Consider the following 144,179-nt stretch of genomic DNA (forward strand, 5'->3'; position numbering starts at 1 on the left):
AGAGGATAATTTTGTTTTAGAAAACGGAAAATTGACAGGAAGACGAAATTGTTACATTATATCTGCCTTCACGGAAGAAGAGCGAGAACATATCCCAGAAATACTATAGAACTTTTGTAACTGAACACTAAAATCCTTCATACTAGTGACGTGGTAGCATATGAAAACATACTTGGATTGAGGATTGGTAAATCTGACTGACCAGATGTAATTCTACTGCAATTTCAGAGAAAGAAGCAATACACAGATGGATTGTATTGTGGATGACTGTATTTATCCGTATTCAATTTGAAAGGATATAAATGCATTCCAACGATTTAGGAATGGAAGAAGAGGGAGAGTGGAAAACTACAGACCAGTTTACTTGTCATCCGCAGGAAGTAATCTTTTGCAATCTATCACAACGAATGCGATATTGGACACTGAGAAAGTAATAGCAAACTTCAAGAGAATTATTCTGCATTTATGAAAGGGAAGCTATAATTTACAAACGTTTTGTTTGAAGATATATCTTGTAGCCCGAATCATAGAGAAGCAATGGATGTGATACAGTCAGATATTCGGGGGATTTTTAATCAGCACATACAGTATGTTTGCAGAAACATTCAAGCAAAGGATGAAACATATACAAACAGGGAAGGTAAAAGTTAAGTTCGCCTTCATTTAAATACAGACGATGAAGGGTCAACTAGACTCAAAGCGTTAACTTGCTCTCTCTTTACGGATGCAGTCTGACTCACTGTGATGTCTAGCATGTGTTAGTTTCAGTACAGATTCCAGCTTCTGCAGTAATTTGTTCAGACGAGCAAGAAAAACATTCTGCACGAGTCACACAGAGTGCTGATGAGACTGTATACAATTTTGATGTCTTGAGCTAAATAAAATATACTGATCCCATATACTGAATGGACATTCTCAGAATAATCCCTCAGATAACAAGGGACTCTGCTGGCAAAACTTGGACTGAGATCAAGGCGAGATTTTGTTTGTGATTTTTTGGACATTGTTAGATTGAAATATGAGAGCTTCATGTCTGTTTTACATGGGAGAAGGAGGATGCAGGGACAGAATTCGAGAAGATGGACTGAGAAGCTCTTGAGCAGATTTGTTTCAGATGTGTAGAGGGATTGATAGTTTTGGCTGGTATAAAATATTCACGTCGCTAGGTCCAGCTCACTTACATCACAGGCTGCTGCTGGAGACAAGGGATGAAAGGCGCTGATGAAAATGTTTAAATACAATCTGGTCACAGGTAATGTACCGAGGACTGGAGAACACCCTTTCTGGGAAGGGCTTGTAGAGATTGACCAATGAACTACAGACCAGTGAGTAGCAGATCAGTATATGAGAAAATACTGCAGAAAATAGGTGGTTTTCGAAGACTGTTTGTGTGTCAGTGCTGTGTCCCTTATTATTTGTGGCATTCATAAATGATACAGATGTGAATGCGAAGGGGCATGGGGTGAGTGTAATAATTAGGTTTGTGTCTGACACAAAGATAACTCGGGTCGTTAGCAGTGAGGAGGAAGGTCTTATGTTACAGGAAGATACAGATGGAATGGTCAGATGGGCAGATCAATGGCAGATAGAATGTAACACTGATAAATATGAGGTGATGCACTTTGGAAGAAGGAACCAGACATGGGAGGCCTCAATAAATGGCAGCAGACTCGCAAGTTCAGAAGGTGCTTCTGCACACATTCCTGAATGTGACGGTCTGGGCAATAGATTAGTTAAGAAGTAATTGGAGACAGCATGCATAGCCTTTCCTAATCGAGGCATAGATTACAAGAGTTATATAGCACTTTGGCTAGGTCAAAATGGAATACTGTGTGCAGTTCAGGGATCCACATTACAGGAAAGATCTGATATCACTGAGGGTAGCGCAGAGGAGATTCACCAGGATGTTCCCTGGAATGGAGCATATCAGCTATGGAGAGAGGCTGGATACGCTCTGGTTGGTTACTTTGGAGCAGAGAAGATTGAGGGGAACGTGATTCAGAAGGGTAAGATTACGAACGGCATGGAGAGGGTGGATAGACAGCAGCGGTTCCTTCAAGTCAGAGGGTCAAGAGCAAAGGAGCACGCTTTTAAAGACGTTTGAGGTTCAGAGAGGATTTCAGGACGGTTTTTTTCACCCAGAAGGTGTTGGAGTCTGAAATGCACTTTTTGAGAGGGAAGTTGTTGTGTGTCATCGCACAGCCGTTAAACGGCACGTGAACAAGCACTTGAAGTGTCATAACACTCACGTCTATGGGCCTGATGTATGAAAGTGGGACCAATGTAGATTGTACTGTACTTCTGACTGTACAGAGATTGCTTCTGTGATTGTATGGCTGTGGAAGGTCAATCACTGAGCAGCTTTATACAGGAAATGATGGGTTTATGAAGCGCACATTAACAAGATTGAAATGCAAAAGCTTCTCAGCATAGAGTATACCAAGGTGAAATGTTAGAGAAGATCATTGTATCTTCCTTACAGGCTGAAACCAGAGAACAGGAAAATTGCAGGGCTATGAAGCAACCACTTTTGTTTTGCCTTCACAAAAGAAAACATTTCAAAAAGTAAACTCCAAACACTTCTCAGTCGACTGAGAAAATGTAAATAGAATCAAATCTGTACATAAGCAAATTTGGAGAAATTATTTTGACTGAAATCTGATAAATCCCCATGACCTGTTAATCTTCTCGTTGATTACTAAGGGAGATGGCCAAGGTAATAAGGAATACTCTGTTTATCCTCTTCCAAATGCATGATAATTCTGGAACTGAATTCACAGATTTGACAGCAGCAAATGTAACCCCAGTATTTCAAAGGAGGCAGGGAATCACAGTCTGCTTAGAACTGAAAAAAAAATCTAACAATACAAGAGTCTAGTAGAAAGGACGCATTTTCAGGAAACTTTGAAAATTACATTAATGATGAAGCAATGAACATAGATAAAGTCATTGCCGATTTATTAAAGGCCAATCATATTTTAGAAACTGATTGGGAAATAAATTATGGCGCAACAATGGATGCAGTGAATTTGGATAATCAGAAACATTTTTAAGGAAGTCCCAAGTATCGTGTTGTGACATTGCTACTCATTTAACAAGTTTATTCTGGCCTTGTTTTATTTTTCATGGATGTCTTAAAAGCTGCGAATCCAAAATATCTGGGTTTGCCTACTTGGGAATGCTTTCAAGTCTAAAATAAAAGCACGCATAATGAGGAGCAAGGTATCGTAGGTCTGGTCATGTACAATGAGACAAGAATAAGCATTCACATCATAGTGAAGGATTGATCATAGTATGGTTGAATTTAGAATACAGTTGGAGAGAAGATAAAATCCAGTAACAAGTATCTGTGCTTCAGCAAGGGAGACTACAATAGAATGAGGGAGGAGTTGGCTAAAGTCGCCTCGAAAGAAATACTTCATGATGGGAGAGTTGACAAGCAGTGGACAGCTTTCAAAGGAGACTTTTAATTTCCGTTGCACAATTATATTCCAGTGAAAAGGAAAGACTCGAAGAAAATGGCTAATCTGTCAATTGTGTCGAAAGAAATAAGGGACACTATCAATTTGAAAGAGAAGGAATGCGAAGTGGCCAAGAACAGCAGAAACCTAAAAGATTGGGGAAAAGGTGAACAGAAAGCCACAAAATGAACTATAAAGAAAAGTATGATTGAACACGAGAGAGAAAAAACAAATACAGAATATAAAGATAGATAGATGATGGTATATACTATAAATGCATAAAATGTAAAAGCATGACTCGAGTAAATGTTGGTCCTTCAGAGGATGGGAAGGGTCATTTAGCTATAAGATATGACGAAATGGCCGAGGCATTGAACAGGTGTTTTGAATCTGTCATCATCGTGGAGGACACTAATAGCATGCTAGTGATTGTCAAAGAGACGAAGGTAGGCGAGGACCTTGGAAACATTCATTATTATGGAAGAGATAGTGTTGTGCAAGCTAACGGCGCTGAGGGTAGGAAAGTCTCCTGGCCCTGATGGAATGCATCCCAGGATTCTAGAAGAGGTAGCGGGAGAAATAGTCAATGCAATTGTGGCAATTTGATAGAATTTGCTGAAATCCAGGGCAGTCCCAGCAGATTCGAAAACAGCAAATGTGATGCCACTGTTTATAAAGGGAGGTAAACACAATATGGGGAATTATAGACCAGTTAGCTTTTCCTGTGTAGTGAGGAAACTGCTTGAGTGTATGATCAAGGAAGAAATAGCAAAGCATTTCGATAGAAATCCTTCCATTGCGCAGACACAGCATGAGTTCATGAAGAACAGGTCATGTTTAACAAGTCTTTTGGAAATCTATGGAGACAATACGAGCAAGGTGAACAACGAGGTCTCAGTGGCTATGGTGTACCTAAATGTCCAAAAAGTCTTCAACAAGTTGCCGCACAAGAAGCTGCTGCATAAGAAAAAGGTGCAAGAATTTACAGGTCAATTATCGGCCTAGACAGAGAATTGCTTGACTAACAGGAAGCAAATTGTGAGTGGAAGTGAGTGATATTCTGGCTGGCAATCAATGCCTAGTGGTGTGCATCAGGGATCGGTGTTGGGGACATAATTATTCACAATTTATATAGATGATTTGGAGTTGAGGAAAACGTGTAGTTTCTCAAGGTTTGCAGATGACACGAAGATGCGTTTCATGACAAAGCATGCAGAGGACTGTGAGACTTTGTGGATTAACATAGCTACTTTGAATAAGTGGGTAAATGTCTGGCAGATGGAATGCAAAGTTGATAGATGTGATATCATCCTTTTTGTTGGGAGTACCAGCAAAAAGGATTACTACTTGAATGGTAAAAAGTTGCAGCATGCTGTTATACAGAGGTAACTGCCTGTCCATGTGCATGAACCACAGAAGGTTGGTCTGCAGGTACAGCAATTACTGAGGAAAGCAATGGAATGTTGCCCTTCATTGCTAAAGGGATTGAGGTTAAAGGCAGGGAGGTTGTGTAGCAGCTGTCCAGGGTGCTGGTGAGGCCACCATGCAGTTTTGGTCTCCTGACTTCAGGAACGGTATACTGGCACTGGAGGGGGTGCAGAGGTGGTTTATTCGGGTGATTCCAGAGGTGAGAGGGTTGACTGATGAGGTGTGACTTAGCGTACTGCAATTATACTCATTGGAATTTAGAAGAATGAGGGGATGATCTCATAGAAACATATAAAATTATGCAGAGAGTATATAAGATAGAAGTAGAGAAGATGTGTCCACTGGCAGGTGAAGCTAGTACAAGAGGGAATGGCTTCAACATTAGAGGGAGTAGATTTAGGATTGAATTGAGACAGAACCTCTTCACCCAGAGGTTTGTAATATCTGGAATTCCCTGCCCAGTTAAGTAGTTGATACTACTTCAGTAAATGTATTTAAAACTAAGGTAGATACTGTTTGAACAATAAAGTAAGTAAGGGATACGGTAAGAGCGCGGGAAAGTAGATCGGAGGCCACGAGTAGATCAGTCATGATCTTATTGAATGGCAGAGACGCCTACTCCTGCTCCTACATCTTCTGTTCTTCTGTCCTTCTGAAAGGGGAGTGGCCAGTTCTCCCAGTTCAGTTCCTATGCTTTGGGTTGTTTGGTCTGATTTTCCGCAGTCTGGCTGTTTACTTAAAGCAGGCAGGCAGTTGTGAAGCTACCGGACCCAAAGAAGCAGGTCCATGTTGTTCCTCCCTCTCTCTGACATCTCTCCTGTTAGAAACTGGGTTTGTTTTTTTTTTCCTTTCGGTTTTGCCATGGAGTGATTATCGGGGTTATATCAAGTATTTGGAACACGATCATTAAATTGGGATAATCTGTTGGGTTTTCGGATCGGTTAAGTTGTTCTGTATTGTTTGCGTCTCACTCAGTAATCTTGCAAAGACCTTCTGTTTTGATTAAAACTAAGTGATTTGACCAGCTGCATCACCCCTGGAATATCCGCCTTACATTTGCTTAAGACAATGAGCAAAAGTTCGGTCTATGCTACTTCCTTGAAATGATTTTAGGGTTTCTGTCCTGGCACATAACAGTGTATAACAGCTAGAAATAATATACTGGCATGGGTTGAGAATAGGTGACCTGACAGGAAAAATTGAATTCGCATAAACCGTTCCATATATTTTTCAGTAGAAAGCAATGACTAACAGGATAATCCAGGAATTGATGTTTGGGCCCCATCTATTCAGAAAACAGATCATATATTTGTTCATGGTTATTAAATGTAATCTTTTCAAATTTGCTGATTGTACCAAACTGAGATTGTGAGTGAATGAGGATGATATAAAAACGTTTCAATGTTATTGAGACAAGTGGACGAAATGATAAAATATGTGGCAGATGAGGAACAATGTGGATAAACGTAACATTGAGCAATTTGGTAGGAAATAGATGAACAGGCTCGCATTTCAAAAGGAATTCATGGAAAAAGTTGCTGCATGAAGATACTTATGGGCATACTTTTGTTGACTTCTTCGTCACCAAACTCCAAGGCTCATGCAGGCCAGTAGGTTCTGAAGCCAGAAATCAATACTGGGATTGATATTGGCACACTGACCAATATACAGAGACCCACCAAGTGGGGAGATCTATCATTGAAAAGAATCTCGATCTCTTTGTACACCAGTCACAGAAAGCAATATTGCTGCAACAGAAAGTAGGTAGAAAGATAAATGATGTATTGACCTTCATTTCCGGGGGATTTGAGTCCAGGTGTGTCTTACTGCAGCTACATAGGTCCTTGGTGAACCCTCATATCGAACATTGTGCAGTATTTTGTGCAGTATTGATTTCCTTACCGAATAAAGCACAAAGCTGACATTGAGGGAGTGCAGTGAAGGATGACCAGACTGATCTCTGGGATGACAGACGTGTTGTGGGAGCAGAGTTTGGGGCAACTGGGACTGTGTTCCATGGACTTCAGGAAAATGGGTGGCGATCTCAGTGAAATATATAAAACTCTGACAGGGTGAAACAGATTTTCAGCGGGGATGATCATTCCACTGGCTGGGACGTCGAAAACAAGGGTCACAGTACTAGGTACAGGCAAGCCACTCTGCATTGAGATGAGAATAAATGTCTGCATTCGCAGACTGGTGAATATGGGGAATCTGTCCCACAAAAGACTATGGAAACTAAGTCTCTGAATGTAAATAAGGATTTCTAGACACTAAACGGGTGAGGTTGCAGCAGGAGTTTGGTGAGGAGATATAGGATCAGCCAATGTTATATTAAATGGGAGAGCAAAATTGACGGACCAAAGTTCCTACTTCATATTTGTCTGATATATGAACATTTCAAAGGTTATACAGTCTACAGTGTTCGGGAAAAGTTAATTGAAGAGTTGTTTAGTCAAAACCTAGAGTGGGGAATGCTCAATGTGTTGAAAGGCCTACTCATTTTGCGATGTTTCTGTGCAGTCTGTGGGAAAGCTCTGTTAATGTTGCCATAAGCTCTCATTAGCCTGCTTGGCACATCCTCCTCATTCCTGAAGAAGGGCTTATGCCCAAAACGTCGATTCTCCTTCTCTTTTGATGCTGCCTGACCTGCTGCCCTTTTCTAGCAACATATTTTTAAGCTCTGATCCCCAGCATCTGCAGTCCTCACTTTCTCCTCATAAGCTCTCAGATGTAAGGAAGGAGGTCTCTGCAGTGTCGACAGGACTGTGCTTCCTATTCCCTTTTCCGATACAGAGACTGGTGCCAGGTGTTATCTCATTTTTATACTTAAATACATCGGAGAAGTTTGATGTAACGGCCTTGCATGGCCGGTTCAGAGACCATCGAGAGGTTTACCACATGTCTGTGCGTCTGGAGTCACTTTTTGGTTCGACCAGGAATACACTGGAAATTCACTTCCTGAATGTGCATTGGGGAAAGGAAATTTACGTTGACAATGGACATGTGCTTCAAGGTCAATATTCAAGGTCAAGATTTTCGGTCTCGATATTCTATTAATTATATATAACTTCCTCCAGCTGCCAGAACATTATTCTGGTCTGGATTAGCAATCCAGTGACATTTCCACGGCAACACCTCCACATGGGAGCCTATGGAAACAGCACTATGCACGTTATTTCTGTGGTGGTCGACAGCTCCGTCAAAGGAATTCCCAACAATTTGATTATCATGATGGGACTGAGGGGGTGGTAATTGGTCAGATTGTAATTATTCTCCTCTTACGGGACGGGACACTTTTGAGTAATTTTCCACATTGCCAAGGAGATATCAGAATTGGAGATGGAATGAAACAGCTTCCACAGAAACAAGGCTTGTTGTGCAGCACAAGTCTTTAGTTCTATTGCACGAATGGTGTTAGGACTCATTCCCTTTGTCGTATCTACTGTGTTCAGCTATTTCTTCATGTAACGTGCAGCGAATCGAATTGCTTGAAGTCTGGCATCTGTGATTCTGTGGGTTTCATCCAAGCAACACTTCTGGCTGAGGATGGTGTATACACCGCATCCTTGTCTTTTACACTGATGTGCAGGAATGTTCCATTTATTTCGGGGAATGGTAAAGCAATAGCCGAGTGGTGTTGCTGCTGATGTATTAGTCTAACAACCCCAGTCATGTTCTGGTGATCTGAGTTCGAACCCTGTTACAGTACATGATGGAATTCAAATCCAAAAAATGTTTGGGATTAAGAGTGTAATGATGATCATGAATCAATTGCTGATTGTGGGAGAAATCGATTTGGTTCACTGATGTCCTTTAGGGAAGGAAACTACCATCCATACCTGCTCTGGCCCTCATGTAACTCCAGACATACTGCAATGTCATTGAATCTTAGCAGTCCTCTGGGCAATCGATGCTCACCTAGTAAGCGACGCCCTAATCCCAATGAATATTGTTTTCAAATAATGCTTGTGCAGTCCTTTTCTCTCGTCAGTTGTTCCATGGTTCAACTCCATTTCTGATGGATGTGGCAGGACTTCAGAGCTTCGATCTGATATGTTTGGTTTGTAATCATGTTGCCCTCTCTATCGGATATTAGTCCTGCTGTTTGGAATGTTAATATAGTAGTCAGTATGATAGCTTTAAATGGATTGTCATCAGTTTTAGGTACATATGGATCTGACTCTGGTATATTCACCCACAATCGGCAATGAAACATTGATATGAAAATGGGAATAATAGACTGAAAGATTAGACTGGACAAAACGTTACAGGTTGTAACTGAATACAATTCTCCTTCGGTTCAGCTGTGATCTACAGTACCACATGAATTTCCAGGTTTGAGCTGCAATTTCTGCAAAACAATTCAGCTGTCTGTCCCGCAGTTCACACCGAGACCCAGTCACCCATCACTCCGTGACCTACCCTGTTACTGATGTGGTAACACTTCCATTTAATATTCTCATTCCTCTGAGTGTCTGTCCACGTTGTCACAACTCTTACTTGTCATGTTTCTGAAGACCCCTAAATAGTTTCCGTGGGGCAGCACCGTGGCTGAGTGGTTAACGATGCTGCCTCACAGCGCTGGGGACCCAGGTCCGATTCCATCCTCTGGCAACTGTTTTGCATATTTTCCCTGTGTCTGTGTGAGTTTTTTCTGCATTCTCCGGTTCCCACCTACAATCCAAAAATGACCAAATTTATTGACCTTGGTGAACTGCCTATAGTGTTCAGGAATGTGCAGGTTAGGTCCATTAGTCAGGGGTAAACATAAGATAGGGCACTGGGACTGGTTGGTTTAGTCTTCAGAGAATCGGTGTGGACTTGTTGGGCCGAAGGGCCTGTTTACACACTGTAACGATTCCAATTCTAATATTCATCCGAATCTTTTTTTTCCGTACAGTCGTGTCACTTTCGGTTTTAACATTGTAACTGTTTCTCTCTGTTTCTCTCCATGGCCTTGTTTAAGATCTTTATAGTGTGAATGAAGCCAATCTTATGTAATTTCAGAACCAATGAATTTGTTCACTTCCCAGTTTATGGTGCTCCATATTAGACAGGGCGTTTGAGCAGCATCGATACCCGTCTTTCAAGCTGTTCAAAACCAGAAATTGCTGGAGAAACTCAGCAGGTCTGACAGCATCTGTGGAGACAAAGAAACAGAGGTAGTATTTCAAGTCCAGCTTGACCCTTGTTCAGAACTGAAAAGGATGTTTAATCCCTTGACAGAAGTGGACGAGGGATGATGGGAAACAGAGCATGAGGAGGTGCAATATCACAGAGGAGGGGCGTTTGATTGTGGTGAAAGAGAAACAGATGTAAATTGGGTGTATATTAAAGTGTGAATGGTAGAAATGCTTTCTCTCTCCTGAGTGCAAGGTAAACAAGACATAGACAAGGTCATAGGGAAACCAGGAAGCAGAATGTATGTAAAATGGAGAACAGCCATAATGGTTTCAGACTGTGAAGTTATGGAAATGAATGTTAGCTCGTACAATCCGTAAAGTGAGGTGTTACTCGAGCTTGGGTTGTACTTCATTGGAACATTGCAGTAGCTCAGGACCGAAAAGACAGCATGAGAGCAGGGAAGGTTATTGAAATGGGAAGCAGTGAGAAGGTCAAGGTTATTCCCATGGAGTGGGAATTTTCCTCAGTGCAGTCTCTGTTTGGTCTCCCCAGTGTAAAGGAGACTGCATTATGAGGAGCAATGACAGGAAGACTGGATTGAAAGAGTACAAGTGAAATGTTGCTTCACCGGGGAGTTTGGATTGAGTCAGTCTCCGCTGATCATACGTTCAGCCACATGCCGAAGTTCCCCCGAATGATTGAATAGAACCAGATATCTAACCTGAGGATTTCTGGCTCACCTCTGGTCTGATTCGTGATGTGGAATTACACCGAGAGCAAGGTCAGTGGGTATACATGGGCAGACATTCAAGCAAATATCCCATTCTGCCCAGAAATTATTCTTTCTGTTCGAAAAGAAGGACTCGAAAGAAGATGAACCACCTGTGGTTCACATAGTCTGTCAAGGATACTATTTAATGACAAACTAACGAGCATTAGAGAGTGCCCAGATTTAAGCCATTTATTTCAGAGACCAGACTCAGATGCGAGGCATGAATTTCAATTGGGCTTCCGAAATTACACATTGAAATCCCTGCCATTGCTGCTCCATCCTCTTCCCTGCTTGTCTACCCTTTCTGATTCCAGGTTCTCACTCTCCAATTACAGAGCATATTCTCTCACATTATGGTCCCTCCCCACTACAACTGAAGTTCTTTGATCAAGTATACATTTCCTGCAGCGCTTCAAGTTCCGTTTGTGCTGCCACTTTGCCTCTGGCCTCAGTGTGGTTCGGCCTCTCCATTCATGCTGTTTTACACCTCCCACTCTCATCTCACTCTGGAAAGTTTCCTTCTTGGAGCAAACTTTATTGAAAACCCCTCTTCTCCTTTGCACTGAATAATCCAAATTTCAAAAAGTATTCTCAGCCTTCATCTTATTGTGCTAAAGGCAACTGTAGGCTGACCATGTGGTATAGCAATTCCTTTTCTTACATAGCTCTGGCCAGATCTCCCCGTATCTTTGTGTGTTTCCTCCCTATGGTCCAGTTTCCTCCCACAGTCCAAAGATGTGCATGTTAGAGGTAATTGACCATGCTCAATTGCCAATTGTGCTCAGGGATGTGTAGGTAAGGTGGTTTAGTCATGGCAAATTCAGGATTACATGGTTCGGGTAGGGGGATAGGTCTGGGTGGGATGCCGTTCGGTGGGTCAGTGTGGACACAATGGACAGAATGTCCTGCTTCCACACTGTAGCAGTTCTATGACAATGACAAGTTTGGACTAGACAAACACCCAGTGGATATCTACCTGATCCGTGCTCCTCAAGGTCTTTCATATTTCAATAAGATCACCTCTAATTCCAATAATAATATATTAAAGCCTCCACAATACAAGCCCTTCATTTATGGAATACGTGAAGTGAAGCACCTCTGAACGGCTTCCAATGTAATTCTGTCTTTTCTCGGGTAGGGAGACAAAATAACAACGTCACACCCCAGATGACGTTATTCATTATTTTCTCAGTGTTGTGAGACTTTGGAAAACTCTTCCCGCAGAGCATTGGAGGCAGAGATATTGAATATTTTTGAGGCAAAGTCAGAAGTTTCGTAGATAACAATGCAGTCAAGGATTATTGGACAGGAATGTGCAGTGTGGGGGAAATGCTGGCATTAGTTCAAAATGACACTGATCCAAAACATTCAGGAACATAATGAAAAACAAATGGTAATGTATTTTTTAAAAAATGCCTAAGTGATAGAGTAGAGGTCCAAAGGAACATGGGGCTGCTCTGTCATGACAGAGAGACCATTCGTGGTGGTTTAACCTGAGAGTCAGCACACCGAAGGTGTTGGGGTGAGGTTGAGAGAGCGTCCCCTTCATGGTAACCTCTGTCAGTGTGGGGAATTGAACCTGCGCTGGTGTCTTCCCTCTGCATCACAAACCATCCAACCAAATGAGTGGGAGACTGTGTAACTGTTACAGACAGAAACAACCACAGACAAAGGACAATAGAATCTTTCATAACAAGGGGAAAAGGTACAATTCAGATAACGGTCAAGATAACGGCTGAGGATAAAAATGTCCTCGGCTAGAAATTGTGTTTTACAACGACACAAGTGTTTAGAAGCTGTTTTGGCTGAATACAATAAGGTGAGACAAGTGAAGTAACCAGACACTAATTGTTATTGCTTACTGACAACCATAAAATAAGTGTAGATTTTGGTCAGTCTGTGTAAAATGAGCTGTTCATTTCAGAAAAATACACAAATGATGGAATATATTGTTTGGAGTGTCCGTCCTCATGGGAAATGCCCTCGAACAGGCGCTTGAAGAAAACCGGGGTAAAAGTGCCGAGGTGTCCTCTGGTCGGTGACAGGAACCCAGGGGGTTGAATTACTGAACGTTCTTGAAACATGAAGCTGACAAAACCATCAAATAAGCCGCAATCCTATTGTATACAGGAGCACATTTGAAGAGTTGACTAGCCTCATGATGGATGTTAATTCTATGTGATTTAAATAACATACATCACTATTCCTTCCCTTTATATGTTACAGACTGATGCATTAACATTTTCCTGAAAACTGAAATTACTTCGAACATTTTCTGGAGCATCCCATAATCGGCATTCTCCAGAATATTCTATCACCATGTGAGGGTATTGAAAAGGCAAGAGAGAAAGAGAGAAAGAGGAAAGGTGCTGCGTTCAGGAGTGAGAGTGATGGAGCATGAGCCTTGTTCGGTTAGGTGCTATAACAGACATACGGTGTTTATAGTGTGGGGGCAAAGTGGCGAGAGAGAGAGAGAAGGTGCTGCATGCAGCAGTGAGAGTGGTGGAGCATGAGTCTTGTTCGGGGGTAGATGTAGAACAGATTTCAATGAGTGTGCGGGAGCAGAGAGAAGACGGTTACCCTTATCCTGGCAGAATGGGGAAGGTGATTGATGCCTGTCCTGTATTGATAGACATTTCGTCAGACCGCAGTTCCTGCACTGAGCTGGGCGGTGAGCTCACAACACTGTGCAGGGCAGCTCCAAACTGAGAAAGCTCAACCGTTTGCCTATTGGCCTTTTAAGGGTGGTACCAGTGCCAGGGATCACAGAATATCCATGGGGTATCCAAGCGATGGTGTTTACCTCCAGCCATGAAGGGTGGGAGAATTAGGCTGATATTGATTGATAGGGACACCGTGGGGTGGAGTGGGTAGTTAATGAGGTGAGTTCGATAAGATAGCAAAGGGAAACTAACTCAGTATCGTACAGATAATCCCTCAGTCACACTCAATGAAAATGGCACTGAGATAAATTATTGTTAGTTTCTGCCCAATGAGTTGAAGAATCTGCTGACTCCACTCCCAGTTACAAAGCTGAATAACAAATGTTCACCCAAAACTCTCCATTATCCGAACTCACACCAATATCCCATTCACCCATCATTCCTGGGAATTCAGGCTTGCGTTGCTGGCTTTTGTCAAAATATCTTCATTTCAGCATTCTGAAACCTGTGATCTTCCATGAAATTGTCTCTCAATCTCCCTTTCCCTCTTTTCCCCAAAATTATTTTGTTTGTTGATATTTAAACTGATTCCCGCGCCATCTCTCTCTGGCAGTGACGTTCACACCCACAGCTCCCCCTTGTCATGGCACAATGGACATATGGGGCTTTAGATGGATGGGAGCTGCACATCCTGTCACTCCCACCATAGTTTGCAAGTTTCCCTTCACTATGGGCAGAAATCCTACACAGTGTTGCTCAGCAATGTACTAGAGTGATGAAAACAGCTGCTTTGACGGTAACTGCTCCAGGTTTACAGGTCCATTCACTGCACAGATTCCCATACTGTACAGATGCCTTGTCCCCGTCTGTAGAGCAAGACACTGGTTTGGACTGCATATCACCCCATGCGGGATAGGCCGTTTCATCAGTGTTTCGGATGAATGCATCGGTGTGTACTGTACTGCTCCATGTGTTGGACAGATAGCAAGTGGATTGGAGAGACCTGTGCTTTATTCCATCCTGGACTGATTGCTGGGTTGTACTGAACCTGGTCTGTACAGTGCTCTATGTTGAGCAGATATCTCATCTGGGCTTATACGGTCTGAGCTTATATGGTCTGGGCTGGATCTGTGAGGTGGATTAACTCTGCGATATAATTCCTGATAGAGCTATCACTCCTCCAGCATAGGGCATTCCGCTGTTAAATCCTGTGTTTCTGAAACATGTTGTTCATTATGTAATTAGCCAATTAAAACGTGAATATCTGTCCTTTTCGTTATGGAACTGAGCAGACACATCTCAAAATACATGATGAAGGTCGTCCTGACCAGAACATTTTCTTATTTTAAACATAATTGTGAGGTGCTGTGTTTCAGATGCAATTCGCTTGGTCAAAAATATTCGGCATTAAGCAAAACACAATGCATTCAACTACAGTTGACATAACACAAAAAAAATCAGAGTAATAGATTTGTTAAATACTAAACAATAACTGTTCCACTATGGCAACATCCTATAAACACACACTTGTCAAACAACAAATTCAGGAAACAGATTGTCTCACATGCATTTCTCCAATCCAGGAGGAAAGAACATCAAAAGACAATTCTGAGAGAAATCTCAGAGATAGTGTGTAGCAGCCAGGAAACATTTCCACCCTTCTAACCCTGCTGAGATACAAGCAATAACTGGTGAAACGTAAAACTAAGAATCCTGGTTCCGTGAGAGTTTGACCGTCACTCCAGAGGACCAGGCCGCAGCTGCAAGGACCACAAGGAATGGACCGTATATACACCGTCAATGCCACTGTAGGAGCCTCTCAAAAATGCCTAACCTCACCTAAGCCGTTACATGATGGTAAGATAAATGTCAAAATTAAACATAAAGAAATAAAACGAAAGGATGAAGCAGGCCTGGTTATCAGACACAACCGGACTTGGGAGCCCAGCAATTCCGACCCTGCCACAACATAGTAGGATCATCGAGCTAGTGAATAGAAAGCATCATCTCTCTGTCTCACGTCTAACTTTACAATTGGAGATGATGCCATTAGCCCAATAGTCAGCGATGTCAACATTCCAACGAGGCCAAGTATTATTGTGACTTATAAGGATTGTCAGTGAAAGGAATTGTTTGTACATTGACTGTGATTGATGTCAGTCTCCATGGATACTAACTGTCATTAGAGGATTTCCCTCTTCTATTATTAAGGGGCTTCCTTCAACCTGCCGTTCCATAGTATCAGCGGCAGCGTCATCCTCAACATGATTGTGTTCAGCAGCTGCAGGGAGAGGGAGAGGAAGAGAATCTTAGAACAATTGACTGGAATGTTCCAACAATGGACAGTAGTTTGTCCTGGGGTCTATACTTGCTTTCTCAGGATTTGGCTTGGTTAGAGTTGAGGATACGAGCCGTAATGATGATTATTCAGGCAGGTTACTATCCCATCCTCGCTATTATTGGTGTTCGTGGTAAGCCTATTTCTGTTAATTATCTTAACGATGGTGAAGGTTATTGCTATTTCTGTTAATTATATATAACAAATACATAACCTGTTATCTTCAGTTTCATTCACAAATTCCACTTCATTTCTATCAATTTCCGAATCCTCACTCATAAACATGTAAGAAGGAACAAGACTGTTCAGACCTTGATTTTTCCTTTTGCCCTGAACTGTTTTATGTCTCTATATTCTCTCTGTTATCAGCCCTGCCTACACCCACCACTATAATATCCCCAGTCTCCAGCTCTGCCTCAGTGCTGTTGCTGAATAAGCAATCATCTGCCGCCTTGTTAACTTCAGATTTTGTGGCTCCAGTTCTTTACTGACCACTCTTCCTCTTACAAATATTTTGACTACGAACTTGTACTTGTCTCTCCAGTTATTTCACAATAGGGACGTCATATCACAGTAATAATGTCACTGGCCGTGTTATGACTCGAAAGGCATTGTTTCAAATTCTACCAAAATCAATGATTGAACTTAAACTCAAATGGCAACAATCAGAAAGAAACCTCATTTTACAAACGGCAACCATATACCATCAGGATTTCTTTTATTATTTCACTGATAGCCTTTGGTAAAGAAACCAAGTGTGACAATAAAAGGTTGCCTCCATATTGCCTTGACAAATGGTCTTGCAGTCAACGGCAATTAGTGATGGATGACAAATGCTGTCCTTACCAGTGATACTGATATCTCGTGAAACAACAGAATTAAAGGTGAAGTAAACCAAGGAACTGTGGATGATGGAAATCTGAAATAAAATTCCCCAGCGTCTGCAAATATTGGAGAATCTCAGCAAGTACGGCAGCCTCTGTCAGAAGAAAAACAGATAAAGTTTCGAATCTAGTGACCCTATATCACAACTGAAAGTAACTGGGAAGTAATGTTATTTATATCAGGGATGGTCGGATTTGTGAGGGGCAGGGTAGTTGAATGGATGTAGAAGTGCCCAGCGAGAAAGAGACAGAGAGAGAGAGAAATGAAAAGCAAACATCGGAACTGCTGATAATCTCCCAGAAGGGAAATAACATGGGAACTTATTTTAAAATTTCCCCTTTTCCCATATTCCTGAATATTATGTCAATTTAGATGTGTCCCTGTTTAAACTGAGTTAAATTCCCTCTGTCTTTCTAATCTGAGTATGATGATCAACTCCATCGGCAATACTGGTGCCGCCCTTATAGTTGCTGAAATGAAAATAAACGGAGTGTCACATTGTCAACTGATTTTTTTTGGAGAAGGGAACTGTAACTGTCGGACTATGCAGAGATGTAACTGCTTTTTTTCTGCTAAGAACAGAAACATTTTCAACACTGAATTGGTGCACCGTGTGTGCGAAATTTTGACTTGCTACTCTCATTACAGATAAAGGGATTTCTGTGGACGCTTTTCATGGGTATGTGTTATCAGCTGCTGCGTCCATTCAGAGAGACCCAAGGAAATGGTGACCCCACTCGGGAGAGTTATGAGCACTGCATGTACAGAGTGTTCTGGGTCCATGGTAAACAAAGGGAGTCGAGGTTACACAGAACAGAAGCTCGGTACACAGGGAGGGGCAGGGCACTGCATGATCCTACCAGAAATTTCCAAGAATATGTGTCTAAGCTGGACCCATTCCAAGTGTAAAATGTTAACCCAGCGTCTTTTAAAAATGATGTAGCGATTGAGCTGTGTCCCCTCCTTCAAACTCACACCAGGGTCAGGACTGTGCTGACACTCACCATGAAGTGAACTGGAGTGTTTCTGGAAATTTCCAGGCAAGAGTGGATGACACATCCATCACAATTAAGTGGATTGGTTTGAGTCTGGAACTTTCCAGGCAGGAATGCGTAACATAACCGGATTTCAGTCCTCTGATATATCACTAGCTGATAGAAGCTACCTGCCTGCTGAGAGGAATACATTGATTCTGACTCAACAGAAAAAGGTGCAGAAACTAACTTCCAGAAATACTAGGGAACAGGGTCCCTGGTGAAAATGAGGGGCTGCACGAAATTAGAATTAATGAAATGTATGTCTTAGAAAACCTAATTGAATTGAATATTGGTATTTTGCTTGAACTGATTAGCTACATCCCCGAGTATTGAGGAGGTGGGAACAGAGCTAGTGAAAGAACTACTGACGATTCGTCAAAACTGGTTAGATTCTGGAAAGGATCCTGCAGACTGTTAAACAGCTATTGTAAACCTAATCATTTAAAACAGTACGGAGAGGGCAAACAGAAAACTAAATAGTTTGATGCCAGCTGTAAGAAAAGCATTGTAACCTTTTTATAAGGAATGTGACAACTAGACATTTGGAAAATAATGATATGATTTGGTATAGTCAGCCGAGATTCAGGAAAGGGAAATGATCTTTGATAAACTTGCTGCAGTTTGTGGAGATTGTCCGTTGTGACATCGAAAATGGACAACCAGTGGGGGTAGAGTATTTGAATTTTCAGAAAACATATGACACGGTTGAATACTGGTGAGTTGGGAATGTTAGACTCCATGGGTAGGTAGGGGTGAAACACACAGAATGGATCAAAAATTGGTTAATGGGCAAAATGAAGAGAGTAGTGTTTTTCTGTGGGTGGAAGGCTTGTGGAGTATCAGAAGGATCAGTGCTTGGGCAATAGCTGTTCGCAAGGTATAACATGATTCAGGTGGGAACAACAAATAAAATGATTCTCATTTACGTTTATTAAATGGTGAGAGGCTGGGAAGTTCTGTTGTTGAAATAAACCTGGATGTCCTTGGTTATAAGTCACTAACAGAATTCAGATGTGACAGTAATTAATTATAACTGGAAATGATATCTGGTCTTTCATGCAAAATACTTGAAGTACCACAGTAAATATACCTTACTCAATGGTGGTGTTTTGTTGAAAGAGCATTTGGGGTATTATGTACATCTGAGTCTACTTCATAAATAATGATCCTGGTATGATGGTATCATCAGGAGAGAGAGCGGTAACTATGTAGTTAACCTGTAGCACTGTGAGAGAATATGAAGGTGAAACTTGACGGTTATGGACAGACACTCATTTTGTCCCAAGCGGCCAATGATAAGGTGAGAAATTTCATGCTTTCCATAGGTTGCTTGATTCCCAATAGTTTACATGCCAGTCCATAGACTTCATTTCGATTAACAGAGAGGTACAGGCTCCGAATGAACTCTGAACACTGTATTGCGCAGTTACTGTGTGACCCTGCACTCAATGTTACATAGTCCATAATCCTGTCAGCAGCCTCAACACCTTCATTCTGAAACAGTTAGCCATTCCCCACCAGCTTCTGAATTCCAGAGAGAGCATAGGTCTGCTCTCTCAGCGACGGAAGATGCCTTTGAGACTGGTTAAAAAAATAGTTTCATTCCCACTGCCAGAAAAGCATGCTAACATAACCCTGATGCACTACGAATAATGAAGCCACGAGGAATACCATGGAACAGTCCATCTGTGCAGTTCCTGCTCTATTTGTATATTATGCTGAAGCATCTCTGACACATTCCTGTTCTTGTGTTAGTGTCTTGAGAAGCTGAATGGCCTCTTCCTGTTCCTTTGTAAGCGACTTCAAGTGTGAAATGGTTACTTGCTGATCCCGTGTAAAAGATGTGTGGGAGTGAGCAGACTCCTTGTCTTCCTGTGTAAAGGCAGAAAGGATTGAATGGGCTATCCCTCTTCTTGTCCAGTAGTTTTGATGGGCCAAATGACTTTACTATATTCCTGTGAAGCCAGATTGAGGTACTGAGTGAACTCCTCCGTTTACTGTGGAAATGAGAAGCGCTGTTTCATGAACGTTACCGACAGTTTAACAGCACAGTCTTGAACGTTGTCTAAGTCTTGTTGCACATGGACACAGACTGCATCAGGAGGTCAAGGATGACGAAGTTTTCTGAGTATTGTGAAATGTACAGTAAGCATCCCCACTTCTGATCGATGTGGGCTCAATGGGATGAATGGCCTGCTTCCTCACAGCAGGGATTCCCTGCTGACAAACTGGGGATGCCTGGGCTGAGGTAGCTACCCTGAGGAACTCCTACAGAGATGTCCCACGGCTGAGATGATTGATGCCCACCGATGATAAACACGTTCCATTGTGCTGTGGATGTCTCCAAACACTGGAGAGTTTCAATGGATCCTGATGAAGTGCAATTTTGCTCAGGCTCCTTGATGTTAAAATCTGCCTTGATATCAGGGCCAGTCGCTCTTTGCTAAGTCCTTGTATTCACCTCTATCGCTCAAATCAATAGGGCATCGTGTAAGAGCAGGCAGTGATTTCTTCAAACGGGGGTAGTGAATGTGAGGAATTCTCTATTCCAGAGAGTCAGGGGAGCTATAGCAGTAAGTGGCCACCAAGCAAGTTGGTGGGTCTGAATGGAACATCAGAACAGGAGCAGGGTTCGATCGTTAGACACTATAAACCTTCTCCATTAGGCACTACGATTGTGGCTGATCAGGTTGTGGTCTCAGCCCCACTTTCCTGTCTGTATCCCATCATCTGTAACTCACCTGTCTGTTAAATATTTAACTAACTCAGCTTTGGATAAATGTGAACAAAGAGGTACCACATACCTCTGGAGAAGAGAATTCCCACTCAAATGGTCCTTTTAGAATTTCTCCTCATCTCCCTTACAGTGTCATGCAGCACAGAGAACTGTCCACATAACTCAGACATCCCAATCTGATCTAGTCCTACTTGCCAGCATTAGTCCCATATTCCTCTAAATCCTTCCTAGTAATATGCATATCCAGATGCCTTTTAAATGTTGTAACTGTACCAGCCTCCATCACTTTCTCTGAGAGCTCATTCCATACACACTACGCAACCTGCATGAAAACATTGACCCTTTACTTTATTTCTCCTCTCACCCAAAGCCTTTGTCCTATAGCTTTGGAGTCCCCTAACGTGGGAAAACAATACCTTGGCTATTCAGATTATCCATGTTCCTTATGATTTTATAAACCTCTATAATGTCATGCCTCAGCCTCCGATGCTCCAGAGTAAACAAGGCCCAGTCTTCCAGCCTCTCCCTGTAGCCTAATCCCTCCATGCCCGGCAATATCCTTGTACATCATTTGTGCGCCCTATCAAGTTTAACAACATCCTTCCTGTAGGAGAGCGAACTGAATTAAACACAGTACTCTATATCTGGCCTCAGCAACATCCTGCCCAGTCGCAACATGATCTCCCAACTCGCATACTCAATGCACTGATCAATAAAAGCAAGCATACGAAACCCCACCTTCACCACCCTGTCGACATGCGACTTTACTTTCAAGAATCTATGATCATGGGCCCTTTTGTTCAATAATGCTCCCCATGACCTCACCATTAATTGCATATGTCTTTCCCTATTTTACCTTACCAAATGCAATACATCACATTTATCTAAATTTAACTCCATCTGTCACTCCTTGGCCCATTGACCCATCTGACCAAGGTCTCATTGTACTCTGAGGTAAAACTTGCTGGCCATTGCACCTCCAATTTTAATGTCATTTGTAAACATAATAAACAGGCAAATATTCGCATTCAAATCATTTATATAAATAATGAAAAACAGTGGATTGATTACGGCTCTTTGTGTTACATCACTGGTCATAGACCTCCAGTCTGAAAAAACAGTCCTTTGCCACCACTGTCTCCAACCTTCACTCTAATTTTGTCGTCAATTGCCTCGCTTATCTTGGATCTATTTATGATCTAACCGTACTAACTTGTCTGCCATGTGGGATCCTGTCGACTGCCTTGCTGCAATCTATATAGACAGCGTATACCACACTGCCATCATCAATATTCTTTGTCAAATCTTCACAAAATGCAATCAACTTTGTTAAAAATGATTCCCCATGCACAAAGCCATGTTGACAATCCTTCAGTAGTTGTTGCATTTGTTAATACATGTAAATCCTACCCCTCTCAATGCTAACGAACAATATGGCCACCAATGACGTCAGGCTCACTGATCTATCGTTCAGGTCACTATTCCATTTCCTCGTCCCACGCTTCCGCTGCTCAGTGCAAATGTTGATGTAAAAGGTTAGTGATATGATCAATAATATAGGTCTCAGACTGTGTGAGGATTAGGAACGAGTCAGGCAGGATTCTTTAATCTGCTAAAATTAACAAGTTTATGATTGAAACAAAGTTCTTCAAACTAGGATGGAAAGATGAATGACAAATCTGTGCGTCGATGTTTCCCTCTCTAAAAATACTGATACATGCACACGTTTGATGACAAACTGAAAAACATAATCTCTGCAGAACGTTAACTTGAAAGAACTGTGCCCAAATATTAATTTCACTCATGACGAGAGGAAACATGAGTGATAGTTCCAAACATCATTCAGCTTATGAAGCTACTCTGCTCTTACAAGCTTCTGGTAATGGGATAACTTCCTGGAGCCGGTGGATTTAATTGGATTGCCTTTACTTCAGGCAGTGGGGCGATTCCAATCAATCCTCGACAGGACTCCGCCATGTGTGGTAAAGACGACTGAGGAGTTTTCAGCTCACACACATTGCTGGGAAGTGGATCAGAGAGAGAGAGGGAGTAACAAGCTGTTACTTCTCAGGAAGGATGCATTTCCTACCTCTCTGAGTTGAATCACAATAACGTTATCCGGCCCCAAATTGGACCAAATGAAGTCTGTTTGAACAGTGTCTCAACTGCACGATTCCATCACATTCCCTGCTCCATGTAGGTGCATCACTGCTGCTGTTGGACACGCAGCCATTTCGTTTGGAACAAATAACGCCACTACGCCTGCCTCTTCATCAGATATGTGTAAGAGTCCAGCTACATTTGCACCATCCCCCACCTTTTCCTCTGCTACATCGATGACTGTATCGGCGCTACCTCGTGCTCCCACGAGGAGGTTGAACAGTTCGTCCACTTTACGAGCACCTTTCACCCCAAACTCAAATTTACCTGGACCGTCGCAGACTCCCCCCTCCCATTCCTAGACCTCTCCATTTCTATCTCGGACGACCGACTCAACACGGACGTTTAATATAAACTGACCGACTCCCACAGCTACCTAGATTCCACCTCCTCCCACACTACCCCCCGTAAAAACGCCATCCCATATTCCCAATTCCTTCGCTTCCACCGCATCTGCTCCTAGGAGGACCAATTCCAATACCAAACAACCCAGATGGCCTCCTTCTTCAAAGACCGCAATTTCCCCTCAGACATGGTTGACGATGCTCTCCACCGCATCTCCTCCACTTCCTGCTCGTCCGCCCTCGAACCCCGCCCCTCCAATCGCCATCAGGACAGAGCCCCAGTCGTCCTCACCTACCACCCCAACAACCTAAAGATACATTGTATCATCCTTCGTCATTTCTGCAACCTCCAAATAGACCCCACCACCAAGAATATATTTCCTTTCCCTCCCCTGTCAGTGTTGCGAAAATAATCACTCCCTCTGCGACTCCCTCGTCAGGTCCACACCGCCCACCAACCCAACCTCTTCTCCCGGCACCTTCCCCTGCAACCGCAAGAAATGCAATACTTGCGCTCGCACATCTCCCCGCACTTCCCTCAAAGGCCCCAATGGTTCCTCTCATATCCGTCACAAATTTACCTGCACCTGCACACACATTATTTACTGCATCCGCTGCACCCGATGTGGCCTCCTCTACATTGGGGAGACAGGCCGCCTCCTTGTGGAACATTTCAGAGAACATCTCTGGGATACCCGCACCAAGCAACCCAACCGCCCCGTGGCTGAACATTTTAACTCCCCCTCCCACTCTGCCAAGGACATGCAGGTTCTTGGCCTCCTCCATCGCCAGACCATGGCAACACGGCGCCTGGAGGAAGATCGCCTCATCTTCCGCTTAGAGACCCTCCAAACACAAGGGATGAATGCTGATTTCACCAGTTTTCTCATTTCACCTCCCCCACCTTTTCTCCGTCCCAACCCTCGGACTCAGCACCGCCTTCTTGACCTGCAATATTTTTCCCGACTTGTCCGACCCCACCCCCTCTCAGGCCTATCACCACCACCTTAACCTCCTTCCACCTATCGCATTCCCAACGCCCCTCCCCTAAGTCCCTCCTCCCTACCTTTTATCTTAGCCTGTTTGGCACACCCTCCTCATTCCTGACGAAGGGCGTATGCCCGAAACGTCGATCCTCCTGCTCCTTGGATGCTGCCTGACCTGCTGCATCTTTCCAGCAAAATATTTTTTCCCTGTCGTAAGGGAGTCCAGAACTAGACGGCATAGATTTAGGGTGTGAAGAGAAATATATAAAAGAGACCTAACACGCTACTATTTCATGCAGAGTGTGGTACGTGTATGGAATGATTCATGAGAACAAGTGGTGGAAGCTGGTACAATTGCAACATTTGAAAGGATTCTGCATGGGTACATGAGTAGGAGGGCTATGGAGCGATATGGCATGTGGGACGAGTTTGGGTTGGGATATGTGGTCCGTATGGAGTTAGACCGAAATGTCAGTTTCCAAACTGTACATCTCTAGGACTCTATGGCCCAGTCTTCTGTGTTCCCTGGGGATGAGAATACTACAGACAGTCCAACTCTAAGGAGATAGGAACATCCTTATCTCAGTCTTAAATGGGGAAACATTTAAATGTAGAAGTGTATTAACCTCACAGCAAGTCAGCTTCCTTTTTTTTAAAATGAGGGTATAACTAATAGGAAAGACTTAGACGATTCAGCCCCTCAAACCTATCCCACATTTCCATTGGCTACGTTCAGTAAAGTATTTATCAAACGCAGCCTCCACTGCTCTCTTGGTTAGCCATTTCAGACAGTGTAAATCATAGAGCGTTTGAAATTGGTGCAGAACTAGACTGTTTGGTTCAACAAGTGTAATCTGCTGTTCAATAATGGCTGACATGTTTCTCAACAAATATATCCCGCCTTCTCACTGTTATCTTGATCCACTTATCAATCAGAATATATCTATCTCTGCCTAAAAGATAGAACTGTGTCTGTGCTGTATGTCTGTATGCATGTGTGTGTTTCAGCTTATTGGCGAGGCAGAGGGTGGTGGAGGAAAGTTGATTTTTGGACTGGAGGCCTGTGACAAGTGGCATTCCAAAGGGATTTCTGTGGATCCACTTTTGGTTGTCATTTACATCAATTATTTAGATGAGAATTATACAAATTATTGTGAGCAAATTTACAGATGACAGCAAGATTAGTTATATAGTGGAAGATGAAGAAGATTACATAAGATTACAACGAGATCATATTTAATTGGTCAATGAATCATAGAAATGTACAGCACAGAAACGGACGCTGTGGTCAAACTCATTCGTGCCAACCAGATGTCGTAAGTTAACTTAGTTTCATTTTCCAGCATTTGTACCATATCCCTCTTAACCCTTCCAATTCATGACCCCATCCAGATGCGTTTTAAATGATGCAATTGCACCATCCTCCACCACTTCGTCTGGCAGCTCGTTGCATACATATGCCACCTTCTGTATGAAAATTGTCCCCTTGGGTCCCTTTTATATCTTGTCCATCTCATCTTAAATCTATGTCCCCTAGATTTGGACTTCCCTACACTGGGGAAAAGACCCTGAATATTCACCTTATCCATCGTCTTCATGATTTTATGAACTTCTCGAACGTGCAAGTTTGACTCCAATCAACACGAATGGCTGTGTTCTCAGTAAACCTGGGCCTAAATTATGAAATTCAATACTGACTCCTCTTCCTTCTTCATCACATCACAATTCTAAATTCATTTTAACAACTTGTTCAGCCACATTATGAAACACCTCTGTGTGATTTGAATAAAAACTTATGGGCTCAGAGGTAGACATACTACCACCATTTGGCAACAATTCCTGAAGCTGCAACATTATTCTTCTGTGTGTTTGTTCATCAGACACTTTTGAAATACTGTGACATATTTCTGTGACAGGCAGGTCTTGAATCCAGACATTCTGGTCCAGAGTGAGAGACACTACCACGCAAGTACATGTATTGGAATCTAACCCAGAGCTCTGGCTCAGAGGCATGGGCGTTACTCACTATACAAGTCTTAAACCATGCCCAGATTTTAGGTCACATTTTAAATGTCAGCTTTCAGCTCGGTGTGGATTCATTAAAATTTGGTTCACTTTACTGACTTACACAGTTAAATGAATTACATTGTTAAACAGGTGAAACATACTCACTTCAACTCTAGATTGTTGCGTTAATGTGTGCTGCCTTCGAGATAAACTATGAAGATCATTAATTGCTTGGCTATGGTTTCCACCTTAAGTGGCTATTATCTGACATCTGCAATATGAGGGAGAAAGCATCCTGCAGACACACTCTGCACTATAAAGGATCTGGAATAGATATTTATTACTGAACACCAGAGACGAAGAAAGAGCATACTTTCTGGATCAAAAACATCAATCACTCTTTCCTGCTTCTAATGTGCGGCGGGTCTCTTCTTAAAACCACGAAGGAATCCAAGGCAGCTGATTACTGTCCAGCCTTTTATCCCCAGTACTATCAGGCACTGGACTGAGGAGTGGCAGACGGAGTTTAATTTCAATAATTACAATGCACCACAATTTGAGAAAACAAACAAGGAGGGGACACCTATAATTAAATGCCGGGCCATTGGTAGTATTGTAGAACAGAGATATCTAGGGTTCTGGTTTTTGTTTTGAAGTTTGCACCATGTGTAGGCACGGTGGTTATGAAGGCGTTTGGTTTGATAGCCTTCATTGCTCAGACCTTTGAGTACAGGAGCTGGAACATTATCTTCAGGTTGCACTGGACATTCGTGAGGTCTCTCCTGAAGTACTGTGTAGTTCTGATCAACCAGTCACATTGAGCATATTCTTAAACTGGAGAGGGTTCAGAAAGGATTTGTCAGCCTGTTGTTGGGAATGGAGTGTTTAAGGACAGGCTCGATGGACTGGGACCTTTGCCATTGCAGCGTAGAAGGTTGAGGCATTATCAACCTTATACAGGTTTATCAAACATTTAGGGGTATAGATAATGTTGAATGGAAGGTGCACTTTCCTTACGGTGGTGGATTTCAAGAGTGGCGGGTAATTTTAAGATGACAGGAAGACAAAGTGTCATAGAGCTACCCAGCTCTACCCAACCTGTCCCTGCCAAACAGATGACCCACATTTGTGTAGTTCCATTTGCCAGCATTTGGCCGATATCCCCCTAAACACTTCCTATTCACGTGCCCGTCCAGATGCCTTTTAAATGTTGTAATTGTCCCAGCCTGCACAACTTCCTCTGGCAGCTCGTTACATATAAAGCACCCTCCCTTTTAAAGCGTTGCCCCTTACATCCCTTTTAAGTCTTGCCCATCTGAACTTCAACCTACGTCCTCTAGCTTTGGAACATACTACCCTGGAGAAAAGACCTTGGCTATTGACACTTGGCCATTCCACTTGTGAGTATATAAACCTCTATGATCACAATTCAACCGCTGATGCTTCAGGTAAAATAATCCCCGCATATTAATCCTCTCCATAAATCTCAAAACATCCAACCCTGGCAATATCTTTGTAAATCTCTTCTGAATTCTTTCATGTTTCACGCATCTTTCCTCGAATGACGGGACCATAATTGCACGAAGTATTCAATAGTGGCCTAACCAATGTTCTGTACAGCTGCAATATGACCTTCCAACTGCGATATTCAATACACTGTCAAACAACGACAAGCACATCATACACCTCAAAGTTTGTGAGAAGATTTGTAGCTCGGATGCTCGTTGTTGTGGTTCTGTTCGCCGAGCTGGGAATTTGTGTTGCAGACGTTTCGTCCCCTGTCTAGGTGACATCCTCAGTGCTTGGGAGCCTCCTGTGAAGCTCTTCTGTGCTGTTTCCTCCGGTATTTATAGTGGTTTGTCTCTGCCGCTTCCGGTTGTCAAATCCAGCTGTCCATTGAGGTGGCCGGCATATTGGGTCCAAGTCGATGTGCTTGTCGATTGAGTCTGTGGACGAGTGCCATGCCTCCAGGAATTCCATGGGTGTTCCCTGTTTGGCTTGTCCTATAATAGTAGTGTTATCCCAGTCGAACTCATGTTGCTTGTCATCTGCGTGTGTGGCTACTAAGGATAGCTGGTCGAGTCGTTTCGTGGCGAGTTGGTGTTCATGGATGCGGATCATTATCTGTCTTCCTGGTTGTCCGATGTAGTGTTGCGTGTAGTCCTTGCATGGGATTTTGTGCACGACAAAACTTTGAGGGAGACTTTAATTTTCCCAACATTAACTGGGATACACTTAGAGTCAGAGTTCTGGATGGAGTACAATTTGTACGGAACATCCAGCAGAGTTGTCTTGAGCAATATGTCAATAGTTCAACGAGGGAAGGAGACATATTGGACCTAGTATTGGGAACGAGCCAGGACAAGTGGTAGAAATTACGGTGGGGGATTTCTTTTGGAACAGTGACCACAATTCCGTAAGTTTTAGAATACTTGTAGATAAAGAAGAGAGTGGTCCTCAGGGAAGAGTACTAAACTGGGCCAAAGTCAATTATATCAAAATTAGGCAGGAGCTGGGAAATGTGGATTTGGGACAGCTATTTGAAGGAAAGTCCACATTTGAGATGTGGGAGGCTTTCAAAGATAGGCTAAAGATAGGGCGGCACGGTGGCACAGTGGTTAGCACTGCTGCCTCACAGCGCCAGAGAGCTGGGTTCAATTTCCGACTGAGGCGACTGACTGTGTGGCGTTTGCACATTCTCCCCGTGTCTGCGTGGGTTTTCTCCGGGTTCCTCCCACAGTGCAAAGATGTGCAGGCCAGGTGAATTGGCCACGCTAAATTGCCCGTAGTGTTAGGTAAGGGGTATGGGTGGGTCACGCTTTGGTGGGTCGGTGTGGAGTTTTTGGGCCATGGGGCCTGTTTCCACACTGTAATGTAATCTAAAAAAAAGATAGTACAGGATGGGCATGTCCAGTTGAAAACAAAGGAGAGGAAGGGCAAGATTCGTGAACCGTGGATGACAGCAGAAATTGTACAACTAACCAAGAGGAAAAGGGAAGCGTACCTAAGATCTAGGCAACTGAGAACAGAACGGGTCCTGGAGGAATATCGCAAGAGTAGGACAAGGAATCATGCGGTCGAAAAGGGGTAATGAAATAGCTTTAGCAAGCAGAATTAAGGAAAAACCCAAAGCATTTTTTTTCTTATATAAGAAGGAAGGGGTAACTAGCGAAAGGATTGGTCCACTAAAAGACAATGAAGGAAGGCTGTGTGCCGAACCTGAGGGTGTTCACTGAGGAGAGGAACATGATGAACTTTGAGAATAGAGATATACATTTGATTAGTCTGGATCACTTTGGCATAAGTAGGGAAGATGTGTTGGGTATGCTGGAGGCTATTAAGGTGGACAAATCCCCAGGGCCAGATGGGATCTGTCCCAGGTTGTTGAGGGAGGCGAGAGAGGAAATAACTGGGACCCAGAAAGATATCTTTGTGGACTCCTTTAATACAGGCGTGGTGCCAGAGGACGGGGGTGGGGGGGGGTGTACCTTAAGTTGTCCCTCTGTATAAGAAGGGTAGTAGGGATATTCTGGGTAACCACAGACCAGTAAGCCTGACGTCAGTGGTGGGTAATGTGCTGGAGAGAGTACTAAGAGATAGGATCTATTTATATTTCGAAACGAATGTGCTTATCAGTGATATGCAACATGGTTTTGTGCAGGCGAGATAGTGCCTTACCAACTTAATAGAGTTCTTCGAGTAAGTAACCAAGTTGTTAGATGAAGGAAGCGCTGTTGATGTCATATACATGGACTTTAGTAAGGCATTTGATAAAGTTCCCCATTGTAGACTAATGGAGAAAGTGAAGTCACATGGTGTGCAGCTTGGTGGATAAAGAACTGGTTGAGCCACAGGAGACAGAGAGTAGTCGTTGAAGGGAATTTCTCGAAATGGAGAAAGGTGACTCGCGGTATTCCACATGAGGTCAGTGCTGGGACCATGTTGTTTGTAATATACATAAATGCTCTAGAAGAGGGCACCGTTGGTATGATCATCAAATTTGCAGATGACACAAAGATTGGTCGAGTAGCAGAAAACATAAGGGACTGTCAGATAATACAGGAGGATATAGATAGACTGAAGAGTTGTGCAGAAAAGTGCCAGATAAAGTTCATTCCAGGTAAATGTGAGGTGATGCATTTTGGCAAGTCTAATTCTGCAGCAAATTATATAATGAATGGAAGAGCCTTGTGAAAAGTTGATGGATAGAGAGATCTGGGAAAGCAGGTCTATTGTACCGTGAAGACTGCTGCTCAGGTGGATAGAATGGTCAAGAAGGCATATAGTATGCTTGCCTTCATTCAACCGGATATTGAGTATAAGAGCTAGCAAGTCATGTTAAAATTGTACAAGACATTGATTCGGCCACATTTAGAATATTGTGTACAGGTCTGGTCGCCACAATACCAAAAGGATGTGGACGTTTTAGAGACGGTGCAGAGAAGGTTTACGAGGATGTTGCCTAGTATGAGAGGTGCTAGATATGAAGAGAGTTTGAGTAGTTTAGGGTTATGTTCACTAGAAAAAAAAGCAAGTGAGGGGTACCTGGTTGAGGTTTAAAAAATCGTGAAGGGCATAGACAGGCTGGATAGAGAGAAGCTTTTTTCCAGGGTGAAGGATTCAATAAACAGAGGTCATGCTTTCAAGATGAGAGGTGGAAAGTTTCAGTGGGATACACGTGGCAGGAACTTCACACAGAAGGCGTTTGGAACGCATTGCCAGCAGAGGTGGTAGTGGCAGGCAGGGTAGATTAAGTTAAGATGTGTCTGGACAGATGCATGTGCAGGTGGGGAGCTTAGGGAACCAAATGCTTAGGAATTGACCGACAGGTTTGGACAGTAAATTTGGATCTCTCAGGCTTGAAGGGCCGAAGGGACTGTTTCTGGGCTGTAAATTTTCTTTGTTCTTCTTCTTTGTTCTTTGTATGTGTGTGTGTGAGGAGTGTGGGTATCTGAGTGTGTGTGTGTTGGGGGGAGGGTGGATGTCTTCGTGGGTGGGAAGTGGGGCTGTCTGTGTCTTCGTGCGTGTGTCGGTATGTGTGTTTGTCTCTGTCTGTCTGTGTGTTTCTGTGTCTGTCTTTGCGTGTGTTTCTGCGTCTGTGTGTGTGTTACTGCGTCTGTGTGTGTGCAAGTGTGTGTCTGTGTTGACAGATTGTGCCGCTGATAAACCGCAACCATTCAGGCAGAATCCAAAGAGCAACAGAGTCGAAATATCGAGCATAATCTCTTAATTAGGAAAGAGGCTTGTGGGCTAAGGAAAATGAGGGATAAATGTGAGGGGGTGGTGCTGGGGGCAAGGTAGCTCGGAAGGTGATTGTTAAATGAAGGTGAAGGTGATAGGTCGGAGCGGAGGGTGGAGTGGATAGGTTCTAAGGAAGATGGACATGTAGCACAGATCAAGAAGGAGGTGCCGAGTTGGATTGTTGGATCTGGAATAAGGTGGGGGGAGGGGAAATGATGAAAATGGTGAAATCTGGCTATGTGTGTTGTGTGTGCGCGCACACGCGTGTATGTGTGTCGGTTGGCGTGTGTACGTCTTTGTATGTCTGTTTGTGCGTCTTTGTGTCTCTCTGCATCTGGGTGTGTGTGTGCGTGTGTCTGTGTGGGAGTGGGATTGCTGTCAGTATGTGTGTTGTGACTGTGTGCTGCTGTATATGTGTCTGCGTGTGTGTCTGTTTCTGTGAGTGTGTATGCATCTGTTTATGTATCTGTGTTTGACTGCGTGTGTGTCGACGTCTGTGTGTGCCTGTTCCTGTGCGTGTGTGTCTGTGTCTGACACTGTGTATGTCTGCATCTGTGTTTGCCTGTTTCTGTGAGTGTGTGCGTATCAGTGTATGTGTCTGTGTGTGTTTGTGTGTGTTTGTATATCTGTGTGTGTGACTGTTTATGTTTGTGTGTCCGTGTAAGTGTGTTTGTGTGTGTGTCTGTGTGCGTGTCTGTGTGTGGGGGGGTCTGTGTGTGTGTCTGTATGTGCGTGTGTGTCAGTGTCTGTGTATGTGTACGCGTGCATCTGTGTCTGTGTGTGTGTGTCTGTGTGTGTGTTTGTTGATGGTGCTGTGAGCTGCTGCCCTCCCTCTGTACCTCAAAAACTGGATCACTGATGATTTTTACCCTCCACTCCCACCTGTACAGTGGTGTGGGGAGGCCAGCAGAGACTGACAGCAACAGAAAGCTCAGCAGTTCTGACAGCATCTGTGGACAGAAATGAAAGGACCCTTCCTCAGATCTCATGTCGGGGCTTTAAGCACTTTAATCACCACAGAGACTGCAGACTCGCCTCACACTGATACACACAGATAAACACACACTAATACCGAGATATAGAGACACGTACTAATGCACAGAAACTAATATAGACATGGAGTGTCTGTCAGTATTTCTCTTGCTCCACGGTGACCTTGTCAATATTTCAATTGTTCTGTCTGGTGTGTGTCAATATTTAAGTCTGCCCTTAGGGAGTGTATTAATATTGTACTTGCTCACAATAGTGAGTGATTCAGTACTTCTATGTGGAGTGTGACTGTATGACAATTTCAATATTCGCAGATACCAAACCTGGAAGAATTATAAAGTGTGAGGCGGACAGTGTGGAACTCTCACAGTACAGTGACGCATTGGTGTAGTTGTCAGTTTTGTGACAGATCAGGCTCAATGCAGGTCAGTGAGAGAAGATGCACCTTGGTAGGATTAACTCGGAAAGTCAATATAAAAAATTCTGGACCATTATAAAGGGGTGTGGGAGCAGAGGGTGTTTCGGTGCACATCTTATTGAAGATGTCAGGACAAGTGGGGAGAGCAGTAAATATCACAGATTAGTTTCATTATCTGAGCTGTTTACAGGAGGAGGTGTTGGAGGTACCCTCCATGCTCCCTTCCTGGGAGGTGGTGGCGGCGATGTGTTTTGAGCACACCCTCCTGCCCACTGTGACGATGGGGATTCCATTTGTACCAGCTCGACGCAAAAGGGAGATGACATCAGGGCCACTGCTTCTAAGTTGTGCCCGGGAAACGGAACTGCCTGTGGGTTTAAAGTGAGAATTTCCCTTCACTGAACATTGCTCTTTACTCGGTCGGTGGGACGTGAATGTTTCAGAGTCTCCACACGAGGCATCCCGTTCCTCTCCGGCTCATACCAGGGTCCACCACACATGGCGGGGGGGGGGGGGGGGGGGTGGTAGGGAACGAATATCGGGAACTCCACCACCCAGCTTGGCCCTTTCTGTCCTATGCCAGGCTGTTTCTCCTGGAATGGGAGCAAGGGAGGGAGGGAGGGTGGGAGTAGGTGGCCCTGCTGATAGTGCTAGTGCAGGTGGGGTGGTGTCCAGCGGGAGTCGGTCCACAGTGTTGTATCCATGCAGTGTTATTTGTGTGGGAGGTAAAGTGGAGCGAGAGAGAGAGAAAGAGAGAGAGAGAGAGACTGCATGCAGTAGTGAGAGTGGTGGAGCATGAGCCTTGTTCGGGGGTAGGCGCTATAACAGATATACTGTGGAGTTGCGGGATCAGAGAGAATATGGTGAGCCTTATCCTGATTGTTGTGGTTCTGTTCGCCGAGCTCGGAATTTGTGTTGCTCCTGATAGAGCGGGGAAGGTTTTTGATGCTTGTTCTTTATTGCTGGACATTTCATCAGATTGCAGATACTGCACTGAGCTGGGTAGTGAGTTCAGACCATGCTCACACCGATATCCTGATCACCCATCATTCCTGGGAACATTGGCTCATGGTGCAAGAACGGTACAAATTTCTTTATTTTCGCATTCTGGAACCATGCATACATCCTTCCACGACACTGTCTCTCAATCTCGCTCACTCTGTCTATTCCCTAAACCCCTCCCATTTGTTGATACTTTAACTGATTTCCCCGCCATCTCTCTCTGGCAGTGATGTTCACACCCACAGCACCCCCTTGTCATGGCACAAGGGAGATATGGAGCTGTAATTGGATGGGAGCTGCACATCCTGTCACTTCCAGCATGGGCTGCAAGTTTCCCCTCACTGGGCAGTGATCTCACACAGTGTTACTGAGCAATGTACTGGGGTGATGGACACAATTCCACACCCTGGTCACATAGCTTATCTGGGGTTATAGATCAATGCACTGCTATAATGTGCACAGTGTTCCGCTCTGGACTGATTGCAAGGTGGGGTTCAGCAGTACACTAGCCTGGTCTGCGCAGTGCTCCATGCTGAACTGATATCTCCTCTGGGTTTATAGTGTCTGATCTGGTTCTGTGAGGTGGATTAAGAATGTGATCTAACTGATCCTTTCAGTTGATATGGCAATGCCTTTATTTTTGTTCGCAATCATGTGATTGGACCCTCCAAATTCTGACTCCGCCAACCAGTCCCATTCTTCAGTCTAACTCCATAGTTCAGCAATGTGTTGTCCCGTGAGTAATTGTCCAGTTTCAATGCGAATAACTATTCTGTCTATTTCCCTGGCCTTTGCTCATCCTGGAATTCATTGCAATAAACCTCAGTAACGTCACTCCTCAGAACGAACGCTCCAGCCCATTCATACTCTCCGTGCAGCTCAACATCACTCGCCAGCAACACCCTGCACAACTCTGTCAATATACTTGGAAATCTTTTCTGCATGCTTTCAAGTTTAACAACATCTTTCGTGTAGCAGTGTGAACAGAATTAAAGGCAGTATTACAGAAGTGACATTTCTAGCGAAAGTGAGTATTGCAGATACGAGAGATTAGAGTCGAGAGTGTAAAAAACGTCGAAGTTTCCAGCTCCTCGAATGCTGCCTGACCCGCTGTGTTTTTGCTGCACCACTCTTTGAACGCAGTCTATATCCCAGATGGCCTTCTTCTTCAAAGACAGCAATTTACCCTCCCGCATGGTCGACGATGGTGTTCAGTGCATCTCATCCACTTCCCACACCTCCGCCTTCGAATCCCACCCCTCCAAACTCAACAGGAAAAAAATCCCCCGTTCCTTACCTTCCATCCCACCATACCTCCAGATTCAATGTGTTATCCTCCCCCATTTGCGCCACCTACAAACAGACCCCACTACCATGGACATATTTTCCTTCCCACCTGATCTGCTTTCCATAAAGAACATTCCCAGCGTGACTCCTTTGTCAGGTCCACACCACCCCCCAACCCAGCCTTCACTCCTGGCACCTTGCACTACCACGGCCCGAATTGGAAAACCCGGACCCTAACCTTTGTCCGAGACCCCAAAGGATCCTTCCACATCCTTCAGACTTTTACCTGCACTTACATAAGTCACCTACAGTATCCGTTGCTCCTGTTGTCTCATCGACATTGATGAGACAGGATGCCAACGTGTAGAACACTTCAGAGAATATCTCTGGGAAACCGGCACCAACAAACCCCACCACCCCGTTGCAGAACACTTTAACTCGCTATCCCATTCCGCCATAGATATTCAGGTCCTGGGCATCCTCCACCGCCAAACCTTAACCATCCAATACCTGGAGGAAGAAATACTGATCTTCGAACTTGGGACCCTGCAACCACATGGGGTCAATGTGGATTTCACCAGTTTCCTCATTTCCCCTCCCCCACCTTATCCCAGATCTACCTTACCAATTCAGCACCGCTCCATGACCTGACCTACCTGTACATCTTCCTTCTCCCCATCCACTCCACCTTCCTCTCCGACATCTTACCTCCAACCCCAACTTCATCGACCTCTCACATTCTCAGCTACCTTCCCCCAGCACCATCCCCTTCCCATTTATCTCTCAGTACCCTTAGGCCACAAGCCTCAGTCATGATGAAAAGCTTACAGAAAAATGTCTATGGTCCTCAAATGGTGCTTGACAGCCTGTGCTTTTCCAGCACCACATTCTCAACTCTAATCTCCAGCATCTGCAATCTTAATTTTGTCCCTTTAGTTAATGCATCCCGTAATTTCCACACCAGACATCTTAGTTAGCTTGTCTGTTAATTTATCCCTGTCCCTTTCTCCTTTATTAACAGAGTGGGACATATACAGCCCAGCAGTACTCTGGCAATACAATGAAAAACGTTTTATAAGTTGCAAGATTTATAGGCTATTCCTCAGTAACCCTCATCCATTCCATTCAGATTGAGTAAATATTCCCTTTTATTGTAATTTGAAATGCTATGTAAGGAAAGGGTTAACTGAACTTGTTTGTTTAGTGACTTTGATTAATGTCAGTCACCGTGTTTTGTAATTATCCCAGTGGAGAGTTTCCATCTTTTAATGATCAATGGGCTCCATTCAATGTGTTATGCCATAGTATGAGCGGAAACATCACCGACAGCCCTAACAGGGATCAGCAGCTCCAGAGAAAAGGGGGAGGAGAGATCATTATCTGAGGACGTTAGACTTGAATGTTCCAACAATGGATCAGAATCTGAAAACTTTGGACTGCACCGTTACAACAATGGTCAGGAGTTTATCCTATTATGTTTGGTTTCTTTCTACAAATTATGAGTAATTGTCATTGCATTCGCAGATTTATTGTGCTCTTCGCTTTATTCAATATTTTTTATTATCCTCTCCTGTCTATCGTTGGTGTTCCTGGTAAGTCTCACTGTCCAGATATGTTTTCCTTTAAACTAGTTACGACTGCATTACTGTTCTTTCATATAGTCTTCACTTCTTGCCATTATTATTGTCCATGTTGAGAATATGAATCCAGATATTCACTCTGCAGATTACGTCTAACTGCATCAGTGAACTTGTTCAAATACTTACTCCCTCCTTGCTTCTGGCAGTGTTACTCATGAGTCTCTATGTTCACCTACTCACTTTCAGATGTGAACCATTGTCTCACTGTCATTGTTATTTAAATATTGGGAGCGTGGAGGTCATTGTCCTCTATTATGTTTACAAACTCCGTTTCCTTCCTGGGACTCCATCTCATCCCGGGCCAATATTTTTGTTCATTCATTTCTGGGACTTCGGTGTCGCTGGCTTCCCTCTATTTGCCCTTGAGAAGGTAGTGATGAGCTGCCTTCTTGAATCGCTGGAGTCCACTTGCTGTCGGTTGACCCATAATGCTGGTAGGGAGGGAATTCCAGGATTTTGACAAAACGACTGTGAAGAAACAACGGTATATTTCCAAGTCAGGGTAGTGAGTGGCTTGGAGGGGAACCTTAAAGTAGTGTTTAAACCAGATGAATCACAACATTGGTCATCCCTTTGGCCATGAGCTGATTCCTGATATCATGCCCTGACCATTATTAACTTTAACTATTCACTGTTCCAGAAGATACTTCACTGGCATAACTCATCTGCTGTTTAAACATTGGGCTGTGAAATACAGACTTAATGATGACAACAATCTGTTGCTGACACTCTCGGGTTGAAATCTGCAGAAACAAATTTGATTCTAACTCTGACCAAATTTCCATCCATCTGACATTCCTGTGCACGATGATCTATATCGCTATTGTGTCTGGCAATGCCTTTATTTTACTACTCTCAAGTATTTTAACTCATCTGTCCATGAAACTTCCCTCAGTCGCTCTGTGTGGATTATCCAAATCCCTGCCAGTTGTTCATATTTAACCTGGTTTCCTAGAAGTATAGTTTTCAATACTCCTCATGCTGGACAGATAATCCAGTCGACTGAGCAATGCACTAGCATAGTCTGCACAGCTCTCCATGTTGGCCTGTCATCTTGTCACAGCGTATGTTGTTTGAAGTGTTCCCTGAAACTAATTCAGAATTTGATTAAACAATCCATTTCAGCTGATCCGAAAACACCTTCATTCAATGATCTCGTTCTTGTAATTTTGCTCTCTAAGTGATCAATTCTCCAGTTAGTCCCACTACCCAGTCTTTTTCTCCATATTTCCACAACATGCTCTCAGTTAGTTAATTGTCTGTTTCTGTCTTTAATGTGAATCTCTCTATCCCCCTGTATCTTTCCCAAGGCTTGGGCTTTGACTCTCTAGTGTGTTGAGTGCTGGCATTGTGAAGCTCAGAAGCAATGAAATGGTGTGTGTCAGGCTGTTGTTCACTTCCCAGTGTGTGCCATGTGGTGGGATGGGGGTGGGAGGTGGGAAAGAGGTACGTAGTGTGTGTCAGCCTGTTATTCACTTCCATGTGGTGTTCCATATTGGAAAGTGGTGTGTGTGCGTGTGTACCGGTCGGTTGTTCACTTCCCAGTGTGTCCCATGATGTGCTCCATGTTGGATAGGGGCGACAGCAACTTTGACTCATGTCTTTGAAAAGATGGTCTGTGCCTGCCCACTGAACGTCTGACGTCTGTATTTGTCCCTTTGGGCTGATTGTGTGATCAGTAACACGAGGAATCCCCTTGAGTAATATTGTAAAATACCAGGTGTCTAACATCTCTGGCAATGCTCTCACTTTTTAAAAAGGTTTATTTTCTCCTTTTCTTTAAAGAGACATCTTAAAGGCCGAACTTCCTACTGCAAACGGTTGAAGTAAATTAATTAGGAGGCTTTTAGGGTGTTTTTGTAAAATAAATTGTGATAACAGTGGCCAGCTCTTACAGACCAGAATTTCCAGTAACAATCAGCAGGTGCCTTGGGTGGGAGAAGGGTTGGATGCTTCAGTAAATGATCCCTAGCTGTATTATCTCTGAAGTCTGTCATGATGCTGTTTCCTCCTGGATTGGATGTGTCTTTTTGCCCAGGGACAAGTTTATGGGATGTTAGTACATTGGAACTCTTCATTAGTGGAAAGTACTGTAGCTAATATTCTGTTAAGATTTCCAATAGTTAAGTTATTCTAAATTTCTCTTCTTTTTGCATGTATTTTTATTATGGTATTTAAATAAATCGTGTTTTGGTTAAGGTTGAGTGGTTTGACCAGCCGCATCACATCTGGAGCACACATTTCACATCTACCTTTACTAAAAGGTAGTGGGGCGAGAGCACCAGGGACCCAGGTTCAATTCCCACTGATGACTATGAGGAGTTTACACATTCTCTCTGTATCTGTGTGGGTTTCCTCTGAGTTTTGTGGTATCCTCCCACAATCCAACGATGTTTAAGTCAGGTGAATTGGCCATGCTAAATTGCCCATAGTGTTAGGGGCATTATCAGTGGTAAATATGGGGTAAGGGAGAGGGGCTGGGTGGTTACGTCTTCGGTGGGTCAGTGTGGACTTGTCGGGCTGTATGGTCTGTTTCCATACTGTTGGGAATCTAACCTAAGACAAGGTTGGCGTCCAGGCTACCATCTTAAATCATTTTAAGGCAGTCTGGTCTGTTCCATAGCAAGGTGGGAACACTTGTTCAGTTTAAATTCGATAATTCCAAATTGGGTTCAGGATGAGAATCCCTACAGAGTGGAAGCAGGCCATTTGGCCAAACAAGTTCGCACCAATCCTCCGAAGAGTAAATTACCCAGACGCATTCCCCTCCCCTATTACTCCATATTTACCCCTGACTAGTTCAAATAACCGACACATCACTAAACGTTACGGGCAATTTAACATGGCCATTTCGCCTAAAATACATATATATGTACTGTGGGAGCAAATTGGAGCACCTGGAGAAAACCCACGTAGGGACGGGGAGAATGTGCACAGGGAGATTTTGGGGCTCAAAGGCAGCATTTTGTAGTTGCTAGTATCTTTTTTTGTGGGTGTTGAATTCGGTTGGTTTGTACAATGTTTTGTGTGGTAATGGTTATTTCTGTCACTAAGAGTTCCCTGGGTAAGGACAAAGTGAAGTTGGAGATTTTACAAAAGGTGAGCAAGGCAAAGCGTTTAGGATTGGCAGACAAGCTGGAGTTGGGTTTGTGTTTGTCTGTGAGAAAAGGAGATAATTACAGCTGTAGCTTGACATTTAAATTTTTGCGGAAAGCTCATCAGAATCTTTTGGAATGGCTAGAATTCTTTTGCAGAAGGAGCAGCTTGGACACAAAAAGGAATTGAGACAATTTGAAATATGATTTGAAGTAGAATTAAAAGAAGAGGAAGAAGAAAGACAGAAAAAAATGATGAAAAGCAGAAAGAGAGAGTTTCAAATTCAAACGTTAGCAATTTGAGAGGAAAGTCGACTTACCAGAGTCGAGATGAAGGGAGATAGTAGACTGGATGAGGAGGATAGTGAGGATGAACAACTGTATGGTAGCCAAAGGCCTGAGGGGATCTGTTTATATATGTATATACATTGTCTAGATTTGATGAAAAGGATGTAGAAGCCTTTTTATTTTCATTTGAGAAAGTGACTAAACGGATGCACTGACCACTGACCAAATGGGTTTTGTTAATCCAAACAAAGCTGGACGGTATTACGAGTGAAGTATTTGTATCCCTATTGGAAGAGGTATTTGGAGAGTATGAGAAGGTGAAGAAAGACATTTGAAGTGCATATGAACTTGTGCCAGAAGCCCACTGACAGTGATTTAGAATGTAAAATTGTGTCCCTGGTTAAACGTACATTGAGTTTGAAAGGATTAACCGAAGTAATTTTGAAAGGTGAGTCAGGGTTTTAAAAACAGAGCAACCTATGACACTCTTAGACAGACTCATATTTTGGAGGAGTTCAAAAACTCACTTCCTGCAGTCGTGAGAACGCGTGGGGAAGAGCGGAGAGCTGAAATGGCACGATTCGCATCTGAAATGACATGATCATCAGTTGGTCCATATCAAAGTTTGGCTTTTGGGAGGGCTTGAGGAGAATGTGCAAGATCTTAAAATATATACCTGTGTGTAAGATTTAGTGGCATAGGCCAGGATTAGCAGGTAAAGATGTTACAGCATTAAGACGTATTGAAGATATAAATCCTTTAAGCCGAGACACGAGGAGATATGTCATTGAGAAGGACTATGTTAGAGATGAGAAGTGCTCCATTATGTAAATTTGTTTGGAGTATCCGGTAACGCCATCAATTGTAAAATATTTCACAATTGGGAAGGAGGCCTTGAGCTTGATGTTGATGTTACAACATTTCAGCATCGAAGTTGCCAATACAGTGTCAAGACAAATATATATACCGATCATAACGCCTGAATGATTTTGGACAAATTTATGGAGAATACTTCCAGTCGGTTCAGACAGAGCTTATTATTGTTGCCATTCAATTTGGAAGTTATACAGGTGACCGGACGGGAACCCGTACTTGCTGACAAGTTGTCGAAACTTAGATGAAGAAAAACAGAGGCGTTCAGTCGCAGAAGTAAACTGACTGAAATAGAATAGAGTTGTAAATGTTAGCACACCTAGTGTCAATGTAATATATATGTATTGCAGTCTACTGGAACAATAAGAATAAAGGGTTTAAATGAGGTCATCTTTGTATATTGATGTCTCTTTTTTCACTTTAAAAAGGGTATTTTCTCTTGTTTTTTTTTAAGAGAGGTCTTTAAGGCAGAGATGCCGAACTGTCACCTGAAAACAGCTTAAGTAAATAACTGAGAAGGCATTTAGGTTTTATTAAAGCGTTGGGAACAATGGAAGGGGAGTGGCCAGGTTTTCTCGTTTTGATTTTGCTGCAGCATTCAGCAGGTGCTTGGGATCCCAGAAGGTTTGGAAGTTTCAATGCATGATCCCCAGCCGCTATTCTGTCTCAAAACTCATTTAAAGTTGGTTGCTCCTGGATTGGAGAACTGCACATAAGATTCTGTCTGTGAATTTACCTTTTTGCGAAGGGGTGTGTTTATGGGATGTTCCTTTATTAGCGCAGTTAATGAGTAGAAGGCACTGTATCTGATGGTAACATAGGTGTTCCAGGAGAGAAGCTATCCCAAATTGTTCTTGTCTTTGATTGTGTCTTAATTGGAGTTTTGAATGAATTGCATTTTGCTTAATGTTGAGTGAGTTGACCAGTTGCAACACATCTGGAATACACAGTTAACATCTACATTTAAAATAAGGGAAAGTTAGGATCGAGGCTGTCTGCTTAAAATATTTTGACAGTTTCTGGTCAGGTCCATACACTTGTAGATTAGGGGCTTCTGACTGTCTCCTGCTATTGCAAAGATAGTGGAAGTGTTGGGGATGGTTTTCTGGAGGTTGTGCTGTGAGCTGCCTCAGACATTCATGGAGATCCAAGGATTTGGTGACCCAACTCTGGATGGAACATGGGGACTGTAGTTACAGCATCTGGGTCTGTTACATGAACAGCAAATGGAGCAGAGGATGTAGAGAGGGGAAGCTCTGAAACCACGGTGTGAATGTGTCTGGGAAAAGGGACCTACTGGATCCACCCCGTGTTTTCCAGGAACAGCTTGCCAAGTTCCACTTAACCCTGGAGCAGAGTGTGAGGGGACCCTGACTGAAAAAGGAGCTGCTCACAGAGCGGTGTCATCTCCTTCAACACGACCTGCAGCTTCACACCAGGGGGAGGATGGTGCTGCCGGTGACAGTTAGGGTCACTGTTTCATTTAGCTTCTATGATCTGGAACTTTCCAGGCCGAAGTGGGTGACATGTGCATTATCTCCCGGCGGCACAGTGGCACAGTGATTAGCAGTGCTGCCTCATAACGCCAGAGACATGGGTTCAATTCCTGCCTCAGTTGAATGGTGTGTGGCGTTTGCACATCCTTCGTGGGTTTGCTCTGGTTTCCTCCCACAGTCCAAAAATGTGGCGATTAGGTGAATTGGACATGCTAAATTACCCGCAGTGTGAATTGAAGCGGTAAATATACGGGAATGGGTCTGAGTGGGTGGCGGGTCGGTGTGGACTTGTTGGGCCGAAGGGCCTGTTTGCACACTGTAAGTAAGTTAATCTCAACATCAATGTCACTATTTGGTGATGGAGAGTATATATTGTTGATGAGGTGAATGGTTTCTCTCTCAGCAGAGAGTTGCCAGGTGTATCCATGTTTTCTCAGTATTGCAGGATTCCCAATGACGTACATGGCTCTGTGGGCTTCCCATGTTAATGAGGAGAGCTCGACGAACTGAAGGAGCTCTCACTCCATTAATGTTACAGAGTGCCCATGCACAGTACTCCATGTTGGTGAATACTCACTGTCCTGGCAGCAGCCACTACATCTTATTTCAGAAGCAGTCAGCCATTCCCATTGTCTTTGGGTCTCCATTCGGAAAGAAAGGATAGGCTCTCAGCCTTTGATAGACGTCTCAAAACAACCTCCCCCTCACCACCCCCACCGCCAAACAAGTACATCAAAATATCCCGTGTGTTCTGAGAGTAGGAAGACCACTGGGAATGTCAGGGACCAGACCAAAAGGGAAATCGAGCAACACTTCTCATGTCTGAATGGGTTAGAGTAAACCCTCCAGAACACACTGTATCTCTATATTGAGTAATCCATCTCCATTTCAGTAACATACTGCCTTCCATTCTTCCAGAAAACAAAAGCTGGCAGGTTATACATTCCGTTATATTCCAATTGGAAAAGTATTATTCATTGACTTTACCTGCCCATATCAATTTGCAAACTCTCCACATTCTCTTGATAGTTTAATGTCTTGTTTACCTCAGTGACATCACCCAACTTAGTAGCAGTACATCTGTTCTATCGTCCTGATCACTGATATCGTTTCAAAACAGTTAAGGACCCAGAGCTGGTGCCTGTGTGAATCCATTGGTTACGTTCTGTCAAACTGTTTAAGACAGATTTATCCAGAGTGCCTGCTTCCTGATAGATAACCCATTCCTGTGGAGCATAGTCAAAGGACTGAAAAAGAAAGAGGAACAATCCAGCCCCTCAAGTCTGTTCCGTCATTGAATACAATCATGGCTGATGTAAACGCCGGATCAGGTCCATTCCCCTGCCTGCTCTCCAAATCCCTTCATTTACTCAATGTATCAGCATCCCCTGCACACTGGGACAGTGAGCTACACAGGTTCATAACCCATTGAGAGAAGTAAGTTCTCCTAACCCCTTTTTTGAATCTGCTCTGCCTGATCCTGAAACTATGTTCTCTTCTTCTACTTTGCCCCAGATGAGGAAATTTCCACCCCACACCGACAGTGTCAATCACCTTTAACATCCTCCAGGCCTCAATAAGGTCTCCTCTCATTCTTCTGAACTTAGACTGCATTGGCCTGAACTGCTCGAACTCGCTTCAAAAGATAAATTCATCTCTGGAATCAATCTAAAGTACTTATTCTGAAATACCTTCTTTGTAACAACATCCCTCCTGCGTCAGGACAACAAACCTGAACACAGTACGTCAGTTACAGTCTCACTAATATCTTGCAGAGTTGCAGAAATTCTTCCCTCTCTTTATACTTTATTCTTTTACAAGTAAATGCATAAATTGCACTTGCTTTTTTTATTCCCTGCGGTACCTGCATGTGAGTTTTCTGTGATCTGCACAAGGACACCCAGATGCCTCTGCAAGTAATCACTCTGAAGTTTCTCTCCATGTTGGATTCCTCTGATCAAAATGGTTAATCCCATATTATCCACGTTAAATATTAGCCACCAGATGTTGGCACATTCATCTAAACTGTTCATGCCCATTTGCAATTTTTTGACATCTTAATTACATCAATCTACTTTTCTACTTGTTTTAGTGTCAGCTAAAAATGTGGCTGTAGTGTTTTCTCTCCTCTAATCCAAGTAATACAATGGATGTTAAATTGTCGGTGCATGTGGTCAGAACTCTATGGAAACCCAAAAGTTGCCAAACACTAACGAAATATCTATTCCGTGTCTCTGCATTTTGTTCGCTCACAAGCCCTCTATCCAGGCGAATTAACTCCTCCCAAACCCATGTCCTATTTTGCAGCTTATAATTTTGTGCAGCGTTTAATCAATGCCTTTCCAAAGTCCAGGTACTTTACTTCTCCAGGATCCCCATTGTCTACTTAGCATGTAACATATTTAACGAATTCGAGCAAAGAACTGCCTTTAAAAATGCTGATTCTGATGTATACTGGTTTTACTTTTCAAATCCCCTGTTATTAATTATTCAATAATGGAATCTCAGAATTTCCCTTAATTCCCAACAGAATGCTCACGACCTTTTATTGACAAGTGAAGATGATTATCCTAATTCCTAACTTTTCTGTACACTCTACGTTCCCTTTCCCGTATTCCTCTTTAACAGTTCAAAGCTTTAAAATAGATGTTCCAATCGCTGTGTGATAGACATGAGTTCCTGAATGGATTCACTCAGTTCCTGGTTTGTACGCTCAATGGACTGAATGTCCCCATGGTTTTCCTACATTGTAGTCTCGATGGCCGGAATGTCCTGATTTACAGGTTCAAGATCTGCTTCTCCTCCTGCTGATAATGCATCAGAAGCCTGAGGGATTGTGGAATCTTCCTGTTGCTGTTTAACACTTTGAGGGGCTCAAAGGTCTCTTCATATTCTTTCACAACAGGCTCGAGATACTGAACAATCATCTCCTGCATCCCTGAAATAAGATCGAAGGAGTGATTTGTCCTCTTCTGTTCCCGTACAACAGACTCATGGGTGAATTACGTCCATATTTCCATAACATGTCTCAAATAATTTGATCTCCTTCTTTAATTCTCATGCTGAAAGGCCTCCTGTTATTCTAGTGTACTAATCTCTTCCTTTTCCTGTGTTAGAGACTTGAGGAGGCTGAATAGACTGATCCTGTTGCAGCATAGAAGTATACTGGTGCCTCATGGCCCTCTCTGCTTGCAGTGTTATAGACTCGAGAGGCGGATTGGCCTCCTCCTGTAACTGTATATCAGGATTCAGGGGCTGAATAACCTCGTCCTGTTCTGGTGTAATAGGATCGAAGAGTCCTGAATACCCTTCTGCTGATCCTGTGTTACAGGCTGGAGAAATGGAATTGGCTATGTAATTGGTTTCTGTTGCTGACTCTTTCTGGTGTTCTATTTTTAAAAAAGGACACTTTTCATTCTTGTAAACTCTACTGCGTATTGAATCAACCTGATGATCCTTTTCATCTACGTTAACCGCTTCATTGCAGGAATCAGATGGAGGAAGCATTTCTGATCGGCTTCCAATGTAGCAATATCCTTTCTTCAGTGAGGAGACTAAATCTGTGGACACTACTCTACATGTGATCTGATTATAATCCTGTACAGTAACAGCAACACTTTACCAGTCTGCTGTAATGTTCCTAGCCAGGTTAGAGCACACTCAGCTGTCTGGGGGAATGCATAGCATTGTTGAAAGATCATTGTCCTTCTCTACCCCACCAGCATAACAGGGAATCTGGTGAAAATGTCATAATAACACTTGAGAAGAATGAATAACGTGACGAGATTATTCAACCTCCAAAGAGGCTTCACCAAATATCACACCTGAATCTACCATTGATCTCCCAAGAGGCCTCATCGCTCAGAATCCACACAATCTAGTAAGGTGAAGCTTAGAAACAGCAAGGAGAAGCAAAGATTGATGGAAGTTATATGTCAAAGTGAAAGTTGGAATACAAATGTTGGATATGTTATAAAACAGGAATTAAGATGCAATAATAATAAACAGTTTCAAGCTACATATAAATTGTGCTAACCCACGTGACTAATAATGCTGGGAAAATGGATTTCATTAACGTATTTGAGATGGTTTCCTTTAACAGTATGTTGATTACTGAAGTAGAGGTGAGGCTGTTTTGAAATTGATACTATGTGATTAGAAGAGCAAATTGAAAATTCTGCTGAAAAGGAGGTTTCGGGAATAGTAATAACAATATATTGAATTTTATATGACGCCTGAATACAAAGCAGTTGTTTTGAAATTGTAGTTATAAACCTGAGTCATGCAATTCACGAAAGTATGAGGCGCAAATTAGCTTCAGTGAATTGGAGAAGTACATGAAAAAGATTTCCTGGAAGACAGGCAATGTTTGTTGTTTAAATAAACACCTAAAAATGTACAATATGCACATGTCCACCACAGTTCAAACAGCAAAGGGGTGAGGTGACTTAACAATAGTTCACAAAAGAAGTTAAAGATTGTATTAGATCAAAGGAAACAGCTCAGAAAAATTCAGATATTGTTGTAAGTCATGGATTCAGAGACATTTGAGGACCAATGAACTGATAATGAAATTATTAAAAAAATGCAAACTAAAAAGAAACATGAGGATGACCAAACGCTTCTCTGATACTTGATGGGAAGTTAAAGGCATGGGCACGTGTGGAATGGGGAATATCCACACAAGATGATTTCTTGCAGAGAACTTGTAAATTACAGAGAAGCTAAACAGTTGCTTTCATGCCAATCTTATTAGAGGCAAGATTAACTGATGGTGAAACTCAGTTTCTGTTCTCCGGTGATTGCCAAAATGAAATGAGAACGCAGGGAAGCTTAGAAAGTTCACACAGAGAGAAGGATTGACACAAGGGCATAGAGAAGTGCTGCCAGGCAAGGTTAGGCAGGATCCCAAGATGTTGTCCACGTATATCAATCTGAACAAAATAACCAGGACACAACTAGGGCCCATTGGAGACCAAGGGAGCACTCTGTGTGCGAAGCTGGAGAACATTGATCGATTGTTACATGAAAGCTCCATATCTCTTTTACTTGGAGAAGGAGGATGCAGGGACAGAATTCAAAAAGATGGGTTGAGAAGCTCTTGAACAGACTGATATAAGATGGGAGCAGGGATTGGAGGTTTTGGCTGGTGTAAAATTGGACTGATTGCCATGTCTGGATAAGTTGCATTACAGGCTGGTGTTTGAGACAAAGGAGAAAGGGCGCTGACTCAAATTTTTAAGTCGAATCTGGCTACAGGGAAGTTGGAGTTGCCAGATGACTGGAGAACAACGAAAAAGGTCCCACTTTACAGAAAGGATGGTGGAAGTAGCTTGAATGTTAACCAGTCAGTATTAGATCCGTGTTAGGGCAAGTACTGGAGAAAATAGGAAAGGAAAAAAATTATCTCTATTTGCAGAGGCAAGGTTTTATCAGGGGGAGTCAGCATGACATAATAGGAGGCAATGAGAACGAGGGTAGGTCCGATCAAGGACAGTGGTGGGAGACTGTGTATTGAGTCGGAAGAGATAGGAGAGGTCTTGAACAAGTACTTCTCTTCAGTATTTACGAACGAGAGGGACTGTATTGTTGAAGAGGAGAGTGTGAAACGGACTGATAAGCTAGAAGAGCTAGAAGCTAGAAAAGCTTCCTGGACACACTGCACAAACACCGCCCCATCCAATCTACTTGATCTAAAGAGCTTCCAATCAATATTTGGGAAGTTGAAGTCGCCCATGACTACGACCCTGTGGCTTCTGCACCTTTCCAAAATCTGTTTCCCAATCTGTTTCTCCACATCTCTGCTGCTATTGGGGGGCCTATAATAAACACCAATGACTTAGATGAGGGAGTCGAAGGGTGGGTCAGTAAATTTGCAGATGATACAAAGATAGATGGAGTTGTGGACAGTGAGGAGGGCTGTTGTCGGCTGCAGAGGGACTTAGATATGATGCAGAGCTGGGCTGAGGAGTGGCAGATGGAGTTCAACCCTGCCAAGTGTGAAGTTGTCCATTTTGGAAGAACAAATAAGAATGCGGAATACAGGATTAATGGTAGGGTTCTTGGTCAGGTGGAGGAACAGAGGGATCTTGGGGTCTATGTACATAGATCTTTGAAGGTTGCCACTCAGGTGGATAGAGTTTGTAAGAAGGCCTATGGAGTATTATCGTTCATTAGCAGAGGGATTGAATTCAAGAGTCGTGAAGTGATGTTGCAGCTGTACAGGACTTTGGTTAGGCCACATTTGGAGTACTGTGTGCAGTTCTGGTCGCCTCACTTTAGGAAAGATGTGGAAGCTTTGGAGAGGGTGCAGAGAAGATTTACCAGGATGTTGCCTGGAATGGAGAGTAGGTTGTACGAGGATAGGTTGAGAGTTCTCGGCCTTTTCTCGTTGGAACGGCGAAGGATGAGGGGTGACTTGATAGAGGTTTATAAGATGATCAGAGGAATAGATAGAGTAGACAGTCAGAAACTTTTTCCCCGGGTACAACAGAGTGTTACAAGGGGACATAAATTTAAGGTGAAGGGTGGAAGGTATAGGGGAGATGTCAGGGGTGGGTTCTTCACCCAGAGAGTGGTGGGGGCTTGGAATGCGCTGCCCGTGGGAGTGGTAGAGTCAGATTCATTGGCGACCTTTAAGCGGCATTTGGATAGGTACATGGATGGGTGCTTAATCTAGGATAGAAGTTCGGCACAACATCGTGGTCCGAAGGGCCTGTTCTGTGCTGTATTGTTCTATGTTCTATGTTCTATGAAGTCATACCAAGTGCATGTTATTGTTGGTTTTCGAGCATGTTGCTCTTACGGTTTTTCAGCAAGACCTTTGACAAAGCCCCATATGTGAAACTGATTTTAAAAAGTCATGATGCTAAGGGTAACTTAGTGAGTTACATCAAACATTATCTTATTCGCAGGAGACTGAGGGTGGTGGAGGAAGGTTGTTTGTGTGACTGGAGACCAGTGTGCCCTGATGTACCACAGAGATCAGTGCAGCCTGTCTTATTATCTGTGGTATTCACAAATGATCTAGATGTGAATGTGTTAACTGGGGGGGGGGGGGGGTAGTTGGTGAGGGAGTGTGCTAATTAAGTTTGTATTAGAGAAAAAGGTTGGAAGGGTGGCAGTGAGGAAGAAGCCCTTATATGACAGGAAGATACAGATGGAATGGTCAGATGGTCAGATGGAATGTAACCCTGATAAACATGTGGTGAAGAAATGGCATTATACAATGAATTGCAACACACGAAGAAGCTGAGTCGGTCTTCCTCCACAGATCCCTGAATGTGACGGCACAGGGTAATAGGTTAGGGAAAAATGAGGACTGCAGATGTTTGAGATAAGAATCAAGAAGTGGAGTTCTGGTCAAGCACAGTCGGTCAGGAAGCATGCATGGAGCAGGAGAGCTGATGTTTCGAGCATAAGCTTTTTATAAGGATTGGTGGCCACATTCCTGATGAAAAGCATATTCTCAAAAAGTCGAATTTCCTGCTTCTCGGAAGCTGGCTGATCTGCTATGCTTTTCCAGCAATATACTTTTTGACTGAGGTTAATACGTTAGTTAATAAGGCAGAGGGAACCATGGAGAGAGCCTTCAATCACCGACGTATAGATTGTCAGAGCTATACAAGTCTATGGTTAGGCCATGTTGGAACACTGTGCGTAGTTCTGCGAGCCATATTGCAGAAAGGAATGTGATTGCAGTGGAGGGGTACAGACGAGTTTCACCGGGATGCTCCCTGGGATGGAGCAGATCTGCTATGAAGAGCAGCTGGTTAAGCTCGGTTTTTTTTTACTTTGGAGCAGAGAAGGCTGAGGGAGAGGTGATTCTCAAGGATAAGATTACGAGGGGGATTTCCAGAAAGATCTTTGCTGAAGTGCCAAATCCAGTGTTCAAAATCATATCTTATGGGATTGTGGCAAATATTTGGACATGGTTACAGAATGGGACAGCTGGCAGGAATGAGTGAGTAAAAGTTTTTCATTTTGATTTTATGACCAGGTGTATTTTGCAGGATAAATAGAATAAAACACAGTGAAATGCTTTCACTTGTTGCCACAAAGTGGTGTCATTTTAGATAATTGAAGACAATAGAATAAATGGAGGATACAGCCCAAAGAGAGTTTATGTGTTGTGAAACAGCTCCTCATTATCGACCACCCCTGAAACCCAACCCCTTCCTGAGAGCTTCATCCCCATCTACACCAGACCCCAGCAACATCGAAGTTGCTGATCCTCAGGCACCATCTTTGCCACCGGGCAGATACTCCTCCATCTCCAGCTCACTGTCTCCTCTGCTAGGCCATTCCAATGCCAGACCCATTTCGCTTACTGCTGGGCTCACCTCATCGATGTTACCATCTGGGCCTTCTACTATTCGCTTCATACAACCAGTGCAGGACCCAATAAACAACAATTCTCCAATCTTCAGGCATCACCTTTTACTGCTGGGCCCTATCTCACTCGCGTTGACTCTGCTGATGTTGCAGCTGCCAATTCCAGGTCATGTGCTTGCTCCAGAAAAGTAAGGGCTGAAGAAGGGCTGATGCCCGAAACGTCGATTCTCTTGTTCCTTGGATGCCGCCTGACCTGCTGCGCTTTTCCAGCAACACATTTTCAGCTCTGATCTGCAGCATCTGCAATCCTCACTTTCTCCCAGAAAAGTATGGACTCACTCTCCACCGCATTGGGCTTAGCTTGAGTTCCAAACCCTGGGTCCAGCTTGAGGTCAGTAAATTACAAAAAGAAAGTTGGAGGAAAAAATAAGAAAAAGAAAGCAGGGCAGCAAAGGAGCTCTTGGACCGGAAAAATAGGAATTAAATGATCCTTTTACTGGAGATGAAGGTTCGTGGAATATCTCAGGATTATGTCCTCAGGTCTCAGGCATTCACAAACACCTCAGACATTTGGTTGATGGAATCAAGTGCAACATATTTCAGTCTGCTGTAGGAGAAATGCATTGAGGAGATTCTCGGCCATGATAAGATCGTGCGAGGCTCACTGAGTTGAATGCCCTAGTCCTTTCCCAATGTTTCTATGTAGTCTGTGGAAAAGCACTGTCAATGTTATCACAAGCTCTCAGATGTTAGGAGGGAGGTCTCCGCAGTGTTGACAGGCCTGTGTTACCCTTTTCTGATGCAGAAGCTGACGCCGGGTGTTCTGACCGTTTTTATCCTTTCAGACTTCGGAGCTGTTTGATACAATTGAGTGTGTTGTTTGGCCATTTCAGATACCATTGAATAGTACATCACATGTCTGTGTGTCTGGAGTCACTTTTAGGCCAGACCAAGAAAGTACGTTGGGGAAGCAAATTGGTGTTTATACTTGACATTGGCTTCAAGTTCATTATTACTTACTCAAGATATTAGATCTCTATATTTTATTAATTATTATTAACTTCCACCAGCTGCCAGAGCATTAGCCTGGTCTGGATTAGAAATCCAGTGATATTTCCAGCTCCACATCGTAACCGATCGCAAACCACACTGAGCAGTTTATTTCTGTGCTGTTAGACAACTCTGTCAAAAAGAATTCCCAACAATTTGACTCTCATTATGGAATTGAGGGTGTGATGTTGGTCATAGAACATAGAACATAGGACATAGAACAATACAGCACAGAACAGGCCCTTCGGCCCACGATGTTGTGCCGAACTTCTATCCTAGATTAAGCACCCATCCATGTACCTATCCAAATGCCACTTAAAGGTCGCCAATGAATCTGACTCTACCACTCCCTCGGGCAGCGCATTCCATGCCGCCACCACTCTCTGGGTAAAGAACCCACCCCTGACATCTCCCCTATACCTTCCACGCTTCACCTTAAATTTATGTCCCCTTGTAACACTCTGTTGTACCCGGGGAAAAAGTTTCTGACTGTCTACTCTATCTATTCCTCTGACCATCTTATAAACCTCTATCAAGTCACCCCTCATCCTTCGCCGTTCCAACGAGAAAAGGCCGAGAACTCTCAACCTATCCTCGTACGACCTACTCTCCATTCCAGGCAACATCCTGGTAAATCTTCTCTGCACCCTCTCCAAAGCTTCCACATCTTTCCTAAAGTGAGGCGACCAGAACTGCACACAGTACTCCAAATGTGGCCTAACCAAAGTCCTGTACAGCTGCAACATCACCTCACGACTCTTGAATTCAATCCCTCTGCTAATGAACGATAATACTCCATAGGCCTTCTTACAAACTCTATCCACCTGAGTGGCAACCTTCAAAGATCTATGTACATAGACCCCAAGATCCCTCTGTTCCTCCACCTGACCAAGAACCCTACCATTAACCCTGTATTCCGCATTCTTATTTGTTCTTCCAAAATGGACAACCTCACACTTGGCAGGGTTGAACTCCATCTGCCACTCCTCAGCCCAGCTCTGCATCCTATCTAAGTCCCTCTGCAGCCGACAACAGCCCTCCTCACTGTCCACAACTCCACCTATCTTTGTATCATCTGCAAATTTACTGACCCACCCTTCGACTCCCTCCTCTAAGTCATTAATAAAAATTACAAACAGCAGAGGACCCAGAACTGATCCCTGCGGAACTCCACTTGTAACTGGACTCCATGCTGAATATTTACCATCTACCACCACTCTCTGACTTCGACCGGTTAGCCAGTTTTCTATCCAATTGGCCAAATTTCCCTCTATCCCATGCCTCCTGACTTTCCGCATAAGCCTACCATGGGGAACCTTATCAAATGCCTTACTAAAATCCATGTATACTACATCCACTGCTCTACCCTCATCCACATGCTTGGTCACCTCCTCGAAGAATTCAATAAGACTTGTAAGGCAAGACCTACCCTTCACAAATCCGTGCTGGCTGTCCCTAATCAAGCAGTGTATTTCCAGATACTCGTAAATCCTATCCCTCAGTACCCTTTCCATTACTTTGCCTGCCACAGAAGTAAGACTACTGTAATCATTCTCCTCTTAAGGGACTTGTCATAGTTGAGTAATTTTCGACATTACCATATAGATGTCAGAGTTGGAACTGGAATGAAACAGCTGCCCCAGGGACACAGTTTGTTGTACATTGCCTTTGTCATATCTACTGTGAACAGATGTTTCTTCCTGTTACATAGAGCGAAGCAGATTGTTCGAAAACTACCATCTGTAATTCTGTGGGCATCCTGACGAGGTGAGGTAGATCATTGACTCAATACTTCTGGCTGCGTATGTCACAGATAACTACATGCTTGTCTTTTGCACTGATGTGCAGGGCTGTTCCATTATTAAGGAGGGGGACATGTGTTGGGTCCTCTCCTCCAGTGAGTTGTTTAATCCAATAATGGCTGGATCTGGCAGGAGAGTAGAGCTTCGAACTGATCTGTTGGTGTTGCAATCCTTCCGCCCTCCCTATCAGATGGTAGTTCTGCTGTTTGGAATGTTAACACTCAAGTGTAGTAGCTCTATGGTTTGCCATCAGTTTTAGGTACACATAGTTCTGCCCTGGCATGTTCACCACACTCGTCGCTGAAGCATCGATTCACTTATTGGTAATGGTAGACTGATAATCCCAGGCAAAACGTTACAGATTATAATTTTGCTTTTGTTGCTGTTGTGGTCTACAGCATCACATGGAACTCGCAGTTTGAGCTGCAATATCTCCAGTACAGTGCTGCTACCTGTCCCACAATTCACACCAAGTCCCACTCACCCATCAGCCATGTACTCAGTGACCTACTCTGGTTTCTGATGTGGCACACTTCCAATTTTATATTCTCATGCTACTGAGGGTCTCTCCATGGTGTCACACTTACAATTTGTCTCATTGCCCAACACCCTTCAACATAATCATCTGAAACCTTTCCTTTCCAGTATGTGCTACCTTCTGTGTTTAGAGTGAATGCGTGTCCCTCTGTTTCTCTCCCTGACTAACAGTAAGAAGTCTGTAGTTTCAGTTATGCCAGCTTTAGGTCAGTTCAGAGACACAGAAATCGTGCATCTTGTGTTATTTTTCATTTCCCGGCATATGGCGTTCAAGGTTGAAGAGGGCATTTGAGCCAACTTGACACATGTCTTTGAAACGTGGTGAAAAGCAGAAATTGCTAGAGAAATTAAACACGTCTGGCAGCATCCATGGAGTGAAAGCAGACTTAATCATTTGGGTGCAGTGTCCATTATTCAAGGCTCAGTTTCTTTTTTGTTCTCGTTTCAGATTTCAAGTATCCAGACTTATTAGTTTAATTGAAAATGTGTTTTTTTCATTTCTGGAGAAACACAGCAGAACTGACAGCATCCGCAGAGAGAGAGAGAAACACAGTTAGCGTTTCAAGTTCAGTGTGACTCCTTTTCAGAACAGAGAAGGATTGGAAAATGGGCTTTTAAATCCCTTGACCGAGGTAGAGGAGGGGTGATGGGAAACAAGATGGTGTGGAGAAGCAATGCCACTGACAAATGGACTTTTATTTGTGGTAAAAGAGAATCAAATGTAAAATGAGTATTAATAAGATTGTGAAGGGGGAATATGGGTTTCTTAGTTAACGATTCCCAAATAGGGCAATTTCATTGGGAGATCAGGAGAAAGAATGTGTGAAGAATGGAGAACAGCCATAATGCGGTCAGGCTGTGGAAGTATGGAATTGAAGAAAAAACTCCTTCAGGATAGAACTTACCAAGGTCTAAAGTGAGGTGTTACTCGAGGTTGAGTTGTGCTTCATTGGAGCATTACAGCAGCCCAAGATTGAAATGGTAGCATGACAGCAAGGTATGTTATTGAAATGGGAAGCAATGAGAAAGTCAGGGTTATTCCCACAGACAGAGTGGGAGTGTTCCTCAAAACAGTTTCTGTTTTGTCTCCCCAATGTAAAGGAGACTGCATTGTGAGCAGAAATGACAGGAGACTGGATTGAAAGAGTACAAACGAAATGCTGCTTCATCTGGAATGTGTGCATTGGTTTGTTAAGAAATAATGGATGTGTCCGCGATCTTTTCAAATGTCCAAATTTATTTCTTCTTATATATAGACCACCTAGTTCCACAGCTTGGAGAGAGAAAGTACTATAGGTGCGGGAGGCCAGAGTTAATAAACTTGGAGTTGGATAAACACAGCAGACCAGATAGAATAGAGGAGCGGCAAAGGCAATATTTTGATATTTGATCTTTCGTCAGGACTGGTGAGTGAGAGGGAAGCCCTGAAATGGAGTGATGGGATATGGAAAGGCGGCGGGTATGTATAGTGGTGGTAGGTACATGCAGGTATGAGGTTACTGTGATTGGTCAGTGAGAAGGATGGAGCAGATACAGGTGGGTCTGGTCAGGGAAAAGGGGCATGGGATAAGGCTGTGGGTGGAGGGCTTTTGAAGTGGCTTCAGTCAATATTGAGGCCATTGGGCTATCAGCTTCAAAGGTAAAACTCTCAGGTGGTGTTCCTCTGACAGTGGACAGGCTAAGGATGGGCATGTCGCCGGGCGAGTGGGAGTGGAAATTAAAATGAATGGTAACTGGAAAGTCGAGTTGGTTGTTTCGTACAGAGCACTAATACTCCACACAGAGCCTGATCCTGACCCACTGAGCACATCCCCAACTCCCAACGTGGTCTCCTCGATGTTGTGGAGACAAAAGAGAGACTCAGGGACATATTCATGGAACATCTGCTCTCTGCATGCTTTAACAAACTCAGCATTGCAGTTGCCATCCATTTCAATCACTCCCCTCCCCGTGTTCATCCGGAAACACGCCCATCTTTGGCCTCCTCCACTGCCAGAGTGAACACAATAAGAAACTGGGGAACACAACTTGATATTTCTTTTGGAGACCCTACAGCTCAATGATCTCAATATTGACTTCACTGGCTTCAAAGTCTCTCTACACACAGCCTTACCCCATGTTCCCTTCCCTGACCTGACCAATGCTGTCCATCTTCCCATTCGTATATCTGTTGCACCCTTGTCACTGACCAATCACAATAATTCTCTGCCTGCATCCCCCTATCGCCATTCCACCTACCCTTCCACCAGCCCCACGCCCCTCCCTCTATTTACTTCCCGGCTCCCCTTCCCTCACCCCAATTTTGATGAAGTGTTTCAGCCTGAAACGTTGGCTTTCCTGTTCCTAATATGCTGTCTCACTTGCTTTTCTTTTTCAGCTTCATATGTATTGGCGATATAGTTGCACGTTGAGACCTTATCAGCAACAGATTTTATTGTGCTTTTTATGCATTCCTCTTAGTCTGTTTACTAACAAGCTTATCTCAACATTCTCACTGCAGGATCTAGGAAAAATTCTTTTTGTCACTAATGTTCCTGTCTGCTTCGAACTGATTTCCTTTGTTTTAACCGTACTTTCATCTTTGCTGTTCGCAGTGGAATTGTAAACGTACCCCTTGTTATGCTGTAGCTTAATCACACCCTTTCCAATATACATCACAACTTGCTTATTCTTATACTCCACACATCTATTCATAAACCCAAAGATCCAATAAGTCCTTCTATAATTTCCTGTCTTCTGTGTCCCTCTCTCCTTAAACGGGGAGGTTACATTTACCAGTCCTCCCTCACTCCAAAATTTCCTGAAAGATCACCAGCAATGCCTCCACAATTACCTTCGATATCTCTTTAGAACTACGAGCTGTTGTCCAACTGGTCTCGCTGATTGATTCAACTTCACCTTCGCCAGCAACTCCCCTTTACTGAGGTCAGTATACTCAACTCATAACCCTGACTGTCTTGAAGTTCTGGCATTTTTCTGGTGTCTTCCACCGTTAAGACTGATATAAAGTATCTATTCAATTCCTCTGCCATTCCATTGCTTCCCATAACTACTCAAGCCTAATTTTCCAACAGTCCCTTGTTTGTTTTTTACTCCCTGTCTTCCTTGTTATATATCTAAAAATTGCTTTCCATATTCTTTTACACGATTAACAAGCGTAATGTTACATTTCACCCTCTCCTCCCATTTGCTGTTATTAGTTATCAGTGCACGAATTTGTAGACTTCGTAATCCTTTGGATTCCCAATAATATTCACCACATTGTGTGCATTTTCTTTTGTTTTTATGCTTTCACTGAGTTCGTTATCACTCAAGGCTGACTTGTCTTCTGGTGAATATTGTTCTTCTTACTTGGGATGAATTTCTGATGTGCTGATGAATTATCTCCAGATATCTCTGCCATTGCTGCTTCACGATCTTCCCGTGCTCAGCTTCCCTTCCAACTAACTCTGGCCAACTGCTCCCTCATGTCTTGTAGTTACATTACTCAATTATAAGACATCACATCCAAAAGTGAGCAAAAGCTATAAAAAGGAAGGAGGGAAGTCTGAGGCATGGGACAGAAAGAACGATTGAACGATGTATCTTTTAGAATAGAAGAGAAATCGAGAGAGAGAGGGAATTTCGACATGGAGATATAAAAATAGAGAAGTCTACGTGACTGATAGATATAGATGTACTTCTGTATTTGGATTGACAATTCCTGTGTGTTGTGGTCCTTTGTACAGTGTACGTGCAACAGAAAAATATGTTGAAATGTCGGTCTGATGCCAGAACTTTTGTCTCCAGCAACATGACAGGCAACAGTTGTTGCCAGAACCCAGCATGCCAATGTATATATTTCCCGGTAGAAAATTGATTAACTGAAATAAATTGTAACACAAGAAGCAGGAATTTATAACAGACATCCTGATAAGAATTCGAGATTAGGTCTGGGAATGCAAGGAAGAGGCAGGAGGCAGAGTGTACGTTGAAAGAAGGGAAACATAACATCTCAGCTGAAGACTAAATAACATTTTAACGTTTTATAAATTTTGTACATCACATGCATCGTTTTTGTTAACGTATGTCTGTATGTCTGTGTTTGTGTCTCTCTGTGTGTACATTTGTGCAAAGGCTACAACAGATATAAAAAAGAAAAGGCATACAAACTGAGCAATACGATGTTTGCACTTTTGCAAGCTAATTATTGAATTACATTGTGTAAAGAATAATTAACTGATAAAAGTTATGAGAGTATAATCCAGAGAAATCCGTAGCACAGCGAGAGAATAACAAGCAATTACATTTAAACTTGAGGATTATGGGCAAACATTTATTTTGTCCAGAAAAAAGATGGTGATTTTGTGAGTAATTGCATTTTCCCCATGATATGTAATTCCCAGTAGTTCATGCACCAGTGTGGAGACCCCATGCTGGTTGAGAGGGAGCTCCAGGCTCTGAATAAATTCTCACCGTCTCAATGTGCAGTTGATGTGTGTCTCTGCACTGTTCATAAATCTCTCAGCAGCTTTAATGCATTACTCCTGAAATAGTTCGCCATTCCACCAGCTTCTGAGCTCTATAGGAGTGCAATAATGTCTTCTCAGAGATAGAAGGCATTTCCTTGAGACTTGGCACAAACCATTCACTTTTCCCCCTCACGTTCATCAAACGAAGTTAAAGTGACACATATGTACCATGAGCAAAGGTACCAGGAGGAACAACATAGAGCAGTCTATCTGCGTAGACTATGCTTCACTCTTTGTTATGTTGGGGCATCAAAGACATCTTCCTATTTCTGTATATGTGGTTCGATAGTCTGAATGGCCATGTCCTGGTCTTCTGGAAGCTGCTCAAGGACCTGGCTTGGCGACTCCGGTTCCTGTTTAACATCTCGATGTGCTGACTGCACTCCATTCCTTGTGTAATAGGCAGGAGGGTCTGAATGGGCTATCCCTATTCTTGTCCAATAGTTTCAATTGATTGAATGGCGTCCTTGTATTCTGTTGAAACCAAGTTTCGGGCAGAAGCTTCTGCTCAGAAACGGCGATTCTCCTGCTCCTCGGATGCTGCCTGACCTGCTGTGCTTTTACAGCGCTATACTCTCGATTCTTCAGTCACTGAATGGTCCCCTCTGTTTCTGTGCACCACGTTATCGGAATAAATGAACTCCAAATGCTCCTGTCTTTCAGTTTTGAGGAATTGAATGGAACATAGGAACGTAGGACTGAGGAGTAAGAGTTTGCCATTAGACACTTTAGGCCTTCTGAACTAGGCAGTGCGGTCGTGGCTGATGTGGATGTGTTCTCAGCCCCACTTCCATATCTGTAGTTCATTGTCCTTTATTGTCCAATATCTAAAAGCTTTGCCTAAATGCAAACACACAGGCACCACAAACCTCTGGGGAAGGCATTCCCACTCAAACAACCCTTTGTGAAATTCTCCTCACCCGTGTGTTTAGACTGGGATTGGACAGACCTGTGTTTCATTTTCTAGTCCCGTTCGTCCATTGATCATGATAAATTTTAAATGTAACCCGGTTGGTGATATGACCAATGATATAGGTCTCAAACTAGATCCGGTTCTTTGCTGGGGACAAGTCATCTCGATAACTTACATTTGCAAAAATAATTCAACAAAGCATAGTTACTCAAAGCTAAGATGGGAAAATACATGGCAAACAGTTTGGAAAAATATTTACATTAATATTTATCTTTCAACATAGACATAGACACACACACACTAAGACATACACAGTGTCTCACAAACACAAGTGCACACAGACACACACATACACATGCCGAAATACAAGCAGGAAAAAAAAACCCTGCAAAATATCAGCTTGAAAGAGCTTTGTCCAAGCAATAGTTTAACTCAAGACAAAAGTAAAATAATGAAATGTTATTCTGCCTCTGAGGTTGTTCTGTTCACACAAGCAGGATTTATTCCTGGAACAGTCGGAATTGGTTGACATACCTTTGAATTTAGGCAGTAGGGAGATCCCAATGATTCCTCAACAGTAATCCTACATAAATGATAAACATGACTGAACGGTTTTCACCTCTCATACATTTCTGCGAGAAGGAACAAGGAAAGAGAGGGAGCAATAAGCAGTGGCTTGTCCAGCATGTTGCATATTCTCCATCTCGGAGCAGACATATACAATAATGTTATCTGAAAACCAAACTGGACCACGTGAGGCCTCCTTGAACATTTTCGGATTGTATGACTCTGTCCCTGCTCTCTGCTCCATGTAGGAGTTTTAATGAAGATACGTTTGTTTTCTTATACTATGAAAAGAGTATATAACATATACATGTTGTTTTCTTAAATTTGAATCCTCAGTTCGAGACATCCATACCAGAGAAAATGTCCGTAGACTATGCACCAGAAACACTCTCCTCAATATCTTATACGGTTCAATACGAACGCCTCTCGTTCTCAATCCTGAAGTGCTCTCGCCTTATAGAGGTTTATAACATCATGAGAAACAAGGAAATGGTGAAGATCCAAGAACATGTTCATAGCCTAGGGCAGTCCAAAACTAGAGTACATACATTGAAGGTGAGGGGAGAAAGATTTTAAAGGGAAAAAATTGGTAACTTTTCACAGAGTGTATAGAATGAACTGCCAGAGGAAATGTTTGAGGCTGGGACAGCTACGGTATTTAAAGCCATTTGAACGAAGCCATTTGAGTGAACATGAAGGTTTTATGGGATATGGGCCAAGTGCTGGCAAATGGAACTTGATTAATGTAGGACACCTGGTCGGCATGGACATGGTGCAGCGAAGGGTCTGTTTCATAGAACATAGAACATAAAACAATACAGCACAGAACAGGCCCTTCGGCCCACGATGTTGTGCCGAAATTCTATCCTAGATTAAGCATCCATCCATGTACCTATCCAAATGCCGCTTAAAGGTCGCCAATGATTCTGACTCTACCACTCCCACGGGCAGCGCATTCCATGCCCCCACCACTCTCTGCGTAAAGAACCCACCCCTGACATCTCCCCTATACCTTCCAGCCTTCATCTTAAATTTTTGTCCCCTTGTAACACTCTGTTGTACCGGGGAAAAAGTTTCTGACTGTCTACTCTATCTATTCCTCTGATCATCTTATATACATCTATCAAGTCACCCCTCATCCTTCGCCGTTCCAACGAGAAAAGGCCGAGAACTCTCAACCTGTCCTCGTACGACCTATTCTCCATTCCAGGCTACATCCTGGTAAATCTTCTCTGCACCCTCTCCAAAGCTTCCACATCTTTCCTAAAGTGAGGCGACCAGCACTGCACACAGTACTCCAAATGTGGCCTAACCAAAGTCCTGTACAGCTGCAACATCACTTCACGACTCTTGAATTCAATCCCTCTGCTAATGAACGATAATACACCATAGGCCTTCTTACAAAATCTATCCACCTGAGTGGCAACGTTCAAAGATCTATGTACACAGACCCCAAGATCCCTCTGTTCCTCCACCTGACTAAGAACCCTACCATTAACCCTGTATTCTGCATTCTTATTTGTTCTTCCAAAATGGACAGCCTCACACTTGGCAGGGTTGAACTCCATCTGCCACTCCTCAGCCCAGCTCTGCATCATAGCTAAGTCCCTTTGCAAACGACAACAGCCCTCCTCACTGTCCATAACTCCACCTATCTTTGTATCATCTGCAAATTTACTGGCCCACCCTTCGACTCCCTCATCCAAGTCATTAATAAAAATTACAAACAGCAGAGGACCCAGAACTGATCCCTGCGGAACTCCACTTGTAACTGGGCTCCAGGCTGAATATTTACCATCTACCACCACTCTCTGAGTTCGACCGGTTAGCCAGTTTTCTATCCAATTGGCCAAATTTCCCTCTAACCCATGACTCCTGAATTTACGCATAAGCCTATTATGGGGAACCTTATCAAATGCCTTACTAAAATCCATGTACACGACATCCACTGCTCTACCCTCATCCACATGCTTGGTTACCTCCTCGAAGAATTCAAGAAGACTTGTAAGGCAAGACCGACCCTTCACAAATCCGTGCTGGCTGTCCCTAATCAAGCAGTGTCTTTCCAGATACTCATAAATCCTATCCCTCAGTACCCTTTCCATTACTTTGCCTACCACAGAAGTAAGACCAACTGGCCTGTAATTCCCGGGGTTATCCCTATTCCCTTTTTTGAACAGGGACACAACATTCGATACTCTCCAGTTCCGTGGTACCACCCCCGTGAGCAGTGAAGACGAGAAGATCATTGCCAACGGTACTGCAATTTCCTCTCTTGCTTCCCACATAATCCTAGGATATATCCTGTCAGGCCCGGGGGACTTGTCTATCCTCAAGTTGTTCAAAATGTCCAACACATCTTCCTTCCTAACAAGTATCACTTCTAGCTTACCAGTCCGTTTGACACTCTCCTCTTCAACAGTACGGTCCCTCTCGTTCGTAAATACTGAAGAGAAGTACTTGTTCAAGACCTCTCCTATCTCTTCCGACTCAATACACAATCTCCCACTACTGTCCTTGATCGGACCTACCCTTGTTCTCGTCATTCTCAGGTTTCTCACATACGCATAAAATGCCTTGGGGTTATCCTTGATCCTATCCGCCAAGGATTTTTCATGCCCTCTCTTAGCTCTCCTAATCCCTTTCTTCAGGTCCCTTCTGGCTATCCTGTATCCCTCCACTGCTCTGTCTGAACCACGTTTCCTCAACCTTATGTAAGCCTCCTTCTTCCTCTTTACTAGACATTCAACCTCCCTCGTCAACCAAGGCTCCCTCACACGACCATTTCTTTCCTGCCTGATCGGTACATACATATCAAGGATACGTCGTATCTGCTCCTTGAAAAAGCTCCACATTTCCACCACATCCTTCCCTGACAGCCTATGCTCCCAACGTATGCTCCTCAAATCCTGTCTTACAGCATCGTAATTTCCCTTCCCCCAATTGTAAAATCTACCTTGTTGTGCGCACCTATCTCTCTCCATAACCAAGGTGAAAATCACAGAATTGTGGTCACCATCACCAAAAATGTTCACCCACTAACAAGCCCATCACTTGTCCCGGTTCATTACCGAGTACCAAATCCAATATGGCCTCCCCTCGGTGCAGTATGACAGAATAAGGCCTTCTTTCCAGAAGCAAGTACAGTGAAACATCTTCACAAAGCTTTTAAAGCGATTGAGTATGTTTATTTTTCAGTTTATGGAATCATCGCAGCACACAGTACATCAGAAGTTGACTCGGAAATCCCCTGTACAGATGCAGTTAAATATCCAGATAGCCTTTTCATGAAGTAATCATTCCATATACCTTCCTAATTCCTTGCTGCATCTGCATACTAACCCCGTGTGATGTATCTACCAGAGTGAACAAATGCCTTTGTACAACTGAGTTTTGTGTTCTCTCTTCTTTTAATTAGTTTACTATTGTTTTACCCTTCTCCTACAGCACAAACCTCGTTAGCCCATGTTATCCTGGTTCTGCTGAAGGTTTTCACACTAACCTTCCCTGTCTATATCACATTGCAGACCCTCGACATCCACTTGACATCGTATCGAATCTTCGTGGTTGAGCCAATTGAGTTCCATCCAATCAGTCCCCACACGCAGATCATTTACAGATTCTAAATAGCTTTTGATGTTGCACTGATCTCTGAGGCACTTCACCAAGTTAAAATTTCCAACCCGAAAATACACATTTCTCCCGACTATCTATTTCCTGATAATTACCCAGCGCTCCCCTTTTCGTGTGTAGCAATCTAGAAAGTAGGTGTGACCTCCTCTTGTGCTGGGTAATGTACTGAAATGGCTGAAGAGCTTCATCTTATTCCTTTGTAAATCCTTAGAGGGACAGAAAGGTCTCCTCATGTCTCATTGAGTCGATCCAGAATGGCTAAATGCGATCTTCCTCACCTTCTGTAACAGCATTGCAGGGTTGATTGAGTGCACAACACATGAAGCAAGAGCAGCAGGTGGTCATTCAGCCCCTCGAGCTTGCTGCACAATTCAGAATGGACATTGTTGATGTAATTGTAACTAAGCATCCCTTTCCTGTCTGTTCCAAACAAACATTGATTCTCTTGTTCATCAACGATCTATATAACTTCTTATTGAGTGTTTTCATTAACACAGTCTTCACTGCTCCTTGGGCATGAGAAGACCACAGACCACACAACCCTAAAGAGAAAGGAACATCCCTTTTCCTGTCTGAAATAGGAATGCCCTTATTCTCAAAATGTGTTCCCCTCAAACCAATCATCATTCTTTTCACACAACGGTTACGAACAGATATAGACCATTCCACCCCTCAAACCTCCCCAAACTTCCATTTACCCTCGACAATCAAATACTGACCAGATTAACCTCCACTGAAGTTAAAGGAATTGCAGGTACAATATTTTCACAAGAGTTCAAGAAATTAGAACCGCAAACATTGAATAGTACAGCACAGTAAGAGCCCTTCAGCCCTCAATGGTGTGCCGAACTTTTATCCTACTCTAAGATTAAACTGCAGAACCTTCATCCTATTATCATCTATGTGCCTATCCAAGAGTTACTTGAATATCCCTAATGTAGCTGATTCCAATACCACTGCTGGCAGTGCATTCCACGCACCTATCACTACCTGTGTAAACAATCTGCCTCTGACATCTCTCCAAAACCTTCCTCCAATCACATTAAAATTATGTTTCCCTCGTGTTAGCCATTTCACCCAATGAAAAAGACTCTATTTATCCATTCTATCTGTGCCTCTCATCATCTTGCAAACCTCTGTCAAGTCACTGTTCATTCTTCTTTACTCTAATCTGAAAAGCTAAAGGTCCCTCAAACTTTCTTCATGTCTGCAGGTCAGGTAAATTGCTGGGAACTCCCGTCATCACCCTCTCTAAAACTTCCACATCCTTCATTTAAAGGGGCGAACAGAACTCAACACAATATTCCAAGTGTGGTCTAATCAGGCCTCTATGGAGCTGCAGCATAACTTAACAGCTCTTAACTCAATCCCCCACCTTATGAAAGCCAACACATCATGCACATTCTTAAAAGACCTATCACCTTGAGGGCTTTGGCAACTTTGAGGAATCTATAGACGTGCACCCCAAGATCCCTTTGTTCCACCACATTGCCAAGAATCCTACCTTTAACCCTGTAATCTGCATTCAAATTCCATCGTTGAAAGCGACTCTCTCCTGAAAATGGGAAAATGGAACAGAATCAGGCCACTTAGCCCATTGAATCTGCTGTGCCATTGGATTAAAGGTGAAATGTTTCTCACCTACATTCTCCTGCCTTCCCCAAATGATAATTAATTCCCGAATTAATGAAAAGCTTATTCAACTCATCTTAAAGAAACTGTGTGCAGGAGTGTGTGTGGTTGTTTTTGTGTGTCCATATCTATATGTATATGTGTTGTGTGTTTAACATGTCTGTGTATGTTTGTGTGTATCTCCGTGAGACGAGGTCTTGCCGTTTTTTGGGGTAAATCCATTTAAATTGAGATCACCCCTCACCACCCCCCACACCTCTACGTCTTTCCCTGTTAAGTTTATAGTTACACAATGCCACCCTCTGATCGCCTCCCCATGCTTTTGCACGAGTGTCAGTTTTATTTTGTTTCTTTCAGAGGACATCAAATACTGTCAATCTCTCACATTGCATAGCTGTTTGGTTTTTCAAATAACGTCATTGGAAGCACAGAGCAGTTTCGTCTGATACCTAACGATATCGTTCCTGAGACATTATCACCACCACTGTGTCAGTTTCAGGACTTTTCAATCTTTTTTCATGTATAATTTGTAGGAGTATATTGTAAAACATTTCAAGATAAGGAACGTGCAATATATTCATTGCATTGACTTACAAATGGTTCTGTAAACCTTGCTTGGATGCATTTGCGGTGGAAATACTCTTTACATTGTGCAAACTGTGTCATGAATAATCTTCAAAGACAAATCACTTCCACATTGCAGAGCGACCATAGATATAACTTTACATCAACATTCTCCACTCGGTTCGATTACAATCCTCCATATACCAAACTGTGGGTGTGTGCATGTGCAGATGGTTCTGTCTGTTTGGAAGTCGCTATGAGCTGCCTCCCTCCCCCTCCCTCCCAGACTGAATTCCCTGATGGTTGTCACCCTGCCGTGCTGTCAACGCAGAGGAGTGTGAAGGCCAGCAGAGGGGGAAATTGCATCACGTTAAACACCAGACAGCCTGACAGATCCTCTGTGCACATGGACACACAGATACACGGAGACGAATACAGGCACGCAGACAAAACGCAGAGACGAAAACAGACACGCAAATATACAAAGAGACAAATACAGACACACAGAGATGAATACAGGTGCACAGGCGCACAGAGAGACAAATACAGACATGCAACTACACACAGAAACAAATACAGGCACACAGAGACAAAAACAGATAGGCAGATACACAACAGAGATGAACACAGGCACGCAGATACACATAGAGACGAATACAGACACGCAAATACTGAGATGAATACAGACACGCAGATACACACAGAGACAAATATCGACACGCAGATACACACAAAGACGAATAGACTCACACAGATGCACATATGCATGAGTCCAGACACATTGATACTGACAGAGATGAACACAGATGCACACAGTGACAAACACAGACCCGCAGATACACACAGAGATGAATACAGACACACAGATACACATGAATACAGGCATGCAGATAGACATAGAGACGAACACAGACATGCAGATACAGATATGAATACAGGCATGTAGATAGACATAGAGACGAATACACACACGCAGATACAGACATGAATGTAGGCACACAGATGCACACAGAGACGGATGCAGACACGAAGTTACACACAGAAACACACAGATAGACAGAGAGATGGATAGAGACACACAGATACACGCAAGATGAATAGACACGGAGATACACCCATAGACAAACATAAACACGCAGATACACACAGAGACACGCAAATACATACAGAGACGAATAGAGTCACACAGATGCCCACAGAGACGAATACATACACACAAATACTCACAGAGATGAAAACAGACACACAGATACACACAGCGACGAACACAGACGCGCAGATGCACATAGAGGCTCGCAGATAGATACAGAGACGAACTAATGACACAGACACAGAGGAAGACAGGCAGGCAGAGGCACATAGAGATGAATACAGACACGCAGATTCAGAGATGAAGGCAGATACATAGATGCACACAGAGACGAATACAGACACACACAGTTACACAGAAGGACAAATATAGACACACAGTTACACAGAAAGACAAATATAGACACGCAGTTACACACAGAGATGAATAAAGTCACACAGATACCAACAGAGTCGAATACAGATACACGTATACACACAGAGTTGAACACAGATAAACCGATATACAGAGACAAAAACAGACGCGCTGATAGACACAGAGATAGGCAGATACACACAGAGACGAATAGAGACACACACACATACACACAGAGATGAATACAGACACGCATATACACATCGAGGTGAATATAGACAGTCAGAAACACACAGATGAATACAGACATACAGCTGCACACAGACACAAATACAGGCACGCATTTACGCACAGAGACAAATACAGACATGCAGATACACACAGAGACAAATACAGACATGCAGATATACACAGCGATGAATGAAGAAACGCAGATATACACGGTGACAACATCAGACATGCAGAGACACACAGAGATGAACATTGATGCACAAACACACATGGAGACTGATGCAATAGCACCTATTCTAATACAGGCACACAAATACACAAATACCAATACACAGATGCACACGCACACACAGATACCCAGTCATCAATACAGACGCACTACACCCACTGCCACACTGACGTTTACATCGACATCCGGAATCTGCCAGTGTTTACTGTTTCACGTGGTGACTTTCTCAGTATTTCACTCACTCTGTGTGGCTTGTGTCAATCTTTCTGCTGTTCCATAGGTAATCCTCTGCATCCTCTTTATATATTCCACCTCTTTCCTTTAATGAGGGGACAAGTGTGGTGTTATGTAACGGCGATGAACCCTTCTGCTAATGAAACCAAACACTCAGAAAAGCTCACCTCGCTCATAATCCATTAAAGTCGAGTGAGAGAGAGCTCGCAAATTCCGCTACTTAACAGGAAATAATATCCATTTATTCCTTAATTCTAAAAGTGAACATTGAACAACAACAGTTATTCCCAACTCTAAGCTTCCCTTTCTCTGAACTATTATCTTCCTTCACCTATAAGAATATACTCTTCCAATTAAAGAAAAACTGTATTGAAATTACATAAACAGTGGCTGTAGTCTCCAATGCCCTCCTTCTTTCCACTGAATGTCTCCCTGAGTCATGTTCTGTCTTTTAATGCAAGGGTTCTTCCTCCAAAAATTGAATCTTGAATAGAGAATATTGTTCATGGCAGACTCTCACGATGGCAATTTACTCTCTGTCTAACTTCCAAAATGCGTGCCTCTTTATTCCCTCAACATCAGCTCATCTCCTTGGTTTGATGTTGGCAAAACAATAAATTTAATATCGATTGGGTTTAGTATAGTGGGTCATAATTTCAACTTGATTGTTTAAATTCGCATAGTTGTCAAAGGAGCAACCAAATCTCAACATATCTTTTTCACAGCCAGATGTTACATAGTTTCTGTCCAGTACACTCTGAAAATATTAGCTAGTCATATGACAAGTACTTGCAAGCTCTCAATGCAGAACAGCATTCAACTTCATCATAGTGTGTTAAACAGTGGGATTATAGAGCTGCAGCATCATCTCACAGTTCTGAAACTGATCTCCCTGGCTGTGAAGGCCAACACATCATACGCCTTCTAAACAACAGCACCAACCTGGATGGCAACTTTGTGGATCTATAGACATGGACCCAAGATCCCGCTGTTCCAGATTTATCTCGATCTGTCACTCATCAGCTCAGTTCTGTCAAAGTCCTGTTGCAACCTACAACAGCCCTCCATACTAACCACAAACTCCACCAAAGTTCGTGACATCGGTGAACCTATGAACCTACCCTTCCAATTCATCATCCAACTCTCTTATTTTAAAAAAAATCACAAAGAGCAGAGGTCGCAGAACAGATCACCAAGTTAGTCACCACGCTCCAGGCTTCATTTGTTCCATCTACCACCACCTTCTGTCTTCTGTGGCCCAGCCAATTCTCCATCCAGACATCCAGACCTCTCTGTAAGCCACGCCTCCTTATCTTGTGAATGAGCTTACCGTGAATAACTTTATCAACTTGTTAACATCCATATATACCATATCCACTGTTCTAAATCATCAACGTGTTTTGTCACATCCTGAAGGAATTCAATAAGATCTATGAGGCATGACCTGCTCCTCACAAAGCCATGTTGACTTTCTCTAATTTAAAATTTTCCAAGTATTCATAACTCCTGTCTCTCAAATCCTCTCCAATAATTTGCCCGTCACTGGTGTAAGTCTGATTAGCCAATAATTCCCAGGATTATCCCTATTCCCTTTCTTGAACCAGGCATTAACTTTTGCCAGACTCCTGTCATCTGGCACGACTCGAGTGGACAATGTGGAAGCAAAGATCATCGCAACATGCACAGCAATCTCTTTTTGCTTCCTATAGTATCCTAGGGCATATCCTGTTTGGCAAAATAAATTTATCTATCCGTGTGTTTCTCAAACTTTTCAACACATCCTCCTGTTCTAGCATATCCGCCTGTTTCGTGCAGTGCTCAAAAACGTCAAGGTTCCTCTCATTCGTGAGTACTGAAGCAAACATTCATTACGAACCTCCCCTACCTCCTCCGTCTACTGGCGCAAGTTCCCTCCACTATCACTGATCAGCCCTACGCTGGCAATCCTCTTGTTCCTCACATAAGTGTGGAACATCTTACATTTTATCTTAATCCTACCCTCCAAGCCTTTATCATGCACACTTTTATCTCTCCTGCGTTCATTCTTCAGTTCCACCCTGGTTATCTTGCAACCTTCTGGAGCACTGTCTAACCCTTGCCTCCTCAACGTTATGTATGGTGGATGAGAGAAATAGGCCCGCTGGGAACATCAGGCAGCAGACGATCAGTGTAATGAGCAACACTTGCCATGTCTGAACGGCTCAGAGTGAACCCTCCAGTACACACGGTATCACTAAGTCCTATAATCATTCTGTATTTCAGTAACATTCTGCCTGCCGTTTTTCCTGGAAAATGACAGGTTATATATGACGTTAAATCCCACCTGCCAAATTTTTATCCATCGATTAACTGGTCCATACCCGTTTACATACTCTATAACTTCCATTGATTATTTAATTTCCTACTTATCTTAGTTCCATTGGCAAACTTAGTTACAGTACATTTGTTACACTCCTCTAGATCACTGATATAGATGGTAAATAGCTGAGGACCCTGCACTGGTCACTGTGCGACCCTATTGGTTACGTTATTTTAAACTGATTGAATTGATTTATCCGGAGTGCCTACTTTCTGTCCGATAACCAGTCCTCCCCCATTCCTGTGTAACACGTTTGAAGGGCTGAAGAAGGACGAGGAACATCAGTCAGCAATCCAGCCCCTCCAGCCTGCTCCACCATTGAATACAATCATTTCTGATGTCATCCTGCTCCACCATTGAACACAATCATGGCTGATATCAGCCTGCTCCACCATTGAATACAATCATGGCAGATGTTAGCCTACTCCACAATTGAATTCAATCATTTATGATGTCAGTCTGCTCCACCATTAAATAAAATCATGGCTGATATCAGCCTGTTCCACCATTAAATAGAAAGATGGCTAATGTCAGCCTACTCCACTATTGAATACAATCATGGCTGATGTCAGCGCTTTCCACCATTGAATACAATCATATCTGATCTCACCCTGCTCCACCATTGAATACAATTAGATGTGATGTCAGCCTGCTACATCATTGAATACAATCATGGCTGATGTCAGCCTGCTCCACAATTGAATCAGATCATGTCTGATGTCAGCCTGCTCCACCATTGAATACAATCATGGCTGATATCAGCCTGCTCCAGCAGTGAATTCAATCATGGCTGATGTCAACCTGCTCTACCGTTGAATACAATCATATGTGATGTCAGCCTGCTACATCATTGAATACATTCATGGCTGATGTCAACCTGCTCCACTATTGAATATAATCAAGGCTGATGTCATCTCGGTCTCAGTCCCACTTTCTGGCCCACTCTCCATATCCCTACAGTTACTCAATATCCCAGCATCCACTGCACTCTGGAACAGTGAATTATACTGATTTACAATCTTTTGATAGAAGTTCTCTCATCACTGTTTTGATTCATGTCCACTTATCCTAAAACTATGATCTCTTGTTGTACATTGCCCCACATGAGGAAATATCCAATGCATGTCGACATTATCAATCACCTTTAGCATTGTCCAGTCCTGAGAGATATCTCCTCCCATTTTTCTAAACTCCAGAGCCCTGAATTGCTCAATCTCTCTTCAGAGGACAAACTCCTTATCTCTGGAATCAGTCTAGTAAACCTCTTCTGATCTGCCTCCATGGTAATTACATCCGTCCTGTAGTCAGGACATCAAAATTGTACACAGTACTCAATTGCGATCTCACAAATGCCTGGCATTATTGCAGCAACACGTCCCTCGCTTTATAATCTATTCTTTCAGAAATAAATGCCAAATTTGCAGTTGCCTTTCTCATTATCTGCTACACCTGTATCTGTGTTTTTTGCGATACGGTTGAGGATACCAGATCCCTCTGTACCTAAGCACTACCTAGTTTCCCTCAGTTTGGATTGTAAGTTGCCTTTCTGTAACACCGACCAAAACGGCTTCATAATTTTCATTGTTTCATTTTATCTGCCAAGTAATGGCCCAACCTATCCTTAACCATTCATTACAATTTATCACCTGAGTCAATGTCTTCTGAAAAACTGATTATAGCATGTCTATCCCCTCAAATAAGTGATAGTATTGATTGTTCATAGTTGGGGCCTGGGGACTGAGCCCTATGGTATTTTTGGAAACAGAAAACGAACCAGTTATTCCATCTCACTGCAATTCTTTGTTCGCCAATCCTATATCTGAGCGAATAAATTACTCCTATACCATATGCGATCTTATTCTGCAGATCAATCTTTTGTGCACGCCTTATTCAATGTCTTCTGCAAGTCCTGATTTTACATCTCCAGGATCCCCATTAAGCAGCTTGCTTTTCACACTCTTAAGGACTCAAAAAAACATTGAAATACGATTCGTCATTTGTAAAATTATGCTGATTTGGATGGATTGTGGCTTGACTCTGCAAATTTCCTTTCATTAATTTCTGAATAATCGATTTTAACAGTTTTCTTAAATTCCTGCAGTTTTCTCACTACATTATATTCCATCGTGAAGGTGATAAGCTTAAATTCTCACCTCTCTATATTCTCTTCGTTCCCTCCAATCCTGTATAATTGACGCATGGTTTAAAATGACCTACTCTGGTTGCTGTGTAAGAGGCATGAGTGGCTGAATGGACTCTTTATCTTCCCTGTGCACAAAATCAATGGGCTGATATCAAAACAAAACATAGATTAAACCGAGCTGAACCAAGGCAAATTAAATTAAATTACATGAAGTTACAACACCCAGCACAATCCTACCAAAGCTCCCCATTATCGGTAGCATGTGTTGCCATACCCGTATTTTTTTTCAGAATTCTTCCTCTCAAAGCCCCCACTGTTACACAAATGTCCTGATCAATATAGCCAACAAAACCATGTATATATGGTTGAAATAGGGCCGCCACATCCTATAACAATGTTCATTTTTCTGGTGCCCATACTCGTAAGGAAGTCCGGAGGTGTGGGCTCCATAACTAATCTACACCACGATCAGAGTCCTGGGAGGTTTCCTGGAACCCAGTTCATCAGAATGTTCTTCCTCGCACAAAATGAAAGAATACTAAACAATTTATTCCTATGCAAGTCCAAAGAGGTAAGCTTCAGCGAACCAAGAGGAGGGGAACCAGATTTGCCTTGACCTCGGTTCCCAGAACCCCTTCCAAAACACTTGCTAAAGTGCACCAATACCTACGAAGCTTGTGGCATGATCACAAGCAATATGTAAGGATACCAACATCTATTGTACATTTGGGGATATCGGGCACGCTCCTGTCTTAAATGTGACAAGCTTCTCCGGTGTCAATTAAACCCTGTGGAGTACCTTTAACTGCAAAGCCTCCGTCCTATTGCAAATTGAAATCTTCCTTACGGTCTCCCAAATATCTTGCCACTCCTCTGATGAGATCTCCACCCACAATTCTTGAGCCCAAATTCCATGCAGCAGCTCTATATCACTTGAGACACTACCTCTTATTAAATGATAGAGGATGCTGACAGAGAGAGCACCTGTGGACGGAGCACTCTTCTCTCCATTTCCGACCTATGGGGGCCAACCATTAATGTAGTCTTTTTTTTCTGTCTAAAATTCCTCATCTGAAAGTAACGAAAGTGGCCCCTCCAACATAACTCATATTTCTAGCTCAGCCGCTCTAAAACCACAATGACCACCACGTCAAATCATTCTCCCAAACAGGAAACTCTTCTGGACTCCCAGAGCCGAAAGCCATAATCCATCAATCCTAGCTGGGATCTTACCAATCCTACAATGGGAATAAAAGGGGAAGTTTATTTTTGTAAATTGCCCTCACTTTGTCTCATCATTTTCCAGGCTTTAACTATTTTAAGGACAATTGGATTTTTGCAATGGTCCATAACCGTCCTCGCCTTGCCCACGAACAAGAGATTAATGAGGGGACATTTTGCGTGGGATGCCTCAATGTCCAGCCAAACTGACCGCAGGTCTTTGCAAGCTCAATCAGCCACATACGATTGCAAGGAACCTCGTTGGTATTTCATAAAGTCCAGAAATCGATACCCTTCATCTCCCGCAGAAGCTGCAATCTGGCGAGCTTCATAACAGGGCACCTATGGTGCCAGATAAACAAGCTTAACCAACTGTAAAGCCTCCATAGAACCGACCTGGAGAGAGTCAAAAGGACCATTCGCGTGGGATAGAAGAAACGAGGAAGTACATACATATTAACTGGAGGTATTCTACCCAATCAGGATATTGGAATATCTTCCCAGAGCCGAAGGTCCTGTCTTATCTTCTCAAGCACCTGTGCGAAGTTTGCTTTATATAATTGACCGAAGGCTGGTGTGACAAAAATGCCTAAATAGAGGAAATCTCCCTGTGACCATCTGAAAGGGAATCGGATTGCACCCCCCCCCCCATGATCAGGTACTCGAATAACACCCCAACAGGCATGGCCGCCGATTTCAAAAAATTGATGTTATACCCCGAGAAAGATCCAAATAAATCAATCACTTCTATTAAATGGGGCAAAGGTATCATCGGGTTAGTTAGAAAGAGAAGAACGTCATCTGTGTAAGGATGATGTTATGCCTTCATAAATCTACCACCCATTCAGTTATATTGGGGCCCCTCTGGCTGGCCTGTGCCAATGGTTCAATCACCAATACAAATAATAATGGTGAAAGGGGCACCCTTGTCGGCTGCCTCTGCCGATGCTAAAATAACACCATTAGTGAGAACTACTGCTGCTTTAGCGTCACTATATCATTCTGCCATCCACCATGCAAACACACCTCCAAGGCCAAACGGTTCCAAGACATAAAAGAGGTATGGCCACTACACCCAATCAAATGCTTTCTCTGCATCCAACGAGACGACCAAGCCTGGAATCGCGATTGCTGGCACACCTGAACCATATTTCTGATATTAATATGGGACCTGCGACTCCTAATAAAACTTGTCTGTTCCTCTTTCACAATGAAGGACAAAATCTTCTCCAGCCTCAAAGCCAGTATTTTCGACAAAATTTTAAAGTCAACATTTTTAATAACAGTATAGGCCTATATGAATATGGAGTCCTCTGGGGTTTTCCCTCTCTTTAGAATAAGATAAATATTTGCTTTTCTCTGAGAGGATGGGAGGCAGTCCTGTCTACAAAAATAATTGAATATATCCAACATTGGCCCAGCCATCATGTCTATGAACTCCTTATAAATCTCACTCCGCCATCTGGGCCGGTCGCTTTGCCACTCTGGAGCTGCTTTACAGCATCCTGTATCTCTTGGATTGTCAGAGGCGCATTCAAAAGAGACTCCTGCTCTGAAGTTACACCTGGGAGGTCCAGGATCTTAAAAAAGGACTCCGTCTTCACTAATCTGTTCGCACAATCCTATGATTGGAGCAACGCAGAGTAGAACTTTCTGAATGCTGCATTAACCATTTTCGGATCGTAGGTGATAGTACCAGCACCCTCTCTAATGGATGTAATAGATTGGGGGCACTCTTCATTCTGGCCAAGTGCGCCAAGTACCTTCTCAGTTTAGCTCCATATTCGAATAACCTCTGTTTCGCAAAGGAAATCTCGCTCTTTGCTGTCTCGGTGAGCGCAGTGTTCAGAGCCGCCCGGAAGGCTCTAATCTGCTGCAACATAGTTACAGACAGTCTGCCAAAGTATGCTGTCGCAGCTGCCTTCATTTAAGTCTTAAGCATACGCTACTGTTTTCCCTTCTGCCCCTTCCAAGTCACCGAGTAAGAAATAATCAAACCCCTTGCATAGGCCTGGGCAGTCTTCCAGAACACAGATGGAATACTGGCCGTACCCAAGTTAATGTCCCAATAAAAACTTAAATTCCTGCGAAAAGTACTCAATGAATTGGCTATCTTTCAGGAGGCAAAAATCCATGCGCCAGTGCTGTGAGCCTTTCCAATCGCCATCGGCCTTAACATCCACATACACTGCTACATGATCAGAATTTTGCAGGGCAGCATTGAATTTAAAAGGGCCAATAGGGCAAAAAATATGTCAAACCTTGTATAGCACTTCCGTGTGTTAGAAAAAAGTTGAAGTCTCTACCTTCAAGGTTAAGACATCTCAAAGGTCCACCAACGCAGCTTCATGTTCAGGTCCACCAGCTGCCTTTATGACGGGGAAATACCCTTGAGACTCCTTGACATCCTATCCACTTCGGGGTCCATAACTCAGTTCAAGTCTCCCCTTTAATTGAACGATGTTCACCAATGGTCATCAACCTGGAGAGCGCATTCATTAGAAATTTGAGGGGGTTTGCTGGGGGCAATATTATACAATGTCCCATATTCTTCTCCATGTATTAAAGCTTTAAGGATCAGAAACCACTCACGTTCGTCCTAATTTGGTCAAACAGCTGAGGTGGAAGGTTTGTATGAATGAGTGAAGCTGCTCCTCTACTTTTCCAATTAAAGGATGAAATAAACACTGGGCCGAACCTTCCCTGCTGTAACTTTAAGTGTTCCTTAGCAGTTAGATGTATTTCTTGTAGCAAGGCTACATCGATCCCTTCCTTTCTGAGGCTTGAAAGTATCTTTTTTCTCTTAATCGGTGAGTGACTCTCCTTAACATTCCAGGTGCACCATTCAAACGAGCAGTTAGCCATAGCCATCTGAAGCAGCCCATGACCCACTGGGAGAAGAACCCCATTTATAGCGCATCAAGTGAAAGCAGTAAACAGTTCATACCATCTTGAAAATATAACTACAATAGCAACCAAATCAAAACTCCTAACAACTATTTCTGAAATAAACCAGCATATAACACAAGTAAGTGGAGACATTGCCCCTTCCTGCAGAGGGTGTTCATATTACCCATTAATCCGCCATGGCTCCTCCAAGCTGAAGCTGCTCCCCAAACCCAGGCAAAACAAAGTTTAAAAAAAGTTGCAGCGTGTTACAGCAAGAAAATTAAAAGTGTGCATTCAATCCATCCCATACATACTTCGACTCGAGGCAGTCCCAGTTTTGGTTTCTCAGTAACATCAGAAGCTATTGGGGTCTCCACAGAGTTGAAAGCTTCAATTGAATTATCCTGGCTGCATTTCTCTCTAAAATTTCACTTGATTTGTTTTCCCTACTCGATTGGAGAACTGCATTTGAGAATCTGTGTCTCATCTTTCCTTTTTGTCAAGTACATGTTTATGGGATATTACTGTATCAGAACACTTAATTATTTATAGCGTCTAAGACAACGCCTTCAAATATTTTTGAGGAGCTCTGCTGTCATCCATAACACGTGACTCCTTCTCTTCCTGTGAATTTGGATGTAGGCACTAAATGGGCTAGCTCTACACTTCCCCAATAATTTAATTGACCTGAATGACTTCCTCATATTCCTGTGAAGCTAGCGTGAGGCGCTGAATAATCTCTTCCTTTTAACTGTGGATTGTGCACTGTCCAGCAGCACTGTTACATGAATGTTACCGATACTTCCAACAGCACAAGCCTGAATGTTGTCCAGGTCTTGCTGCACATGTACACAGACTAGTTCAGGAGCTGAAGGGTGCATTTTTCCTGAATATTGTGTGATCTTCAGTGAACACCCCCACTTCTAATCTTATGGTGTGCACAAGACATTTATGAAGCATCTGAAGATGTTTGTGCTGAGGAAGCTACCTGAGGATCTTGTGCAGACATGTCGATGACTGCATGGATTTTTGTCCACAAACCACAATCATTCTGCTTTATGCTTAAAATCACTCTAATCAGGGAAATTTGCAACTCATTCCCATTAAGTGCAATCTTGCTCAGGCTCCTTGAGACCAACATCAGTTAAATTCTGCCTTGATGTCAGGGATGGTCACTCTTCCTTGAGCCCTTGTGTTCACGTCTTTTGCTCATATCAATAGGGCACAGTGTGGGGGCCGGGAGTGCTTTTCCACCAGTCAGAGGTGAGGGCTGTGAAGAATTGGACATGAAAGAGGATATTAGACCTTATGACCTTATTGTGGATGAAGGCATGCTTGTCGGGGTGGGGGGGGGGGGGGGGCGGCGGGGGCGGGGGGGGGAGGTGTGCATGTGGATGAATGAGATACCCCTGTTTAGTGGCGTCCTCATATTCTATTATTGGAAAGTAGAGGGCGTTATTTTCCTGGAAGCTCTGTTATTGAATGTTGCCAGATTGTCTTGACGATCTCTGGTTGAGGTATGGGGGATGTATTCACAGTGAAACTGGGTCTACAACAAGACCAACAAATGAAGCATAAGTTGCAGGGAGGGGTGAGCGACCTCTTTCCTACCAGCCTGGGTTTTCCAATTACATTTTCCAAACCAGCCCAAATTGTGTGTGACAGTTTTGAGGGGCTGAATCAGTGCCTCTATTTCTGTACACCAGGGTATAGCAGTATGTAGCCTCTACCGGCTCCCGCCTAACAGGTTTGAGGGGCTGGATGGAACACAGAAACACTGGACAGAGGAATAGGAGTGGGTCATTAGACACTTTGAGCCTTCACCAGGCACTAAGATTGTGGCTGATCAGGTTGTGGAATCAGGCCTACTTTCCTGTCTGTATCCCATTATCCATGACTCATTTCTCTGTCAAATATTTAACTAACTCAGCTTTGTATCAATGTAAACAAAGAGGCATCTCAAACTTGTGGGGAAGAGAATTCCCACATGAAATGCCTGCTTAGAATGTCTCCTCATCCCACTTATAGAGTCATGTTGCATGCAAGTTTTTCCGTACGATCAGACATCCCAATCTGATCGAGTCTGATTTTTCAGCATTTGGTTCATATTCCTCTATACCTCCTTATTCAGATACCCATCAAGATGCCAGACCCTACCACTTCCTCGGGCACATCATCCCATATGCACACCTCCCTCTGTATGAAATCATTGCCTTGAAGTTCCATCTAAAATATTTCCCCTTGCACCTTTAACCTATACCCTCTATTTTTCGAATCCCCTATTCTAGGAAATAGACCTTGTCAATTTACAAAATCCATATCCCTTATGATTTTATAAACCTCTATAGGGTCAACCCTCAGTCCGTGATTCTACAGGGATAACCGCTTTAGCCTATTCAGCCTCTGCTTATAGCTGAAACTCTCCAAACTTGACAACATCCTTATAAATCTTTTCTGAACCCTTTCAAGTTTCACAACAACCTTCGTCCAGCGGGGAGACCAGAACTGCACACCGTATTTCAAAATGTGGCCTCACTGAGATTCTGTACAGCTGTAACATGACATCCCAACTTCAAAACTCAATGCTCTGGCCAATGAAGGCAAACATGCCAAACACTGTCCTGTTCACTTTTAAGCAGCGTTGCACCTACATCTCACTCTCTCGTTGCTCACCAACATCCGCCAACACATTTCCATTAAGTACCCTGATTTGCTTTCCCAAATGCAGCACTTCACATTTATCTGAATTAAACACCATCTGCCACTCGTCAGCCCATTGCCTCATTGCACTCAGATATAATTTTCTTCATTACCCACAACACCAACAATTTTAGTGTAATCTGCAAACTTGCTACCATTGCCGCCTATGGTCAAATCCACATCATTTATATAAATGACGAAAAGCAGTGGGCTCAGCACGGATCCTTGTGGCACACTACTGTTCACAGACCTCTAGACAGAAAAGCAATCCTCTACCAACCGCTGTCGCCTCCCTTCAATCTAATTTTGTATTCAATTGGCTTGGGTGCGCTTTTTCCCATGTGGCCTAACCTTGCTAACTTGCCTAATATGCAGAATCTTGTCGAAGAATTGCTCCAGTCTATATGGAAAGCATCCGCAACACTGCCTTCATCAATCTGCTTTGTCACCCATTTAACAGACTCAGTCAAATTAGTGTGACACGATTTCTCATGCAAAAAGCTATGGTGACTATCCCAAATCAATCCTTACTTTAGAAAATGCATGCAATTGGCTATTCCTCAGAATCCCCTCCAACAACTCACCGACCACTGACGTCAGGCTCATCGGTCCAGAGTTCCCTGGGTTGTTGAGTAACTGTTTTCTTTTCTACAGCCTCTCCTCCATTGGTCACAGCAAATTATCGGTGCAACCAGTTTGATGATATGGCCTATGATATATGTCACATATTAGTTCAGGGTCGTCCTAGGAAGAAGTCATGTAGATTTCCTTCATCTGTTAAAATAACAAATTCATGATGGAAACAAAGTTCCTTAAGCTATGATGGAAAGATGAATGACAAACAGTATAGAAATCACAAAAATGAAGATTGGTATTTCCATTTCTAAAAATAATTATGAGCACAAACATATGCAGACACACACACAGATACATACACAGACAGGCATATATAGACACACTCAAACACATACACACAGACCTGCACACACAGACACAGTCGAACACATACACACAGACATGCACACACAGACATACTCAAATACACAAAAGTACAGACACCCAAAAACATGGACACACAGACACACATGCACATGTAAATAAAAACTCTAACACAGACAAATGCATGTACCATAGAGCGTAAAACATTAGAGCAGAATAAAGACCATTTGGCCCATCCACTCTACTGAACTATTGATCATGGATGACATGTTTTTCAAGCCAGTTCTACTACCCTCTCAAAACAATCCTTGAGCCCATCTTGAATCGTAACTTATCGAGTTATATCCTAAAGACGCTAAGATGTGTGAGTGTGTGGCACGCGCATGAATGTGTGTCTCGTGTGTCTCTCTGTGTATGTGTCTGGGCGTGTGTGTATATGTCGGTGCGTTTGCATGGGTCAATGTGTCTCTGTGTGCGTGTCTTTGTGTGTGTGTAATTGTGTATGTGCATCTGTGTTCGTGTGTGTGTCTGTGTGTGTGTGTGTCTGGGTATGTGTGTTTGTGTACGTGTCTGTGTACATGTCTGTGTATGTTTGCCTAATAGAAGGAGACAGCATTATCAAGGAGGGGTGATTTTCAGACTGGAGTCCTGTTGTTTTGGACCAGGCCCGACCACTCAAAATTTTCTTAACCAGGCTGTGCAGACCGTAACTTTGTAATTTGTTTCAGTAAGTGCACAGTGAAAATTATCAGGTTTTAAAAGAGACAAAAAAATTCACAAAACTACACAATGAAACACAAAGAACAGAATACAGAACCCCTACAGAGCTCAATCTATTCAAACGAGACTTAATTAGCTGTTCTGGAAGCACACAACCATCCCAATAAGCAAACCCCCCTTAAGAACAGTGCAAATGGAACAAATGCTTACAGGTTGAAGCTAGAAAGGCAGAAGGAGAGAGAGCGTGCGAGAGAGAGAGAGAGAGAGAGAGAGAGAGAGAGAGAGAGAGAGAGAGAGAGCGAGAGAGAGAGAGAGAGACAGAGAGAGCCTATCCACACAGCTGAACTACAAACTGGTTCTGGACTGAATTGCTCACATAGAGAGATGACCACTCCCCTTTCATTATACCTTTAGTCACAAAGGTATAGTTTAATCTCTGTCCCAAACCAATCAACATGCAGCCGGGTACTATTTGCTACCCCTCTGAAAAAAGAATTCAAGGACACAGTATCTTTGAGAAATGGAAGCTTATAGAGAATAGGGACCAGCTTTGTGACACTGTGCACAGTGGTGTTCCACAGGGACTTCTGCTCAATCCATTTTTGTTTGACATTTAGACAAATGATTCAGATGAGAATTATAGAAGGCGTGGTTAGAAAGATTGTGGATGAAAACAATTTTGGCTATATAGTGGACAGTGAAGATTACACAGGGACCTAGATCAAATGGCTTGATGAATCTTAGAGTTGTACAGCACGGAAGCAAACACTTTTGACCAACTCGTCCATGTCAACCTGATTTCTGAAATTAATCGTGCCCTACTTGGGGTGGTGCAGTGGTTCAGTGCTACTGCCTCACAGTACCAGGGACCTGTGTTTAATTGTTGGCTCAGGTGACTGTGTGGATTTTGTACATTCTCGATGTGTCTGCGTGGGTTTCCTCCCACAGTCCAAAGTTGTGCTGGTTATGTGAATAGGCCATGCAAAGTTGCACATAATGTCAGGTGCATTAGTTAGGGGTAAATGTGGTGAGATGTTCTGGGTGGCTAATTGTTCAGAGGAGTGGTGTGGACTTGTGCTACACTGTAGCTAATCTAATCTATTTGCCAGCAATTGGCCCATATCACTCTAAATCCTTCCTATTAATAGACCTATCCGGGTCCCTTTTAAATATTGTAATTATACCAATCTCCATCACTTCTTCTGGAAGTTTTTATGTACACGCTCCACTTTCTGAGTGAAAAAGTTGTCTCGAGGTCACTTTAAAATCTTTCCCCTCTCACATTAAATCTATGCCTACTAATTTTGGAGATCCAAATATGGCGAAAAGATCTTGACTACTCACCCCCTATCCAAGCACTTCATGAATTTATAAACCTCTAGAAGGTGCAGACGCGCTTCCCACACAGGGTCTGTGCTTCCGGGGCTTAACTTCTGAAATTCAATACTGACACCTCTTCCATCGTGATCAAACCACAATTTTAAAATCACTTTAGTCAACGCGTTCAGGCATATTATAAAACACCTCTAGTAGGATTAGAACCTAGACCTTTGGGGCCAGAGGCAGGGACACTACCACCACCCCACAATAGACCCAAAAGTCACAACATTATTCTCCTGTGTGTTTGTTCATCAGCCTGTTCTGACATGCTGCACCAAAATCTAGACAACCTGGTCTCGAGCTAGGGACACGACTAGACAAGTTCAAAAATTAGAATAGAATCCAGAGCTCTGCCTCAGAGGCAGGGATACTACAGACTACACATGATCTAAGCCATGCCCAAACTTTTAACTTTCAATGCCAGCTTTCAGATCGGTATGGATTCATTGAAATGTGGTTCACGTTACTGAATTACCCATTCAGAATAATAACGTTGTTAAAAATGCAAGGTACGTGCCTCAACTGTCGGATATCGAGTTTATGTGCTCTGCCTTCGAGATAAACTATGAACCTCTTTAAATACTTGGCTATTATTTCCAGTTTAAATGGCTATTTTCTGTAGTTTGCAATATGTGGAATGAAATCCTGTAGACACACTCTGCGCTTTGAAGGAACTCAAATAGATATCAACACTGAATATCAGAGACAAAGACGAGTATACTTTCTGGCCTGAAACACCGATCACTGTTTCCCACCTCTAACGTGTGACTGCCCTCTTCCTGAAACCATTAAATGATACAAGGGAACTGATTACTTTCCAGCCTTTCTTCCCCATTATTATTACTCACTGGGCTAAAGAATTTTAGATGGAGTTTAATGTTGAAAAATGCAAGGTATTGTACTTTGGTAAAACAAACTAATAAAACAATTATACAATTAAATGTTGAGCCATTGGTAGTGTTGTAGAACAGAGCAACCTAGGGTTTCAGACATAATTCTTTGAAGTTTGCTTCATATGTAGACTGGGTGGTTATGAAGATTTTTCACGTGTTGGCCTTCATTATAGAGACATAGAGTCACAGAGATGTACAACTTGTCCATGTCGACCAGACACCCTAAGCTAATCTTGTCAATTTTGCCAACTCTTGCCCATATCCATCTGAATCCTTCCTATTAATATACTCATCCAGATGTCTTTTAAATACTTTAATTTGACCAGCTTCTGCCAACTCATTCCATACCCATCCAACCCTCTATGCATAAAAATTGCCCCTGAGGTCCCTTTTAAAATTTTCCCCTCTCATCCTAAACCTATGTCCTCTAGTTGTGGACTCGCCCACCCCGGGGAAAATACATTGTCTAGTTACCGCATGCATGCCGCTCATGATTTTATGAACAGCCCCAGCCTATTCCGGCTCTCCCTCCACCTCAAATCCTCCAGCCCTGGCAACATCCTCCTGCCCTGACAACATCCTTGTAAATCTTTTCTGAACCCTTCCAAGTTTCTTAACATCTTTCCGAGAGGAATGAGACAATGTCCTGCACAGCCGCAACATGACGTCCCAACTCTTGTACTCAGTGGTTTGAACAATAAAGGGAAGCATATTAAACACCTACTTCACTATCCTATCTACCTGCAACTCTACTTTCAAGGAAATACGAATCGGTACTCCAAGGTGTCTCTGTTCAGCAAAACTCTCCAGGACTTTATCATTAAGTGTGTAAGTCCTGCTCTGATTTGCTTTTCCAAAATGAAGCATCTCGCATTTTTCTAAATATAGCTCCATCTGCCACTCCTCAGTCCATTGGGCCATCTGATCAGGATTCCTTTTCACTCAGCGGTAACGTTCTTAACTGTTCACTACACCTCCAATTTTGGTGTCATCTGCAAATGTACTTGCTATATCTCCTATGTTCACATCCAAATCATTTATATGAATGACGAATAGCAGTGGCCAGTCCTTTGAGTACAGGAGTTGGGGTGTTATGTTCTGGTTGCACAGGACTTTCGTGAGGCATGTCCTGGAGGACTGTGTGCAGTTCTGGTCGCCCTGTTATTTGGAGAATATTATCAAGTTCTGGAGAGTTCAGAAGAGGTTTATCAGGATGTTGCTGGGAATGGAGTGTTTGAATTATAAGGACAGGGTCAACAGACTCAGACATTTTCTACTGGAGCGTAGGAGGCTGAGAGGTAACCTTGTAGAGGTATATAATATTATGAAAAGTATTGATAATGTTGAATGTTAGGTCTCTTTTCCCTCGATTGGGGGATTGTTTTAAGATAAGAGGAGGTAGTTTCTTAAATGACATAGCGTCATAGAGCTGGATAGCGTGGACCTTTTGGTCCAACGTGTCCATGCTAACCAGATAGCCAAAATTATTCTCATGCCATTTACCGGCATTTGGTCAATTTCTATCTAAACCCTTCCCATTCATCTGTCCATCCAGATGTCTATTAAATGTTGTAATTGTGCCAGCCTCAATACCTTCCTCTGGCAGCTCATTACACACGGACAATCCTCTACATGAAGATGTTGCCCATTAGAACCCTTTTTTGTCTTTCCCATCCCACCTTAAACATTTGCCATCTAGCTTTATTCTCCACTAGCCAAGGGAAAAGACCTTGGCTATTCACTCTATCTGTTACACCCATGATTTTACTAACCTCTAACATCAACCCTCATCCTCTGATCCTCCAGGGAAAACAGGCTCAAGCTACTAAGCCTCTCCCTCTAATTCAAACCCTCCAACCATGGCAAAATCAGTGTAAACCCTTCTTGAACCCTTTCAAGTTTCACAACATCCTTCCTACAGAGCAGGGAGATCAGAATTGCATACAGTATTCCAAAAGTGTCCGAACCAATGTCCTGTATAGTCGCAATCCAGTCTCCTAACGCATATACGCAATGCACTGACCAACAACATATCAAATACTTTCTTCACTGTCCTATCTCCCTGCAAATACACTTTCAAGGAACTATAAACCTGTACTCTGAGGTCACTTTGTTCAGCAACACTCCCCCAGGGACTTTACCAGTAAGTGTATCAGTCCCGCCCAGATATGCCTTTGCAATACGCAGCATCTCACAATTATCTGAATTAAACTCTGTCTGCCACTCCTCGATCCATTGGCCCATCTCATTAAGATCCCGTCGTAATCTGAGGTAACCTTCTTTGCTGGCCACTACACCTCCAATTTTGGTGTCATTTGCAAACTTACTAACTGTCCCATTGTAATCATTTATATTAATGACGAAATGTAGCGGGCTCAGCACCGATCCGTGTGGCACTCCACTGCTCACAGGCCTCCAGTCTGCAAAACAACCCTCCACCACCACCGTCTGTCCTCTACCTTTGAGCCAGTTCTGTATCCAAATAGCTAATTCTCCCTCTATTCCATGTGATCTAACCGTGCTAACCAGTCTCCATGGGGAACTATGTCGAATGCCTAACTGAAGCGTTCCGCCATCACCAATCCTCTCCATTAGTTCTCAATAAAAAAAAAATCAAATTAGTGAGACATGATTATCCACGCACAACCCCATTTCACGATCCAGATAAAGGCTTTTTGCCCAGAACGTCGATTTTCCTGCTCGTCAGATGCTGCATGACCTACAGTGCTTTTCCAGTACCACTGTCATCTACACTATGATCTCCAGTCCTCAATGTTGCCTATCCCTAATCAGTTCTTGCCTTTCCAGATGCATGTAAATCCTGTAGCTCATGATTCCCTCCAACACCGTGCCCACCACTGATGTCAGGCTCCCCAGTCTATAGTTCTTGGCTTATTCTTTACATTTTGTTTAATAGCAAAACTTTAGTCAAACTCATGACTTCCAGCATCTCACCTGTGGCTATTGATGATGACAAAGTCTCAGAAAGGGACCCAGCATCACATCCTTAATTTCCTACAAATTTCTTGGGTCCACCTGATCACGACTTGTGAGGTGATTCTTTTTTTAGACAGCATGTGGTTCGTGGAGGGAATGAATTTCCTGAGGAAGTGATGGATTTTGGGTCAAGTTAGATTTTTTAAAACGCATTTGGTTAAGTACAAGAATAAGAGAACACTTGGTAAAATCTGGGCTCAGCGCAGGCAGTGGGAATGATTTAGCTTGGGATTATGGTCAGCATAGACTGTATGGGCCAATAGGCCTGTATGCAAATACCCTGTATAACTCGATAAATGTATGTGTGTTTGTATGTCCAAGTATGTACCTGCATATTTCTGTTCGTGTTTGTCTATTCCTGTGTGTCTACATATGTCTCTGTTAACCTCTGTGTGCATGTCTATCTCTCTGTGCTTGTTACATGTGTTCCTGCATTAGTGTGCGGATCTCTGTCTCTGCATCTCTGTGCAATGGGAGTTCTTCTTGTTTTTGTTGTGAATCACTGAAACGGGGTCAAAGTCACTCTTCCTTCCTCTCCCTTTCCCTCTTTTCTTTAAAGTGATACAAGCCCACGCTATGCTGGTGTGGTTTAGGTCTTTTCAATCCTTTCTCAAAGGTAAGATTACTTGTAAGAGTAAAACATTAATAATTCCAAGTGAAAGGAAGTGCATTAAAATTAATATCATCACCCTGGAAAACGGCTCACTCAGAATTGCTTGGCTACAATTGCAATGGAAATATGCTTTAATGTGTACTCTGTGTGTTGGAAATACTACCCAGTGAAAAACCATTTCCACATTGCAGAAAGAGCGCAGACATTTCTCCACATGAACATGTTCCACTCTGAGGGCCTAAGTGCAATGACAATCCTCTCCAAACCAACCTAGTGTGTGCATGTGCATGTGCGTGTATGTATGTTCGCGTGCGTGTGTATGCGCTTGTGTGTGTGTTTGGTGCAAAATAAATTCAGGTTGGATTGTGCTGTGATCTGCTACCCTCCCTCTCTCCCTCTCAGACTGAATCCCTGGTCGTTTACACACTTCAGCACCACGATTACAGTGGAGTGGGGCATCGGGGTGGGGGTGCAACAGAGATTGACAACAATAGAAATCTCAGCAGCTCTGGAAGCATCTTTGGACAAAAATGAAAATTGACGTTTTGGATCGAGTGATTCTTACTCAGAACTCATATCGGGGGATATTACATCACTTTAAACACCACAGAGACTGCCGGACCCGCCCCACACAGATACACACACGAATACAGACACATAGAGGCACTCACTATACATTGACAGTAATACAGACATGGAGAGTGTGTCACTATTTCACTCGCTCTGTCTGGTGTGTGTCATTATTTTTGGGTGGAGTGTGACTGTAGGACAAATTCAATATTTGCAGCTACCAAACCTGAAAGAATTGTGAAGTTTGTTGAGCGCGGTGTGGAACTCCAACAGGAAAGTTATAAATTCGTGTAGTGTTCAGGTGTATGGCAGATGAGGATCAATGCGCAGTGTGAAGTGATGCTCTTTAGTAGGAAGGACATTGAAAGACAATATAAAATAGGTTGTACCGTTTTTAAGGAAGTGCAGGAACAGAGGGCCCAGGGTGTATTTGAGAACAGGTTATTGAAGATGTCAGGACAGGTTTGGAGAGCAGCAAATCTCACAGACTGGTTTTAGCATCTGAGCTGTTTACATGGGAGACGTAGGAGGGAGCCTCCGTGCTCCTTCCTGGGAGGTAGTGGTGATGATATGTTGTGAGCCCACCCTCCTGCCCACCGAGACCGTGGGGATTCCATCTGTATCATTTCGACATAAATGGTAGATGGCATCAGGGCCACAGCTTCTCATTGTGCCGGGGGGAAACGGAACTGACAGTGGATTTAAAGTGAGAATTGCCCTTCACTTGGGCGGCACGGTGGCACAGTGGTTAGCACTGCTGCCTCACAGCGCCAGAGACCCGGGTTCAATTCCCACCTCAGGTAACTCTCTGTGTGGAGTTTGCACATTCTCCCCGTGTCTGCGTGGGTTTCCTCCAGGTGCTCCGGTTTCTTCCCACAATCCAAAGATGTGCAGGTCAGGTGAATTGGCCATGCTAAATTGCCCGTAGTGTTATGTAAGGGGTAGATGTAAGGGTATGGGTGGGTTGCGCTTCGGCGGGGCGGTGTGGACTTGTTGGGCCGAAGGGCCTGTTTCCACATTGTAAGTAATCTAATCTAATATTGCTCCTTACTCAGTAGGTGGGACGTGGATAGTTCAGAATCTCCACATGAGGCTGGGTCATTTCTGTATATTCCAGGCAGTTTCTCCTGTAATGGGAGAAAGGGAGGATTGGAGTGGGTACCTCTGCTGTTAGTGCTGGTGTAGGTGGGGGGAGATATGGTGAGGTGTCTGGAGGGAGTCAGTCCACATTGGCGTATGCATGCAATATTATTAACGTGTCCGTGTGTGGGGGGGGGGGGGGTGGCGAGATAATGGGGAAAGAGAGAGAGGGGGAAGGTGTTGAAAGCAGCAGTGAGAGTGGTGGAGCATGAACGTTGTTCTGGGTCGCTGCTGCAACAGATATACAGAGAGTGTGAAGGATCAGAGAGAATACGGTGAACCTTATCCTGAAAGAACGGGGCAGGTTATTGATGTTTGTGCTGTATTGCTGGGCATTTCTTCAGATCGCAGGTACTGCACTGTGCTGGGTGATGAGCTCAGACCATGCCAGATATGTCTGATAATGTGAGTCCCCTCTGGGAAGATAATGATCCCCCCCCCGTACTAGCCCATCCACCAGGACCTCCGTGCCCCAGTCGACAAACCGTGATGTAATTGCCCTTTATCTGCCATGCTCGGTGCAAATTATACAAACCAGCTCCAAAATCAAAAAAGCACAACTGTGTGCCCACTAGCCTTTTAAAGATGGCACCAGTGCCAGGGATAACATAATATCCAAATGTATCAGTGCGATGGTGAGTACCTACAGCCATGATGGGTGGGTGAATAGGGCTGGTATTTAATGAGAAGGGCACCATGGGGTGGGGGAGGTAGGTAATGAGGTGAGTTCGATAAGGTTGCACCAGGAAACTAGCTCGACCTTGTTCAGACAATCCGTCTGTCACACTCAATGAAAATGGCACCGAGATAATTTATTGTTCGATTCAGCCCAGTTAGACGAAGACACTGTTGACCCCAATCCCAGTTACAACGCTGCAGCTGCTTGACCAATGCTCTCCATCACAGAGAAGGAACTCAATGTCACCTTCCCCTTGGGAAATATGGCAGGGCAGGAGACTGAGGTATCAGTGAGGAAGCACTTTTCGACACATAATCATCATTCTACTAGTTTTAAAATAGAGATGGAAAAGGACGAACTGGGTTTAAAAGATAATGGTCTAAATTGGAGGAAGGCCAATTTTGATGATGTTAGCAAGAACTTCCAATCGGGATTGGAACAGATATTCGCTGATACGGGGCCAGCTGAGAAAGGGAAACCTTCAAAAATGAGATGAAAATAGCACAGAGACAGTCTGTCCCTGTTAGAGTGAAGGGTAAGGCTGGTAGGTGTAAGGAATGCTGGAGGACTGGAGAAATTGAGTGTCAGGTTACAAATAACAGGGAAGCATGTGTCAGGTAGAGAGAGAGAGCAGGAGTCAAGTTTTTTTTTCAGTACTCATTCGTGGGATGAGGGTATCACTAGTTGGGCCTGCATTTATTACCCAACACAAACACATTGTTGCCGGTCTGGAGTCACATGTAACCCAGCCTTTCATTATTTCCTAATAAATTTTGAGCCTAAGGTCTTCTCTCTCTAACACCTGAAGAAGGAGCAGGACATGAAAGCTTGTGTTTTCAAATAAACCCGTCAGTCTATAACCTGCTGCAATGCGATTATTGAACTTGCTCAACCCAGTCCAAAGCTAGCACTTCCATATCATGGTTTTTATTGGTTAGCCAATTTTCTCTCTAAGCAAATACATTGTCCCAACCCCATGCACTCTTGTCTTGTATATTAATCTTTTGTCAAGCATGTTATGCATTGCCTTCTTGAAGTCCAGATATAATACATCTTTCAGATCCCCCTTATTAAACTTGTTTGTCACACTTCTGAATACGAAAAAGTTAGGAAAATAATTCAAACATGATTTATTCTTAATACAATCATGTCGACTTTGATGGATTGTGGTTTGACTTTCAAAGTCCCCTCATGTTAATTCCTTAATAACAGATTTGAACAATTGTCTTCAATCCCAATCGTTTGCTCATACCTTTCCATTCCCGAATGAAGTTGATTATTCAAAGTTCTTCCCTTTCCATAACATAGAACAAGAACATAGAAAAATACAGCGCAGTTCAGGCCCTTCGGCCCTCGATGTTGCGCCGACCGAAGCCTACATAACCTACACTAGCCCAATAACCTCCATATGCTTGTGCAATGCCCGCTTAAATGACCATAAAGAGGGAGAGTCCACCACTGCTACTGGCAGGGCATTCCATGAACTCACAACCCGCTGAGTAAAAAATCTACACCTAACTTCTGACCTATATCTACCACCCCTTAATTTAAAGCTGTGTCCCCTAGTAACAGCTGACTCCATACGCGGAAAAAGGTTCTCACTGCCAACCCTATCTAAACCGCTAATCATCTTGTACACCTCGATCAAATCTCCCCTAAACCTTCTTTTCTCCAATGAGAACAGCCCCAAGTGCCTCAGCCTTTCCTCATACGATCTTCCTACCATGCCAGGCAACATCCTGGTAAACCTCCTCTGCACTCGTTCCAATGCCTCCACATCCTTCCTATAGTATGGCGACCAAAACTGCACACAATACTCCAGATAAGGACGCACCAGAGTCTTATACCACTGCAACATGACCTCAGGACTCCGGAACTCAATTCCTCTACCAATAAAGCCCAGTACACCATATGCCTTCTTCACAGCACTATTTATCTGGGTGGCAACTTTCAAAGATCTGTGTACATGGACACCAAGATCCCTCTGCTCATCCACACTAACAAGTAGCCTACCATTAGCCTGGTAATCCATCTTCTTGTTACTCCTACCAAAGTGAATGACTTCACACTTAGCTACATTGAATTCCATTTGACACCTTACTGCCCAGCTCTGCAACTTATCGAAATCGCGCTGTAACCTGCCACATCCTTCTTCGCTGTCCACAACTCCACTGACTTTCGTGTCATCCGCAAACTTGCTCACCCAGCCTTCAAGCCCCTCCTCCAGGTCATTTATAAAAATGACAAACAGCAATGGTCCCAAAACAGATCCTTGTGGAACACCGCTAGTAACTGCGCTCCAAGATGAACCTATACCATCAACTACTACCCTCTGTCTCCTTCCAGCCAGCCAATTCCTAATCCAAACCTCTAATGCACCCTCAATGGCATACCTCCGTAGTTTTTTCATGAGCCTACCATGGGTATCTTATCGAACGCCTTGCTAAAATCCATATACACCACATCTACTGCTTTACCCTCGACCACTTCCTTGGTCACCTTCTCAAAGAATTTAATAAGGTTTGTGAGGCACGACCTGCCCTTCACAAAACCATGCTGACTATCCTTGATCACATTATTCCTATCCAGATGTTCATAAATTCTATCCCCTACAATTCTCTCTAAGACTTTGCCCACAACAGATGTGAGACTCACTGGCCTATAGTTACTCGGGCTATCCCTGCTCCCCTTCTTGAACAAGGGGACCACAGTCGCTACCCTCCAGTCTTCTGGCACTATTCCCGTACAAAACGACGACATAAAAATCAAGGCCAATGGCTCTGCTATCTCCTCCCTAGCTTCCCAGAGGATCCGAGGATAAATGCCATCAGGCCCAGGGGACTTATCTATTTTCATCCTTTCCAGTATTCCTCAGACCTCTTCCCTTCGAACCTCAAGGCCATCCATTCTAATCACTTATGCCTCAATATTCATATCAGCAACAGTGTCCTGTTCCTGAGTGAATACTGACGAAAAGTATTGATTTAGTGTCTCACCAATCTCCTCCGCCTTCACACACAACTTCCCACTACTATCCTTGACTGGACCGATACCTACCCTAGTCATCCTTTTATCCCTGACATACCTATAGAAAGCCTTTGGGTTTTCCCTAATCCTACCAACTAAGAACTTTTCATGCCCCCTTCTCGCTGCTCTTAGCTCTCTCTTTAGATCATTCCTGGCTACCTTATAACTCTCAATCGCCCCAACTGAACCTTCACGCCTCATCTTTATACAGGCCACCCTCTTCCCTTTCACAAGGGATTCCAATTCCTTATTAAACCACGGCTTCCTCACAAGACCCTTTACTCCCTGCCTGACTGGTACATACTTATCAAGCACATCCATTAGCTGTTCCTTGAACAATCTCCACATATCATTTGTGTTCTTCCCTTGAAGCCTATTTTTCCAATCCACGCATCCTAAGTCATGCCTCACCGCATCATAATTTCCCTGCCCCCAGCAATAACTGTTGCCCTGCAGTGCACACTTATCCCTCTCCATCACAAGAGTAAAAGTCACCGAGTTATGGTCACTGCCCCCGAAGTGCTCACCTAACTCCAAGTCTAACACCTGGACTGGTTCATTACCTAGAACCAAATCCAGTATAGCCTCACCTCTTGTTGTCCTGTCTACATATTGTGTCAGGAAACCCTCCTGCACAGTACATTTCCATTCCTGTGAAATAGACACGAGGCTGTGAAAGATCGGCTCCAATTGCTGTGTGACGGGCATGGGTGACTCATTGGACTCATTCTGTTCCTACTTTACACACACGATGGGCTGAATGTCCACCTGGTGTTCCTACACTATCGCTTCGATGTCTTGCATGTCCTGCGCCTGTTCCTGACCAAGCCGCTCAAAAAACAATGACAAGTTTCGAGACTTAGGGAATCTCCCTGCTGTTATGCAACATTTTGAGTGTTGAATTGAGCAGGCAGGTTGCGTTTTCCACAGTAGGTAGCTCAGTGGTTAGCACTGCTGCCTCCCAGCACCAGAGATCTGGTTCAGTTTCTGTCTCAGGTCACTGTTTGTGTGGATTATGCACATTCCCCCTGTGCCTGCAAGGGGTGCCTGTCGTGTACTGCAGTTTCCTCCAAAAGTCCCAGTGCCAGTTAGGTGCATTAATCATGGAAAATGTTAGGTTGAAGAGATTGGGTTGGGAAGGGGGTTATGGAGCGGGGTTTGAATGGGATGGCCTTCGGAGGATCAGCGTGGAGTCGATGTGTCAAATGGACTGCTTCCACACTGTAGGGATTCTATGATTAACACCTTCATTGCAGTAATCAGTTGAGGGAATAACATCTGAGTTATTAACAATACCCTTTCTTAGTGAGGAGATTTAATCTGTGCACATAACTCCAGAAGTGATCTCACGAAGAACCTGTACAGCAGCAGCCACACTTCACCCGCCTGCTGTAAGCTTCCTACTCAGGTTAGAGCAGGCTCAGCTGTCACAGGAATACACAATTTTGTTGAAAATGAATAGTGTGCTGACCTTCATTTCAGGATGTTTTGAGTACAGGAATAAAGGTGTCTTACTGCAGCTTTACAGGCCGTTGGTGAGACCCCATCTTGAAAATTGTGCAGTATTATGTGCAGTTTTTGTCTCCTTACCGAATAGAGGACAAAACTGACATTGAGGGAGAGCAGCGAAGGATGACCAGACTGATCTCGGGGATGACAGGCTTGTTGTTGGAACAGAGTTTTGGGCGACTGTGCCTGTATTCCTTAAGGTTTAGGAAAATGGGTGAACTGGATAAAACTCTGACATGGCGAGACAGATCGGAAGCAGGGATGATAATTCCCCTGGGTGGGATCTCCAAAACACGGGCTCACAGTGTTGGGTACAGACAGGCCAAAGCGCGTTGAGATGAGACTAAATGTCTGCACTCAGAGACTGGTGAACTTGGGGAATTAATTCCCTGATCAGGCTGTGAAAGCTAAGGTACTGAATATAAATAAGGATTTCAAGACACAGAAGGGATCGGGACAGTGCAGAAGTTTGGTTGTGGAGGTATATAATCAGCAATAAATACAGGCAGTTATCCAATAATGTGGCAGTCGTGTTCCTGTGGAACACGGTAATATAGAAAACGGTGCAATATAAATAATGGGGTCAATGGGAAAAAGAGACTTCGGTGTGAACCCCCAAAGTTACCAGTAAAAATCAAAACAAAAATAATACTCAGCCTAACACAAATAATGGCACAGGCTACATAAATCGTTAAACTGTATATTGTAATGAGTTAGTGCAGTAAATGCCACACTTTAACACTGCAGTCACTGACTCCAGCACTGTACCATTCACCAAGATCTTCACCAGAAATCGCGCGAGCTGACTGACCACGTGATGCCGATGTGGCATTCCAGTTCACTCCAAGATATTCCCCTCCCGGTTTGAAATAAAATTCCTTCTAAATGTAGATTCCAAATCCCACATTAAGGCTCAGTTTCAAGGCTTGCAGAGCGCATTACATTCCTCCTTCATCTGAACACACTGAGGGTGCATTTGGCAGACAGAGGGATCCTGAGGCTGGGATTTGATGTTCAGCTGGTGCCAGAGACGGACTCCCATAACAGTGAATGGGAGCTCACTTTATAAAGAAAGGGGCACAATTAACTAATTTTGTTGCAGCGAAATTGCGTTTAATAAACACACCTTATTGGATAACTGCCTGAATATTGAATGGAGGATCAAAATTGATGGACTAATGCGAATACAGTCGTTCCTATTTTATATGTTCCGATGTTTAAACATACTAAAGGATATGAACACTGTGTGCGGAAAACTGAATTGAGGAGATTTTCACCATGAACTAGAATGGAGGATGCTCAGTGTGTTGAATGACCTAATCCACTCTCGATGTTTCTGTGCAGTCTGTGGGAAAGATCTGTAAATGTTGCCACCAGCTCTCAGATGTTAGGAAGGAGGTCTCTGCAGGGTCAACAGGATAATGTTTCCCGTCCTAATGCTGAGGCTGGTGTCGGGTGATCTGTGCGGTTTTATTCTTTAAGACCGCAGAGCAGTTTGATACAATAGAGTGTATTGCTTTGCCTTTTCCGAGACCATTGAAGAGTTTTCCATATATCTGTATGTCTGGAGTTACTTTTAGGCCAGACCAGGAAAGCACCCGAGATTCAATTCCTGAAAGTACATTGAGGAAGCAAATTGGTATTTACAATCAACATTGGCTTCAAGGTCACTGTTAATGACTCCAGGTTTTACATCTCGATATTTTATTAATTATAACTTCCACCGGCTTCCAGAACATTAGCCTGGTCTCGATTAGTAATCCAGTGATATTTCTAGAGCAGCTCCATCTCCACATGGGGACCTACCTGAAACCACACTGAGCAGGTTATTTCTGTGCTACTTTACAGATCTGGCAAAAAGAACTCCCACCAATGTGACTATTGCGATGGGACTCAGGGCGTGGTAAATGGTCAGACTGTAGTTATTCCCTTGTTAAGGGACTGGACGTAGCTGATTAATTTTCCACATTGCCAGGGAGATGTCCGAGTTGGATCTGGAATGAAACAGCTTCCCCAGGGACACGGCTTGTTGTGCAGCATAAGTCTTCATTCCTATTGCAGGAATGGGGTCATGGCCAATTGTCTTTGTCGTATCTACTGTGTTCAGCTGTTTCTTCATGTCACGTGCAGTGAATCAGACCGATTAAAGACTGGCATCTGTGATTCTGCGGGCAGCATGACAAAAGTGAGGAGGATCATCAACTCAACACGTCTGGCTGAGGACGGTGCAGATAATACAACCATGTCTTTTACACTGATGTACAGGGCTGTCCCATGATTTAGGATGGTGATATTTATGGAGCCCTCTCCTCCAGTGAGTTGTTTAATAGTCCATCGACATTTACGTCTGGATGTGGCAGCACTGCGCAACTTCGATCTGATCTGTTAGTCTTGGGATCATTTCGCCCTCTGTATCAGATGTTAGTCCTGCTGTTTCGAATGTAACCAGTCAAGTGCGGTAGATTTAATAGATTATCATCAGGTTTAGTTACACATGGTTCCGACCCTATTATGTTCACTCACACTCGTCACTGAACCAAAAATCGGTTTGATGGTAATGGTAGGCTGAGGGATTATCCTGGGGAAAATATTACAGATTGTAGTTGAATACAATTCTGCTGCTTCTGTGATTCTACTGCACCACATGAATGCCCACTTTGAGCTCCAATATGTTCAATTCAATTCGAATGACTGTCCCCCAGTTCACACCAAGACCCATTCACCCATCAGCCCTGTACTCAGTGTCTGAACCTGGTTTCCGATGTGGTAACACTTCAATTTTCCTATTCTCATTGTGCTGAGGGTCTCTCCTTAGTGTCACGCGTCCAATTTGTTACATTACTCAAAACCCTTAACATATGCATCTGAATCTTTTCCATTCCCCCCATGCCATCTTCTGTGTTTGATGTGAATGTGTTTCCTTCTGTTTCTCTCCCTGACCATGATTAAGAGCTCTGCAGTATTAGTGATGCCAGCATTATGCAATTTCAGATCAAGGAATTTGGGCAGCTTGCATTATCGGTCTCTTCCCAGTGCATGGCATTCCGTGTTAGACAGGGCGTTAGAGCAGCTTTATCACACGTCTATAGAACTTGTTTAAAAACAGAAATTGCTGACGAAACTCGGCAGTTCTGGCAGCATCTTGTGGAGTGAAAGCAGAGCTAATTTTTCAGGGGCAATTACCTTTCTACTAAGCTCCCATTTTCTCCAGCAATTTTTGCATTTTCATTTCCAGTATCCATAGTTATTTGTATAATTGATAACTTGTTCTGAGCCTATTCATTTCTAGAGAAGGTCAACAGGTCTGGCATCATCTGCAGAGACAGAGAAACAGAGTTAGCGTTTCAAGTCCAGTATGACACTTCTTCAGAACTGACATGGATTGGAATATGAGCTTTATAATCCCTTGACAGATGTGGGGAGTGGGTTGAGGGTAAAAGAGGGTGCGGCAAAAGACAAACATGCTTTTAGTAGTGGTGAACAAGAAGATCATGTGAAATAGCTTTAAATTAAGCTGTGAATGAGGAAAAGGGATTCTCTCTATTGAGTGAAAGATAAATAAGATAGAACCCCACAAGGTCATAGGGAGACCAGGAGGGAGAATGTACGGAAACTGGAGAACAGTTATAATAGGGTCAGTCTGTGAAGTTGTGAAATTGTACATTAACCCCTACAGGATGTAACGTACGAAAGTGTAAAGTGAGTTGTTACTCGAGCTTGGGTTGTGATTCCTTGGAACATTACAGCAGCACAGGGCCGAAATGTTAGCATGAGAGCATGGTAGGTTATTGAAATGGGAAGCAATGAGAGGATCAGGGTTATTTCTACAGATAGATTGGAGCGTTCCTCAAAGCAATCTCTGTTTGGTCTCGCCAATATAGAGAGACTGCATTGTGAGCAGCAATGATAGGAGAGCAGATTAAAACTTTACAAGTGAAATGCAGCTTCACCTGGAAGGTATGTTTGTGGCCTTGGACAGTGAGGAGGGAAGAGGTGAATGAGCAAGTGTTCCAGCTTCTGCAATTGCATTGGAAGGTGCCATGGGGTAGTGGGTAAGTGTTCTGGGTGATGGGGGGTGACACAGAGGGAACAGTCCTTGTGAATTACTGAAAGGGGAAGATGTGTTTAATGGTGCTGTCCTGTTGGAGATGGTGGAAATGGGGTAAGATGATTATATGAATGTGGATTCTAGTGCAGCAGGAAATGTAGACAAGGAGGAATCTATCATTGTTCTGACATGGAGGGGACGGATTGAGGGCAACACCATGGGGGTGGGACAGTGACAGCTGAAGGCCCTGTCCACCAGATTTAGGGGATTTCTGGTTTGAAGGAAAAGGTGGCCACATTAGATGCAGCTTACGGGAATGTGGCATCATCAAACAAAAATAGCAGAGAAGGAGAAACTGGGAGAATGGAGTCAGCCTCCGCTGATAATGTGCTCAGCCACATGCAGAAATCTCCCCTGAATTATTGAAAAGAACCAGGCATCTAAACTGAGGATTTCTGCCTCACATCCGGTCTGAAGCGGAATGTGAAAATAGGCCCAGAGGAAGGTCAGTGAGTATACGTGAGCAGACATTCAAGCGGATATCCCAAACCGCTCAGTAATTATTGTTTCATTTCAAGATGAAGAACTCTATAAGCAGGTGAACCACCCATGGCTGACAAAAGCTGTCAAGGATACTATTGATGAGCAATAGTGGAGGGCCAGATTTATAATGTTTATTTCAGGGACCATAAGCAGATGTTAGGCATGAATTTCAGCTGTGCTTCCTGATTTACCCCCAAGAAAACCCTACCATTGCTCTTCCCAGCTCGTCTCACCTTTCTGATTCCAGTTTCTTTCTCTCAAATTACAGAGTACATTATCTCACATTATGGTCCCTACCCACTTCATCTGAAACTCTTTGATCAAGCCTACAAAATCTGCAGAAGCAGCAAGCTGCGTTTTGTGCTGCCACTTTGCCTCTTGTCTCAGTGTGGCTCGGCCTCTCCATTCATGCTGTTTTACACCTCCCACTCACATCTCACTCAGGAAAGTTTCCTTCTTTGAGTAAACCTTATTGAAAACACCTCTCCCCCTTTGCACTGAATTCACACTGTGATCTAAATTTCAAAAGGTATACTCAGCCTTCATCTCACTCTGCTAAAGGAAACTGCACGCTGACCGTGTGGTACAAGAGGATGTGACTGCGGAACTGGTTTCAGGGAACAAGCAGAGAATTTAAAACAATATTAACATCGTTCCCCACGGGGAAGGCACAAAGAGTTTCAACATTATAAACAAAACTGTAGTCAGATGAAAGTTTTGCATTGTCTCTAACAAAATGAACAAGGCTTTTCTCAAACAAAAAAGAGCAAGGGTAAACAGTTCATCAGCAATTCATAGCTGGTTTTAATAGAAGTGGTTATAGAGTGACTGGTGGCACTGTGTGAAATGTTCAATAATTCTCGGGATTACAAGAGTGTTCCAGTGAAACTGGCAAAACTCCAATGTGGCGCCTGCCTTCAAGAAGAGAGCGAGTCTTCAAGTGTTTATGTTCTCCCTTTGTCTGAAAAGTGGAGCCTATTTGAGAGGATTAATGGCCTCATTTGAAAAAAAGTAAAGCTCTGCTCCTTCCTCTGCTGCGTTACATACTAGGGGATGAACATTTTGCGAAAATTGAATTATTTTGAAAACTATCTGGAACATTGTACAAACGAATCATCCAGATAATTCTCGGAACAGCATTCATAGGAACATTTATAACCATGTGGGGGTATTGCCTAGGTGAGAGAGAGAGAAGGTGCTGCATTGCAGTGGTGAGTGTGATGGAGCCTTATTCTGGGGAAGGCGCTAACAGATATGCAGTGAGTGTGAGGGAGCTGAGAGAATACAGTGACCCTTATCCTGTCAGAGCGGGGAACGTTATTGATGCTTTTCCTGAATTGCTGGAGATTTCTTCTGACCGATACTGCACTGAGCTGTGTGATGAGCTCAGATCATTCTCGGTGGGTCTGGTGGTGTGGCCCACTCTGGGAAGAAAATGGTCCTCCTCTGTACTATCCCATCCACGAGAACCTCCATGCCCCTGTCTACAAACTGCGGTGGAATTGCCGCTTATCTGCCATGCTCGAATAAACTATGCAGGGCAGCTCCAAGCTGAGAAAGCTCAACCACGTGCCCATTGGCTTTTTAAAGATGGCAGCAGTGTCAGGGATCACTGAATATACAGGTGCTCCCGTGCGATGATGTGTACCTCCAGCCATGATGGGTGGGAGAATCGAGCTGGTATTGAATGAGAGGGACACCATGGTGTAGGTAGTTAATGAGGTGAGTTCGATAAGATAACACCAGGAAACTAGCTCTGCCTCATGCAGACATTCCTTCTGTCACACTCATTGAAAATGGCGTTGAGACAAATTATTGTTCGATTTAGCCCAGTGAGTCGAAGACTCTGCTGGTCCTACTCCCAGTTACAACGCTGCAGGACAAATGCTTATGCAAAACTCTCCATCATCTTAACTTACTCTAATATCCTGCTCACCCATCATTCCTGGAAACAATGGCCTATATTGTAAGATGCTATCGAAATGTTTTCATTTCACAATTTTTAAACCGACCGTCAGATCCTTTTGTGAAATTCTCTCTCAATCACCCCCTCGCTTTTAACCAAGCTCCTTTCATTTGTTGGTATTTAAACTGATTCCACCGCCATCTCTCTCTGGCAGTGAGCATCACACCCACAGCACTCCTGCGTCATGCCACAATGGAGATATGGAGCTGTAAATGGAGGGGAGCTCCACATCCTGTCACTTCCAGCATGAGCTGCAAGTTTCCCCGCGCTGGGCTGTGATCTAACACAGTGTTACTCAGCAATGCAGTGATTGGTGTACACAGCTATGTATGCTGGGAAGGTAACTACTCCAGATTAAAAGATAAATTCACTGCTATTCACTGCACAGCTCCCCATGCTGCACAGATATCCAGTTCGTGTGTATAGAACAATGCCTTTGTGTGTTCTGCCTAGCGCCCTGTGCTGAACAGATCATCCAGTCCAAGTTTATGGATCAGTGCACTCTTGGACAGATACGTAGTGAACTGGTGAGCTCGAAACAGTGTTCGATCCTGGACGGATTGCTGTGCAATACACGAGCGTGGTCTACGCACTGCTTCATGCTGAGCAGGTAACTCATCTGGGCTTATACGTATCAGGGCTGGATCTGAGAGGTGGATTCAGCATCCAATATAATTCCTGACATGATTGTCACTCCTCCAGCCCGGCCCATTCTGCTGGTAAATGTGAGGTGATGTGTTTCATATAGAATTTACTTGGTCAAAATATTCGACATTAAGCAATTCACTATTTATTCGAATACTATCCATAAAAGACAACAAAAGGAAGAGGAACTTGCAATAAATTTATTCTATTGGCAAACTTAGCAGAATAATAGTTTATTTAACAGCTATACAGTAACTGCTCCAAAATGGTATCATCCAATCAGCACACAAATGTCAAAAATCAAATGCAGGAAACAGATTGTCTCACATGCAATTCTCCAACCCAGTAAGAAAGAACATCAAAAGACAGTTCCGAGAGAAATCACAGAGAGAGTTTGTAGCACCCGGGAGAGATTTCCTGCCTTCCAACTCTGCTGTGACCCCAGCAGTAACTGGCGAAAGGTAAAACTAAGAATCCTGGTTCTGTGACAGTTTGACAATCACTCCACAGGACCAGGCTGTGGCTGCAAGAACACAAGGAATGGACTGTATCCACATCGTCTATACCTCTGTAGGTATCTCTAAAAGAGCAAAGAGCAGCGAGAAGGGGACATGAAAAGTTCTTGGTTGGTAGGATTAGGGAAAACCGTAAGGCTTTCAAGAAATTTATTGCAAGGCTATAGGTATGTCAGGAATAAAAGGATGGCTAGCGTAGGTATCGGTCCAGTCAAGGATAGTAGTGGGAAGTTGTGCTTGGAGGCAGAGGAGATTGGAGAGACACTAAATCAATACTTTTCGTAAGTATTTACTCAGGAACAGGACGTTGTTGCTGATGTGAATATTGAGTCACAAATGATTAGAATGGATGGCTTTGACATATTTAGGGAAGAGGTCCGGGGAATACTGGAAAGGGTGAAAATAGGTAAGTCCCCTGGGCCTGATGGCATTTATACTAGGATCCTCTGGGAAGCTAGGGAGGAGATAGCTGAGCCATTGGCCTTGATTTTTATGCCGTCGTTGTCTACAAGAATAGTGCCAGAGGACTGGAGGATAGCGAATGTGGTACCCTTGTTCAAGAAGGGGAGAAGGGACAGCCCTAGTAACTATAGGCCAGTGAGAACGTGGGCAAAGTCTTAAAGAGAATTGTAAGGGATAGGATTTATGAACATCTGGATAGGAATAATGTGATCAAGGATAGTCAGCATGGTTTTGTGAAGGGCAGGTCGTGCCTCACAAACCTTACTGAGTTCTTTGAGAAGGTGACTAAGGAAGTGGACGAGGGTAAAGCAGTAGATGTGGTGTATACGGATTTTCGCAAGGCTTTCGATAAGGTACCCCATGGCAGGCTACTGCAAACATTACGGAGGTATGGCATTGAGGATGCATTAGAGGTTTGGATTAGGAATTAGCTGGCTGGAAGGAGACAGAGGGTAGGAGTTGATGGTATAGGTTCATCTTGGAGCGCTGTTACAAGCGGTGTTCCACAAGGATCTGTTTTGGGACCATTGCTGTTTGTCATTTTTATAAATGACCTTGAGAAGCGGCTTGAAGGCTGGGTGAGCAAGTTTGCGGATGATACGAAAGTCGGTGGAGTGGTGGACAGCGAAGAAGGATGTGGCAGGTTACAACGGGATATAGATAAGTTGCAGAGCTGGGCGGAAAGGTGGCAAATGGAATTCAATGTAGCTAAGTGTGAAGTCATTCACTTTGGTAGGAGTAACAAGAAGATGGATTACCAGGCTAATGGTAGGCTACTTGGTAGTGTGGACGAGCAGAGGGAGCTTGGTGTCCATGTACGCAGAACTCTGAAAGTTGCCACCCAGGTAAATAGTGGTGTGAAGCAGGCATATGGCGTACTGGGCTTTATTGGTAGAGGAATTGAGTTCCAGAGTCCTGAGGTCATGTTGCAGTTGTATAAGACTTTGGTGCGGCCTTATCTGGAGTATTGTGTACAGTTCTGGTCGCCATACTTTAGGAAGGATGTGGAGGCATTGGAACGGGTGCAGAGGACGTTTACCAGGATGTTGCCTGCCATGGTAGGACGATCATATGAGGAGAGGCTGAGGCATTTGGGGCTGTTCTCATTGGAGAAAAGAAGGTTTAGGGGAGATTTGATCGAGGTGTACAAGATGATTAGGGGTTTAGATAGGGTTGACCGTGAGAACCTTTTTCCGCGTATGGAGTCAGCTGTTACTAGGGGACACAGCTTTAAATTAAGGGGTGGTAGGTATAGGACAGATGTTAGGGGTAGATTCTTTACTCAGCAAGTTGTGAGTTCATGGAATGCCATGCCAGTAGCAGTGGTGGACTCTCCCTCTTTATGGTCATTTAAGCGGGCATTGCACAAGCATATGGAGGTTATTGGGCTAGTGTAGGTTATGTAGGCTTCGGTCGGCGCAACATCGAGGGCCGAAGGGCCTGTACTGCGCTGTATTTTTCTATGTTCTATGTTCTATGTCTAACCCCACCTAAGCAGTTAAATGGTGGACAGACAAAAGTCAAAGTGAAACAGAAATAAATAAAGCAAAAAGACGCAGCAGGCCTGGTGATCAGACACAGGCAGCCTCGGAAGCCCAGCAATTACTACACTGCCAAAACACAGCAGAATCATCGAGCGTGTGAAGAGAAATAATTATCTCTCGCCCTCACCTCTATGTTTACAACTGGAGATGTGCCATTAGGCCAATAATCAGTGCTTTCAAAATCTCACCAACACCAAGTATTATTGTGATATATCAGAGTTGCCGTGAAATGGGTTAACTGGAGCTGTTTGTTCTGTGACTGTGATTAAAATCAGTCTTCCTGGACCAAACTGAATCACTGGAGGCTTTCCCTCTTCCATAATTAGGGCCTTCTTTCAACATGTTATGCCATAGTATTCGGGGCAGAGTCAAACTCAACAAGATTGGGATCAGCAGCTCCAGAGAAAAAGAGTGAGATCAGAATCTGAGAACATTAGAATGTTCAAACAATGGATTTGAATTTGAGAATATTAGACTGGAATCTTCCAACAATGGATCAGAATCTGACAACACGAGGATGGAATGTTACAACAATGGACCGGGATTTATCCTGTGGTCTTTACTAGCTTTCTCCGGATTGGCCACTGTTACAGTTGCAGATACGAGCTGTATTGATGATTATTCACGTTGGGTACTATCCCATCCTCGCTATTATTGGTGTTCCTGGTAAGTCTATCTCTGCAATTATATAAATGATGCTGCATGTTATTGCTCTTCTGGTTGATTATATTTAACAAATGCATACACTTTCTGTCACAAACGCCACTTTTTTCTCGTGCATTTCCAAACTATTTGCTCATAAACATCTGAGAAGGAATAAGACTGTTCGGAACCTTGAGTCCCTTTTTACCGTGAACTGTTTTATGTCTCCATATTCTCTCTGTGATCAAACCTGCCGACACCACCTTCATAATATCCCCAGTCTCCAGTTCTGCCTGAGTTCTGTTGCTGACTTCGCCATCATCTACCCCTTCATTAACGACAGATTTTATGGCTCCAGTTCTCTTTTGACCTCTCTTCTACTTACAAATAGTTTGACCACAAGCTTGTTCTTGTCTCCACAGAGAATTTACAACAGGGACTCTTAAACAGAGTAATAATGTCACTGACTGTGTAATTCAAAGGCACAGGTTAGGATTCTAAAAGCATTGTCTGAAATCCTACCACTGCCGATGACTAAATTTAAACTCCAATGACAAAATTTGGAATGAAACTTAATTTCACTCATGGCAACCATAAACCACCAGGATTTATTTTCATATTTTATTAGTAACCTTTGGTAAAGAAACCTAACATGTTTGCCCTGTCGGAACTAATTGTCACCTCAGATCCACAACATTATGGTTGCTTCCACATTGTCTTGACAAATGGCCGCATGGTCAAGGGCAGTTAGGATGGCCAACAAATGCTGCCCTTTCCAGTGATGCTGGCAACCCGTGAAACAACAACATTAAAAGTGAAATAACCAAGGAAATGCGGATGCTGGAGATCTGAAATAAAATTCTCCACCGTCTGAAAGAATGTTGGAAAATCTCAGCAGGTATGACAGTCTGTCGGAAGAAACACACAAATAACGTTTCGAGTTCAGTCAACCTATCAAAACTGAATGTAACTGAGAAATATTATTATATCAGGAATGGTTGGAATGGTGAGCGGTCGGTTTGTGTTGAGTGTATGATGTCCAGCAAGAGAGAGAGAGAAAGAGAGAAAGAGAGATAGACAGAGACAGAGAGAGAAAGGAAAAGCAAGCAAAAGGATTGCTGATGATGGACTGAAAGGAAAACAGAATGGGAAGTTATTCTAACATTTCTCCTTTTCACATATTCCTGAATATCATATTTATTATGGGATCTCCCTGCTTATCGTCAGTTATGTTCCTCTATCTCTCGTCTCTGACTGTGGTGATCATCTCCATCAGCTATACTTAGAGTCACTGAGATATAGAGAAACGAAATGTTCCATTGTCAACTGCTTCTCTGGAAAGTGGAACTGTTACTGTGCGACTGTGTAGAGATGTAACAGCTTTCTCAGCCAGGAAGAGAAACTGAGGAGACCGAGGCATTTTCAACGCTGAGTGAATGCACTGTGGGTGTGGGGAATTGACTTGCTGCTGTCATCTAGAAAGTCAGTGTAGCCTCTGTGGATGGTGTTCTCAGGATTGTGATGTCAGCTACTGGGCTCATTCAGGGAGCCCCGAGGATCTGGAACCCCATTCTGAATACTGCATTTACAGTGTGTCTGTGTCCATGGTAAACAAATGGAGCTGAGACAACAAAGAAGGGAAGCTGTGTAAACTGGGAGGAGCAGGGCACTGTACTATACTCTCTGGGATTTCAAAATTGAGATGGTCACTGAGCTGTATCCCCTCCTTCAGTATAACCTGTCGTCTCACACCAGGGTGCTGACACTCATGATGAATTAAATTGGTTTGATTCTGGAACTTTGCAGGCAGCAGTGGGTAATATATCCACCATCTCTGAAGTGCAGACCTCCAATTTATTCACATGCGGTCAGAAACCTCCTGCCTGCTGAGAGGAATGCATTAGTTGCATCTCCACAGGGGAAGGTACAGAAACTAACTTGCAGAAATATTAAGGAGCAGAGTGATTGGTAAAAATGGGAGACTGCAAGAAACCAGAAGTGATAAAGAGTATGTTATTGAAAATCAAATTGAATTGAAGTTTCATAAGTTGCTGCATCTGATGAGCTACATCTCAGAGTGAATGAGATAAGAACAGAGCAAGTGAAAGAATTACTGATTATTCTACAAAGCAAGTTAGATGCTGGAAAAGATGCCACAGACTGGAAAACAACTATTGTAAACTTAAATATTTAAAACAGGATGCAGAGGGAAAACAGAAAACTAAATAGCTTGATGTCAGCCGTGAGAATAAAATATTGGAACGTTTTATAAGGAATTTGACAACTAGATACTTGGAGAATAATGTTATGATTTGGTACATTCGGCCTAGATTCAGGAAAGGGAAATGATCTTTGATAAACCTGGAGACTATCCGTTGTGACATCGACAGTTGAGAACCAATGGGAGTGGAGTATTTGGATTTTTAGAAGACGCTTGACATGTTTGAGTACAGGAGAATGGGGAAAGTTAGAGTCCTTGGGTAGGTAGGAGTGGAATATATACCACATGGATTAAAATTTGGGTAACGGAGATACAAGAAGAATACTGTTTTTCTCTGGACTGATGGATTGATGGGTGGCAGCAGGATCAGTGTTTGGGCAATAGCTGTCCACAAGGTATAAAAATGATTCAGATGTGAACAACAAATATCGTCACGTACATTTATATTTATTAAATGATAGAGAGGCTGGCGAGTGCTTTTGTTGAAAAGGACCTGGATGTCCTTGGTCATAAGTCACTGACAGAATTCATACAGGGGCAGGAAGCAAATGATCTGTGTTTCTTCAGGCAAAATGATTGAAGTACAAACGTTAGAATATCTTTCCCACTAATCGTGTTTTTTTAAGAGAGTATTTAGTGCATTGTGTCAAGGTTTGGCCTGTTTTATAAACAATGATCGCTTTGTCACTGAGAGAGTGCGAAGTATTTTGACCAGACTAAACACTGGCATGATGTTATCATGAGGTGAGAGTGCAGTGACGATGAGTTTAATCTGTAGCGCTGTGAGAGAATAAGAAGGTGAAGTTGATGGGTATGGACAGAAACTGAATAGGGTGAAAAGTTCATACTTTTCATTAAATGTTTGATTCACGACAGTTTACATGCAGAGCCCCCATGTCGATTGACAGAGAGGTACAGGCTCTGAATGAAATCTGAAAACTTTAATTCACAGTTTTTGTGTGACACTACATCGAATGCCACTTTGCAGACAATCCTTTCAGCAGCCAAAATACCGTTATTCTGAAACAGTTAGTTATTCTCCAACGGCTTCGGAACTCTACGGAGACCATTGGTCTGCCTTCTTGGAGATGGAAGGTAACTTGGAGAATGGATGAAAAAGGTTGGGTTCATTCCGACTGCCAGAAAACCATGTTAAAGTAACACATATGTACCATGAGTAATTAAGCCATGTGGGTCAATTTGGAGCAGTCTGTCTGTGCAGCCTCTGCTCCATTTGTTTGTGATGTTGGAGCATCTCTGACACCTTACTGTTCCTGTGTTAGTGGCTTGGCAAAATGAATAACCTCTTCCTTTTCCTTTGTAAGTAACTCCGAGTGTGAAATGGTTCTTTGTGTTTCCATGTACGTGAAATGTGGGAGAGAGCAGACTCCCTTTCTTCCTGTGCAACAGCTAGGAGGGACTGAATGGTCTACTCTTCTTCTTGCCCAGTAGTTTTGATGGGATAAATGGCTTAACCACATTCTTGTGAAACCAGATTCATGTGCTGAATGAACTCCTCCTTTTACTGTGGAAATGTACTGTGCTGTTACATAACTGTTACCCAAACTTTAACAGCACGGTCTTGAATGTTGTCCAATTCTTGTTGCACAAGGTCACAGACAGATTCAAGAGCTGAAGAGGGCAACTTGTCCTGAAAATTTTGTAAACTTTAGTGCATACCCCCTCTTCTGCTGGCACGGTGGCTCAGTAGCTTACACTGCTGCTTCACAGCACCAGAGTCCCAAAGTTCGAATCCAGCCTTGGGCAACTGTCTGTGTGGAGTTTGCACATTCCCCACTTGTCTGCATGAGTTTCCTTCAGGTATTCCGGTTTCCTCCCACAGTCCGAAGAAGTTCAGGCCATGCTAAATTTTCCATTATGTTAGGTGCATTAGTCAGAGGGAAATGTGTCTGGATGGGTTACTCTTCGGAGGGTCGGTGTGGACAGATTGGGCCGAAGTGCCTGTATCCACACTGTAGGGAATCTGTTCTACTCAGTTTGGACTCAATGGGCTGAATAGCCTCCTTCCACACTTTAGATATTCTATGATGACAAACTGGAGGTGCCTGGGCTGAGAAGCTACACTGAGGATCTCCTGCAGTTGTAATCCACGGCTGAGATGATTGATGCCCAACAATGATAATTATCTTCCCCAGTGTAGCTTCCCTTGTGCCATGAATGACTCCAAAAAGTGTAGAGGTCATAATTAATTTTCACTAAGTGCGAGTTACCATGAGGAGATTTATCAGGATGCTGTCTGGACTAGAGGGCAGCTCTTATGAAGAAACCATGAGGGAGCGAGGGCTTTTTTCACTGGAGATGTACAATATGATGAGAAGCATAGAGAAAGTGAATAGCCAGAAGCATTTTCCCAGGGCAAAAATGTCTATGACTAAGTGGCATAATTTTAAGGCAATTGGAGGAAGGTTTAGGGGAGATATCAGCGGTAGAGTCTTTACACAGAGAGTGGTGGGTGTGTCGAATGCACTGCCAGCAGTGGTAGTAGAGTCAAATACGTGAAGGAAACTTAAAAGACTCTTGGATAGGCACATGGAACAAGGTGAACGGTAGCATGTAGGTTAGTCTGATCTTAGAGTAGGATAAACGGCACAACGTCTAGGGCTGAAGGTCCTAACTGCATGCATTCCTATAGGATTCTGAGCTCAAAAACTGCATGAATTCATGTAAATCTAAGTTATCTCACTTTTTAGATTAGAAGCAAATTAAGCATAATGATATAGACTGAGAACACAGGGGAGCAACACCTTCACCATATTGTCTAGATTTCACCATTGTTAACAGCTAACCTGAGAATGCAACTTTAAAAATAGGTTTTGTGATTTGCATATGAAGGAAGTGAAACTATCGTGGTATTCTAACAGATGGAAGGCTTAACAATCAATTTTTCAATGTATAATTTCAGTTACATCACACTGCAAATTTCTGCAATAAATTCCGTTTTAGGATTGAGCCCTCTACGATCACCTAATGAAGGATCGACGCTGCGAAAGCTAGTGTGCTTCGAATTAAACTTGTTGGACTATAACCTAGTGTTGTGTAATTTTTAACTTTGTTCACCCCAGTCCAACACCGGCATCTCCAAATCAGTAATGTTCTTTGTTGTGTATTCTATGGAAGTGCTCAAGAAGACTTGGACATTGAGGAAGATTTGAGACTTGGAGCAGGTCAGCCTTGAACTTAGTGAAGGGCAAGGCAGGCTTAGGATGTGAATGACCTGCCCCTCTTTCTGACGTTCCTCCATTCTGTTATTGGAAAGTTAGTTGGTGTTATTTTCCTGGAAGGTCTTTTATGGAATGTTGCAATCAGGGAGACCAGCGTATTTTGTGAGCCATCGCTGGGTGAGATTTGGAGGCTGTATTCACAGTGAATCTGGTTCGACAACATGATCAACAAATGAAGCAAAGGTAAAGAGAAGGGAAGCTCTGTAAAGAGACATGAACGACCTCTTTTATGTCTAGCCTGGGTCTTCCAATTACATTTTCCAAATCTCCCAAACCGTGTGGGACAGTCTTGAGAGACGAAATGGTCTGCTCTGTTTATGTGCACCATGCTTTAACAATAAGTGGACTCCTACTGTTCCTGTCTAGCAGGTTTGAGGGGTTGAATGGAACACAGAAACATGGGACTGAGGAGCAGGAGTGGGTCATTACCGAGTTTGATGCTTGGGATATAGGGGTCGGAGATGTATTGATACAGAAAGGGGATGATGGAATTGAATGGCCAATTGGCTACTTGTCGAAAAAACTCAATATCCACCAGAAAAAAAATACAAAATCTCCTTTATTGAACAAGAGTGATTAAGTTTCACACTGGCCTGACAATATTTTAATGTATATATGACAAACAAATTGTCGGAGATGGTTGTGGACAACGACAAATCTCTTGCATTTTTTGAAATATTTAAAGACCAGAATATGAGACTATTTCATTGGAGTCTTACCTTACCGACTTTAAACTCACAAACTGTACATGCTGTGGCTCCTACAATGTGATAGCAGATGGGCTTTCGGGGATTTAAAGGAAAGCAGTGTAGATAGGATTTGACTAATTCTAGTGTTGTATTGGTGTGCAGAATTAATATGAATGATATAACTGAGATTAATACTTTTGTAATTCATATAATTGGGATTAAGAATTAGAGGAAAAGAGATGTAGCCATCTTTTCATTCTGCTGGTTCATTTTATTTTCTGAAGCAGGAAGATGTTATGAAGCCAAAAACACGTATGGGCACTTTAAAACAGATCGGGTTTTGTTGAATAGATATTAAAGCCACACATGCCGGCTAAAGGTCACACTGTTCCACATGTCACCATTAGCTGAGAAATGGATACCTGAGTTTTGGTTGCTGTTTTGACAGCCATTCAAATGCAACCAAAGAGTTTAATTAACGCTCAAGATACCAGAAACGATCAGAATTAGAATATTATTGTTTGGACACCTAGACAGCAATCAAATTATGAGAATTATTATTTCATGGGGAGTATATAAACCCAGCATTTTGAACACTGGAGGGAGAGCTGCTGCCATCCAACAGCAGAGTAACTGCTGTCGAGCAGGAGTGCTAACTGACCATCTCAAACACTCTCTATCAAAGACACATGTTCATGTAAACCTACTTGCAATAAAAAAAGACCCAGGGAGATCAGCAGCTGAAAGAGTGAACACAGCGCGGAAGATAGAGACTGTATGGTTTTGAGATGGTAGTGCTTAATATGTGGGTTGTTGGAACAGCATATGTTTACAGAGTTGGAGTCAGATAGTAAGTCGATAAGAAAAGAGGAGCATGTATTTGTGAATCGTTGTTGTTTAGTGTTCACTATTAAAGTTAAGAAACTAACTTGATAGTTTTTGATTAAATAGTGGAATGTACGACATCTGTGTCGCTCATATTTTAACAGACTACAAGGTGAGGTGAGCTTTTCTGGGTATTTGGGTTTAATTAACAGAGGGGTTCGAGTCCACATTGCAAATGTCCATCCACGCTAACCCCATTTCCCTGCAGTTGGCACATATGCTTCCAGTCCTTTCCTATCCACATATTTATCAAAATGTTTTTGAAATGTTGTTAATGTACCCCCCTCAACTACATCTGCTGGCAACTCATCCATGTACCAGCCCTCTGTATAAAGAAGTGCCCCTCAGGTTTGCTTTTATTCCTTCCCTTTTAACCTTAAACTGATTCCCCTCTAATCCTCGATTCTCTACACCTTGGAAAAAGACTGAGAGAATTAACCCTATCCATACACCTCGTAATTTTATACAGCTCTATATGGACTCCCTCAGTCTTTTACACGCTAAAGAAAAGGTCCTAGCTTGTCCAACCTCTCCCTATAACTCAGAACATTGGGTCCTGGCAACGTCTTTGTAAATTTCTTCTGCACTCTTTCTAATTTAATAACATCCTCCCTATAAAACGGTGACAAAACTGAACACAATAAACCAAATGCGGCCTTACCAAAGTCCTGTGTAACTGCAACATAAATTCCCAACTTCTATACTCAATATCCTGCCTGATGAAGGCCAATGTGCCAAAGCCTTCTTCACTGCCATGTCTACCTGTGACTCCACTCTTAGAGAACCGTGCACCTGAACACCAAGGTCACTCTGCCCACTGCACCCCTTAAGACCCTCCCATTCACCATGAAACTCCTACCTTGATCTGAGTTTCCAAAATGCAAGACCTCACGCTTCTATATTAAATTCCACTTACCATTTATCGGCCCATTTCCCACGTGATTGAGGTCCTGCTGCAATTTCTGATAAACTTCCTCACTGATCATGCTCGCAATTACGTTAGTGTCATCTGCAAACTTACTAATCCGACCTTGTACATTCTCAACCGAATCATAGATAACAAACAGCAATGGGCCAAGCCTCCAGTCTGACAAACATCCTTCCACTCAACCCTCTGCTTCCTACCATCAAGCCAACTGCATACCCAATTGGCCAGTTCCCCCGCATTCTACGAAATGTAACCTTCCTGAGCAGCCTGCGATGTGGAACTTTCTCAAAGGCCTTTGTGAAATCCATAGAGACTATATCTATCATTCTGCCCTCATCAAACGTCCTCGTAACTTCAACAAAGGACTCTAAGAAATTTGGGAAGCATGATCTCCCACTCACAAGTCTATGCTGACTGTTCCGAATCAAACCCAGTGTACATAATGGGTGCAGTCAATGGTATGCTGTCTTTCATTGTAAGATGATTACAGTACATAAGTAAAGCCATCTTCAGGCTGTTGTAGAGCCTTGCTGAGAGAGGATTTGGGCACTCTGTGCAGATTTGATGTCTTCTGAAAGGAATGATTCCCTTAGCACAGACACGGGTGATAGTAACATGAGGATAGAGTGAATAAGTTGAGTGTTTATCTGTAGAGCTGTGAGAAACGAAGAAATGGCAATGCTGAAACACGAGTAGTGTCAGCAATCACTTATTTCCAAAACAGACATTGACAGGGCGAGAAATTCCATGCTTTACCCAGGATTGATTGGTGTGATTTATTGTCACGTGTACCTCAGTACAAGGAAACACTTTATTTGTGAGCAGTGGAGGAAGATCATAGTAAGCATGGCCAGACAGATAATAGGGTGGAAATAGACTTGGACAGAGTAAGGCACACAGGTTACACTGAACAGGACGTGCACTAGACAAGATCAACATGAACAAGATCATCATTATTTGAACTTAGAGAGTCCATTCATCAGTCTAACGTGACTTTCCTAATAGTTTATATGCCTATATTAACTCTCCCCAATTTATTGTACAGTTGGAGTGTGAACCCTGTACTGAACGTCAGGTTATTCACAATCCCCAACAGCAGCCACAATACCTTCCGTCTGAAACAGGTAGCCATTCCCATCAGCTTCCGCCCTACATAGAGAACAACAGGCTGTCTTCTTGGAGATGGAAGATGCCTTCTTGTGACTTCACGCAAGACATATGGCTTCCCTGCTCACCACTAGAAAACCACGTTAAAGTCCCACATATGTATCATAAGCAACAGAGCCAAGAGGAACAACGTGGAACAGTCTGTCTGTGCAGCCTTTTGCCCCACTTGTTCATCATGTTAGAGCATCAATTAGGAGACACTTAAGACCGCCGATGCTGGAGATCAGAGTAGAGCATCAATTGCTGGAAAAGCACAGCGGGTCAGGCAGCATCCGAGGACCAGGAGAATCGAAGTTTTGGGCATAAGACATTCATCAGGAATCAGCAAAAATTACCTCATTCTGCCCCCGTGTAAATGCATTGAGGTGGGAATTACCTCCTGCTGTTCCTGTGTAAGTGACTCAAGGGAGTGATTGGCTTCAAACTCGTCCGATTGGACAGGACCAAGCGCCTGACCGGTTACCCCTGGTTCCTGTTTGGCAGCTCATTGTACTGACTAGTGTGACAGTGCTGCAGCTTTGAGATGTTATTTTATGCTGGTTTCTTTTAAGAGAGCGATTGAACGATCGTTACCAAACTGGCTAGTTAAGACAACTTGAGAAACAGCTAGGGAGGCCTTGTGTTTATTTTAATGCAGCCTGAATGGGTGTGGCCAGCTCTCACAGATTAGGATCTCTGGGTTTTGGTTTCTCGGTAACATCAGAAACTATTGGGGTCTCCACAGAGTTGGAAGCTTCAGTGAATGTTTCCTGTTTACTACCCTCTCTGGAATTTCTCTTGATGCTGCTTTTAATTCCTGGATTGGAGAAATGATTGTGACAAGCTTTGTCTGAATATTCCTTTTTTGCCAAGGGCTGTGTTTATGGGATTTTCTTAAATTGGAACAGTTCATTAGTAATAGTTCCTAGATCTATTATTCTGCTAACTTGTCCAATAGAATTAAGTTATTCTAAATTCCTCTTTCTTTGGTTTCATTTTCTCTTTCATGTTTAAGTAGATGGTGTTTTGCTTCACACTGAGTAGTTTGACCAGTCACATGGCATCTGGAACAGACACTTTACGTTTTCTTTAAAATAAGAAAACATTAGAATCTATACTACCGCCTTCAAATATTTTCGAGGGGCTCTGTGTCGTCCATCACACTAGACTTCCTCTCTTCCTGAGTAATAGGCTGGAGGCACTGAATGGGCTGTCCCTGTTCTACTCTAACACCGTTCATGAGCTGAATGACTTCCTCATATTCCTGTGAAACCAGCGTGAGGTGCTGAATGAACTCTTGTTTTCCTCTGGCAATGTGTAGTGCCCGCCAGTGCTGTTACATGAATGTTACTGATACTTTAACAGCACAAGCCTCAATTGAGTCTGGGTCTTGCTGCACATGGACAAAGACCAGTTCAGGAGCTGACGGGGGACAAAATGTTCTGAACATTGTGGAATCTTCAGTGACCATCCCCACTTCTGATCTTATGGTGGGTGTTATTTTTATGAATGTTCTGGTATTACATATTGCAGTCAGGGAGACCTGATGATTTTGTGAGCCATCTCTGGGTGAGCTATGTGTGCTGTATTCACAGTGAAGCAACATGACCAACAAATGGAGCACAAGCTGCAGATAGGGGAAGCTTTCTAAAGAGAGATGACGGGCCTCTTTCATACCCAGCCTGGATTTACCAATTACATTTCCCAAATCACCTCAAAGCGTGTCTGACAGTCTTGAAAGACAGAATGGTCTCCTCTGTTTCTGTGCACCAGGTTATAGGAGTAAGCGGCCTACAACTGTACCTGTCCAGCAGGTATGAGGGGCTGAATGGAACACAGGAATATGGTAATGAGGAGCAGGAGTGTGTCATTAGATACTTTGAGCCTTCCCCACCAGGCAATAAGATTGTGGGTGATCAGGTTGGGGTCTCAACCCCACTTTCCTGTCTGTATCCCATTATCCGTGACTCAATTCTTTGTCAAATATGTAACTAACGCAGCTTTCAATCAATGTAAACATAGAGTCATGATAAACGTCCAGAGAAGAGAAGTACGACTTGAAAGGACCTTTCAGAATTTTTCAACATCCCTCTTATAGAACCAGAGTGTCATGCAGAACGAAAGCAGATCCGTTAGTCCAATCTGTTCACTCCTATCAGATATCAAATCTGATCCAGTCCCATTTGCCAGCATTTGGTAAATATCCCTCCTCTTTCAGATACTTTTTAAATGTGCGATTGTAACCGCCTTCACCACTTCCGCTGACAGCACTTTCTGTACACACACCCCTCTCTCTATGTAAAAATTACCTTCAGTTCCGTTCTAAACCATTCCCCCCTCGCTTTCAACCAATGCCCTCTTGTTCTGGACTCCCCTATCCTGGAGAGCAGAACGTGGCTGTTCAGAATTTCCATGCCCCTTATGGTTTTATAAACCTCTATAAGGTCACCCTTCAGCCTCTGACACTCCAGGGGGAAACACCTCAACCGAATCAACCTTTCCCTAAAGCTTAAACCTCCAGTCCTAGAACATCCGTGTAAGTCATTTCTGCAGAAAACCGAGTTGTACACAGTATTCTGAAAGTGGCCTCACCAATATCCTGTACAGATACAACATGCCACCACAACTCCTATATTCAATGCTCTGACTGATTAAGGCAAATGTGCCAAATGTGTTCTGCACCACACTCTCTACCTGCGACTCCACTTTCAAGGAACAATGCACCTGCAGCCCTATGCCCCTTTGTTTCACAACATGCCCCAGGACCTGACCATGAAGTATATAATATCTGCCCTGATTTGCCTTCCCAAAATGCAAAGCTTCATGTTTATCTAAATTAAACTTCACCTGTCACTCCTTGCCTCTTTGTTCCATCTAATTGTGGTCTTGTTGTACTCTGAGATAATCTACTACACCACCTTTCTGATGTCATCTGTAAATTTACTAACTATTGTCCCTATATTCACATCTAAATCTTTTACATAAATGATGAAATGCAGTGAACTCAGTACTGATTCTTACAGCACACTGCTGCTCACAAGCCTAGAGGCTGAAAAATATCCCTCTTCCTTCAAGCCATTTGTGACTAGCTGCTCCTGTATCTTATGTGACTGAAACTGACTAATCTGTCTACCAATCAAAATGAAATATTAGCGATGAAGATAGGCTGATTAGGTTAGGTTTATTTTCACTGGATAAAAGGAGATTGAAGGGGGACCTGATTAAGGTTTGCAAAATCATGAAGTGTATAGCCAGGGTGGATAGAGACAAGCTTTTTTCCAGGTTGAAGAATTCAATAACGAGAGGTCGTGCTTTCAAAGTGAGAGGTGGAAAGTTTAAGGGGGATACACGCAGTAAGTACTTCACACAGAGGGTGGTGGGCATTTGGAACGCGTTGCTAGCAGAGGTGGTAGAGGCAGGCACGGTCGATTCATTTAAGATGCGTCTGGATAGATGCATGAGTAAGTGGCAGAGGGATACAGATGCTTAGGAATTGACCGACAGATTTACACAGTACATTTGGATCGGCTCAGGCTTGGAGGGCGAACGGCCTGATCCTGGGCTGTAAATTTTCTTTGCTCTTTGTTCTTTAAAAGAACACCTTGCTGAGGTCCATATAAACAATGTCTACCAGACTGCCTTCATCAATCTTCTTTGCCACCTCTTCAAAAAACTCAACCAAATTAAAGAGATATAATTCCCATGCAGAAAGCTACGTTGTCTACTCCAATCAGCCCTTGCCTTCCCAAATATATGTAAATGATATTCCTCAGAATCCCCCCAACAACTTACCCACCACTGACATCAGGCTCACTGGTCTATCGTTCCCGGCTTTTTGTTTCACTGTTTCCTTTTCCAGTCCCACTCCTCCACTGCTCACAACAAATGTTAAATGTAACCAGGTGGGTGATATGGCCGATGATATCGGTCTCAGCCTGGATCAGGGTCAGTTTTAGGAACAAGTCAGGCTAGTTTCTTTAATCTGCTGAAACAACATGTTCATGATCCAGAACAATGTTACTCAAACTATGATTGAAAGATGAATGGCAAACTGTTTGGGTATTGAAATTATATAATCAATATTTCCCTTTCTAAAGTCACTGACACACACACACACACACACACACACACACACACAATCTCTGCAATTTTAACTTGAAAGAACTTGGTCCAAATATTATTGGAACTCATGACAAAGGAAAAATTGTGAGATTGTCCAAAAAGGTTAGTCTGCTTCTGAAGATAGTGTACTCATACCAGCTGCTAGCAATGGGATTTCATCCTGAGAGAGTTTGGATTTTGCTGAATTCCCTTTGCTTTATGCAGTGAGTAGATTCCAGTGAATTCTTGTTAGGGATCATCCAAAGGGTAACACGGTGTTTAGCACTGCTTCCTCACAGCACCAGGGACGTGGGGTCGATTCCAGCCTTGGGTAACTGTCTGTGTGGAGTTTGCACATTCTCCCCTTGTCTGTTTGAGCTTCTAATCGGTGATCCAGTTTCGTGCCACAAACTGTGTAGGTTCGGCGGATTGGTCATGCTAAATTGTCCGGAGTGTTCAGGGATTTCTAGGTTATGTGCAATAGTCAGGGTTAAATATAGGGAAATGGGTTGGGAAGGTTGGTATGGACTTGTTGGGCGAAAGACCTGTTTCAACACTGCAGGGATTCCATAAAAATAAGAATGGTAACGATGACCATAGAGGTTTTTATTTATCTCGCACACATTGCTGTGATGAGGAACAATGAAGGAGAGAGAGTGCAATAGGCCATTCCATCTCAGGCAGATTACATATTCTCCCTCTCTGAGTTGAATCACACAGTAATGTCATCCTCTCCCAAACTGGATCATGTGAGGTCTCCTTGTACATTGTCCAAACTATGTCTCCATCACATTCCCTGTTCCATGTAGGTGCATCATTGCTGCTGTCATACACAGAGCCATACCCTTCGCAGAAAATGGTCTCAGTGAATTTGAAGATATGTTTATTTGTCCCTGCGTCATTTAAAAAATCACAATGTTTAATTTATTCAAAATACTTGTGTTAAACTGAATGCATTTTTAAAAGAAATACAGAAGTTGCTGGAAAAGCTCGCCAGGTCTCTCAGTACCCAGATGCTGTAGTTGTGCCAGCCTCCACCACTTCCTCTGACAGCTCATTCCATACGCACACCACCCTCTGTGTGAAATGGTGCTCTTTAGGCCTCATCAAAACCTTGCCCCTCTCACTTTCATCCAATGCCCTCTAGTTTTGGGCGCCCCTAACCTGGGGAAAAGCCCCTGACTACTCACCCTATCCATGGCCATTCTGATTTTATAAACCTTTACTGCTTCAAAATGTGACCCCAAACAACACGAATGGCTGTACTTTCAGTCATCCTGGGCCTAAATTCTGAAATGCAACACTGACACCTCTTCCTTCTCCATCAAGTCACAATTCTAAATCCATTTTAATCAGTTTGCTCAGATGTATCAAGAGACAATTCTGTGCGCTTTACACCTCGATCTTTGTGCACAGAAGTAGGGATATTAGCATCACTCAGCAATACCCATAAAGCTGTAACAGTATTTGCCTGTGTGTTTGTTCATCAGACTGTCTTGACACGCTGTGACATACCTCTGCAACAGGCAGGACTTGAATCCAGGCCTGCTAGCCCAGAACGAAGAACACTATCACACAAGTTCAGGAATTGAAATCAAATCCAGAGCTCTGGCTCAAGGGCAGGGAAACTACCCACTACACTACCATAACCAGATTTTGGGTAATACTTTAGTGCCCACTTTCAGCCCGGTGTGGAGTTATTATAATCAGGTTACAATTACGGAACGACACAAAACACTTTATATTGTTAAACTAATGTAAGATATTTGTCTCAACTGTAGGATATTGAGTGTACGTGCTGCGCCATTGAAATTGACTATAAACATCTTTAATTGCTATTATCTGTAGTCTGCAATATTAAGGAAAGAAATCCTGCATACACACTCTGCCCAATGAAGGGTCTCAAATAGATATTTGTTACTGAACACCAGAGACGAAGGAAGAGCTTAATTTCTGACCCCAAAACGCTGCTCACTCTTACCCAACTCTCACGTATGACTGCCTCTTCCTAACACCATGAAATGATACAGGCCATTGATTACTGTCCAGCCTCTACCCCCCTCCCCCCCCCCCCCCCCCCCCCGCCACTGACTGTGTCCGCAATTTGTCCCTCATCCCCCTAACCACAAAAGGCAAACCAAGCTCAGGGTCTTTGAGAAAATCAAGGCTGGAGTGTGTAGGCATCCCGGAGATGGATAGGCGTTTTAAAATTGAAGGGGAAGGGGGAGGTGACAGTAATATCATCGGACAGATCTTTGAGTATCGGAATTGGGACGTTATGTTGTGGTTGTACAGGACATTGGTGAGACTTCTTCAGGAATACTGTGTCCAGTCGCTTTTAAATGTTTCCACTCTCACCTTAAGCCTATGTCCACTAGTTTTGGACTCCCCGTACCCTTAGAAAATACCTTGACTATTCACTTTGATATTACTGACGTTGACATTATGAAGCTGGAGAGGATTGAGAAGATATTAACCTGGATGTTGCTGGGAAAGGAGGGAGTGAGCAATAAGGAGAGGCTGGATAGGGTGGGACTTTTTTCACTGAAGAATATGAGATTAAGCAGTAACTTTACATAGGTTTATAAAATAACGAGGGTTACAGAGAAGCTGAAGGGCTGATATCTTTTCTCTAGAGTTGAGGATTCAAAACTGAGGGATTTTTAAGGTCTGAGGAAAAAAAGATTAACGAAAGTCACGAGAGGTAATTATGTTAGACAGAAGCTGGCTTGAGTGTGGAATGAACTTCGAGAGGAAGTGGTGAAAGCAGGGACAATTACAATGTTTAAAGGACATTTAGATCAGTCCATGGATAAGACATCAGTTTGGATGGTGCTTTGAGCAGCTGCCCTCTCCCTCCCCCTCACTGAATGTATCCCTGTTGGTTTTCACCCTCTGCCAATGGCTGTGCAGTGGCGTGGCGAGGCCAGCAAAGGGTGGCAAGCGTCACTTTAAGCACCACAGAGACATGCAGACCTGCCCCACACAGAAACACACAGGTACACACACGGGAATTGTTAGGTCACGACGTGAAGCTCATCTGGTAACTTAAATGAAACATAAAGAAATGCTCAATTCGCCTCGTAAACTGTTAAAATGTGAGTGATAGATCAGCCAAATTCCACTGTTTAAATAAAAACATCAATTCACACTGAAAGTGAACATTTTACATCAACTTTACAAAACTCTGGGACCATCTTTCTCTTAACTTCTTATTACCCGACTCCAGCTCGACAGAAATACATTGTTTCTGGATCTGCCACCCTCTCATACCACAGGTGCTTGTAAGCTCTCAGTTCAGAACAGCATTCCCTTCTCTTAAAGTACAGTACACACTTTCAACTTCATCACATTATACCCTCATGAATATAGATAATTAGGACCTATCCGGATTTTTTTGCTCTTTGGTTTGTCAATATTTCATTTGCTCCCTCTGGTGTGTGTCAGGACTTTTGTTGCTCCATTGACAGCATGTCATTATTCGACTCTGTCCGTGGGAATATATCAGTATTTCACTTGCTCACTCTCGTGTATTTTGGGCAGGATTTCAGTTGTTTCATGTGGACTGTGACGCTATGACAATCTCAGTGTTTGTAGATGGCACCGAACCTGGAAGAACTCTGAAGTCTATGGAGGAGAGTGTGGAACTCTAACGGGACAATCACACGTTGATGTAGTATTCAGGTTTATGGCAGATGGGGATCAATGCAGAGCAGTGTGAGGTGATAAACTTTGGTAGGAAAGACAATGAAAGACAGTTTAAAACAGGCTGTGCCATTATAAAGGGGCTGCAGGAACAGAGGGAGCTGCGTGTGTATGAGCACAGATTGTTGAAGATGTCAGGACGGGTGAGGAGAGCAGTAACTATCACAGATTAGTTTCAGCATCTGACCTGTTTACAGGAGGAGGTGGAGGAGGGAGTCTCCGTGCTCCCTTCCTGGGAGGTGGTGATGACGATGTGATGTGAGCCCACCCTCGTGCCCACCGAGACCGTGGGGATTCCATTTGTACCAGCTCGACGCAAAAAGGAGATGGAATCAGGGCCACGGCATCTAAGATGTGCCAGGGGGAAACGGAGCTGCCAGTGGGTTTAAAGTGAGAATTGCCCTTCACTGAACATTGCTCCTTATTCGGTCGGTAGGACGTGGATGTTTCAGAATCTCCACACGAGGTGTCCCGGTCCTCTCTGGCTCGTACCAGGGTCCTCCCCACATGGCGGGGGGAGGAGGGGGGGGAAGGAACGGATATCGGGCATTCCACCACCCAGCTTGGTCATTTCTGTCAAATTTCAGGCAGTTTCTCCTGGAATTGGAGAAAGGGAGGGAGGGAGTGAGAGTGGTAGTGGGTGGCCCTGCTGCTGGTGCTGGTGTAGGTGGGGATCATGGCAAATGGTGAGCTTTTCAGAGGAAGTCTGTCAACAGCGCTGTATCCTGTTACTGTTTGTAATTTTTATTCTGTTTGTAATTTTGATTATTTATTAATGACTTGGAAGAGGGAGTCGAAGGGTGGGTCAGTAATTTTGCAGATGATACGAAGATCGGTGGAGTTGTGGATAATGAGGTGGGCTGTTGTCGGCTGCAAAGGGACTTAGGTATGATGCAGAGCTGGGCTGAGGAGTGGCAGATGGAGTTCAAACCTGTCAAGTATGAGGTTGTCCATTTTGGAAGGACAAATAAGAATGTGGAATACAGGGTAAACGGTAGGGTTCTTAGTAAGGTGGAGGAGCAGAGGGATCTTGGGGTCTATGTTCATAGATCTTTGAAAGTTGCCACTCAGGTGAATAGAGTTTGTAAGAAGGCCTATGGTGTATTAGCGTTCATTAGCAGAGGGTTTGAATTCAAGTGTCGTGAAGTGATGTTGCAGCTGTACAGGACCTTGGTAAGGCCACATTTGGAGTACTGTGTGCAATTGTGGTCGCCTCACTTTCGGAAAGATGTGGAAGCTTTGGAGAGGGTGCAGAGAAGATTTACCAGGATGTTGCCTGGAATAAAGAATAGGTCGTACGAGGATAGGTTGAGAGTGTTCGGCCTTTTCTCATTGGAACGGCGAAGGATGAGGGGTGACTTGTTAGAGGTTTATAAGATGATCAGAGGAATAGATAGAGTAGACAGTGAGAAACTTTATCCCCGGGTACAACAGAGTGTTACAAGAGGACATAAATTTAAGGTGAAGGGTGGAAGGTATAGTGGGGTGCCATGGGTAGGTTCTTTACCCAGAGAGTGGTGGGGGCATGGAATGCGCTGCCTGTGGGAGTGGCAGAGTCAGAGTCATTGTTGACCTTTAAGCGGCAATTGGATAGGTACATGGATGGGTGCTTAAGCTAAGATAAATGTTTGGCACAACATCGCGGGCCGAAGGTCCTGTTCTGTGCTGTATTGTTCTATGTTCTATGTTCTATCCATGCAGTGTAATTGATGTGGGGGGTAAACTGGACGGGGTGACAGAGAGAGAGAGAGAGAGAGACAGAGAGACAGAAGTGGGATGGAGAGAGAGAGAGGGAAGGTGCTGCATGCAGTATTGAGAGTGGTGAAGCATCAGCCTTGTTCGGGTGTCGGTGCTATAACAGATATACAGTGAGTGTGAGGGAGCAGACAGACTATGGTTACCGTTACCCTGACAGAGTGGGGAAGGTTATTGATGCTTGTCCTGTATTGCTGGACATTTCTTCACACCGCAGATACTGCACTGAGCTGGGTGGGGACCTCAGACCATGCCAGCTTGGTCTGATAATGAAACACCCTCTGGGAAGACAATTGTCCCCCTATACTAGCCCATCCACCAGGACCTCCGTGCCCCGTTCGAGAAACCGTGATGTAATTGTCCCTTATCTGTCATGGTCGGGGTAGCCCCAGTGTCAGGGATCGTGGAATATCCAGGGGCATCCGGGAGATGGTGAGTACCTCCAGCCATGATGGGTGGGAGAATTGGGCTGGTATTGAATGAGAGGGACACCATGGGGTGGGGTGGGTAGTTAATGAGATAACTTCGGTAAGATTAGCACCAGGAAACTAGCTCAGCCTCGTTGGACAATCCATCTGTCACACACAATGCAAATGGCACTGATACAAATTATTGTTAGATTCAGACCAGTGAATCATAGATTCTGTTGAAACTACTCCCATTTACAAATTTGTAGAACAACTGTTCATCCAAAACTCTCCACCATCTGACGTCACACTAATATCCCTTTTTCCCATCTTTCCTGGGAAGACTGGCTCATGTTACAGGATGCTATCGAAGTGTCTACATTTCAGCGTTCTGAAACCTGGGAACACTGTCTCAGTCTCCCCCTCTCTGTCTATACCCCAAACTCCTCCCATGTTCTGATATTTAAACTGATTCCCCCGCCATCTCTCTCTGGCAATGATGTTCACACCCCAACACCCCCTTGTCATGGCACAATGTAGATATGGAGCTGTAAATGGGTGGGAGCTGTACATCCTGCCACTTCCAGCATGGGCTTCAAATTTACCCACGCTGGGCAGGGATCTAATACAGTGTTACTGAGCAATGCACTGGAGTGGTGTATACAGTCCTACATGCTGGGAGAGTAACTGCTTCTGGTTTACAGATAAATGCACTGGGGTGGTGCACACAGTCCTACATGCTGGGAGGGTAACTGGTTTACAGATTAATTCACGGGTGATCACTGCACAGGTCGCTGTGCTGGTCAGACTGTTTGGCTGAGGTTTTTAGATCATGCAATGATGTAATTTGTGCAGTTCCCCGTATTGGACAGATATGTAGCCTGTGCACATTACATCATGTTGATGGGGTGGGTAGGGGGGAAAGGTGATAAACAGGTCAAGGAGCTCCCCGGAACGTTCTGTCCCCAACAGTCTATAACTGACATTCCCCGAAACATTCTGTCCCCGACATTTTATAACTGACATTCCCCGGAACGTTCTGTACACAACATTCTATAACAGACATTCCCAGGAACGTCCTGTCCTCAACATTCTATAACAGACATTCCCAGGAACGTCCTGTCCCCAACATTCTATAACAGACATTCCCAGGAACGTCCTGTCCCCAACATTCTATAACAGACATTCCCCAGAACGTTCTGTCCCTGACATTGTTTGTGAACGGCCGGGCGTCAGTGAATTGATCAAACGATAAGATCCCGAGGGAAGAGATCCCGTTCCAGGGAGGAGACACTGTTCCGAAGGCCCCTCAGGCAGTTAAAGGGGTGAACACGTTTTTCCTGCGGTTACATTTCTCCACGACACAGGATCGACCACAATTTAGACCAATATACAACAATTCTCAACCTCCGTTTGTCTTCAGGAAACTGACAGAGAATCCTTCAGGACAGCATCGTTTCCACTCTCCATGTTAAGAGCTGGGAAGGAGTGACCTGTGCCTGCTCTCGAGTGATCAGGTGTGTGGGAATGTTCTAGAAACCATCTGTCCTTATGGATGTGTCTCTGTTTGTTTTCGGAGGGAGGGTTTCTTGTGATTTATGTCACATTTTTGTCAGTAATTCCGACCTTCCCATTTGTTATTCCAGCTCCAACTATTTTTGTAAATCCATGAATACAAGGACACATTTGCAAATCTCACCGGGTCCCCGATCAAACGGGTCCCTTTGCCTCCAGGCTGATGGATAATGGGTTTGTTTTCCTTCCTCACAGTTAACGTAGTGACCATCTATGTCCTGCTTTATAAAGATTGTGGATTGTCTCCATGTGTCAGACGTTACCTGGGGGCCATGGCAGCGGCGGATCTCCTGGTCATTATCCTCGACCTGATCCTGAGACACATTCCCATTGTTTATCAGGAGAATTTTTATTTCCTGATGGACTCCTTCCCCGTGTGTAATATCCACGCTGTCCTGCTTTATGCAGCCACTGACTGCTCTGTCTGGTTCACCGTCACTTTCACCTTTGATCGGTTTGTGGCCATTTGTTGCCAGAAGCTGAAAAGTAAATATTGCAGTGAGAAAACGGCGGCTGTGGTTCTGGGAGCAGTGACTGTGCTGAGCTGCTTAAAGAACATTTCCTGGTATTTTATTCTCAAGTCTCGGTATTGGCTGGAGAACGCACCTTGGTTTTGTGATGTAAAATTCGCTGTTCTCTCCTCCATTGTCTGGGTCACAATCGAGTTCTTCCACCACATTCTAACCCCGTGTGTCCCATTTCTCCTGATTCTACTGCTCAATGTTCTCACCGTCAGACACATTTTAGTGACCAGCAGAGCCCGCAGGAGACTCCGTGCTCACAGCAATGGGGATGCTCAGTCTGACACAGAAATGAGAAACCGAAAAAAATCCATCATTTTACTGTTTGTGATCTCGGCCAATTTCATCGTGTTATGGTCAACGTTAATGCTGTATTCTATATGGAGACGGATGTGGTATATTGGGTATCAGTCTGTGCATCTCCATGACTTTGTGCAGGAATTGAGCTTCATGCTGCAGCTCCTCAGTTGCTGCTCAAACACCGCGATTTATGCCGTGACCCAGACTATGTTCAGGCAGCAGCTGAAGAATGTGCTGAAATATCCCTTCAACAAAATCCATCCATCAATCAAATTCCCGCACTAATCATTCCATCCGGGATTTTCTCATTTCAGTTCAGTGTTTCAGCGATGGAGCAGCCTATTGCTATGATAACAGACTGAGAATAGAGCTGGTTTGTCCATCCTTATTCCACAGAGGGGTTACAGGGAAACATTTCAATGCTTCTCACAACTTAGGGGCCAGTGAGAAAAGGCACCATCCCACTGATTGTATCCATCAATTCCATTTGTAAACAATAAAAATGTTCATTAAAGTGTGCCAAGCAGCAGAGTGACCGATGTTGTTGTGTGTCTTTCTGTTGGAGAAGCTGAGCTGGAGAGAGACAGACAGCCCCAAGTCCTTGTCCTCGGGAAAGGGGAGGGCACCGTGCCCTGAGCTCAGGAGCCGGGTTTAACTCCCTCTGTCCTTACTTTCACCTCTGGGTCACCCCTTCCAATTTGGCTCTCAGCAGAATTCACCTTGCTCCCTTTGTTCCTCTCCTCCCATGTATCCCTCCCACTCTCACGCTGCACTGCTATTTCTCTCTCATTTTCCCATTAAAAAATCAATTCCACTGTCCCTGTCTTCCCCAATCTCATTCTCCCTCTCTCCATCTTGCGATCATAACCTCCCAATGTTGCCGTCTTCCTCGAATCGTTTGGTGCCCGGGGAACAGAAGAGGGTTGTCGATCTTCAGGCCGATGTTAGCGAACACAGATTGGGACGGCATATCAGGCCATTGTCAGAGCAATAGTATGGGGCTTGGGCCAAACGCCATTGCTCAGGGCCATAGTGGGTGTGATAACACGAGCCATTACTAGGGGGTAACAGGTGGAGTGGCAGCGTAGGCTGTGGCTGAGACTGGTACAACAGGATATCACACAGAGAACACATTGTGTGGGACATACTGTCTGTTACTCAGGGAATAGAATGGGGATGGTGTTAAAGGCCATTTAGAAGGGGTCAAATGGGTCGGTGTTCACAGGCAGGAGCTCAGTTTAAGATGTGTGAGGGGTGTGATGGTGCGAGCCTGCGTTGGCGTGTGAGCGTGATGCAGGGGGAGTGTGCAGGTGATTGACCCTGATGGTGGGGGATTGTGTGGGGCAGTATGTGTGATGGTGGTGGAGTTTGCGGAGGTCAGCGTGATGGTGGGGTTGGTGTTGGGTTTTGTGTGTGTGATAGTGGTGGGGTGTGGGGGTGTGAGGGGTGAGGATGACGGTGAGGGAGGTGTGGGCCGTGTGTGTGATGTTGGTGGAGTGGGCGGGGGTAAGCGTGACGGTGGGGGTTGTGTGTGGCAGTGTGTGTGAGGGTGGTGAAATGTGTGGGGTTGAGTGTGAGGGGGAGGCAGTTTTGAGCTGTGTGTGTGATGGTGGTGGAGCGTGTGGTGGTGAGGGTGACGGTGAGGGTGGTGTGGGGCAGTGTGTGTGAGGGTGGTGGGGTTTTAGGGGTGAGTGTGACAGTGGGGGTGGAGTGGGGCAGTGTGTGTGATGCTGGTAGAGTGTGTGGTGCTAAGTGTGACGGTGAGGGTGGTGAGGGGCAGTGTGTGTGAGGGTGGTGGAGTGCGTGGGGGTGAGCGTGACGTTGAGGGTGGACTGGGGCAGTGGGTGTGAGTGTGGTGGAGTGTATGGGGTGAGCGTCTCTGTGGGGGAGGTGTTGCACAGTGTTTTTGAGGGTATTGGAGTGCGTGGGGATGAGCGTGACGGTGGTGGAGGTGTGGGGCACTGTGTGTGATGGTGGTAGACTGTGTGGGGTTGAGTGTGAGGGTGTGGGTGGAGTGGGTTAGTGTGTGACAGGTTGGTATAGAGTGTGGGGGTGAGCATGACGGTAGGGTGTAGTGGGGCAGTGGGTGTGAGCGTGAGAGTGGGGGTGGTGTGGGGCAGTGTGTGTGATGGTGGTGGATGGAGTGGGGATGAGCGTGACTGTGGGGAGGTGTGGAGCATTGTTTGTAAGAGTGGTGGAGTATGAGTGAGTGAGCGTGACGGTGATGGTGGTGGAGTGTGAGGGGTTGAGAGTAACGGTGGGTGAGGTGTGGGGCAGTGTGTCTGATGGTTGTGGAGTGTGATGGGGTGAGTGTGAAGGTGGGGGTGGTGTAGGGCAGTGTGTGTAATGGTGGTGGAGTGTGAGGTGGTGAGCATGAAGGTGGGGGTGGTGCAGGGCAGGTTGTGACATATGAGAGTGAGGGGGACAGGGTGATGGTGATGGAGTGAGCCTGAAGGGGTCAGGGTGATGGTGATGGAGTGAGTGTGAGGGGGTCAGGGTGACAGTGATTGAGTGAGTGGTAGAGGGTCAGGGTGACAGTGATGGAGTGAGTGCAAGGGTGTCCTGGTAACGGTGATAGAGTGAGTGTGAGGGGGTCAGGGTAACGGTGATGGAGTGAGTATGTGTTGGCCAGGGGGACATTGATGGAGTGAATGAGATGGGTTATGGGTGACGGCGATGGAGTGAATGAGATGGGTTATGGGTGACGGCGATGGAGTGAGTGTGAGGGGGTCAGGGTGACGGTGATGAAGTGAGTGTGAGGGGGTCAGGGTGACGGTAATGGAGTGAGTGTGAGGTGGTCAGGGTGACGTTGGTGGAATGAGTGTGAGGATTTAAGTGTGATGGTGATGGAGTGAGCGTGAGTGGGGCAGGGTGACAGTCTTGGAGTGAGTGTGAGAGGGTGAGTGTGAAGGTGATGGAGTGATTGTGAGGAGGTCAGGATGATGTTGATGGAGTAAGTGTGAGGGGATCAATGTGACAAAGACTGAGTGAGTGTGAGGGGGTCAGGGTGACGGTGATGGAGTGAGTGTGAGGGGAGCAGGGTGACAATGATGGAGTGAGTGAAAGAGGGTCAGAGTGATGGTGATGGAGTAAGTGTGAGGGGGTCAGGGGACAGTAATGGATTGAGTGTGAGGGAATCGGTGTGACTGTGATGGAGTGAATGTGAGGGGGTCAGAGTGATGGTGATAGAGTGAGTGTGAGGGGTTCAGGGTGACGGTGATGGAGTGAGTGTGAGGAGGTCAGTGTGATGGTGATAGAGTGAGTGTGAGGGGGTGAGGGTTACGGTGATGGAGTGTGGGTGAGGGTGACAGGGTGACAGTGATGTAGTGAGTGTGAGGGGGTTAGGGTGACGGTGTTGGACTGTGTGCGAGTGCGCCGGCGTGACTGTGACTCAGTGAGTCTATGGGTTTCCTGGTGACAGTGATGAAGTGAGTGTGGGTGAATGAGGGTGACGGAGATGGAGTGAGTGTGAGGTGGTCAGGGTGACGGTGAGTGAGTGAGTGTGAGGGGGTCAGGGGACGGTGATGGAGTGAGTGTGAGGGAGTCAGTGTGAAGGTGATGGAGTGAGAGTGAGGGTGTCAGTGTGACGGTGAAGTAGTATGCGTGAGGGGGATAGGGTGACGGTGATGGAGTGAGTGTGAGTTGGTCAGGGTGACATTGATGGAGTGAGTGTGCGGGTTTAACTGTGACGGTGAGTGAGTGAGTGTGAGGTGCACAGCTTGATGGTGATGGAGTGAGTGTGAGAGAGTCAGGGTGACAGTTATGGAGTGAGTGTGAGGGCGTCAGAGTGACTGTGATGGAGTGAGTGTGAGGGGGTCAGGGTGACATTGTTGGAGTGAGTGTGAGGTGGTCAGTTTGATGGTGATGGAGTGAATGTGAGGGGGTCAAGGTGAAAGTGATGGTGTGAGTGTGAGGGAATAAGTGTGACGGTCATGGAGTGAGTGTGAGGTGATCAGTATGACGTTCATGGAGTGAGTGTGAGGATGTAAGTGTGACGGTGATGGAGTGAGCGAGGGTGTCAGGATGACGGAGATGGAGTGAGTGAGAGGAAATCAGTGTGACAGAGATGGAGTGAGTGTGAGGGGGTCAGGGTGACAGTGATGGAGTGAGTGTGAGGGAGTCAGTGTGCCACTGATGAAGTGAGTGTTCGGGTGTCATTGTGTTGGTAATGGAGTAAATATGAAGTGGTCAGGGTGACTGTGATGTAGTGATTGTGAGGGAGTCAGGGTGACTGTGAAAGAGTGAGTGTGAGGGAGTCAGGGTGACAGTTATGGAGTGAGTGTGAGGGGGTCAGAGTGACTGTGATGGAGTGAGTGTGAGGGTGTCAGGGTGACAGTATTGGAGTGAGTGTGAGATGGTCAGGTTGATGGTGATGGAGTGAGTGCGAGGGGGTCAGTGTGATGGTGATGGAGTGAATGTGAGGGGATCAGGGTGACAGTGATGGAGTGAAAGTGACGGGATCAGGGTGACAGTGATGGAGTGAATGTGAGGGCATCAGGGTGATGGTGATGGAGTGAATTTGAGTTCGTCAGGGTGACGTTGATGGAGTGAGTGTGAGGGTGTAAGTGTGACGGTGATGGAGTGCATGTGAGGGGGTCAGGGTGACGGTGATGGAGAGAGTGTGAGGGAATCAGTGTGACAGAAATGTAGCGAGTGTGAGTGGGTCAGGGTGACGGTGATGGAGTGAATGTAAGGGGGTCAGAGTGATGGTGATGGAGTGAGTTTGAGGCGGTCATTGTGTTGGTGAAAGAGTGAGTGTGTGGGCTTAAGGGTGTGGGTGATGGAGTGAGTGTGACGGGGTTAAGGGTGACGGCGATGGAGTGAGTGTGAGCGGTTTAGGGTGACGGGGATGGAGTGAGTGTCAGGGTGTCAGGGTGATTGTGATGGAGTCAGAGTGAGGTCGTCAGCGTGACGGTGATGGAGTAAGTGTGAGGGAGTCAGAGTGGCAGTGATGGAGTGAGTTTGAGGCGGTCAGTGTGTCGGGGATGGAGTAAGTTTAAAGTGGTCAGGGTGACAGTGATGGACTGAGTGTGAGTGGGTCAGTGGGCCAGTGATGGAGTGAGTGTGAGGGGGTCTGCGTGACAGTGATGGAGTGAGTGTGAGGGCTTAAGCGTGTGGGTGATGGAGTGAGTGTGACGGGATTAAGGGTGATGGCGATGGAGTGAGTGTGAGGGGTTTAGGGTGATGCGGATGGAGTGAGTGTGAGGGGGTCAATGTGACGGTGATGGAGTGAGTGTGATGGCGTCAGGGTGATTGTGATGGAGTGAGTGTGAGACGGTCAGTGTGACGGTGATTGAGTGAGTGTGAGGGGGTCATGGTGACAATGATGGAGTGTGAGTTGGTGAGTGTGGTGGTGATGGAGTGAGTGTGAGGGGGTAAGGGTGACTGTGAGTGAGTGAGTGTGAGGGATTCAGGGGGATGGTAATGGAATGAGTGTAAGGCAATAAGTGTGACGGTGAAATAGTGTGTGTGAGGGAGTCAGGGTGACGGTGATGGAGTGAGTGTGAGGCGGTCAGTGTGTCGGGGATGGAGTGAGTGTGAAGTGGTCAGGGTGACAGTGATGGAGTGAGTGTGAGTGGATCAGTGTGTCGGTGATGGAGTGCGTGTGAGGGAATCAGGGTGACAGTGATGGAGTCAGTGTGAGGGATTATGGATGGGGGGTTGGAGTGAGTGTGGGGTGGTTAATGGTGACGGTGAAGTAGACAGTGTGAGAGGTTAAGCGTGACGGTGATGGAGAGAATGTGAGGGGGTCAGAGTGATGGGGATGGAGTGAGTGTGAGCGGGTCAGGGTGACAGTGATGGAGTGAGTATGAGGGAGTCAGGGTGACGTTGATGGAGCGAGTGTGAGGCGGTCAGTGTGTCGGAGATGGAGTGAGTGTGAAGTGGTCAGGGTGACAGTGATGGAGTGAGTGTGAGTGGGTCAGTGTGCCAGTGATGGAGTGAATGCGAGGGGGTCAGTGTGTCGGTGATGGAGTGAGTGTGAGTGAATCAGGGTGACAGTGATGGAGTGATTGTGAGGGGGCAGTGTAATGGTGAAGTTGTGTGTGAGATGGTCAGGGTGACAGTGATGGATGACTGTGGGGGGTTCAGTGTGACGGTGATGGAGTGAGTGTGAGGGGGTCAGTGTGACGGTGATGGAGTGAGTGTGAGGGGGATAGAGTGACAGTGAAGAAGTGAGTGTGATTTGGTCAGAGTGACATTGATGGAGTGAGTGTGAGGGTTTAAGTGTGACGGTGAGGGAGTGAGTGTGAGGTACTCAGCTTGATGGCGATGGATTGAGTGTGAGAGAGTCAGGGTGACAGTTATGGAGTGAGTGTGAGGGGGTCAGGTTGATGGTGATGCAGTGAGTGCGAGGCGGTCAGTGTGATTGTAATGGAGTGACTGTGAGGGGGATGGGGTGACGGTGATGGAGTGAGTGTGAGTTGGTCAGGGTGACATTGATGGAGTGAGTGTGAGGGTTTAGGAGTGACAGTGAGGGAGTGAGTGTGAGGTGCTGTGCTTGATGGTGATGGAGTGAGTGTGAGAGAGTCAGGGTGACAGTTATGGAGTGAGTGTGAGGGGGTCAGAGTGATTGTGATGGAGTGAGTGTGAGGGGGTCAGGGTGACAGTGTTGGAGTGAGTGTGAGGTAGTCAGGTTGATGTTGATGGAGTGAGTGTGAGGGGTTCAGTGTGGCGGGGATGGAGTGAGTGTGAAGTGGTCAGGGTGATAGTGATGGAGTGAGTGTGAAGTGGTCAGGGTGATAGTGATGGAGTGAGTGTGATGGGGTCAAGGTGACGGCGATGGAGTGAGTGTGAGGGGTAAAGGGTGTTGGTGATGGAGTGAGTGTGAGGGCGTCAGGGTCATTTTGATTGAGTGAGAGTGAGAGAGTCAGTGTGACGCAGATGGAGTGAGTGAGGGGTTCATGGTGACAATGATGGAGTGAGTGTGAGAGGGTCAGTGTGAGGGTGACAGAGTGAGTGTGTGGGGTCAGTGGGACGGTGATGCAGTGAGTGTGTGGGGTTCAGGGTGACAGTGATGGAGTGAGTGTGAGGAGGATAGGGTGACGGTGATGGAGTGAGTGTGAAGTGGTCAGGGTGACATTGATGGAGTGAGTGTGAGGGTTTAAGTGTGACGGTGAGGGAGTGAGTGTCAGGTGCTCAGCTTGATGGTCATGTAGTGAGTCAGGATGACATTTATGGAGTGAGTGTGAGGGTAACAGAGTGACTGTGATGGAGTGAGTGTGAGTGGGTCAGGATTAAAGTGTTGGAGTGAGTGTGAGGTGGTCAGGTTGATGGTGATGGAATGAGTGCGAGGGGGTCAGTGTGATTGTGATGGAGTGAGTGTGAGGGGGATACGGTGTCGGTGATGGAGTGAGTATGAGTTGGTCAGGGTGACATTGATGGAGTGAGTGTGAGCGTTTAAGTGTGACGGTGAGGGAGTGAGTGTGAGGTGCTCAGCTTGATGGCGATGAAGTGAGTGTGAGAGAGTCAGGGTGACAGTGTTGGTGTGAGGCAGTCGGTGTGATTGTGATGGAGTGAGTGTAAGGCGATAGGGTGACGGTGATGGAGTGAGTGTGGGTTGGTCAGGGTGACATTGATGGAGTGAGTGTGAGTTGGTCAGGGTGACATTAATGGAGTAGGTGTGAGGGTTTAGGTGTGACAGTGAGCGAATGAGTGTGAGGTGCTCAGCTTGATGGTGATGGAGTGAGTGTGAGAGAGTCAGTGTGACAGTTATAGAGTGAGTGTGAGAGCGTCAGAGTGACTGTAATGGAGTGAGTCTGAGGGAGTCAGGCTGACAGTGATGGAGTTTGTGCGAGGGGGTCAGTATGATTGTGATGGAGTGAGTGTGAACGAGATAGGGTGACGGTGATGGAGTGAGTGTGTGTTGGTCAGGCTGACATTGATGGAATGAGTGTGAGGGTTTATTTTTGACGGTGATGCAGTGAGTGAGAGGTGCTCAGCTTGATGGTGATGGAGTGAGTGTGAGGGGGTCAGGGTGACAGTGTTGGAGTGAGTGTGAGGTTGTCAGATTGATGGTGATGCAGTGAGTGCGAATGGTCAGTGTGATTGTGATGGAGTGAATGTGAGGGGTCAAGGTGACGGTCATGGAGTGAGTGTGAGGGGGTCACAGTGACTGTGATGGAGTGAGTGTGAGGGTGTCAGCGTGACGTTGATGGAGTGAGTGTGAGGGGGTCAGCGTGACGTTGATGGAGTGAGTGGGAGTGTGTAAGTGTGAGGGTGATGGAGTGCCTGTGAGGGGGTCAGGGTGACGGTGATGGAGTGAGTGGGAGGGAATCAGTGTGACAGGGATGGAGTGAATGTGAGTGGGTCAGGGTGACGGTGATGGAGTGTGTGTTAGGTGGTCAGTGTGACGGTGTTGGAGTAGGTGTGAGGGAGTCAGGGTGACGGTGATGGAGTGAGTGTGAGGAGGTCTGAGTGACAGTGATGGAGTGAGTGTGAGGGCTTAAGGGTGTGGGTGATGGAGTGAGTGTGTGGGGGTCAGAGTGATGATGATGGAGTGAGTGTGAGGGAGTCAGGGTAACGGTGATGGATTGAGTGTGAGGCGGTCAGGGTGGCAGTGCTGGAGTGAGTGTGAGAGGGACAGTTTGCCAGTGATGGAGTGAGTATGAGGGGGTCATTGTGTCGGTGATGGAGTGAGTGTGAGGGGTTCATGGTGACCATGATGGAGTGAGTGTGAGTTGGTCAGTGTGGTGGTGATGGAGTGAGTGTGAGTTGGTCAGTTTGGTGGTGATGGAGTGAGTGTGAGGGGGTCATGGTGACAATGATGGAGTGAGTGTGAGTTGGTCAGTTTGGTGGTGATGGAGTGAGTGTGAGGTGGTCAGGGGGACGGTGATGGTGTGAGTTTCAGGGAATCAGTGTGACGGTGATGGAGTGAGTATGAGGGGGTCAATGTGATGGCGAAGTCGTGTGTGTGAGGGAGTCAGGGTGATGGTGCTCGAGTGAGTGTGAGGGGGTCATGGTGACAATGATGGAGTGAGTGTGAGTTGGTCAGTGTGGTGGTGATGGAGTGAGTGTGAGAGTGTCAGGGGGACGGTGATGGTGTGAGTTTGAGGGAATCAGTGTGACGATGATGGAGTGAGTGTGAGGGGGTCAGTGTGACGGTGATGGGGTGAGTGTGAGGGGGATATGGTGACGGTAATGGAGTGAGTGTGAGGGGGTCAGTGTGGTGGTGATGGACTGAGTGTGAGAGGGTCAGGGGGACGGTGATGGAGTGAGTGTGAGGGCGTCAGTGTGACGGTGAAGTAGTGTGTGTGAGGGTGTCAGGGTAACGGTGCTGGAGTGAGTGTGAGGGGGTCATGGTGACAATGATGGAGTGAGTGTGAGATGGTCAGTGTGGTGGTGATGGAGTGAGTGCGAGTGGGTCGGGGGACGGTGATGGAGTGAGTTTGAGGGAATCAGTGTGATGGTGATGGAGTGAGTGTGAGGGGGTCAGTGTGACGGTGATGGAGTGAGTGTGAGGGGGTCAGTGTGACGGTGAAGTAGTGTGTGTGAGGGAGTCAGGGTGATGGTGCTCGAGTGAGTGTGAGGGGGTCATGGTGACAATGATGGAGTGAGTGTGAGTTGGTCAGTGTGGAGGTAATGGAGTGAGTGTGAGAGGGTCGGGGGGACGGTGATGGTGTGAGTTTGAGGGAATCAGTGTGACGGTGATGGAGTGAGTGTGAGGGGGTCAGTGTGACGGTGATGGAGTGAGTGTGAGCGGGTAGGGTGACGGTGATGGAGTGAGTGTGAGGGGGTCAGTGTGACGGTGATGGAGTAGGTGTGAGGGAGTCAGGGTGACGGTGATGGAGTGAGTGTGAGGGGATCAGAGTGATGATGATGGAGTGTGTTTGAGGGGGTCAGGTTGGCAGTTATGGAGTGAGTGTGAGGGAGTCAGTGTAACGGTGATGGAGTGAGAATGAGGGGGTCATTGTGTCGGTGATGGAGTGAGTGTGAGGAGGTCTGAGTCACAGTGATTGGGTGAGTGTGAGGGCTTAAGGGTGTGGGTGATGGAGTGAGTGTGTGGGGGTCAGAGTGATGATGATGGAGTGAGTGTGAGGGAGTCAGGGTAACGGTGATGGTGTGAGTGTGAGGCGGTCAGGTTGACAGTGCTGGAGTGAGTGTGGGAGTGACAGTTTGCCAGTGATGGAATGAGTATGAGGGGGTTATGGTGACCATGATGGAGTGAGTGTAAGTTGGTCAGTGTGGTGGTGATGGAGTGAGTGTGAGGGGTTCAGTGCGACGGTGATGGAGTGAGTGTGAGGGGGTCATGGTGACAATGATGGAGTGAGTGTGAGTTGGTCAGTGTGGTGGTGATGGAGTGAGTGTGAGAGGGTCAGGGGGACGGTGATGGTGTGAGTTTGAGGGGGTCAGTGTGACGGTGATGGAGTGAGTGTGAGGGGGATAGGGTGACGGTGATGGAGTGAGTGTGAGGGGGTCAGTGTGACGGTGATGGAGTGAGTGTGAGGGGGTCAGTGTGACGGTGAAGTAGTGTGTGTGAGGGTGTCAGGGTGACGGTGCTGAAGTGAGTGTGAGGGGGGTCATGGTGACAATGATGGAGTGAGTGTGAGTTGGTCAGTGTGGTGGTGATGGAGTTATTGTGAGGGGTTCAGTGAGGCGGTGATGGAGTGAGTGTGAGGGGGTCAGGGGGACGGTGATGGAGTGAGTTTGAGGGAATCAGTGTGATGGTAATGGAGTGAGTGTGAGGGGGTCATGGTGACAATGATGGAGTGAGTGTGAGTTGGTCAGTGTGGTGGTGATGGAGTTAGTGTGAGGGGATAGGGTGACGGTGAGGGAGTAAATGTGCGTTGGTCAGGGTGATATTGATGGAGTTAGTGTGAGGGTTTTAGTGTGACGGTGATGGAGTGAGTGTGTGTTGGTCCGCTTGATGGTGATGGAGTGAGTGTGAGAGGATCAGGGTGACAGTTATGGAGTGGATGTGCGGGGGTCAGAGTGACTGTGATGGAGTGAGTGAGTGGGTCAGGGTGACGGTGATGGAGTGAATGTGAGTGGGTCAGGGTGACCGTGATGGAGTGAGTGTGAGGCGGTCAGTGTGTCGGGGATGGAGTGAAGTGAAGTGGTCAGGGTGAGAGTGATGGAGTGAGTTTGTGTGGGTTAGTCTGCCAGTGATGGAGTGAGTATGAGGGGGTAAGTGAGTCGCAGATGGAGTGAGTGTGTGGTAATCAGGGTGACAGCGATGGAGTGAGTATGAGGGCATAAGAGTGTGGGTGATGGAGTGAGTGTGAGGTGGTTAAGGGTGACGGGGATGGAGTGACTGTGAGGCGGTCAGTGTGACGGTGATGGAGTGAGTGTAATGGCGTCAGGGTGATTGTGATGGAGTGAGTGTGAGAGTGTCAGAGGGACGGTGATGGAGTGAGTGTGAGGGAGTCATAGTGACAATGATGGAGTGAGTGTGAGGGGGTCAGGGTGATGGTGAGTGAGTGAGTGTGAGGGGTCAGGGGAATGGTGATGGAGTGAGTGTGAGGGAATCAGTGTGACAGGGATAGAGTGAGTGTGAGGGAGTCATGGTGACAATGATGGAGTGAGTGTGAGTTGGTCAGTGTGGTGGTGATGGAGTGAGTGTGAGGGGGTCAGGGGACGGTGATGGAGTGAGTTTGAGGGAATCAGTGTGATATAGATGGAGTGAGTGTGAGGGGGTCAGTGTGACGGTGATGGAGTGAGTGTGAGGTGGTCAATGTGACGGTGATGGAGTTAGTGTGAGGGGTTCAGTGAGGCGGTGATGGTGTGAGTGTGAGGGGGTCAGTGTGATGGTGATGGAGTGAGTGTGAGGGGAATAGGGTGACGGTGATGGAGTGAGTGTGAGTTGGTCAGGGTGATATTGATGGAGTGAGTGTGAGGGGTTCAGTGTGAAGTTGATGGAGTGAGTGTGGGGTGGTCAGTGTGACGGTGATGGAGTGAGTGTGAGGGGGATAGAGTGACGGTGATGGAATGAGTGTGAGTTGGCCAGCCTGACATTGATAGAGTGAGTGTGAGGGTTTAACTGTGATGGTGATGGAGTGATGTGAGGTGCTCAGTTTGATGGTGATGGAGAGAGTGTGAGAGAGTCAGGGTGACAGTTATGAGGTGAGTGTGAGGGGGTCAAAGTTACTGTGATAGAGTGAGTGTGAGGGGGTCAGGGTGAGAGTGTTGGTGTGTGAGTGAGGTGGTCAGGTTGATGGTGATGGAGTGAGTGTGAGGGGGTCAGTGTGACAGTGATGGAGTTAATGTGAGGACGTCAGTGTGACGGTGATGGAGTGAGTTTGAGTTGGTCAGGGTGACATTGATGGAGTGAGTGTGAGGGTTTAAGTGTGACGCTGAGGAGTGAGTATATGGTGCGCAGCTTGATGATGATGGAGTGAGTGGGAGAGAGACATGGTGACAGTTATGGAGTGATTGTGAGGGGGTCAGGGTGACAGTGTTGGAGTGAGTGTGAGGTTGTCAGGTTGATGGTGTGAGATGAGAGCGAGGGAATCAGTGGAATGGTGATGGAGTGATTGTGACGGTGATGGAGTGAGTTTGAGTTGGTCAGGGTGACGGTCATGGAGTGAGTGTGAGGGAATCAGTGTGACTGAGATAGAGTGAGTGTGAGTGGGTCAGGGTGACGGTGATGGAGCGAGTGTGAGGGGGTCAGAATGATGGTGATAGAGTGAGTGAGAGGGGGTCAGTGTGATGGTGATGGAGTTAGTGTGAGGGGTTCAGTGAGGCGATGATGGAGTGAGTGAGAGGGGTCAGGGTGACAGTGATGGAGTGAGTGAGAGGGAGTCAGGGTGACGAAGATGGAGCGAGTGTGAGAGAGTCAGGGTGACGGTGATGGAGTGAGTGTGAAGCGGTCAGTGTGTCGGGGATGGAGTGAGTGTGAAGTGGTCAGGGTGACAGTGATGGATTGAGCGTGAGTGGGTCAGTGTGCCAGTGATGGAGTGAGTGTGAGGGAATCAGGGTGACGGGGATGGAGTGAGTGTGAGGGGGTCAGTGTGACGGTGATGGAGTGAGTGTGAGAGTGTCAGTGGGACGGTGATGGAGTGAGTGTGAGTGGGTCATAGTGAAAATGATGGAGTGAGTGTGAGTGGGTCAGGGTGACGGTGTTGGAGCGAGTGTGAGGGGGTCAGAGTGATGGTGATGGAGTTAGTGTGAGGGGTTCAGTGAGGCGGTGATGGAGTGAGTGTGAGGGGGTCAAGGTGATGGTGATGGAGTGAGTGTGAGGGGGTCAGTGTGATGGTGATGGAGTGTGTGTGAGGGGGTCAAGGTGACGGTGATGGAGTGAATGTGAGGGGTTCAGTGTGAAGTTGATGGAGTGAGTGTGAGGGGGATAGAGTGACGGTGATGGAATGAGTGTGAGTTGGTCAGCCTGACATTGATGGAGTGAGTGTGAGGGGGTCGGTGTGACGGTGATGGAGTGAGTGTGAGAGTTTCAGTGGGACGGTGATGGAGTGAGTGTGAGTGGGTCATAGTGACAATGATGGAGTGAGTGTGAGGGGGTCAGGGTGATGGTGAGTGAGTGAGTGTGAGGGGTCAGGGGAATGGTGATGGAGTGAGTGTGAGGGAATCAGTGCGATAGAGATGGAGTGAGTGTGATGGGGTCAGTGTGATGGTGATGGAGTGAGTGTGAGGGGGATATAGTGACAATGATGGAGTGAGTGTGATGGTGAGTGAGTGAGGGAGAGGGAATCAGTGTGACAGAGACAGAGTGAGTATGAGTGGGTCAGGGTGATGGTGATGGAGCGAGTGTGAGATGGTCAGTGTGACGGTGATGGAGTAAGTGTGAGGGAGTAAGTGTGACAGTGATGGAGTGAATGTGAGGGGTCAGAGTGATGGTGATGGAGTGAGTGGGAGGGTGTCAGGGTGACGGTGATAAAGTGAGTGTCAGGCGGTCAGTGTGTCGGGGATGGAGTGATGTGAAGTGGTCAGGGTGACAGTGAGGAAGTGAGTTTGTGTGGGTTAGTCTGCCAGTGATGGATTGAGCGTGAGGTGGTAAGTGTGTCGGTGATGGAGTGAGTGTGAGGGGGTCAGGGTGACAGTGATGGAGTGAGTGTGTGGGCTTAAGAGTGTGGGTGATGGAGTGAGTGTGAGGTGGTTAAGAGTGACGGCGATATAGTGAGTGTGAGGGGTTAAGGGTGACGGGAATGGAGTGAGTGTGAGGGGGTCAAGGTGACTGTGATGGAGTGAGTGGGAGGGGGTCAGGGTGACAGTGATGGAGTGAGTGTGAGGGCTTAAGAGTGTGGGTGATGGAGTGAGTTTGAGTTGATCAGGGTGACATTGATGGAGTGAGTGTAAGGGTGTAAGTATGACGGTGATGGAGTGCGTGTGCGTGGGTTAGGGTGAGGGTGATAGAGTGCAGTGATGGAGTGAGTGTGAGGTATTCAGTGTGACGGTGATGGAGTGAGTTTGAGTTGATCAGGGTGACATTGATGGAGTGAGTGTGAGGATGTAAGTGTGACGGTGATGGAGTGCATGTGCGTGGTTTAGGGTGAGGGTGATGGAGTGAGTGTGATGGAATCAGTGTTACAGAGAGGGAGTGAGTGTGAGTGGGTCAGGGTGACGGTGATGGAGTAAGTGTGATGGAATCAGTGTGACAGAGATGGAGTGAGTGTGAGTGGGTCAGGGTGACGGTGATGGAGTAAGTGTGAGGGAGTCAGGGTGATGGTGATGGAGTGAGTGTGAGGGAGTCATAGTGATGGTGATGGAGTGAATGTGAGGCGGTCAGTGTGTCGGGGCTGGTGTGAGTGTGAAGTAGTCAGTGTGACAGTGATGGAGTGAGTGTGAGTGGGTCAGTGTTTCGGTGATGGAGTGAGTGTGAGAGAATCAGGGTAACAGTGATGGAGTGAGTGTGAGGGAATCAGTGTGTCGGTGATGGAGTGAACGTGAGGGCGTCACTGTGACGGTGATGGAGTGAGTTTGAGGGGGTAAGTGTGACGGTGATGGAGTGAGAATGACGGGGTAAGTGTGACGTTGATGGAGTGAGCGTGAGGGTGTAAGTCTGACGGTGATGGAGTGAGTGTGCGCGGGTTAGGGTGACGGTGATGGAGTGAGTGTGAGGTGGTCAGTGTGATGCTGATGTAGTGAATGTGAGAGTGTCAGGGTGACGGTGATGGAGTGAGTGTGAGGCGGTCAGTATTTCAGGAATGGAATGAGTGTGAAGTTGTCAGGGTGACAGTGATGGAGTTGCGTGAGTGGGTCAGTGTGCCAGTGATGGAGTGAGTGTGAGGGGGTCAGTGTGTCGGTGATGGAGTGAGTGTGAGGGAATCTGGGAGACAGTGATGGAGTGAGTGTGCGGGCTTAAGCGTGTGGGTGATGGAGTGAGTGTGAGGTGGTTAAGGGTGACGGCGATATAGTGAGTGTGAGGGGTTAAGGGTGACGGGAATGGAGTGAGTGTGAGGGGGTCAAGGTGATGGTGATGGAGTGAGTGTGAGGGGTTCAGTGTGAAGTTGATGGAGTGAGTGTGAGGGGGATAGAGTGACGGTGATGGAATGAGTGTGAGTTGGTCAGCCTGACATTGATGGAGTGAGTGTGAGGGGGTCGGTGTGACGGTGATGGAGTGAGTGTGAGAGTTTCAGTGGGACGGTGATGGAGTGAGTGTGAGTGGGTCATAGTGACAATGATGGAGTGAGTGTGAGGGGGTCAGGGTGATGGTGAGTGAGTGAGTGTGAGGGGTCAGGGGAATGGTGATGGAGAGAGTGTGAGGGAATCAGTGCGACAGAGATGGAGTGAGTGTGATGGGGTCAGTGTGATGGTGATGGAGTGAGTGTGAGGGGGATATAGTGACAATGATGGAGTGAGTGTGATGGTGAGTGAGTGAGGGAGAGGGAATCAGTGTGACAGAGACAGAGTGAGTATGAGTGGGTCAGGGTGATGGTGATGGAGCGATTGTGAGATGGTCAGTGTGACGGTGATGGAGTAAGTGTGAGGGAGTAAGTGTGACAGTGATGGAGTGAATGTGAGGGGTCAGAGTGATGGTGATGGAGTGAGTGGGAGGGTGTCAGGGTGACGGTGATAAAGTGAGTGTGAGGCGGTCAGTGTGTCCGGGGATGGAGTGATGTGAAGTGGTCAGGGTGACAGTGAGGAAGTGAGTTTGTGTGGGTTAGTCTGCCAGTGATGGATTGAGCGTGAGGTGGTAAGTGTGTCGGTGATGGAGTGAGTGTGAGGGGGTCAGGGTGACAGTGATGGAGTGAGTGTGTGGGCTTAAGAGTGTGGGTGATGGAGTGAGTGTGAGGTGGTTAAGAGTGACGGCGATATAGTGAGTGTGAGGGGTTAAGGGTGACGGGAATGGAATGAGTGTGAGGGGGTCAAGGTGACTGTGATGGAGTGAGTGGGAGGGAGTCAGGGTGACAGTGATGGAGTGAGTGTGAGGGCTTAAGAGTGTGGGTGATGGAGTGAGTTTGAGTTGATCAGGGTGACATTGATGGAGTGAGTGTAAGGGTGTAAGTGTGACGGTGATGGAGTGCGTGTGCGTGGGTTAGGGTGAGGGTGATAGAGTGCAGTGATGGAGTGAGTGTGAGGTAATCAGTGTGACGGTGATGGAGTGAGTTTGAGTTGATCAGGGTGACATTGATGGAGTGAGTGTGAGGATGTAAGTGTGACGGTGATGGAGTGCATGTGCGTGGTTTAGGGTGAGGGTGATGGAGTGAGTGTGATGGAATCAGTGTTACAGAGAGGGAGTGAGTGTGAGTGGGTCAGGGTGACGGTGATGGAGTAAGTGTGATGGAATCAGTGTGACAGAGATGGAGTGAGTGTGAGTGGGTCAGGGTGACGGTGATGGAGTAAGTGTGAGGGAGTCAGGGTGATGGTGATGGAGTGAGTGTGAGTGAATCAGGGTGACAGTGATGGAGTGATTGTGAGGGGGTAGTGTAATGGTGAAGTTGTGTGTGAGATGGTCATGGTGACAGTGATGGATGACTGTGGGGGGTTCAGTGTGACGGTGATGGAGTGAGTGTGAGGGGGTCAGTGTGACGGTGATGGAGTGAGTGTGAGGGGGATAGAGTGACAGTGAAGAAGTGAGTGTGATTTGGTCAGAGTGACATTGATGGAGTGAGTGTGAGGGTTTAAGTGTGACGGTGAGGGAGTGAGTGTGAGGTACTCAGCTTGATGGCGATGGATTGAGTGTGAGAGAGTCAGGGTGACAGTTATGGAGTGAGTGTGAGGGGGTCAGGTTGATGGTGATGCAGTGAGTGCGAGGCGGTCAGTGTGATTGCAATGGACTGACTGTGAGGGGGATGGGGTGACGGTGATGGAGTGAGTGTGAGTTGGTCAGGGTGACATTGATGGAGTGAGTGTGAGGGTTTTGGAGTGACAGTGAGGGAGTGAGTGTGAGGTGCTGTGCTTGATGGTGATGAAGTGAGTGTGAGAGAGTCAGGGTGACAGTTATGGAGTGAGTGTGAGGGGGTCAGAGTGATTGTGATGGAGTGAGTGTGAGGGGGTCAGGGTGACAGTGTTGGAGTGAGTGTGAGGTAGTCAGGTTGATGTTGATGGAGTGAGTGTGAGGGGTTCAGTGTGGCGGGGATGGAGTGAGTGTGAAGTGGTCAGGGTGATAGTGATGGAGTGAGTGTGAAGTGGTCAGGGTGATAGTGATGGAGTGAGTGTGATGGGGTCAAGGTGACGGCGATGGAGTGAGTGTGAGGGGTAAAGGGTGTTGGTGATGGAGTGAGTGTGAGGGCGTCAGGGTCATTTTGATTGAGTGAGAGTGAGAGAGTCAGTGTGACGCAGATGGAGTGAGTGAGGGGTTCATGGTGACAATGATGGAGTGAGTGTGAGAGGGTCAGTGTGAGGGTGACAGAGTGAGTGTGTGGGGTCAGTGGGACGGTGATGCAGTGAGTGTGTGGGGTTCACGGTGACAGTGATGGAGTGAGTGTGAGGAGGATAGGGTGACGGTGATGGAGTGAGTGTGAAGTGGTCAGGGTGACATTGATGGAGTGAGTGTGAGGGTTTAAGTGTGACGGTGAGGGAGTGAGTGTGAGGTGCTCAGCTTGATGGTCATGTAGTGAGTCAGGATGACATTTATGGAGTGAGTGTGAGGGTAACAGAGTGACTGTGATGGAGTGAGTGTGAGTGGGTCAGGTTTAAAGTGTTGGAGTGAGTGTGAGGTGGTCAGGTTGATGGTGATGGAATGAGTGCGAGGGGGTCAGTGTGATTGTGATGGAGTGAGTGTGAGGGGGATACGGTGTCGGTGATAGAGTGAGTATGAGTTGGTCAGGGTGACATTGATGGAGTGAGTGTGAGCGTTTAAGTGTGACGGTGAGGGAGTGAGTGTGAGGTGCTCAGCTTGATGGCGATGAAGTGAGTGTGAGAGAGTCAGGGTGACAGTGTTGGTGTGAGGCAGTCGGTGTGATTGTGATGGAGTGAGTGTAAGGCGATAGGGTGACGGTGATGGAGTGAGTGTGGGTTGGTCAGGGTGACATTGATGGAGTGAGTGTGAGTTGGTCAGGGTGACATTAATGGAGTAGGTGTGAGGGTTTAGGTGTGACAGTGAGCGAATGAGTGTGAGGTGCTCAGCTTGATGGTGATGGAGTGAGTGTGAGAGAGTCAGTGTGACAGTTATAGAGTGAGTGTGAGAGCGTCAGAGTGACTGTAATGGAGTGAGTCTGAGGGAGTCAGGCTGACAGTGATGGAGTTTGTGCGAGGGGGTCAGTATGATTGT

Source organism: Chiloscyllium punctatum, chromosome 46 (assembly GCF_047496795.1).
Source record: "Chiloscyllium punctatum isolate Juve2018m chromosome 46, sChiPun1.3, whole genome shotgun sequence".
Classification (NCBI taxonomy): domain Eukaryota; kingdom Metazoa; phylum Chordata; class Chondrichthyes; order Orectolobiformes; family Hemiscylliidae; genus Chiloscyllium; species Chiloscyllium punctatum.